Below are 144,179 nucleotides of genomic sequence, written 5' to 3'. Positions count from 1 at the left end.
AAGTTTCTTTTCATTTGCCTAGTTAATTTAAAATTTTGGGTCTTTCTGTGTTGAAACTGAGAGAGCGGTGGTTCAGCGGTAACCAACATCCGTAGCAGGAGTAAAGAGGCACACTGGAGCGACGAAGGAAATTACGCCGGATGCCAGAGAAAACACAATACGTGACGCAAAGGAGCGAGACCATTGTACGAGTGTATTCTCTGTATATTTCGTTACAGTCGGGGAACAGCGTTACCTTTGCAGTGCGATTAAACGTCGTTTTACGCTGGAAATAGAAAAGGGTTTATAAGTTTGCGCTCCCAAAAGGAAAGTTTTCATTTGGTGCGGCACGAATTCACGGAGCGTTTAGCGGAGACAGGGACGCGGTCTACGGCGACGAGAGCGGTATAACTGCGTTACCCGGCGCCGGCGTGCCCTGGGGCATCGGACGCGAGCCCGTCGCGAGATGAGCCGAGACGAGATGAAAAGAGACGGCACGGGGGGTTATTACGTCCGCGCAGAAAGCTGGGGCGGACAGGGTGCAGCGCGCGCCGGCATTGCCGCTACTCGCAACACCGGCGTGTCGTGCAGAGTAGTCTGTCAGCGGTGACGAAGGGGCACTTACGGCTGCGAGCCGGTGGTCGAAACACTGCTGGACTTTGAAAACATCCATTTCTACATCCACATGGCTACTCTGCGAATCACACTTAGGTCCCTGGGAGAGCGTTCATCGAACTACCTTCACAATAATTCTCTGTTGTTCCAGTCTCAAACAGCATGCGGAGAAAACGAACATCTATCTACATCTACATTTATACTCCGCAAGCCACCCAACGGTGTGTGGCGGAGGGCACTTTACGTGCCACTGTCATTACCTCCCTTTCCTGTTCCAGTCGCGTATGGTTCGCGGGAAGAACGACTGCCGGAAAGCCTCCGCGTGCGCTCGAATGGCTCTAATTTTACATTCGTGATCTCCTCGGGAGGTATAAGTAGGGGGAAGCAATATATTCGATACCTCATCCAGAAAAGCACCCTCTCGAAACCTCTACAGCAACCTACACCGCGATGCAGAGCGCCTCTTTTCCAGAGTCTGACACTTGAGTTTGCAAAACATCTCCGTAACACTATCACGCTTACCAAATAACCCTGTGACGAAACGCGCCGCTCTTCTTTGGATCTTCTCTATCGCCTCTGTCAACCCGACCTGGTACGGATCCCAAACTGATGAGCAATAATCAAGTATAGGTCGAACGAGTGTTTTTTAAGCTACCTCCTTTGTTGATGGACTACATTTTCTAAGGACTCTCCCAATGAATCTCAACCTGGCACCCGCCTTACCAACCATTAATTTTATATGATCTTTCCACTTCAAATCGTTCCGCACGCATACTCCCAGATATTTTACAGAAGTAACTGCTACCAGTGTTTCTTCCGCTATCATATAATCATACAATAAAGGATCCTTCTTTCTATGTATTCGCAATACATCACATTTGTGTATGTTAAGGGTCAGTTGCCACTCCCTGCACCAAGTGCCTATCCGCTGCAGATCTTCTTGTATTTCGCTGCAATTTTCTAATGTTGCAACTTCTCTGTATACTACAGCATCATCCGCGAAAAGCCGCATGGAACTTCCGACACTATCTACTAGGTCATTTATATATGAATATTGCGAAAAGCAATGGTCCCATAACACTCACCTGTGGCACGACAGAGATTACTTTAACGTCTGTAGACGTCTCTCCATTGAGAACAACATGCTGTGTTCTGTTTGCTAAAAACTCTTTAATCCAGCCACACAGCCGGTCTGATATTCCGTAGGCTCTTACTTTGTTTATCAGGCGACAGTGCGGAACTGTATCGACGCCTTCCGGAAGACAACGAAAATGGCATCTATCTGGGAGTCTGTATCTAATATTTTCTGGGTGTCATGAACAAATAATATTTTTTCGTTCTAACTCTTTCCTTATTTCATTATGAAGATCGTTTCTCCTTATGTAGGTCGGCGTCAATAAAATATTTTCGCATTCCGAGCTGAAAGTTGGTGATTGAAATTTCGTGAGAAGATCCCGCCGCAACGAGAAACGCCTTTGTTTTAATTATGTCCAGCACAAATCCTGTACCATATCAGTGACGCTCTCTTTCTCGATAATACAGAACGTGCTGCTCTTATTTGTACTTTCTTGATGTACACTGTTAATCGTATCTGGTAAGGATCCCACACCGTGCAGCACTACTCCAAAACAGGACGGACAATCGCAGTGTTGGCACTCTCTTTAGTAGATCTGTTGCGTCTCCTAAGTGTTCTGGCAGTAAAACGCAGTGTTTGGGTCGTCTTTCCCAAAACATTTTTTGTATGTTCCTTCAAGTTTAAGTTGTTCGTAACTGTAATTTCTAGGTATTTAGCTCATCTTCTAACCATAATTTAACGGATTCTTTTGAGCACTCTTGTGGATGACCTCACACTTTTCATTACGTAGGCTCAATTGCCAATTTTCGCACCATACAGATATCTTATCTAAATCATTTTGTAAAGCTTGTAACCTTCTGAAGACTTTGCTATACGGTAAAAGACAACATATTCTGCAAACAGTCCAAGATAGCCTATCAGATTGTCTCTTAAATCGTGTATATAGATACGGAAGAATAGAGGGCCTATGACACTACATTGGTGAACGCCAGAAATCACTTTTTCTTTACTCGATGACTTTTCGTCAATTACTACGAACTGTGACCTCTCTGATAGGAAATCACGAATCTAGTCGCATAACTGAGACAATATATCGATAAGCAGGCAATTTGATTACAAGCCGCTTGTGAGATACAGCGTCAAAAGCCTTCTGGCAGTCTAGAAATACGGAATAAATTTGAAATCCTCTGTCGGTAGTATTTAACACTTCATGTGAGTAAAGAGGTAATTGAGTTTCACAAGAACGATGGTTTCTAAATACGTGTTGACTATGTATCAATGGATCGTTCTCTTAGACGTAGTTCATAATGTTCTAACACAATATGTGTGCCAAAATCCTGCTGCATATCGACGTTAACGATATGGGCTTGTAATTCATTGGATTACTCCTATTGCCTTTCTTGAATACTGGTGTGACCTGTGCAACTTTTCCGTCTTTAGGTACGGACCTCTTGTCGAGCGAGCAGTTGTATGTTCTTGTTAAGCACGGAGTTATTGCATTAGCGTACTCTGACAGCAAATAACCACATAAACAGTGTAGTAGAGAGGACATGTGATCAAATTTTATCGATAATGGAAACGTCGGCAGTGTTATTGAAATCGATGTTAAAATACAGTGTCAATTACCTTTCACAAATCACGACTGAAACTCACACTCGACTAAGTCACTATGTTATGCTTCACATTTTTATAGAATTAAAGGTCAGCCATCTCCGTACCGCGAAGTTCAACCACTCATTACAGATGATGCAGTAAGAAATAACGTCCGGTTATACAGGGTGGTCCATCGATAGTGACCGGGCCAAATATCTCGCGAAAGCAGGGCGTCCTACATCGTGGCGCCAGAGGCCGCTCGTGGTACAGAGCCGCAGGAGGAGCGGCTCAGCGGCCGCGCAGTTTTGGGTCCGCCAGATGCCACACTGCCGCAATCGGTGGTTGGCGGATACTTGCGTTCCTGTTTCCAACTTTGAGACGCCTGTGCGGTGGTATCCATACATGATGCTGTTGTTTTCTATCTACATAAATTATCTTTTGGATAGGGTGTATAGCAATGTGCGGATGTTTGCTGATGATGCTGTGGTGTACGGGAAGGTGTCGTCGTTGAGTGACTGTAGGAGGATACAAGATGACTTGGACAGGATTTGTGATTGGTGTAAAGAATGGCAGCTAACTCTAGATAAATTGAAATTAATGCGGATGAATAGGAAAAAGAATCCCGTAATGTTTGAATACTCCATTAGTAGTGTAGCGCTTGACACAGTCACGTCGATTAAATATTTGGACGTAACATTGTAGAGCGATATGAAGTGGGACAAGCATGTAATGGCAGTTGTGGGGAAGGCGGACAGTCGTCTTCGGTTCATTGGTAGAATTTTGGGAAGGTGTGGTTCATCTGTAATGGAGACCGCTTATAAAACACTAATACGACCTATTCTTGAGTACTGCTCGAGCGTTTGGGATCCCTATCAGGTCGGATTGAGAGAGGACATAGAAGCAATTCAGATTCGGGCTGCTAGATTTGTTACTGGTAGGTTTGATCATCACGCGAGTGTTACGGAAATGCTTCAGGAACTCGGGTGGGAGTCTGTAGAGGAAAGGAGGCGTTCTTTTCGTGAATCGCTACTGAGGAAATTTAGAGAACCAGCATTTGAGGCTGACTGCAGTACAATTTTACAGCCGCCAAGTTATATTTCGTAGAAAGACCTCAAAGATAAGAGAGATTAGGGCTCGTACAGAGGCATATAGGCAGTCATTTTTCCCTCGTTCTGTTTGGGAGTGAAACAGGGAGAGTAGATGCTAGTTGTGGTACGAGGTACCCTCCGCCATGCACCGTATGGTGGATTGCGGAGTATGTATGTAGATGTAGATGTAGATGCAACACGTTATGGGATAAATTACTGAAATAGGGTATTGTCATTGTCTTAACATTGTGTATGACTCCCCCGTCTACCTACGTGTGCTGTTTCCTACTTGTTAATTTCTTCGCTATGTTATCTGGCTAGCCATCTTACAGTATTCCGCTCAGTTATTCTATACTGTTTACTCATCGGGGCTTTAAATTCTCTATATACGATTCCTGTTTTTTAACTAAGTACCGCTTTGACATTAAAAAAAGACGTGGTAACATATCTCAATGATTCTATTTTTACAGGAAAGCCTGTACCTTAATCTACGCACTGACGCCATTACACTCTGATTCTTTCTTGTTTACGTTCTGTACTGAGTGTTTAAGATGCCTCCGATAATCGTGAGTCCCGCCGACTGTGAAGTACGGGCTGTTACAAGATTTTTTTAGTGCTAAAGGCCTAAAAGCGATCGATATTCATCGTGAGATCTGTGCAGTTTACGGAGAAAACATTATGAGTGATGGAATGGTTAGAAAGTGGGTGAGATGGCCTCACAAATGTGCATGATGAACAACGGAGTGGGCGTCCTTCGGTCGTTAATGAAAGTTTGGTGCAGGAAGTGGACAATAAGGTGAGAGAAAATAGACGCTTTACGATTTCCTCCTAGCGGGATGACTTTCCTAATGTTTCTCTTATTGTTTTGTATGGCATTGTGACCGAGCACTTGAATTACCGAAAATCGTGCGCACGCTGGGTACCGAAAATGTTGACGGACGTGCACAAAACCAAACGTTTAGACAGTGCATTGACTTTCCTTGAGCGGTAGCACAACGACGGTGATGATTTCTTAACCCAAATTGTTACGGGCGATGAAACATGGGTGGCCTACGTCACACCAGAATCAAAGCAACAGTCCATGCAAATTCAGCAAGGGCATTGTTTTGCTTCAAGACAATGCCCGTCCGCATGTGGCGAATCAGACTAAAGATCTCATCACATCTTTTCGATGGGAAACTTTAGATCATCCTCCGTACAGCCCGGATCCTGCACCCAGTGAATACCATCTGTTCCTGCACTTGAAGAAACACCTGGGCGGTCAGCGTCTTCAAGACGATAACGAAGTCAAAACAGTGGTGATGCAGCGGTTAACAATTCAGGTGGCAGACTTCTATGAGGAGGGTATTCAGAAACCGCTACAACGTTATGACAAGTACCTCAATATTGACGGAAATTATGTAAAAAAGTAGATCAAGGTACAGACTTTCATGTAAAAATAAAATTATTGAGATATCTTAGCATGTCTTTTTTTTAAATTTCAAAACGGTGCTTACTTAAAAAATCACGTCTCGTACGAAGCAGCAGAGAGAGTAAAATTTGTAGTCATTTCGGCTACAATGGTCTGTCTACTGAAGTATCATGCATGACGAGGCGATAGCGTTCGCTGGGAAGCAGACGCGATCCCCTCGCGAGGTGAGCTGAGACTAGATGGAAACAGATGAGACGATGAGTTGTTAATTCAAAGCAGCAACCTAGGGCGGCCAGTGGACAACGAGCGCCGGCTTCGCCGCTACACGCAAGCCAGATGTGTAATGCAGGGCAGTCTGCACACCGTGAGCAGGGGCGCTGAAATCTGCAAGTTGACGGGGAGCATTCAGATTAAGATCTCAAGAAAGGCACAAAATAATCGACTTTTACTTATTGTGCGTGTCCGCTACCGAAGGGACAATTCATAAAGTGTCCCCAACAGAGCATGTGTGGGACCATCTCAAATGTCAACTCCATCCGAATACCGGCATCCGCGATATTGGTGACCAGTTAGAACAGTTATGGGATAGCTCACGTCAGGACAGGATACACGGGCCGTTTGACACCCTTCCCAACACACTCAGTGCATGCATCCACACCAGTAGGATTGCAAAGTCATTCTGGTAAGTGGGCTCGTACCGTCAAGTTTTCTGTGAACTGATCATATATCAATGAAATCTGGTTTCGCAGAACAGAGCGGATCAGGTTGTGGAAAGGGGCCAAAATCAGTCACTGTTAGTTACACAAGAACACAGAATTTTGTTCCTCGAAAACACAATGCACAGTTTTCTCTTTATAACCACAAGAATCAATTCACGGCTGAGAGCCCAAGTAACTTCTCAGTGGTAACTTTTAAATAATTCCTTTTAAAACACAAGGATTTAGAGAAACGGCTAAAGGCCTTACTTAAGTAAAATTAAAATATCCTTAAATAATTGCTTTTAAGGCACAAGAATTTAGACAAACAACTGTAGGCCTTACTTTAACTAAAATTAAAATATCTTCTCGGGTAAAGGCCCAAATAATATTTTAGATCAGCAAACGAAATTCTTTAAAAGGCAAGCATTTACCAATTTCGGCTAAAAGCCATATTAAGGAAAATTTAAATTAATTCCGAAAGCACCAAATTTTAAAACAAAAGCTGCTGAAGGCCTAAATACAGAGCAAACAAGAATTTTAAATAAAACACGGCTGAAGGCCTAATCTTAAAATACTTCACATAAGGTTCTGCTGAAGGCCATATACTAACCATAGAACAGACAAAATTAATACACGGCTGAAGGCCTGTCGCAATACTTGCGACAAAAGAAAATCACAGTCAGAAACAACAGAACAGCAGTGCTCAGAAGTGTTCCAAGGGTCGGCCTGGGGAGGAAACTGTAACAACAGTTAAGGTGAGACAGGCGGCCAAGCGTAACACTAAATTATCGGGTGGTAGCACGACCTAGGGACGGCTGATGAACCAACCAACCAACCTTCCCACGTCGCCACCGACCGACTGCCTACTGCAGTACGCAGACAGCATTCATCTGCTCAGCGGAAATCACAGAAGCTACGTAAACGCTTGCACCAAGAACTCCGACAATCCTAAAACCGATCACCGTGGAACAACAACGAGAAATGACAAGTCACACACACAGAGTTCCATAAGCGGTCGGCGACTAAATACACATCGTCCGATGAGACGACCGAGCAAACGATCAACCAACGTCGTCCCCACTCGAGTTACGTTCGTCGGGAACTGTCGGGCTAGTCTTGGCTGTCCGGAGCTCACTGCAGCTCCAATCCGACACAACTCGATGTCCGTCCGGAACTCGGAGACACGGCGACCCGGGCACACTGGCTCGGACCCACCCATGCAGAGGTGACTCTTGCCCATCGGCCTCCCGACATCTCTGCACAAGGAAGGAACCGACCCACATCCGGCAAGATGACCAACTGACGAGGCCCAAAACGGTCAAAAGACCAAATACACGTCGCCCGATGAGACGACCGACCGAACGACCAACCAACGGTCGTTCCCGCCCCAGTATCCTCCCGTCGGACAGTACATGTGAGTTAACTGTAAGACGGCAGAGTTGTGAGGGGAGTGCGGGGAGAGGAGGAAGCAAGCATTGGCTAGGGAGGGGTGATAAGCCGTTGTGGGGGGAGACAAGGCACGCCTACCAGTTGCAGTGCTGGCGCTACAAATTGCGCGTCATGCTTACACGAAAGCAGACAAAAGGCTTGGAAGGAAAACTCGCTTTAAACGTTGTTCGTAAACGAAACTGAAATCGTCATGTACATTAATATATATATATATATATATATATATATATATATATATATATATATATATATATATATATATATATGTTTGTCTACTATGCGCTCACAAACCTTTCATCCGATTGCAATGAAACTTTGGTGAGTTGTTCTCCGAACGCCCGAAAAGAGTAATAGACAATGTTTCAACAGTTAGGTTACTGTTGCATGCGTAGCGCAATTGATTAGGTAAAGGCTTGTCATGCAGCGGACCCGGGTTTGATTCCCAAATCTCGCAATTTTTTATTTCATTCCCCGCAATGTTAAACTATTAATTATAGTATAACGTAATTGTCAATCTCTATATATACAAATGAATGTATGTATGTCTGCCCTCTGTGCGTTTTGAATTTGGAAATGTACTGTAACATGAATGTGTTTCGAAATAATACAGTAACCAGTGGTGTTTCCATACAAAGCAATACGGTAGCAAGGAAAAATGAAATATGAGGTAATTCGGACGAAATAGGGGGCTTCTTCAAAGTGATCGCGAACAAAATATCTGAAATGAAAACTCACCTTTCCTTGCTAGGCGTTTGTGGTGATACGCCAGGATGATTCTTGGAAAACTGTTTGAATCTTCCAATGCTACGCATGCTTTGTCCTGTGTATGTAGCAGCTCTCAGTGAAGATTTGTAAATGGGGTGATGCAATTTTTTCTGCTCCCTTTCCCTTTCGCAGCATTCAGTCACACGCAATACAATTTTGCGAGCATCGCTACGTGATACTGGTTTCCTTCTAACCGTAGGCCTACCGGTAGGTGTTGTTGGCGAGTCCCGAGATGGGCCAGCAACTGCCTCTTCACTCATTTTGATAACGTTTAGCACAACTGCACAATAAAAACACGCGGGACAGTGCAGCGGAAAACAATAACGAAGCAGACGACAATGGCTACCTTGTACACCACAGTCAGCTACGTAATGTTGGCAGCAGTCGAAACTGCGTGCCTACCGAAGCCTCCCGACGTTTACCGACTTCTACCGATTCAGGACTAGGGAGAGGTCTGCCGTCTAAAAGTTTACACACTGTACATGTGTGTCGCCAGCGGTCGGCGAGTACTGGCTGTCCGCACCTCACTGGCGCTCCAACTCACCTCCAGACACACGAAGACCCGGAAATACTAGCGTCGCTCCAGGGATTGAGCCCTTATCGATAAGCGCTGTTGTTGCCACTCACGGACAAGAAAACCAGCAAAATAGTGACGCCAGTAAATGGAATTAAAAGAAAAGGTAACAGAACCACAAAAACAAGATGACGAGCAATAAACCGTATGACCGCGAGCCGCGCACTGCTCAATATACAGGGTTATTACAAATGATTGAAGCGATTTCACAGCTCTACAATAACTTTATTATTTGAGATATTTTCACAATGCTTTGCACACACATACAAAAACTCAAAACGTTTTTTTATGCATTCACAAATGTTCGATATGTGCCCCTTTAGTGATTCGGCAGACATCAAGCCGATAATCAAGTTCCTCCCAAACTCGGCGCAGCGTGTCCCCATCAATGAGTTCGAAAGCATCGTTGATGCGAGCTCGCAGTTCTGGCACGTTTCTTGGTAGAGGAGGTTTAAACACTGAATCTTTCACATAATCCCACAGAAAGAAATCGCATGGGGTTAAGTCGGGAGAGCGTGGAGGCCATGACATGAATTGCTGATCATGATCTCCACCACGACCGATCCATCGGTTTTCCAATCTCCTGTTTAAGAAATGCCGAACATCGTGATGGAAATGCGGTGGAGCACCATCCTGTTGAAAGATGAAGTCGGCGCTGTCGGTCTCCAGTTGTGGCACGAGCCAATTTTCCAGCATGTCCAGATACACGTGTCCTGTAACGTTTTTTTCGCAGAAGAAAAAGGGGCCGTAAACTTTAAACCGTGAGATTGCACAAAACACGTTAACTTTTGGTGAATTGCGAATTTGCTGCACGAATGCGTGAGGATTCTCTACCGCCCAGATTCGCACATTGTGTCTGTTCACTTCACCATTAAGAAAAAATGTTGCTTCATCACTCAAAACAAGTTTCGCACTGAACGCATCCTCTTCCATGAGCTGTTGCAACCGCGCCGAAAATTCAAAGCGTTTCACTTTGCCGTCGGGTGTCAGGGCTTGTACCAATTGTAATCGGTAAGGCTTCTGCTTTAGCCTTTTCCGTAAGATTTTCCAAACCGTCGGCTGTGGTACGTTTAGCTCCCTGCTTGCTTTATTCGTCGACTTCCGCGAGCTACGCATGAAACTTGCCCGCACGCGTTCAACCGTTTCTTCGCTCACTGCAGGCCGACCCGTTGATTTCCCCTTACAGAGGCATCCAGAAGCTTTAAACTGCGCATACCATCGCCGAATGGAGTTAGCAGTTGGTGGATCTTTGTTGAACTTCGTCCTGAAGTGTCGTTGCACTGTTATGACTGACTGATGTGAGTGCATTTCAAGTACGACATACGCTTTCTCGGCTGTTGTCGCCATTTTGTCTCACTGCGCTCTCGAGCGCACTGGCGGCACAAACCTGAAGTGCGGCTTCAGCCGAACAAAACTATGAGTTTTTCTACGTATCTGTAGTGTGTCGTGACCATATGCCAACGAATGGAGCTACAGTGAATTTATGAAATCGCTTCAATCATTTGTAATAGCCCTGTATATTTGTCAGCGTGCTTAATGAAATGAAGTGAAGAAAGACGCTGTCGTCGTGACGGAGTTGTCCGAACGTGGCGTGTCTGCAGCAGGCGATTCACGGCACGGCGATCGCTTCGAGACTTCATCGACATCTACATAGATACTCCGCAATCCTACTAGTGATTTCTTTTCCTGTTCAACTAGCAAACAGAACCAGGGAAAAATGACTATCTATACGCCTCCGTAGGAGCCCTAATTTCTCGTATATTGTCTTCGTGGGCCTTACGCGCAATTTATTTTGGCGGAGTAGAATCGTTTGGCAGTCAACTTAAAATGGCTGTTATCTAAATTTTCTCAGCAGTGTTCCTCGAAAAGAATGTCGTCTTCCCTCCAACAAATGTCATTTGAGTTCCTGAAGTATCTACCGGTAACAAATCTAGCAGCCCGCCTCTGAATTCCTTCGATGTCTTTCTTAAATCCTTCATGTTTTTTTTTTTCGTCATCATTCTACTGACTGGTTTGATGCGGCCCGCCACGAATTCCTTTCCTGTGCTAACCTCTTCATCTCAGAGTAGCACTTGCAACCTACGTCCTCAATTATTTGCTTGACGTATTCCAATCTCTGTCTTCCGCTACAGTTTTTTCCCTCTACAGCTCCCTCTAGTACCATGGAAGTCATTCCCTCGTGTCTTAGCAGATGTCCTATCATCCTGTCCCTACTCCTTATCAGTGTTTTCCACATATTCCTTTCCTCTCCGATTCTGCGTAGAACCTCCTCATTCCTTACCTTATCAGTCCACCTAATTTTCAACATTCGTCTATAGCACCACATCTCAAATGCTTCGATTCTCTTCTGTTCCGGTTTTCCCACAGTCCATGTTTCACTACCATACAATGCTGTACAATGACGTACATCCTCAGAAATTTCTTCCTCAAATTAAGGCCGGTATTTGATATTAGTAGACTTCTCTTGGCCAGAAATGCCTTTTTTGCCATAGCGAGTCTGCTTTTGATGTCCTCCTTGCTCCGTCCGCCACTGGTTATTTTACTGCCTAGGTAGCAGAATTCCTTAACTTCATTGACTTCGTGACCATCAATCCTGATGTTAAGTTTCTCGCTGTTCTCATTTCTACTACTTCTCATTACCTTCGTCTTTCTCCGATTTACTCTCAAACCAAACTGTGTACTCATTAGACTGTTCATTCCGTTCAGCAGATCATTTAATTCTTCTTCACTTTCACTCAAGATAGCAATGTCATCAGCGAATCGTATCATTGATATCCTTTCACCTTGTATTTTAATTCCACTCCTGAACCTTTCTTTTATTTCCATCATTGCTTCCTCGATGTACAGATTGAAGAGTAGGGGCGAAAGGCTACAGCCTTGTCTTACACCCTTCTTAATACGAGCACTTCGTTCTTGATCGTCCACTCTTATTATTCCCTATAGCTTACCCCTACTTTTTTCAGGATCTCGTACAGCTTGCACTATTTTATATTGTCGAACGCTTTTTCCAGGTCGACAAATCCTATGAAAGTGTCTTGATTTTTCTTTAGCCTTGCTTCCATTATTAGCCGTAACGTCAGAATTGCCTCTCTATCGTCCCTTTACTTTTCGTAAAGCCAAACTAATAGTCACCTAGCGCATTCTCAATTTTCTTTTCCATTCTTCTGTATATTATTCTTGTAAGCAGCTTCGATGCATGAGCTGTTAAGCTGATTGTGCGATAATTGTCGCACTTGTCAGCTCTTGCCGTCTTCGCAATTGTGTGGATGATGCTTTTCCGAAAGTCAGATGGTACATCGCCAGACTCATATATTCTACACACCAACGTGAATAGTCGTTTTGTTGCCACTTCCCCCAATGATTTTAGAAATTCTGATGGAATGTTATCTACCCCTTCTGCCTTATTTGACCGTCCGTAAGTCCTCCAAAGCTCTTTTAAATTCCGATTCTAATACTGGATCCCCTATCTCTTCTAAATCGACTCCTGTTTCTTCTTCTATCACATCAGACAAATCTTCACCCTCATAGAGGCTTTCAATGTATTCTTTCCACCTATCTGCTCTCTCCTCTGCATTTAACAGTGGGATTCCCGTTGCACTCTTAATGTTACCACCGTTGCTTTTAATGTCACCAAAGGTTGTTTTGACTTTCCTGTATACTGAGTCTGTCCTTCCGACAATCATATATTTTTCGATGTCTTCACATTTTTCCTGCAGCCATTTCGTCTTAGCTTCCCTGCACTTCCTATTTATTTCATTCCTCAGCGACTTGTATTTCTGTATTCCTGATTTTCCCGGAACGTGTTTGTACTTCCTCCTTTCATCAATCAACTGAAGTATTTCTTCTGTTACCCATGGTTTCTTCGCAGCTACCTTCTTTGTACCTATGTTTTCCTTCCCAACTTCTGTGATGGCCCTTCATGTTACGGAACTCAAGAACAAGTGGCGCCGTCGTCCTATATATGTTCTGCTTTACAAGTGAACCACTCTTTCCTAAAATTCTCCTAATAAACCGAAGTCGACCATACGCCTCGCCTATCACAGTTCTCACACGCTCGTTCCGTTTCAAATCACTTTGCAACGTTACGTCCGGATATTTGAACGCCTTGCCTGTGTCAAGCAGGACACTAGTACATTATGGCTTTGTTCTTCCTACTCATCCGCATTAACTTACATTTTTCCACATTTAGTGCTATGTGTCATTCATAACACCAACTAGAAATTTTGTCTAAACCATCTTTTGACCTCCCTAACTCACTTCGATACCTTACCGTATACCGCAGCATGATCAGCAAACAGCCACAGATTTCTGCCCACGCTGTCCACCAAATCATTTATGTATACAGAGAACAACAGCGGTCCTATCACACTTCCGTGCCGCGCGGGATTAGCCGAGCGGTCTGGGGCGCTGCAGTCATGGATTGTGCGGCTGGTCCCGGCGGAGGTTCCAGTCCTCCCTCGCGCATGGCTGTGTGTGGTTGTCCTTAGGACAATATAGGTTAAGTAGTGTGTCAGCTTAGGGACTGATGACCTAAGTAGTTAAGTACCATAAGACTTCACACACATTTGAACATTTTTTGAACACTTTAGTGGGACTCCGCTGACGATACCCTTGTCTCTGATGAACACTCGCTGTCGAGGACAACATACTGCGTTCTATTACTGAAGAAGTCTTCGAATCGTATGCCATACGCTAGTACCTTTGTTAACAGTCTGCAGTGGTGCACCTTGTCAAATGCTTTCCAAATATGGAATCTGCCTGTTGCACTTCACCCACTGTTCGCGGTATATCGTGTGAGAAAAGCGATGCTTTGTAAAACCATGCTGATTCGTAGACGTAAGCTTCTCAGTCTCCGGAAAATTTATTATGTTCGAACTGTTATGGTCAAGGATTCTGCAGCAAACTGAAGTTAGCGATATTGGTCTGTAATTTTTCGGGTCCCTCCTTTTATCTTACTTACATCCAGGAGTAACCTGCACTTTTTTCCAGTTGCTTAGGACTTTGTGCTGGGTGGGAGATTCGCGATAAGTACAAGCTAGGTAAGGAGTCAGTGCTGTAGAGTACTCTTCGTAAAACAGAACTGGGATTCCATCCGGACCTGATGATTTATTTGATTTGAAATCAAATTAAAATTTAAAACAGTCTTGATCGCAATTTTTTTTTATTTATTGGAGTGAGTGACCGGTTTCGACTCTTTCATAGAGTCATCTCGATACATGGGCGTAGAGTGTCAACGAAAGTCGTCTGGCAGTGTCCAACCTCTGCTCTGGAGTCTGAAGATAACGTAAATAAGTTATACACAACTGCAGCCAGTCACTTTTTTCAATAATAATGCTTTATTACATTAACCGGTTTTCGAACCCTTTCAGGTTCATCTTCAGATGATTTCGGGAGGATCCGGGAAGTTACATCATTAGTGGTAGTAGCATAATGGTGGGTACTGGTTCTATGGCAGAAAGATGGGTCACACTTTAATGTATCGTCATGACTATAGCTTATCTGTCGATATGTCTGTATTATTGATTCCTTGGGATTCATGTTAATGCCAAACATGATAATTGCTATATATATATATATATATATATATATATATATATATATATATAAAATAAACTGCCTGTAACATACAAGTAGAAATAACATATCAGATCACCTGAAATTTGTCCTTGTAGTAATTTATTATTATTTCATCTAGTGCTCTCATGTTATCGCCATTCTGATAAAAAACTTGCCCTTATATCGACTTTAACACCTGTAAAGAACAACAAATCACATCTCTGTACAAAGTAGGCTTATGCCATATCTCTCTGTCAAGATCTTTGTTATAAGCAACAGTTGTAAAGCGCATGCTGGATGCTGGTAAAGTGTTACTGTTAAAGTGTGAACTAATACAGTTCGTGTGAAAGTGTTCAGGACACCAAAATGGAGGCAGACAGAAACGAAAAAAGCCGCCTATACTGTCACAGTAAGTAAAAACTAAATTTACATCCATATCGACAGATAAGCTATAGTCATGACGATACATTAAAGTGTGACCCATGTTTCTGCCATAGAACCAGCACCCAGCATTATGCTACTACCAGTAATGATGTAACTTCCCGGATCCTCCCTATTGAAAAAAGTGACTGATTGCAGTTGCGTATAACTTATTTACATTAATATACAGTCACGGTTCTAAAATATCCGTAATGGATAAGCATAATCTGAAGATAACTCTTAGAAAGAGTCGAAACCGGTCACTCACTCCAACAAATAATTAAAAATTGCGATCAAGACGGTTTTAAATATTAATTTTAACAAATTTTAAGATCGCTGAGTAAGTTTTCAAAAATTTTATGTTCTGAAATCTTTCAGGTGTTTTTGTACGCCACGTATGGTTATACTATGTCTTCCATACGGGTGAATCCCCGATGTTCAAATGACAATATGTTGTTCGATTGTCCTGCGTGAATGATTTCCTGAGAGCGAAGTTTTTGTTTGGAGATAGGGAGGCGCGCCTGCTGCTCGGCACTCAGTTTGCGTGGCAGCTGTGGTCCGGCCCGCCGTCAGCAGTGGTCTGCATGGCCGAGTTGCCAGCAGCGGGAACCGCGGCCCCTGACGGACGCTCCATTACGGTAATTCCGTCGTGTGCCGCCCGTTTCCGTGACCGGGTTTCGACAACTCCCAGATCGCATTTAGCCTAATGGAGAGACGGCCAGGGACGGCCTCAAGTCTGCAGACACGATCGGCCCCACGGATGAGCTCCGCAGTTCGTCAACCGGCGTGGCCAGCCGCTGGAATCGCTGGAACCGCTCTCCGCTGGAGGCCTTCACGTGGGTCAACCGAGGTTCTCTCTCCACTACAGTAGGAATACGCTTCGCGCCGTACCTAATGTCTGGGATTGGAGAATTCAGTACAGTATCCAGCCACTATGCAATGCACTGTGTAGAGTACTTCCGGGAGAGCTGGACCACTTTTTTTGTTCAGCGTAACATTTGTGTAAATTATTGTTGACACTGTTTTGATTATAATGTTTGACGTTTTTATAATAATTGACATTGGCAGAAGTAATTCAATTCCTACGTCAAAGATTAAAAAATTACGGCGATTATGAAAAAATCGAAGAGAAAAGGATATTCGTGCCAATCTTTTTGGAACGAATCCACATCTGATTTTGTCAGTCATTAACTAATTTTTTTGTTAGACTTCTGGCAGCATGCTTCTTCAGAGGTTAATCCCAAAAGTAAAAAAAAATTGCTCTGAGCACTATGGGACTTAACATCTGAGGTCATCAGTCCCCTAGAACTTAGAACTACTTAAACTTAACTAACCTAAGGACATCACACCCATACATGCCCGAGGCAGGATTCGAACCTGCGACCGTAGCGGTCGCGCGATTCCGGACTGAAGCGCCTAGAACCGCTCGGCCCCAAAAGTAAGATCTCCTATAGACCTGTTTATTTCTACATCAGTTTTCAGCTCGAATATTTAGCTACTTAGCTTTTCGGCTCATCATTGTAGTTGCCACACGGGTCAGGGGGAGGCCCGCAGCTCGTGGTCGTGCGGTAGCGTTCTCGCTTCCCGCGCCCGGGTTCCCGGGTTCGATTCCCGGCGGGGTCAGGCATTTTCTCTGCCTCCTGATGACTGGATGTTGTGTGCTGTCCTTAGGTTAGTTCGGTTTAAGTAGTTGTAAGTTCTAGGGGACTGATTACCATAGATATTAAGTCCCATAGTGCTCAGAGCCATTTGAACCATTTTTTTCAGCGGAGAGGAACTCTAAGATGTGCTTTAAGCTGACGAACGAAGTGAAGAATGGGCTGCACTCCTTCCTGCAGTGTTCGGTAGGACGGTCCAGGGACAGCTTGAATATTTAGCTATTTTTCGACGTAATCACCATTTCTGTCGATGCATTTTTGTACACACTGTGGCAGTTTTCGTATGCCCATGTCATACCAGCTCGCCGCCATGCTGTTCAGAAAGTTATGATCCCCTTCTTTCACCTCGTCGTCGGAGCTGAATCGTATTTCCGGCTAAATGTTCTTTTAACCTAGGGAACAGGTGATGCTCACTGGGCGCCAAGTCAGGACTATAGGGTGGGTGGGTGATTATGTTGCACTGAAACTGTTGCAGGAGAGCAACGGTTTGCCGAGTGATGTGTGGGCGTGCGTTGTCATGGAGAATGTGTACGGCCTTGCTCAACATTCCTCTTCTCCGGTTCTGAATTGCCCGTTTGAGTTTTTTTCAGAGTCTCACAGTACCTGTCAGCGTTAATTGTGGCCCCAGCGATTCAGCTCCGACGACGAGGTGAATGAAGAGGATCATAACTTTCTGAACAGCATGGCGGCGAGTTGGTATGACATGGGCATACGAAAACTGGCACAGCGTCTACAAAAATGCGTCGACAGAAATGGTGAATACGTCGAAAAATAGCTAAATGTTCAAGCTGTAAACTGATGTAAACCATTGTCGAAATAAACAGACCTATGTACTTACAAAAAATATGAGACCCTACTTTTTGGATTACCCTCGTACAATAAATTATTGAGGCACTGCCACTTGAAATGAAAATATATATGAGTATTGGGAGAGATGGAGCGTATAAGATGGCTGTACATGAAGAGAAGAGTCAATTAAAATCACAAAATTTTTATTTGGGATAGTTGTAATGAATTCGGAATTATACTGCCAAATGTTCTAGTCCAAAACAGTTTTATCATTTTCTTATAAATCTTGACTGAAACACGAAATTTCTAATAGAAATGGAAATGCCCTGTGGCTAGGGCCTCACCGGGTACACCGTTCGCCTGCTGCAAGTCTTTCTAGTTGACACCACTGCGGCCACTTGCGTGTCGATGGCGATGAAATGATGATGATAAGGACAACACGACAGCCAGTCCCTGAGAGGAGAAAGTCTCCGACCCAGCCGGGGATCGAACATTTTTTTTGTAATCATATATGTTTATTTAAATATATTAACAAAGATACATTAAAAAATTTAATTCTATTAATCTATTATATTACTGTCATTTTATAGGTTTTCGTTTGTATATTCTTTTCTTTCTCGCTTTTCTCTTACTGTTGTTCCTTGAACCCCTTTACGTGGCCATTTGTCATCTTTTTCGGTAAAACATTGCAAGACAGGCATAATAATTCATATGTAGCATCGACACATTGATTTGGAGTTCATGTTTCTGTATGTCATGCACTTTTGATGCCATAGGCACATTGTGCATTCTGGTTTGATCTCTAGTTTGCACTGTTAGGTGGGACAGTATGAGGGAAACATCAGCATGATAGATGGAGCAGAAGTGGAAGGAACTTTTTTACATATACTACAGATTATACATAAATTAAATAGAAAATTATGTCATATTACATAACAGAAGCAGAGAGGAAAGTGTGAGTAAACAATATAAATTTTATAGGGCACACAGTAAAGGAAATCATTAAAAAAGATTATGAGTAGTTGGCACTTTACACTAAGTAATGCTTGTATCCTAGACAATATAGTACAAATAATGAAAAAAGAAAACTGGTAGTACTAATGGGCATACTTTTGACACTGATTTGGCTGTGAGCATGACAGATGTTTGGTGAGAAGCACTTTGTGTCACTCATTTCACTAAGAAGAAACGCTTTATACTACTATGCTTCAATATTTTAGGCGAGAGCAGAAAGCACTTTATCTTTTCTGTTGCACTTGTTCACTGTCACTGCACACGTTCTTCTTGTGGTGAGTGTGGTGAGGCGGCCGTTAGGTATGACATTCCGTCGCGCTGACCACTCAGCTACCAGAGGCGGACGACGTTTGTAATGAGGTGTTGGCTTCTTCAGGCATTAGCCTGTCTTTCTTTGACCACGGCAAATGTTGAACAAGGTTCACACCGAGCCAGGGGGCGCAGTGGTAGGCATACTGGACTCACAGCAGGGAGGACGGCGGTTCAAACCAGCGTCCGGCCATCCTCATTTAGGTTACCCGTGATTTTTTTAAGTCGCTTTAAGCAAATGCTGGGATGGTTTCTTTTGAAGGGCACTGCCGATTTCCTTCCCCATACCTCCCTAATCCGAGTTGGTGTCCGTTTCTAGTGACCTCATTGTCGACGGGACGTTGGGAGACAGTAATATCCTCCTCCTCGTCCTCCTCGTCCTTGAACAACATTCGAGTGACCATCGTGAACAGGAGACACACTGAAATTAATAGCCATTTTTATTAATTCTGTTTATGAGTTTTTCTACGTATCTGTAGTGTGTCGTGACCATATGTCAATGAATGGAGCTACAGTGAATTTATGAAATCGCTTCAATCATTTGTAATAGCCCTGTATAAGTTATCAATGATTACTTTTGTCAATTAGTAGCATTAATGCGGCGAAAGTTACAGGTTCGTCACACTGTCCACCCATTATACACATATGTTGTATTTTGTTCCATATATCGCTGATAATTAAAGTCACACATACACGAAACAAATGCTAAATACATCAAGAAAATGTCGTCTTCAGGTTGTAGACAGTACCTGCAGTAGTCCAGAAATTTCTTCTTTACTCGCTTCGACAGACGTAAATGAACTAACTGATAGCACAACACCGCAGTAACTGCATAAGGGCTACTATAGTGCTACACGCAGTGTCATTATTATTAGAGTGATCAGACACAAAGCATTAATAGTCTAAAGTCGTCCAATTTCTGTCGTTTCAGCAATACTGCAATCAAGTGATTTACAAAGAGTAAGTGTATTGCAGACATGTCATGTTGGTTGATTTTAAATGGGGCTGCACAGTGCAGGTCAAGCAAGTAATTCAGGGCAAGCTTGTTTTGTAACACATGTGTATCCTCATTGTGGATAGTTAGTTTTCGTGTCTGAGATTCCTTCGTCATTCATTCTAACACCTCCACGCCCGCCCGCTCATACACACATACACACATACACACAAACACACACACACACACACACACACACACACACACACACACACACACACAAACTAAACATCTTTTATCTTTCATCATTTTAAAAATAAAAGTGTTCCAAGAAAAGTCTTTCATTCTACAGTTTAGTTAGGTGCTTAAATTAGTTATAATGTGGGGCACGACGGGACAACAGATGCGGGGGAGGGGCAGGGAGGGGGGAGTGTACTGGCTAACGTGTGATTGCACTCAGGGGCAGTGGTCTAACAAGGGAACCTCCCCATCGCACGCCCTTCACATTTAGTTATAAGTTGCCACAGTGGATAGGCCTCGAAAACCTGAACACAGATCAATCGAGAAAACAGGAAGAAGTTGTGTGGAACTATGAAAAAATAAGTAAAATATACAAACTGAGTAGTCCATGCGCAAGATAAGCAACATCAAGGATAGACAGAACTCTGGAGTGCCGTGGTCCTGTGGTTAGCGTGAGCAGCTGCGGAACGAGAGGTCCTTGGTTCAAGTCTTCCTTCGAGCGAAAAGTTTAATTTTTTTTTTATTTTCAGACAATTATCAAAGTTCAGGAACTCACACATAGTCAACTTCGCTCTCCAAAATTCCAGGACATGTTCAGATGTGCTTGGACGTATGCAGTATTTGACGGTCTACACACGGAAAAATTTGAAAACGTTAAAAACATATGTTTTGACAGAGCACACGGAAAAGTGTGCGAATGCGAGACTTTTGGATTAATTTGTTGAAGTTTATGTGACAAACTCTTATGTTTTCATCACTTTTCTGGGAGTAATTATCACATCCACAAGAAAATCTAAATCGGGCAACGTAGAAGAATCTTTTTACCCATTCGCCAAGTGTACAAGTTAGGTGGGTCGGCAACATATTCCTGTCATGTGGCGCACATGCCGTCACCAGTGTCGTATAGAATATATCAGACGTGTTTTCCTGTGGAGGAATCGGTTGACCTATGACCTTTCGATCAAATGCTTTCGGTTCCCATTTTAGAGGCACGTCCTTTCGTCTACTAATCGCACGGTTTTGCGGTGCGGTCGCAAAACACAGACACTAAACTTATTACAGTGAACAGAGACGTCAATGAACGAATGGGCAGATCATAACTTTGCGAAAATAAAGAAAAATTTTTCGCTGGAGCGGAGAGTTGAACCAAGGACCCCGAGTTCCGCAGCTGCTCACGCTAACCACGGGACCACGGCGCTCCTGATTTCAGATTAACCTTGATGTTGCCTATCTTCGCGTGGACTACTCAGTTTGTATATTTTGCTTATTTTTTTATAGTTTCACACAACTTCTTCCTGTTTTCTCGATTGATCTGTGTTCAGTTTTTCAAGGCCTATCCACTGTGCCAACTTATAACTAAATCTGAGAGGGGTGCGATGGGGAGGTTCCCTTGTAAGAAAGGTTGGGGACCAGTGTTCTAGGACGTCTCGGAGATCCACACAAATATTACAAACCAATGAAAGCTCTCATCTCTGTGACATCTGTTTCTACGGCATTCCTTCCCTAGAAAAGTTACTGTGACCTTCATCGACGTAAATATTTGTACATTTTGTAATAAAGGATATTATATTTCCATTCGAAAATAAGTCCATACTACCTATTTCTGTCTCTGTCATACGGGCTTCAATTTAGGGTGCAAGTAAATGCGTGACACTCTTACAAGATCTGGTTCTAATCTTTGTAGTACATTTAATATCTCTCGGTGTTTTCCTAAAAGAAATAGATCCTCTTAAATTACTTCTTCCTGAGATTCTTGTCATAGTTTTTTTACCTTTCACATTTATTCCACACGCACTGGCATTCGGGAGGACGACGGTTCAATCCCGCGTCCGGCCATCCTGATTTAGGTTTTCCATGATTTCCCTAAACCGCTCCAGGCGAATGCCGGGATGGTTCCTTCCCCAATCCGATGAGACCGATGACGTCGTAGTTTGGTCTCTTCCCTCAAAACACCCCAACCATTTATTCCACAAAGTAAAAGTATAGACAATATTTACCTTTGTAGGTAAGTATTCTAGGTAAAAAGCAGATGAAATGTAATTAGTTTCGGTTCACCTAAAACTAACCACATTTAAGTTGGTCTGAATCTAGGAAAGCAGTTAAGTACGAGGTGCATTCAACTTCTAAGGCCTCCGATTTTTTTTCTAATTAACTTCTCACCCGAAATCGAAGAAACTGGCGTTACTTCTCGACGTAATCGCCCTGCAGACGAACACATTTTTCACAACGCTGACGCCATGATTCCATGGCAGCGGCGAAGGCTTCTTTAAGAGTCTGTTTTGATCACTGAAAAATCGCTGAGGCAATAGCAGCACGGCTAGTGAATGTGCGGCCACGGAGAGTGTCTTTCATTGTTGGAAAAAGCCAAAAGTCACTAGGACCCAGGTCAGGTGAGTAGGGAGCATGAGGAATCACTTCAAAGTTGTTATCACGAAGAAACTGTTGTCTAACGTTAGCTCGATGTGCGGGTGCGTTGTCTTGGTGAAACAGCACACGCGCAGCCCTTCCCAGACGTTTTTGTTGCAGTGCAGGAAAGAAATTTGTTCTTCAAAACATTTTCGTAGGATGCACCTGTTACCGTAGTGCCCTTTGGAACGCAGTGGGTAAGGATTACGCCCTCGCTGTCCCAGAACATGGACACCATCATTTTCTCAGCACTGGCGGTTACCCAAAGTTTTTTTGGTGGCGGTGAATCTGTGTGCTTCCATTGAGCTGACTGGCGCTTTGTTTCTGGATTGAAAAATGGCATCCACGTCTCATCCATTGTCACAACCAACGAAAAGAAAGTCCCATTCAAGGTTTCGTTGCGCGTCAACATTGCTTGGCAACATGCCACACGGGTAGCCATGTGGTCGTCTGTCAGCATTCGTGGCACCCATCTGGATGACACTTTTCGCATTTTCAGGTCGCCATGCAGGATTGTGTGCACAGAACCCACAGAAATGCCAACTCTGGAGGCGATCTGTTCAACAGTCATTCGGCGATCCCCCAAAACAATTCCCTCCACTTTCTCGATCGTGTCGTCAGACCGGCTTGTGCGAGCCCGAGGTTGTTTCGGTTTGTTGTCACACGATGTTCTGCCTTCATTAACCTGTCGCACCCACGAACGCACTTTCGACACATCCATAACTCCATCACCACATGTCTTCTTCAACTGTCGATGAATTTCAGTTGGTTTCACACCACGCAAATTCCGAAAACGAATGATTGCACGCTGTTCAAGTAAGGAAAACGTCGCCATTTTAAGTATTTAAAACAGTTCTCATTCTCGCAGCTGGCGGTAAAATTCCATCTGCCGTATGGTGCTGCCATCTCTGGGACGTATTGACAATGAACGCGGCCTCATTTTAAAACAATGCGCATGTTTCTATCTCTTTCCAGTCCGGAGGAAAAAAATCGGAGGCCTTAGAACTTGAATGCACCTCGTATGGCAAACTTACTTTGTTTCAGACTGTAGCAGAAATCGTCCTAGCTATAATATTGTGTCATGAACAGTGTAGTCCTGTGTAACTGAATGCCAATGATGGCTGAAACTAACAGTTGGAGGGCTAACGGAAAGTTACTGAAAATGACACGAATTCAATCCAGCTCTGTCAGGCAAAGTAGAGCGAGAAAGTCATGTAGATGATGAATGTCATCCGCGCGAGCCACCAAGGATTAGCTTGACGTCTTCCCCGACGTCGGTGGCATCTTCCAGCAAGATAAAATCCGGTCGCAGGGCCAGAATCGTGCCACAGTGGTTTGTAGATCATGACTGTTAATATTATGTCTTGCCTAACATGTTCGCCTAATGTGACTTCAATTCCGCGCCCAGAAACCACCATCCCATAATTCACGGGTAGCGCGTGTCTTTTGCCTGCAAGTCTGCTGCCGCACACCTCCGCACACAGTGCGTCCACAAACATTCTCCGCACCGGTGAGTTCAGCGTGTCTCGCCTTGTGGGGGCGCGAAAGGTTGGCAGCACATCCGTGTCGCTGTATAAGCTGGGGGCCGGGGTTCACTGCTAGTGGCTGCAGCTATGTTGGGACATGGGAATCGACGTTTTCCAATTAATTAACTATGTTAATTACAATTAAATACACTATACTCAACTACACTCATACTTATAAATTAAGGATACTTGCAGAATGTGGTGCCACACAACGTGGCACTACACAAAGCTGGCGCTAATAAATGGTTCAAATGGCTCTGAGCACTATGGGACTTAACATCTATGGTCATCAGTCCCCTAGAACTTAGAACTACTTAAACCTAACTAACCTAAGGACATCACACAACACCCAGTCATCACGAGGCAGAGAAAATCCCTGACCCCGCCGGAAATCGAACCCGGGAACCCGGGCGCGGGAAGCGAGAACGCTACCGCACAACCACGAGCTGCGGACTGGCGCTAATAGCATAGGCACATAGGAAACACATACGACACAGATCTGTAAGTCCACGATATTGGTGATAAGTTCAGAAAACTGTCCCGAAACACATGTACTACAAAACGCCACTGCACATGTACCCCGACATCAATATGGGATGTGATCACCATGCATACGTACACAGGCCGCACAACGGGTTGGCATACTCTGGATCAGGTGGTCGAACAGCTGCTGGGGTATAGCCACCCACTCTTGCACCAGTGCCTGTCGGAGCTCCTGAAGTGTCGTAGGGGTTTGAAGACGTGTAGCGATACGTCGACCGAGAGCATCCCAGACGTTCTCGATGGGGTTTAGGTCTGGAGAACAGGCAGGCCACTCCATTCGCCTGATATCTTCTGTATCAAGGTACTCCTCCACGATGCCAGCTAAGTGGGGCCGTGCGTTATCATCTATCAGGAGGAAGGTGCGACCCACTGCTCCCCTGAAAAGGCGGACATACTGCTGCAAAATGATGTCCCGATACACCTGACTTGTTACAGTTCAAAAAATGGTTCAAAGGGCTCTGAGCACTATGGGACTCAACATCTTAGGTCATAAGTCCCCTAGAACTTAGAACTACTTAAACCGAACTAACCTAAGGACATCACACACACCCATGCCCGAGGCAGGATTCGAACCTGCGACCGTAGCAGTCCTGCGGCTCCGGACTGCAGCGCCAGAACCGCTAGACCACCGCGGCCGGCTGTTACAGTTCCTCTGTTAAGACACGCAGGAGTGTACGTGCACCAATCATACTCCCACCCCACACCATCAAACCACGAACTCCATACAAGTCCCTTTCAAGGAAATTAAGGGGTCGGTATCTGGTTCCTGGTTCACGCCAAATGAAAAACGGGCCAGAATCACTGTTCAGACTATAAGTAGACTCGTCCGTGAACATAACCTGCGACAACTGTTCCAATAACCATGTACTGTGTTCTTGACACCAGACCTTATGGGCTCTCCTGTGACTAGGGGTCAGTGGAATGTACCTTGCAGGTCTCCGGGCGAATAAACCATGTCTGTTCAGTCGTCTGTAGACTGTGTGTTGGGAGACAACTGTTCCAATGGCTGCGGTGAGGTCCCGAGCAAGGCTACCTGCAGTACTCCGTGGCCGCCTGCGGTCACTGACGGTGACATATCGGTCTTCTTGTGGTGTTGTACACTGTGGACGCCCGTACTGTAGCTCCTGGACACGTTTCCTGTCTGCTGGAATCGTTACCACACTCTCGAGATCACACTTTGTGACACACGGAGGGCCCGTGCTACGACCTGCTGTGTTTGACCAGCCTCCAGTCTCCCTAGTATTCTACGCCTCATAATGTGTTCTTAGAGCCATTTTCAACTCACAGTCACCATTAGCACGACTGTACACTTACTCGCTGCACCGTACTCTGACCTGCACCAACACACCTCTGCGTATGTGGACTGCTGCCAGCACCACCGTGCGACCGTGCGACGACCGCAAGTCAAATGCACCGCATGGTGCTACCCCGAGGTGATTTAAACGCGCAAATAGCCCACCAGAGCGTTGTTTCACCATGTATCAGCATTATCCTTCATTTATGAGCGTGAGTGTAGAAACACGCCTACCAACTTTCGTTTATATCGCACAACTACGTCTTGGTGCTGCGAGATTTTTTTCCCCATCAGTTTATATCCTGTAGATACGCAGCTTTAAGCCAGTGATACAGGTATCATTTTGGAAGGCAGGGTGAGTTAGTGTGTTGCGGGGCATAGTCGCAGAGTGTGCTGCAAACGGCGCACTTGCGTCATTAGAGCCGCTCTTGGACCCTCAGCAGAAGCGGCGCGTGCAATCGGCGGGGTGGCACTAGTGGCCACTGCATGCGCCGCCCCGGGGAGCCATCCGCCGGAACTGCCTCTGACCACGCGGCCACGGCGCGCATCACAGCGACACAGCAGGGTAATTAAGACCGCCCCCCCCCACCACCACCACACACATACACACACGTCATACGGATCCCAGCGCTCAGTCTGCCCCGCCTTCTGCATGTTACGTGATACGGCGTGGCCCGCCAAGCTACTAACTACAGCGACTGTGTGCTACGCGCTATACTCATTCGCGAACTTTAATGACGACTCAGAAAAAGTACCACAACATACACTATGTGATCAAAAGTATCCGGACACCTGACTGAAAATGACTCACAAGATCGTGGCGCCCTCCATCGGTAATGATGCAATTCAATACAGTGTTGGCCCACCCCTCAGCCTGGATGACAGCTTCCACTCTAGCAGGCATACGTTCAGTCAGGTGCTGGAAGGTTTCTTGGGGAATGGCAGCCCATCCTTCACGGTGTGCTGCTCTGAGGAGAGGTATCGATCGAGGTACCGTTGTCGGCTGGGCTTGGCACGAAGTCGACGTTGGAACACGTATTGTGTTCGCGTATAATGACTTTTCTGGAGACTAGAAATCTACTCTGTAGGAATCAGCATGGGTTTCGAAAAAGACGGTCATGTGAAACCCAGCTCGCGCTATTCGTCCACGAGACTCAGAGGGCCATAGACACGGGTTCCCAGGTAGATGCCGTGTTTCTTGACTTCCGCAAGGCGTTCGATACAGTTCCCCACAGTCGTTTAATGAACAAAGTAAGAGCATATGGACTATCAGACCAATTGTGTGATTGGATTGAGGAGTTCCTAGATAACAGGACGCAGCATGTCATTCTCAATGGAGAGAAGTCTTCCGAAGTAAGAGTGATTTCAGGTGTGCCGCAGGGGAGTGTCATAGGACCGTTGCTATTCACAATATACATAAATGACCTTGTGGATGACATCGGAAATACACTGAGGCTTTTTGCAGATGATTCTGTGGTGTATCGAGAGGTTGTAACAATGGAAAATTGTACTGAAATGCAGGAGGATCTGCAGCGAATTGACGCATGGTGCAGGGAATGGCAATTGAATCTCAATGTAGACAAGTGTAATGTGCTGCGAATACACAGAAAGATAGATCCTTTATCATTTAGCTACAAAATAGCAGGTCAGCAACTGGAAGCAGTTAATACCATAAATTATCTGGGAGTACGCATTAGGAGTGATTTAAAATGGAATGATCATATAAAGTTGATCGTCGGTAAAGCAGATGCCAGACTGAGATTCATTCGAAGAATCCTAAGGAAATGCAATCCGAAAACAAAGAAAGTAGGTTACAGTACGCTTGTTCGCCCACTGCTTGAATACTGCTCAGCAGTGTGGGATCCGTACCAGATAGGATTGATAGCAGATATAGAGAAGATCCAACGCAGAGCAGCGCGCTTCGTTACAGGATCATTTAGTAATCGCGAAAGCGTTACGGAGATGCTAGATAAACTCCAGTGGAAGACTCTACAGGAGAGACGCTCAGTAGCTCGGTACGGGCTTTTGTCAAAGTTTCGAGAACATACCTTCACCGAAGAGTCAAGCAGTATATTGCTCCCTCCTACATATATCTCGCGAAGAGACCATGAGGATAAAATCAGAGAGATTAGAGCCCACACAGAGGCATACCGACAATCCTTCTCTCCACGAACAATACGAGACTGGAATAGAAGGGAGAACCGATAGAGGTACTCAAGGTACCCTCCGCCACACACCGTCAGGTGGCTTGCGGAGTATGGATGTAGATGTAGATGTACATGTTCCAAAATATCCCAAAGGTGTTCTCTAGGATTCAGGTCAGGACTCTGTGCAGGACAGTCCATTACTGGGATGTTATTGTCGCGTAACCACTTCGCCACAGGCCGTGCATTATGAACAGGTGCTCGATCATGTTCAAAGATACAATCGCCCCAAAATGGCTCTTCAACAGTGGGAAGCAAGAAGGTGCTTAAAACATCCATGTATGCCTGTACTGTGATAGTGCCACGCAAAACAACAAGGGGTGCAAGCTCCCTCCATCAAAAACACGACCACACCATAACACCACCGCCTCGTAATTTTACTGTCGGCACTACACACGCTGGCAGATGACGTTCAAAGGGCATTCGCCATGCCCACACCCTGCCATCGGATCACCGCATTGTGTACCGTGATTGGTCACTCCACACAACGTTTTCCACCGTTCAATCGTCCAGTGTTTACACTCCTTACTCCAAGCGAGGCTTCGTTTGGCATTACCGGCGTGTTGTGTGTTATATGAGCACCTGCTCGACCATGGACCATGAAATCCAAGTTTCCTCACCTCCCAACTCTCATAGTACTTGCAGTGGATCCTGATGCAGTTTTCAACTGCTGTGTGACGGTCTGGATAGATGTCTGCCTGTTACACATTAAGACCCTCTTCAACTGTCGGCGGTCTCTGTCAGTCAACAGACGAGGTCGGCCTGTACGATTTTGCGCTGTACGTGTCCCTTCACGTCTCGTCTCCACTATCACATCGGAAACACTAGAGATGTTTGGGAGTGTGGAAATCTCGCGTACAGACGTATGACACGTGTGACACCCAATCATGTAACCGCGTTCGAAGTCCGTAAGTTCCGCGGAGCGCCCCATCCTGCTCTCCCACGATGTCTGATGACTACTGAGGTCGCTGATATAGAGTACCTGGCAGTATGTGGCAGCACAATGCACCTAATGTGAAAAACGTACGTTTTTTGGGGTGTCCGGATACGTTTGATCACATATTGTACTAACACCTCTGTGAAGTCCGCCCCAGTAGCTGAGTGGTCAGCGTGACGGATTGCCGTCCTCCGGGCCCGGGTTCGATTCCCGGCTGGGTCGGAGATTTTCTCCGCTCAGGGACTGGGTGTTGTGTTGTGTTCATCATCATTTCATCCCCATCCGGCGTGCAGGTCGCCCAATGTGGCGCCGAATGTAATAAGACCTGCGCCAAGGCGGCCGGACCTGCCCCGCGAGGGGCCTCCCGGCCAATGACGCCAAACGCTCATTTCATTTCCATTTCCACCTCTGTGAAAATCAATGAAAGTACGGGAGTATGTTGCCAGACGTTTCCAAGCCGTGCACAGAAAGCTGGTCCTCACATGGAGTAAGGTCCATTTTGTTGCGTACGATTTCGTACACAGCGGTAAAGAGAGGCAGGATGTAGAGTGGTGCAGCAACTGCTGTCTTAGGGAACCTGAACAGGAGGAGAAATGATTAGCGAACAACTTAACACAGCAAACTGATGATTTTGTTAACTTGTATTTTTGCAAGCGTATGAAGACTCATTACAAATGATACAACGGGAGCTATACAATGTCAACAAGGATGAGGTTTAAACTTCCTGGCAGATTAAAACTGTGTGCCCGACCGAGACTCGAACTCGGGACCTTTGCCTTTCGCGGGCAAGTGCTCCACCATCTGAGCTACCGAAGCACGACTCACGCCCGGTACTCACAGCTTTACTTCTGCCAGTACCTCGTCTCCTACCTTCCAAACTTTACAGAAGCTCTCCTGCGAACCTTGCAGAACTAGCACTCCTGAAAGAAAGGATATTGCGGAGACATGGCTTAGCCACAGCCTGGGTGATGTTTCCAGAATGAGATTTTCACTCTGCAGCGGAGTGTGCGCTGATATCAAACTTCCTGGCAGATTAAAACTGTGTGCCCGACCGAGACTCGAACTCGGGACCTTTGCCTTTCGCGGGCAAGTGCTCCACCAACTGAGCTACCGAAGCACGACTCACGGCCGGTACTCACAGCTTTACTTCTGCCAATACCTCGTCTCCTACCTTCCAAACTTTACAGAAGCTCTCCTGCGAACCTTGCAGAACTAGCACTCCCGAAAGAAAGGATATTGCGGAGACATGGCTTAGCCACAGCCTGGGGGATGTTTCCAGAATGGAAGGATGAGGTTCCCTAAAGCAAGCACAATCGATGGTGTCGTGGTGAAGAAGCTCGGGGCACCAGTGCCTCAGGCGACTGCCACCGGCTGTGTTGCGACGGCAAGGGCCGCTCGTAGTACGGAGCTGCCGGAGGTGTCGCTCAGCCGGCGCGCACCATTGGGTCCGCCGGATCCCGCGCGACCACTATTGCCATCTGATGAAAACTTGCCATTCCGTTACATATCTTGACATGCCATGGGGTGGTACTAATACATGATACCACAAACTTGACTGCGGGACCAAATGGTGCTGGACTACTGGTGGGCGGTTGACGGTTTTAAATCACCTCAGGGTGTGACCATGCGGTGCATTTGACTTGCGGTCGTCGCACGGTGGCGCTGGCAGCAGTCCACATACTCAGAGGTGTGTTGGTGCAGGTCAGAGTACGGTGCAGCGAGTAAGTGTACAGACGTGCTAATGGTGACTGTGTGTTGAAAATGGCTCTAAGAACACATATTGATGACGTTATGAGGGGAAGAATACTAGGGCGACTGGAGGCTGGTCAAACACAGCAGTTCGTAGCACGGGCCCTCCGTGTGCCACAAAGTGTGACCTCAAGATTATGGCAACGATTCCAGCAGACAGGAAACGTGCCCAAGCGCTACAGTACGGGCGTCCACAGTGTACAACACCACAAGAAGACCGATATCTCACCATCAGTGCCCGCAGACGGCCACGGAGTACTGCAGGTTGCCTTGCTCGGGACCTTACCGCAGCCACTGGAACAGTTGTCTCCAGACACACAGTCTACAGACGACTGAACAGACATGGTTTATTCGCCCGGAGACCTGCAAGGTGCGTTCCACTGACCTCTGGTCACAGGGGAGCCCGTAAGGTCTGGTGTCAAGAACACAGTACATGGTCATTTGAACAGTAGTCGCAGGTTATGTTCACGGACGAGTCTACTTATGTTCTGAACAGTGACTCTCGCCGGTTTTTCATCTGGTGTGAACCAGGAACCAGATACCGACCCCTTAATGTCCTTGAAAGGGACCTGTATGGAGGTTGTGGTTTGATGGTGTGGGATGGGAGTATGATTGGTGCACATACATCCCTGCGTGTCTTAACAGACGTATCACTGCACGTCTTCAAACCCCTACGGCAGTTCAGGAGCTCCGACAGGCACTGAAGTGCAAGAATGGGAGGCTTTACCCCAGCAGCTGTTCGACGACCTGATCCAGAGTATGCCAACCCGTTGTGCGGCCTGTGTACGTGTGTATGGTGATCACATCCCACATTGATGACGGGGCTCATGTGGAAGAAACAGTGGCATTTTATAGCACATGTGTTTCGGGACGGTTTTCTCAACTTATCACCAATACCGTGGACTTACAGATCTGTCGTGTGTGCCTATGCTATTAGCGCCAGTTTTGTGTAGTGCCACGTTGTGTGGCACCACGTTCTGCAATTATCCTTAATTTATGAGCGTGGGTGTACATCTGAGAGACGACGTCTGTTAAAATTTCGCGACAGTCGCATCAGAGTGGAGTTTGTAGCGCCATTATGAGGATGCGAATCAGTTTTGGTTTAAACACGCGCTGCAACGGTCGTCAGCATTAGTTACCTTTCACAGTAGACGTGATGAGCTGGTATTAGTCAACGACGTCTTTAAGATGACAAAGGCGCCATTATCAGCACGCCACAAAATTTGAACGAGGTCGTGTAATAGGTATACGAGAAGCTGGATGTTCCTTCTGCTATTACAGAAAGACATGGCAGGAATGTTTTTATATGTCCATCCTTTGGACAGGGACCAAGGCCATTTAGTACTGTAAAAAATGAAACGTCTACAGCCGTCCTTATGATTTTATTTACTTTGTAGCTACCAGTTTCGGCACTTCAGTGCGCCATCTTCAGGCCATAGTTGATGCTGCAGGGGATCACACGATACCTATATACACCGCATCAGTGCCGAACATAACTGGTTACGCAGACCACCTGTAAACGTGGTTTTCAGCACTCCAACCATCAACTGATACCAAAGCATGCAGGTAGTGTGAGTAACCAGTTACGGAAATTGGAAATTTGTGGTTAGTTCTATGGGACCAAACTGCTGAGCTCATTGGTCCCTAGGCTTACACACTAATTAAACAACCTTAAACTAACGCTAAGGACAGCACTCACACCCATGCCCGATGGAGGACTAGCCTCCGACGGGGGGAGCCACGCGAACCGTTGCAAGGCGCCCGAGACCGCACGGCTACCCCGCGCGGCTAACCAGTTACGTTGGCCAATTGTACGGTATGTATAGGGATCGTGTCAACCCGTTCAGTATCAACTATGGCCTGAAGATGACGCATTGAAGCGTTAAAATAGTCATAAGGACGAGTGTAGGCGTTTCATTTTCTAACAATGGCAGGAATGTAACCACCGTATTTGATTATTGGGAGCGGTGGCCACAAGCGTCGACAACTGCAAGATGACTGGTCTCTGGATGGCCAGTGGCACTAACGAGAGGGAAGGCTATCGTGTTCGGCACAGTGGTGCATCGTACTGCGCCTGCAGCAGCAATTTGAGCAGCACTATTTGGCACCACAGTGACACAACTAACTGTTACTAGTCGGTTACTTCAAAGAAAGGCCATGTAGCGTTCATTCCACTGACCCAAAACACCATTTGCGACTTCAGTGGTCTCAGCGACACCTTATTGGGAAGCAGGGTGGAGGACTATGGGGTTTCTCATGCCAGTGATAACCATGTGTTGGTTATAAGGGTGCCAGTTGAGGGATTGCAACAACCTGTCTGCGTGCTACACACACTGGACCTACAGCTGGAGGCTTCAGTCTGGAACCGCGGTGCTGCTATGGTCGCAGGTTCGAATCCTACCTCGGGCATGGATGTGTCTGATGTCCTTGGTTTGTTCTAAGTCTAGGGGACTGATGACCTCAGATGATAAGTCCCATAGTGCTTAGAGCCATTTTTTTGCAAATTTGTACGTCAGTCTGGTGATTCGGCCTGTTGTGCAGCCATACATGAACAGCATTCCAGGTGGTGTTTTCCAACAGGATAACGCTCGCCTACATACCGCTGTTGTAACCCGATATGCTGTACAGTTTGTCGACGTGTTACCTTAGCCTGCATGATCACCAGATCTGTGTCCAATCGAGTACATATACGACTTCATAGGACTAGCGTCGTCCACAAACAGCATCAACTGTCCCTGTATTGACCAACAGGCATGGTACTCCATTCCACAAAATGACATCTGTCAATTTATGGACGTTTCCGTGCTTGCATTCAACATTCTAGTGATTACACCTGTTATTAATGTACCAACCAGCATTACAAGTTTGCAATGGCTTATATCGCGCTTACATTAACCTGTTATCTGGCAATGTTAATCACTTCAATATTTATCTAGACAAATGTATTGCCGAAGTTTTATTGGTGTTCAAAATGGTTCAAATGCCTCTGAGGACTATGGGACTTAATATCTATGGTCATGTCCCCTAGAACTTAGAACTACTTAATCCTAACTAACCTAAGGACAGCACACAACACGCAGCCATCACGAGGCAGAGAAAATCCCTGACCCCGCCAGGAATCGAACCCGGGAACCCGGGCGTGGGAAGCGAGAACGCTACCGCACGACCACGAGATGCGGGCTGTTCAAAATGGCTCTGAGCACTATGGGACTTAACATCTGAGGTCATCATTCCCTTAGAACTTAGAACTACTTAAACCTAACCAACTTAAGGACATCACACACATCCGTGCCCGAAGCAGGATTCGAACCTGCGACCGTAGCGGTCGCGCGGTTCCAGACTGAAGCGCCTAGAACCGCTCGGCCACACCGGCCACCTTTATTGGTGTTGCGATTTTTTTCCATCAGTGCAGTGACTGCATATTGCCGACAATGTAGCCAGCCACGCGATTTGCAGGCTAATGTTCGGCAGCATTACCGGCCACATGTTTGCGACAGTAGAGATCTGGGACACGAGGGCTTATAGGGTTACAGTTACTACTCGTACGTTCACATTCGACCTACCCTCTGGAACACGAAAACAGAATTTCGGGAACCGTCTTTCGCTGTCGTGTTTGGATCTTAAGGTCTGCAGCGGATTTGTTAGCCAAGTCAAACATGGCGTCTGAAGTGGTTGTTCCAGGTTCTGATTTAGTGGGGAAGTCACTCCGTCCATGTTAGCGGGTAAATTTTGAAGACAAGACGTCACTTGAGAACCCGAGCACGTTTCGAAAATAGCTGTACGTTTAGATGACACCGAAAGTCGATTGTGGAAGTGGAAAACCGGAAGCTAGAAGCGGATTTCAAGAATAGGTTTTGGAATGCATACATGACGAACGAGAAGCGCTATTGGAATACTGGTTTGCGAAACGCGGTTATGGGAGCCCCGTGTAAACATGACGAGTATGGTCGCAAAGTGGATGAAAGCAAAGCAGTTGCGGTCCTCTAGCTTTTCATTCAGCAAGGAAACAGGTAGCGAGAAAACGAGGAATCAGGTTTTGTGGGTGTGACCTCTTTCAATTAAGGGGGCTGCTTTTGGAAGCTATTAACACAGAAACTTACGGAGACGCTTAGCGCGCGTAGCGAAATCTCTATAGCTGTCCATCTCAGAAAGGGAGTAAAATAAAAGTAAAACCTCGTCTCCGACGTCGGATTCGGGCTCCTTATGCAGTTACGAGTTTCGTGGTAGGAATAGCGGCGCTGTACACCCTGTAATTAAAAAGACGCTGAACGTATTCCGGCGCCTAGTATGAGCCACTTTATGCCAAAATGCCACAAAACATTTCTTGTTTTCAAATAAGGTATAAAGGCATAAAACCTGTGGCTGAACATACGTTTCACTGTAAATGCTGTAAAAAATTTCTCCATTTATAAACACACATAGTAATAAAAGATTTTCCTAGACTTACAATTGGGGCTGTTAATACAACGAAATAAATATTTTGAAAATTTTGAAATAAAAAAACGACAGGTGAAATAACTCTACAACGGGAGTGCACCCATGTTAAACAGGCAAAACCTAACCGTCTTGCCGTGTAGTATACTGAAGCGTGAAATAAATTGGTATAGGCGTGCATATTCAACTACAGAGATATGTAAAGAGGCAGAATACGGCGCTTCGGTCAGCAACGCCTATAAACGACAACCAATGCCTGGCGCTGTTATTATATCGGTTACTGCTGCTACAATGGCAGGTTATCAAGATTTAAGTGAGTTTGAACGTGGTGTTCTAGTCGGGGCTCGAACGATGGGGAACAGCATCCCCGAGGTAGTGATGAAGTGGGGATTTTCCCGTACGACCATTTCACGAGTGTACCGTGAATATCAGGAACCTGGTAAAGCATCAAATCTCCGACATCGTTCCGGCCGGAAAAAAATATTCTGCAAGAACGGGACCAACGACGACTGAAGAGAATCGTTCAATGTGACTTCCGCAAATTGCTTCAGATTTCAATGCTGTGCCATCAACAAGTGTCGGCGTGTGAACTGTCCAACGAAAAAATCATCGACATCGGCTTTCGAAGATGAAAGCCCACTCGTGTATCCTCGATGACTGCACGACACAAAGCTTTACACCTCGCCTGGGCTCGTCAACACCGACAGTGGACTGTTGATGACTGGAAACATGTTGCCTGGTCGGACGAGTCTCGTTTCAAATTGTATCGAGGTGTCGCGTTTCAAATTGCATCGAGCGGATTGACGTGCACGGGTATGTAGACAACCTCACGAATTCATTGATCCTGAATGTCGACAGGAAACTGTTCAAGCAGGTGGAGGTTTTGTAATGGTGTGGGGCGTGTACAGCTGGAGTGATATAGGACCCTGATACGTCTGGGTACGACTCTGACAGGTGACACGTACGTAAGCATACTGTCTGATCACATGCGTCCATTCATGCCCATTGTGCATTCCGACGGACTTGGGCAATTCCAGCAGGACAATTCCACACCCCACACGTACAGAATTTCTATAGAGTAACTACAAGAAAACTCTTCTGAGTTTAAACACTTCTGCTGGTCACCAAACCCCCCAGACATGAACACTATTGAGCGTATCTGGGATGCCTTGTAACGTGTTGTTCACAAGATATCTCCACGCCGTCGGACCGTTGCGGATTTATGGACAGCCGTGCAGGATTCGTGGTATCAGTTCCCTCCAGCACTACTTCAGTCATTTTAGTAGAGTCCATGCCACGTCGTGTTGCGGCACTACTGTGTGCTCGCGGGGGCCCTACACGGTATTAGGCAGGTGCACAAGTTTCTTTGGCTCTTCAGTGTATAACCCTAGGTGTCGCTGTATATGGGATGTTGCCCCTATCCGAGGTGGGGAACCCTCGGTGTGGTGGTGCCTGGTACAGAATTTGCAGACGTTCAGTGGGGATAGGGGGAGGGTCTTCCCTCCTTGACTGCAGCACATGGCAGGATGTCATGATTCCTAGAATGACCTTGGAGATAAGGAAGTGCTGCGAAACTGCATGAGATTTCCCAGAATGGGTTGGGGTTATCTCGTTCTCTACTTGACCTAATGCTATTGGTTTTTTACTACGAACTCTGCAAAAAAAAAAAAAGGTTCAAATGGCCCTAAGCACTATGGGACTTAACATCTGAGGACCGAGCGAGGTGGCGCAGTGGTAAGACACTGGACTCGCATTCGGGAAAACAACGGTTCAATCCCGCGTCCGGCCATCCTGATTTAGGTTTTCCATGATTTCCCTAAATCGCTCCAGGTATATGGCGGGATGGTTCCTTTGAAAGGGCACGGCCGACTTCCTTCCCCGTCCTTTCCTAATCTGATGAGACCGATGACCTCGCTGTCTGGTCTCCTTCCCCAAAGAACCCCAACTTAACATCTGACGTCATCAGTCCCCTAGACTTAGAACTACTTAAACCTAAACAACCTAAGGACATCACAGACATCCATGCCCGAGACAGGATTCGAATCTGCGACCGTAGCAGCTACGCGGTTCCGGACTGAAGCGGCTAGAACCGCTCGGCCACAAAGGCCGACAACTCTGCAAAAGACTTTACGTACAGTACCTGTATATTATACCACTGAATGTACTTGTAAAATAATATCACAGTTCGGCACGAAGTTCATCAGAGATGACGCCGCAAACATTGAGATGCTTGAAAAACACTGTTCCTTAAAATGGAGTGCAAATTCCTCAGTTTTCATTCACGTAATCTTTCATACTGAGACCACTACGCGACTTCCAAGAAACTGTAAGCATTATTTCAAACCTATGCTAAAATTTTTGTCTCATATATGCTTAGTGTCGAGTACTTAACACATTGACTTATTTGTAGCCGGCCGATGTCGCCGAGCGGTTCTAGGCGCTTCAGTCTGTATCCGCGCATCCGCGCGACCGGTTCGGTGGCAGGTTCGAATCCTGCCTTGGGCATGGATGTGTGTGATGTCCTTAGGTTAGTTAGGTTTAAGTAGTTCTAAGTTCTAGGGGACTGATGGCCTCAGCTGTTAAGTGCCATAGTGCTCAGAGCCATTTGAACCATTTGGACTTATTTGTAATCAGACGTTTAAAACTGCTTTATAAATGGGAGTTCGATCCTTAGAGGAATCGAGGGTTTACATAAGATTCCTAGACAGCCGAAGATCATTCGTGAGGTCATCCATTAGTGCAAAACAAGTGTAGCTTTACAGGAGAACTGTCCCAAGTTCAATGTCCATTGCTGCAGTTTTTCCAAAGTGATAATTAAAACAAACCCCCGTAAGCATACTGGAATACGCGAAGACGGAGAGCGTGTATAGCAAGTGGACGTCGAAACCAGCGTCGCAATTACAGTAAGAGCTTTTAGAAAAGTTTTGTGATATCAGTCTGATAGGGAACGATAAGCAAAAAGGGCACACACAGCTTCATCGTGAAGAAAATAACGGTGATTTTCTGTTGTTTGGCGTGTGAGATAGTATCTACAAAGAGGTGAGATTTTGATGTTGACAGTGGGAGAGGCTATTGATTGTCCCATTAGGCGCCCGGAACGACGCGGTAATCGTTTGAGTGGTTAGGAGCAGCTTTGGCAAACTTCACGCTCAGTTTGCAGCCGGACGAGTGAACACTGGCGGGTGCGGTTTGCTTTTGCGCGCTGTCGGCTGGACTGGACTCCACAATTCGTCACCTCGGGCGGTCCCCGCTCGCGCTGGGTTATTGATCGGCCCTGTCCCGTCCTCTCCTGTGCTGTTACGTTATGTTATGGTGCGTGTGGGCGCCCCTTAACGACACATTAGCGGCTAGGCAATCCCCGTAATGCCCCCGCGTGACCCTGCGCCAATCAGAGCTGCCGGCAGTTTGCGCACACACAGCCATTGGGGTCCGGGAGGTGGTTCTAGTACGGTGTAGCTTACTCTGTAGCATAGACTAGATCGTGGCCCGGGACGCACCTGACTAACAAGGAAAACATACATCCACTGGCTGTTGATATACTTTCCGGGATGTGAGGTCGTGGTCCAAGAACTTTTCTGCTCTTTACGTTTCGTCCAGGACTGCGCTGGACTTCCTCAGAGGCGCTGCTCCGCTGAGTCTTGCCGACTGACTGGTCGGGTGTCTGAGAGCGACTTATATATTGTGAGAAAGGGGGGCGTGGTTCAGGTGACACGTGATGAGCAGTGATAATCCGTAGCAAAGATAAGGTTGACTATCGATTACCACCTTGTCAAAGATAAAAATTGTTAGCAATTTTGTAGAGCCACTGTCCATATATCGCTAAGTTTCATAGCCTCGTCTTTCCTATTAAAATTATCGTGATGCTTATAAATTTCAATAGCTTCTCTATATAGCCGTGGATAGTAATTTAACGTTGCAGATAAAATTTCGGTATCCGAAAACTTCACTTGGTGGTTGCCTGGTTGAAGAGCATGTTCCGCTACAGCTGATTTTTCTATTTTTCCAAGTCGACAAAGATCTTTATGCTCTTTCAGTCGCGTGTATCAACAGCCATGTCACCCGGTCGTGAAAGCCTTCATTCTACAATACATCCACTGCTCACGGACGTTGATCATCTTTGGCGCTGAGATACTGTGAAGAGCCAAAGAAACTGGTACAGCTGCAAAATCGTGAAGGGCACCTGCGATCACGCAGAAGTGCTGGAACACGACGTGGCATGGACTCGACTAACGTATGAAGTAGTGTTGTTGGCAATTGACACCATGAATCCTGCAGGACTGTCCATAAATTCGTAAGAATACGACGGGGTGGAGCTCTCTTCTGAACAGCACCTTGCGAGGTATCCCAGATACACTCAATAATATTCATTCATTCTGGACTTTTGGGGCGCCGCATTGTACTGTTGGAATTGCCCAAATCCATCGGATGCACAATGGACATGAATGGATGCAGGTGATCAAACAGGATGCTTACGTAGGTGTCACCTGTAAGAGTCGTATATAGACGTATTAGGAGTCTCATAGCATTCCAACCGCAGACGTCCCACTCCATTACAGAGCCTCCGAACAGTCCCAAGTTGTCATGCAGGCTCAATAGATTGGTGAGGTTGTCTCCATACCAGTACACGTCGATCCGCCCGATACAATCTGGAACGAGACTCGTCCGACCAGGCAACATGTTACCACTCATCAAGAGACTATGTCTGCGTTGATGGGCCCAGCCGAGGCGTAAAGCTTTGTGTCGTGCAGTCATCAAGGGTACACGAGTGGGCCTTCGACTACGAACGTCCATATCGATGATGTTTCGTTGAATGGTTCGTTCGCTGACACTTGTTGATGGCCCAGCACTGAAATCTGCAGCAGTCTGCACAAGGATTGCACTTCTTCACGCTGAACGATTCTCTTCAGTCGTCGTTGGTCCGGTTCCTGGAGGATCTTTTTCCGGCCGCAGCGGTGCAGGAGATATGATATTTTGCCGGGTGCCTGATATTCCCAGTACACTCGTGAAATGGTCGTAAGGGAAAATCCCCAATTCATTGCCACCTCGGAGATGCTGTGTGCCATCGCTCGAGCTCCGACTATAATATCACGTTGAAACTCTTGATAACATGCGATTGTAGCAGCAGTAGCCGATCTAACAACTGCGCCAGATACTTGTCTTATCTAGGCGTTGCCGACTGTAGCGCCGTATTCTACCTGTTTACGTATCTTTGTATTTGAATACGCATACGTATACCAGTTTCTATGGCGCTTCAGTATAAGGTATGAGTACAGCTAATTTTCAACGTTCTTCTGTAGCACCACGTCTGGAACGCTTAGATTCTTTTCCTTTCCGGCTTTCCCAGAACCCGTCACCCACTTTCATACGACACTGTGGTCCACGTGGGCACCCTCAACAATGTATCCTCGCGTTATGGCCGATGTTTGACACTTGTAAGTCTATTTGTCCTGGAATGCCCTCTCCGCATTTGATAGTCACAAATCGTCGCTTATGCATTATTTTGCTTCGAAGGAGGTAGAACTCCTTCACTTTGTCCGTCTGCTTAGCTGGGCGGTAACGTACTCGCGTCCCATGCAAGCGGCCCAGGTTCGATTCCCGACCGGGTTGGAGATTTTCTCCGCTCGTGGACTGGGTGTTGTGTTGTCCTCATCATCATTTCATCCTCATCACCGGCGCGCAGGTCGTCAATGTGACGTCTAACGAAATAAGCCTTGCACTTGACGGCCGAACTTCTCCGGATGGGGCCTCCCGGCCAACGATTCCATACGCTCATTTCCTTTTTCCCTTTGTTTACTTCGTGCTCTCCCAAGTTTTGTTGTTAAGTTTGTCCCTAATCTCCTCTCAGCTATCCGTCATTACTTTCATCTTCTTTGCCGGCCGGTGTGACCGAGCGGTTCTAGGCGCGTCAGACCGGAACCGCGCGACCGCTACTGTCGCAGGTTCGAATCCTGCCTCGGGCATGGGTGTGTGTGATATCCTTAGGTTAGTTAGGTTTAAGTAGATCTAAGTTCTAGGGGACTGATGACCTCAGATGTTGAGTCCCATAGTGCACAGAGCCATTTCATCTTCTTTCCCGTTTGTTCTCAGTCCATATTACGGGCTTACTAGACTGTTCACTCCACTCAGGAAGTTTTTTAACTCTTCCTCGTTTTCACTGAGGAATCTTATCACATCCTTTCATCCTGAATTTGAATCCCAGTCCTGAACCGTTCTTTTATTTGCGTCATTGTTTCTTACATGTACAGGGTAAGGGGAAAAGAGGGCAGCTTTTCTAATCTGAGCTGCTGTCCCTTGGTCTCCCATTACTGTTTTATGTTCTTCTACCTTCTGTTTATTTTCCAAAACCTCGTTCCCCACGTACCTGAGAAATCCAGACATATCGGACCACTGCACGTTCTCTGACACTTTTTGTAGGTCAAATAATCAAATAAAAGTGTATAGGTTTCCTTTAAGCTTTACTTTCATTTTCAAACATCAAAAGCAGAAGTGCCTGCTGTTAAGATTATTATGCCTCAAACTGATGATCACTTGTCAGAAGCTCAGTTTCCTTTCCCGCCACCTACCAGTAGGGGTGGTGTCGATGCACTGTGACGGAAAAGCAATCAAAACACCAAAAATAATTAATGTAGAGTAATGCAATTTCGAGATTACATTTGTCTGGGTAACATATGCAAGTGAGTGACACTGCAAGATCGCAGGTTAATGCAAGTGCGAGATAATTCATTGCAAATGTGATATGTTGGTACATTACGACCAGTGTAACCGCCAGAATGTTGAATACAAGTATGCAAATCTGCATTATTGTGTAGTACAGGTGCCGGATGTCAGTGTGTGCGGTGGTGTCCCACGCCTGTTGCACCTGGTCTGTCAATATTGGAACGGTTAATGCTGTTTGTGGATGGTGCTGGAGTTGTCATTGGATTCTGTCCCATTTGTGCTCGACTGGAGACAGATCTGTGGTCGAGAACGCCAAGGTAACATCTCGACTCTCTGTAGAGGATGTTGGGTTACAACAGCGGTATGTGGTTGAGCGTTATCCTGTCGGAAAACACCCCGTGGAATGCTGTTCATGTATGGCAGCACAGAAGGTCGAATCACCAGACTGACACACAAATTGCAGTCAGAGTGCACGGGATAACCACGAGAGCATAGCTCCAAGTGTAGGTCGAGTGTGTCTACCACGCAGGCATGTTGGTTGCAAACCGTGAATTGAGCTCCTTCTAAACAACATACGGCCATCACTGGCGCCGAGGCAGAACCGCTTTCATCAGACAACAGAACAGACCTGCACCCTGTCCTCCAATGCGCCCTCAGTTGACACCAATGATGCCGCAAGTGGCGTTGGTTTGGGATCAGTGGAACACACGATACAGGGCGTCTGGGTCGTAGCTGTTTTGCAACTGTTCCTTGTGCCATTGTGGTGCCAACTGCTGCTCAAATTGCTGCGACAGATAGCAGTACGATGCACCACAGGCATACGCCAACCACGGTGGTCTTCACCCTGGTCGTCTACAGCCCTGTTTCTTGCGACCGTACGTTCTCGTGATTGCCGTTGCCAACAATCATGTACAGTAGCTACATTCAGGTCAAGCCTTACCGCCGTATCGCAGAAAGAACATCCAAGTTCCTGTAGCCCTTTAACACTCAGTGAGGTGATAATGGCGACTTTGCTGCCTTAAAAGCATTCTTGACTAAGACCAGCTCACCATGTCTTGTCTCACGTCCACTGTGAAAGGCAACTAACGCTGACAGCGAGTATTTAAAGCAAACCTTATAACGCGAGCCGGAGTTTCCTTGTAACTGATCCTTAAGTTCTGATATGTAAAGACCACGTATAACACTATATAGCAAGCTAGTGTTACCCTCTGGGAGGAGTTTAGAAATGTTTTGCAGTGTGTTTACCTAACGGGTAAAGAGTATCAAAACGGTTCAAATGGTTCTGAGCACTATGGGACTTAACATCTGAGGTCATCAGTACCCTACAACTTAGAACTACTTAAACCTAACTAACCTAAGGACATCACACAAATCCATGCCCGAGGCAGGATTCGAATCTGCGACCGTAGAGGTCGCGCGGTTCCGGACCGATGTGCCTAGAACCGCTCGGCCACAGCGGCCAGCTAGAGGGTATCGAACAGTAATTTCGTATCTACGGCAATTAATAGAAAACTGAAAGGGTTTATTTTGGAAGTAATGAAAGTAGTGAAGTTCACGTGAAAACAAACTGTCGGCAGCCTAATTAAGCATAATAATTTGAATCATTAATTTAAAGAAAAATGAAACTGAGTAGCTATAGTGACTTTCATTAATACTCGTTTTAAATAGCGCAATGAATACACACGACTACCGGACGAACTGAGTAGTGGGTAGCAGTAGTTACTATTTACATAAATCAGCAATCAAAGGAATTTTAAAAGTTATTTCATTCATAGCAATAATAGTTACTATCTCAACCATCAACCAATTCAGCACTAAGACGTTACTGAAGACATCACGAGACTAAAATTGGGCATGACAAGAGCCCTGGTTTAACTAACATACAAACACCACAAATGAAGTTAAATAGCAATATATAAACACTTTTTATACTCTCACTATTATGGAAATGCGTCAGATTTCTTTAGCAACTGCAATATTCCGTTTATCTTTCTTATAATAGAAAAGAATATAATGGGGACCCATAAACTGAAACTCTCTTTACAGGCAAGTTCTGTGACTATTTCAGAAACAAATTGCAATTTGCCAATATTGATTTCGAACCCTACTTGAAACTATTAATATGTTCATACTTTAAAGCAAGTAATTCAAATATTCAATTAACTTCAGAAAATAGTTGATAGTAATAATCAAAGCAAAATTACTTTTCGTATAAGTTCAGTTTGTATGCCTTTCTCACTACCTCTGAAGCAGGTAATTTAACTAGCAACATTTATACACTTTGGTACTGAACTTCGGCACATTTAATGCAGACACAAATCAGTAGTTACTCAGAAACTGGATACTCGGTCTTCCGCACGTTTAGGATGGGACCCTACATTGGTTTCATGATCAGCATAATTTTAAGGTTCACACACACTGCAATTGTTATTGAAAACCACTCACACAAACATACTGGTCCCTACAACGATACATATCTGAGTTTCTGAAGCAGGCGGAGCAGTCGCACAGTAGTGGTGGTAGGCACGTAGCGGCTATCTGGTCTCATATTCTTGCTGTTGAATGCTCTTTATAAATTCTTCCTGGCGTCGTTTTATCCTCGTTTTAGAGCCAATCCACAACAAGAGCTCTGTACGACAGCCAAGACCACATCCGACGCAATTTCAATATGAATTAGCTTTCAAACAGCTCACTTGGGCCATCGATGTGTACCGAAAAACGGCTAGCCACTGACTGCGTAGCGTGCTCCTCCAGCAGCCGCCCAGACCGACCGCCAAAACCACCTTTTACCGCGCGCCAGGCCACTTCCGTAGCGGAGAGATTCCCTACACCTTCTATAGTATAGAATATATAGAATACAAGTTCCCTAAGCATGAACCCGTTTTCTGCATACACATTTCTCATACTGAACATACATATTTTATAAAGTTTCATTATTTTTAAACATTGTTTTAGTTTACATAGTACATATATTGCAAACTTTAACTTTCACGACTCAATCAGCTTAATTAGTAAAGAACAAACACTTCATAGTCACATACACATAATTACACAGTATAAATTACTTACAAACGATATTGGTGTTATAATCTGACTTGCATCTTTATAGGGGCGCTACTAGCGCCACTACATCTACATACGTACTCCGCAATCCACCACACGGTGCGTGGCGGAGGGTACAACTAGCATCTTCTGTCCCTGTTCCACTCCCAAACAGAACGAGGGAAAAATGACTGCCCATATGCCTCTGTACGAGCCCTAATCTCCTTATCTTATCTTTGCCTATATGCCTCTGTACGAGCCGTAATCTCTCTTATCTTATCTTTGTGGTCTTTCCGCGAAATGTAAGTTGGTGGCAGTAAAATTGTACTGCAGTCAGCCTCAAATGCTGGTTCTCTAAATTTCCTCAGTAGCGATTCACGAAGAGAACGCCTCATTTCCTCCAGAGACTCCCACCCGAGTTCATGAAGCATTTCCGTTACACTCGCGCGATGATCAAACCTACCAGTAACAAATCTAGCAGCTCACCTCTGAATTGCTTCTGTGTCCTCCCTCAATCCGATCTGATAGGGATCCCAAACGCTCGAGCAGTACTCAAGAATAGGTCGTATTAGTGTTTTATAAGCGGTTTCCTTTACATTTGAACCACATCTTCCCAAAATTCTACCAATGAACCGAAGACGACTATCCGCCTTCCCCACAACTGCCATTACATGCTTGTCCCACTTCATATCGCTCTGCAATGTTACGCCCAAATATTTAATGGACGTGACTGTGTCAAGCGCTACACTACTAATGGAGTATTAAAACATTACGGGACTCTTTCAAATAACTTCCTGGAATTCAGACAGGTAACACTTTCAGCGACCACCGCTATTTCGGCGGGAGAACACCCCGCCATTTTCAAGGCAAACTCCAACGGACAGGCGGAGTACATGCAAATTTAAAACCTCGGTTCTCGGACTGAAGCAGGAAAGATAACACACACACTGAACACTAGTGCCACCAAAGATGACCAAAGTCAGAGCTATCGATAGTGAGACTGTGAATTCGCAGGTGAGGTAGCATTAACTCTGTCTTTATGATTTTTTGACAAGGGAGAGAGACGGATTCCAAACAGAGTTTAAACAGAAACCTCTATCCCTGTTAACAAGGTTGCTAGCTAATTTAATCTCAACTGCCTCCCTAATAACACTGTCCCAATAGCTGGACGTGCACGCCAATATCTCGGTGTTATTATATAACATGGGGTGACCAGTATGCAAGCAATGTTCGGCAATGGCAGATCTATTGGCTGCTGTAATCGTGTGTGCCGTTTATGCTCAGTACATCGGTCCTCCACGGTCCTGATAGTTTGACCAATATATGCCATGCCGCAGCTACACGGAATACGATATACACCCGCCGTACGCAGTCCACGATCATCCTTAACGGAAGTCAAAAGTGCTCTAATTGTAGATGGAGGTCGGAAAACACATTTCACGTCGTATTTCCGTAAAATACGACCGATCTTGTTGGACGTGTTTCCTACGTAAGGCAAAAAGGCAGTAGACTTAGGTGTTGACTCAGAATTATCATCAATCACCCGATGTACAGTTGGTCGATAGCGCAACGCACGTTCAATCTGTCTATCACTATAACCATTTTGACGAAATGTAACCTCAAGATGGGACAGCTCAGCTGGCAAAATGTCAGCGTCAGAAACGACATGTGCCCTGTGAACCAAGGTACGAAGTACCCCTTCACGCTGAGCCGGATGGTGACAACTATTAGCCTGTAAGTACAAGTCGGTGTGAGTACGTTTCCTGTAGACGGCATGTCCCAATGATCCATCATCCTTCCTCCTAACCAACACGTCAAGAAAGGGAATCCAACCATCCTCTTCCACCTCCATCGTAAAACGAATGTTCGGGTGGATCGAGTTCAGATGTTGTAGAAAGACATTCCAATTCTCCTTACCATGAGGCCAAACAACGAAGGTATCGTCAACGTATCAAAAGAAACAGGCGGGTTTCAAAGGCGCCGACTCCAATGCGCGTTCCTCGAAGTCTTCCATAAACAAATTTGCGATCGCAGGTGACAACGGACTACCCATCGCAACTCCATCTGTCTTCTCGTAATACTGTCCAAGTCATCTTGTATCCTCCTACAGTCACTCAACGACGACACCTTCCCGTACACCACAGCATCATCAGCAAACAGCCGCACATTGCTATCCACCCTATCCAAAAGATCATTTATGTAGATAGAAAACAACAGCGGACCTACCACACTTCCCTGGGACACTCCAGATGATACCCTCGCCTCCGATGAACACTCACCATCGAGGACAAGGTACTGGGTTCTATTACTTATGCGAATGGCGAGAAATTTGAAGAGACATCATCTTTCAGGTATAGAAACAGGCCTACCAACTTCCGCTTATGTCGCACAGGTCGTATGTGGTGTTGCGATTTCTTTCTCGCGTCAGTGTACGTGAGCGGCGCCGCAGTGCAGACAGCTGGGAGGCGAGACTGGAACCCGAACCCTCCGCTGGCTGCTGTGCCGGGCTGGCCCGCACCTCCCCCCCCCCCCCCCTCTGCCCACCCCCTACACTCCCTGCGGACCACTTGCGCTAACTCGCCACATCCGTCTCTTCGTTCCCTCCCCCCTCCCCTTGCCGAACCCTTAAGCTGGCTCTTCCTCTTCCCCACCGCCTTCTTTACTCGCGGCACCTGCGTTCCGCTGGAATGCCTGCCATTCTTTCACCTGCCTAGCCGCGCCAAATGGACGTCCCGTTCCGTCCGTTCTGCGCACCGAGACAGCAGAGCAATGCGCCTCCCGACGCCTCTCATTGCTAGCAGCTGCAGCACACGCGTCTGGGGCTAAGGCCGGCATTACGCTATCAAATTTATTTGTCAAAGATTTGATCGAAGATGTGATCAAATATTCGTCAAATATACATATTTAACAGAGATCTTAGACGTGGTGCTAAAAAGGGACATTACACTGTCATCATATTTTTCATCAAAGTTCAAGATGGCTGACAACAACAACTTTTTATTAACCACAGTAGCTGCATGTACCACAATTGCACTGTGTGCACATGCGGAAGAGAAGTGGGGGAAAAAGGAGACACACTTGGGTGAAGCCGTGGGTTTTACGACGACACGATAAAAGCATTCAACAAAACTTGTTACGTGAGCTTCTAGTACGGGAAGTCAAGTCGTACATCAATTACTTAAGAATGGATGAGCATACATTTCTGTATGTGCTCAGTGAAGTGCATCCTCGTATCACAAAGCACAACACTCACTTAAGAACTGCTATATCTGGAGAAGACAGGCCTACTGTAACACTCCGATTCCTTGCTACAGGTGAGAGTGAGGTTAGGTTAGGTTAGGTTAGGTCAGTTCTCCAATCTTCTTAATCTATTTTTGTATACAGCGTGCCTCACGTTGTAAAGCACCTCATCAGCTTCATACATCTCTATTAATTTTGCAGTTGTCGGTACACACCAATTGTATTTACCGGCAATGTTTATAAAAACACTACAGATGACAGAACGCTGCAGCGATGCTAGCGCTCCACTTGATGACATCTCACAATGCAGTGAACAGAAGACAAGCGACTTCTTTGATCAAATCTACAGCGAGGTCCTAGATTTGATCAAATATTTGACGACATTTGACAAAGTTCCCTATTCCAAAATGGTTCAAATGGCTCTGAGCACTATGGGACTTAACTTCGAACCTGCGACCGTAGCGGTCACGCGGTTCCAGACCGTAGCGCCTAGAACCGCACGGACACCCCGGCCGGCTTCCCTATTGCACCATCAAATTTCTTTGATAAAGTTCTTTGACAAAGATATTGGACAAAAAAAATTCATAGTGTAACACCGGCCTAACAGAAATGGGGGCGATCGACTAGCGAGCAATCCGATAGATGTCTCTACAGGTCATGCTACCACGGTTCTTTGCGAGTCCAGGGTGGTCATATCTGCTGTTCAGCTTGGGAAGGCGAGAAGGCAATTAAAATAATGGCAAACTGAAGATTTGTCACAAACACATAACTCTTTTTTACGATTTTTTATAATTAAATGACAGTTAATGATTTATCGCTGGTAAAAAGCCTTTAGTTCGTCACTCTATGCTTATCACCTCGCTTGCTGTAGTGGCTTTAACCTACAAAATGACGTCAGAGTATATATGGAGCGTAACTATCACCACAGTGATCAAAAATTTTGTGTTTGTGGGGATTCACAGCCTCGAGATGTTTACTAAACGGGTAAACATAGTCTATAGTAGGCTGTAATGTGATTTTTATTTAATCGTGTGACTAGCTAAGTTCGACTACATGTCATAGCCATGTTAGTTTTACAGGTGCTTGACATGTAGTCGAAATACGCTAATCGCACGATTAAATGAAAATCACGTTACAGCGTCCTAGGGACAAACCACAGTGATCGTTTCAAAGTATTAAAAATACAAAATTCTTCATTACACAAAGGGAGCCGATTACAGGAATCGCACTAGGCGATTATAATATGTTAAAAGAAACAGCTGTAGCGATGACCTGTGTTCGACGGGGCTGCACACTGGGTGATGTAAAGAAGGAATTAAATGTACTATGAGCAGTCTATAGTGATGTGGAACGGTAAGTATTGGTCAATAAACTGTAGGCTACTCAAGTGAAAAACGTCATGTAATCTAACCTTCATAAATGGCCCCTTAACTGATTTATATTTTGTTTCACATGTCTTTGGAAGAATATTTCAAATAGTACACTGTAGGATTCCATTTGTGTATTGCAACCCCGAACAGCTTTCGCCTGTTGCTAAAAATCGTAACCTAACCAGGAGAAGATGTTCGGCAGAAATGGCGTTAATGGTTTGAAAACAATGGGACAACTTACCTATTTTCTCAAGCTTAGCACGATGCATTTCGAGCATTTATTCGCATAATCGAGTAAAAATACTTGCATAGCTATTTTCTGTGATAAATCTGTCCCGTTTTCTGGTTGCAGTGAAGAATAAAAAAGACTACTGCAGGGCATGAGAGGCAGAACAACACACATACAACCATCACATAAAATACCCATGTAAATAGTTGTTCTGAGAATAATTTCTCGAAAGACGACATGTTAAGCACGAAAAAACACGTAACTAGGGCAGTGTTTCATTACTCCAGCCATAAATGACAGTTGCAAACCTTCCAAAAATTTCGATTATGATGAGTGAAATGAAGAATTTGAAACTACAATGGCAGACAACAATGCAAACTAGCCACAGACTGCACACAGCACAGCCAGTGATTTTCATACAGAGCGCTACGTAACGTTGCCAATAAGAAAACATAAACAGCCTACTTACAAATTGACATTTCTTAAATGGGTATCTTGTTTGCGAATATGGGAGCTACTTTAAAATAATGGCGAATTGAAATGTTTATTTGCCCTTTCTCAAATGGTTTCGTAGTTGTTTATGCCGTCGCACTGTAGTTCGTGAAACTAATCCTGGTGAACAATTTTGAGCTCTTCTCGTTATCTACGGTTTCACGCGCAATTGTTTCTGTTAGCATTTCTCCTTTCTTTTTAAGCAATGTGCTCGCCACCAACATTAAATTAACAGCCATTGTATAGAGGATTAACTATTCGGCAACCATTCTCGAGCGACTATGACGAAAAATTTTGATAAAGAAGTTTCAGAAAATCTTTGACAGAGATCTTGTTACAAAGAGTGACATGTTAGTGACTAATCTTCAGTGCGCCGTTGTTGTGAATTTGCTTCCCCCGCCTTCGCCAGCTAGACAGCAGAAATGGGTACCCTGGACACGGAAAGGATCAAGCTACAGCTGTCCTTAACTGGAAGGCGATGTATGTATACAAAGAGCTCACCTTCTCTCAGAATTTTTTTTTTTTTTTGAGAAATGTCCGTTAAATGTCGCTATTCACATCTCACATCTGACGTCTCAAATTCTTCAATTCTCTTCTTTTCCATTTCCATGTTTCACTATCATATAATGCTGTGCCCCAAATTTACATTCTCCGAAATTTCTTCGTCAGATTATGGCCTGTGGCTTACCAGCAGAATTCTCTTGCCCAGGAATGCCCTTTTTGCCAGTGGTAGTTCGCTTTTTATGTCCTCCTTGTTCCGTCCGTCAAGGGTTATTTTTCTGCTTAGGTAGTAGAATTTCTTAACTTCATCTGCTTCGTCATCACCAGTCCTGATGTTAAGTTTCTCGTTGTTCTCATTTCCGATATTTCTCATTACTTTCGTCTTTCTTCGATTTACTCTCAGCCCGTATTCTGTACTCAGACTGTTTACACCATTCAGCAGATCCTGTAATTCTTCGTCACTTTCGCTGAGGATAGCGATGTCATGAGTGAATTTTATCACCTATATCCTTCCACCTTGAATTTTCATCCCACTCTTGAACCTTTCTTTTATTTCTGCCATTGCTTCTTCGATGTACAGATTGAACAGTAGGGCCGAAAGACTACATCTCTGTCTTACACCCTTTTCAGTCCGAGCCCTTCGTTCTTGATCTCCCACTCTCATTGTTCCCTCTGTGTTCTTGTACATATTGTACATTACCCGTCTCTGCCTATGGCTTACCCCTATTTTTCTCAGGATTTCAAACATCTTGAACACTTGCTGTTGGTTGCGCTATTCTGTTTCGCCATGCACAATGCTCTCAATACCTTGAATGTGCCAGGTTTGGTCAGAACAGTGTTCTGTGTAGTTGCGACTGCATTATGTCGGAGTCAAGTGAATTCGAACGTGGGCAAATGTTGGCGCTCGTGTGATGCGTACGTCCGTAACGAGGAGATCTGAAGTGTTTGGGTTCCCAGAAGCACCATTCGGAAGGTTTGTACTGCCTAGAGAGAAAGGTAAGTCACAACGTGGACGAAAGAGTTTCTCGAGTGATTGTGACGGACAGTAATTTTGGTGGATTGTGACAAAAAATAAGTGAACGACAGCTACAAAAGTCACTGTAGAACTGAATGTCTGTCACCGTCAAAACAGCATAATCAGGGAGATGTTGGGCGAGCTGGAATTTCAAAACCATTCATCACTGATGCAAATGCCAGTAACAGGGAAACGTGGTGCTGAAGACGTAAAACCAAGATTATGCAGTAATGGAAGAAATCACTTGGTCGGATGAGTTTTGTTTCACACCGTGCAAATTAAAGTTTCACGCCGAATTAAATGTTCGAAGAAATTTCGATATTGCAACCGGTCGTCGTAAACGTCATCCACGACATTTCAACTGCACACCTGCCAGCCATCTTCAGGTGAACCATCGAAGACTGACGAAGACGTTCTCCGCTCCGCCTTATACAGCCCGCTGATCCTATTGCCGCGCATGCGCCAAAGTCACGGCGACAAAAGGACTGCACCTTCGCTAGTGGAACTGCAAGGATCACCTTTCTTCGTCGTCGCCATGGGCAGCCCCTTCTCACCCACGGCGGTTAACTTTTTTATGGAGGATTTTGAGGAAAGAACCCTTGAATCAGCGGTTCTTAAACCAACTATTTTTGGGGAGTGTGTGGATGATACTTTCATGGTGTGGTCCCATGGAGAAAAGTTAATGGAGTTTTTACAGCATCTTAACTCCATTTATGAGAACATGTGATTCACTATGGAATTAGAGGACGATGGTTGTCTCCCATTTCTGGATGTTTTGGTTCGACGGAAGATTGACGCCTCTGTGGGACATTCTGTAAGCCCACTCACACTGATTTGTACTCGGACTCTTCAAGTTGCCATCACCCATTCCAGATCGTGAGTGTGCTTAAAACCCTTGTACACAGGGCCCATACAGTGTCGGATGCAGATAGTGTACCGCTTGCACATTTAAGAAGCGTGTTCAGAGATAATGGATGCTCTACCCGGCTGAGAAGCCCTGCTAAACCCGCAGGACAGGACAGGTAGTTTAGGTTGTGGAAAGGGGCCAGAATAAGCGGCTGTCAGTTACACTCGAACATACAACCTTTTATGTGATCAAACCATACAAGAGCCAAGAAAATTTTATTTAAAAAGCAAAACACAGCTTAATTTTGCAACTTAATTAGCAGCTGAATGCTCATGCTTTAAGGGCTAGACCACTTTAAAAACGGCTGAAAGCCAATAACTTAAAGCTCAACCAAAATCAGAAATGTAAAAGGCAAAGCCTTATCTTAAAACAGTTCCTTAATTAGGCTGGAGTCCCAAAGAACCTGACACTTTAAGAGCAAACAACTTAAATTCAAAATCGGCTGAAGGCCCAACACTTAAGACTCAATAACATTAATTTTAAAAATGCCAAAGGCTTTACGTAAATTCTTAAATTAAGCTGAAGGCCCAAACCACCTGACACATTAAGAGCAAAACAACTTAAATTCAAAATCGACTGAAGGCCCAACACTTAGGACTCAATAACTTTAATTTTAAAAATACCAAAGGCTTTACGTAAAACAGTTCTTAAACCATGCTAAAGGCCCAAACCGTCTGACGCCTTAAGGGCAAGACAACGTTAATCTAAAAATCGGCTAGAAGCCATACAAGTACAAACAACGAGAACAAACAAGAAAAGGTGGTATACCGAAGGGCGGTCAGAAGTTCCGAGGGTCGGCCTGGAATCCAAACACCAGCGTTCCCTTGGGTGAGACGGGCAGTCGGCCCAACCATTGTCGATCCGGCGACATCCCAACCGACAGACAGTCAACGGACCCACCGACAAGATAACCTCCACTTCATCCGACAACCACACAACAGGGAGTTCAATGGAACAACGTAGAAGGTATTGGCGCCCACAACTAATTATACATTGAGCTGTCAAACTACACACCGGGCAGGACAGCGACAACACGATGAGGAAAATACACTGCCTGAATTTACGTCAACGGCCAGGGCAGGTAACCGGAACATTAAAGGCCACAAGGCATAAGATTCCGCTGGCGTATTTCAATTCAAATAAGCAAGTACAGTTAAACTCTACCGTAGGGTGGCTACAATTTGACAACTTGGAAACACACGTTGTTGCTCGCGGGAATATCCCAACAGCCGACAACGAACTCCAGACGACACAATGTGAACAGTCGTGACTTGCTGGTAGTTTAAGTCACAACTCAACTTTCATGTCCAGGATCGGTGAGCCACGAACCTCGTAGCAATGAGAGCAGCACCACACACTCCGACACCGCATAGACGCCGCCAGCGAGCCCAGGTAAACCATGCGCCACAGAGACTTCCTCAGTGCTCGACGCCAACCGACCAACTGCCCACACACAGCCCAGCTGAAAACTATAAGCGCCAGTCCAATATAGTTCAAGGTGCCAATATCGATACACACTGCTGCTGCCACCCGCGGAAAGAGAGGATAACAGCGTAATTGCGATAACCGCGTAAGACTAATCACAGAATAGCAACCTAGGTTTAATCCAACGCAAAGCATGAGCCAGCCAAGGCTCACCGGCAAATTAACAGGACATTCTGAGCCGAAACCGCCGGCCGGTGTGGCCGTGCGGTTCTAGGCGCTACAGTCTGGAACCGCGTGACGGCTACGGTCGCAGGTTCGAATCCTGCCGGGCATGGATGCTTGTGATCTCCTTAGGTTACTTAGGTTTAATTAGTTCTAAGTTCTAGGCGACTGATAACCTCAGAAGTTAAGTCGCATAGTGCTCAGAGCCATTTGAACCAATCAGCTAAAACCAAGAAGCGGGAAGTGGATAAAGACGAGAACGCGCCAGCAAAAAACCGTAGCTTGTCTTCGTTGGAAATATTTCCTTTAGAACAGCAAGAATCCTTATCAATTTTCAGGTGAAAGTGATTTTCCGCCCACCAAAATGATTCAAATGGTTCTGAGCGCTATGGGACTTAACTTCTAAGGTCATCAGTCCCCTAGAACTTAGAACTACTTAAACCTAACAAACCTAAGGACATCACAAACATCCCTGCCCGAGGCAGGATTCGAACCTGCGACCGTAGCCGTCACGCGGTTCCAGACTGTAACGCCTAGAACCGCACGGCCACTCTGGCCGGCTTTTCCGCCCACCACCTAACATTTTGGACTTGCTGGTATCACTGAAAGATAATTTGCTATTGTGGAAGGTGGGAATTTACAAAATGCCTTGCCAGTGTGGTGTGGCCTATATAGGACAAACAACACGCGCAGTGGAAGAACGTTGCACAGAACATAAACGTTGCACTCGCCTTCTGCAACCCGGCAAGTCTGCAACTGCAAAATTCAATGTAGTATGGCAAAACATTAATTTTGTCCATAGGAACATCTTTTTGGGACCCCATTATGAAAGATATCCTTGAAACACCCATTGGGGAAAATCCAATGAACGGCGACAGCTGGATAATGCGTGGAATCACGTCATCGCCTAGATTTGCCTCAGACGAAGACGCCAGAATAATCCGATGACTGCGGCAACCGGCAACGCCGAAGATAGCTGATCCTTGCAGTTCCACCAGGGTGAGCGCTGCCGCCGGGCGGTGTGGTCCTTCTGTCACCCTGACTCTGACGCATGCGCGGCAGTGCTATCAGCGCACTATATAAGGCGGAGCTGGGAACGTTGTGTCACACAGTTTCCAACCTCTGGCCGTGTTTACTTCCCTAGAGTTCGTGATGGATTGTGCAACCATATCGTGGTAATCCAAGGGGCACACAGTTAGTCTGCGCCGGCCGAGGTGGCCGTACGGTTCTAGGCACGTCAGTCCGGAACCGCGTGACTGCTACGGTCGCAGGTTCGAATCCTGCCTCGGACAGGTTAGTTAGATTTAAGTAGTTCTAAATTCTAGGGGACTGATGATCTCAGATGTTAAGTCCCATAGTGGTCAGAGCCATTTGAAGTTACCTTGCAAGGACGCATTTCTGCCAAGGCTTGTTTGATAATTTTGACTGATCCGTCTCGCTGTACAGTGTTTCTTGCCCAATGGTGAGTTCCAACACGGCAGGATGTCTGTTCATACACCTGGCATCGTCCAGGACTGGTTTTGTGATCACGAGGATGAATCGTGTTTGGGTAACAAGTAAAAAACTGTTTTGCAAGAAAGGCGGGACCTATGCGCAATAATTTTAACTGCAAACACGGAAGAAATCCAAGAGCTGCAAATCCAAAAGATGAATAAGTACTAAGTGTTGGTATTAAATAAGTTAGTATTATTGAGACTTTGCCGTCTACTTTGGAAAGAAAGGCGCGTGATCAGTACCCACTCCCATCTTCTTTACCTGAACTTGCCACTACTTTGCAGGAAGAGTGGTTTACAAACAGCTTGAAAACCATGCAAGTCCTGTATTTATCCATTCCAACATGACTGGAAGCTGTTTCGAATACCAAACGGATCAGGCATGGTAATGTATTGTGTTTGTGGTGACTCAGTTTTTTTGTCTAAGCTCCCTATGTATACCCTTTGCAGCATGCAGTTGACGGTGCCCAAAGTGTTGCAGAAACTACACTACTAGCCATTACAATTGCTACACCAAGAAGAAATGCAGATGAGAAACGGGTATTCATTGGACAAATATACACTCCTGGAAATGGAAAAAAGAACACATTGACACCGGTGTGTCAGACCCACCATACTTGCTCCGGACACTGCGAGAGGGCTGTACAAGCAATGATCACACGCACGGCACAGCCGACACACCAGGAACCGCGGTGTTGGCCGTCGAATGGCGCTAGCTGCGCAGCATTTGTGCACCGCCGCCGTCAGTGTCAGCCAGTTTGCCGTGGCATACGGAGCTCCATCGCAGTCTTTAACACTGGTAGCATGCCGCGACAGCGTGGACGTGAACCGTATGTGCAGTTGACGGACTTTGAGCGAGGGCGTATAGTGGGCATGCGGGAGGCCGGGTGGACGTACCGCCGAATTGCTCAACACGTGGGGCGTGAGGTCTCCACAGTACATCGATATTGTCGCCAGTGGTCGGCGGAAGGTGCACGTGCCCTTCGACCTGGGACCGGACCGCAGCGACGCACGGATGCACGCCAAGACCGTAGGATCCTACGCAGTGCCGTAGGGGACCGCACCGCCACTTCCCAGCAAATTAGGGACACTGTTGCTCCTGGGGTATCGGCGAGGACCATTCGCAACCGTCTCCATGAAGCTGGGCTATGGTCCCGCACACCGTTAGGCCGTCTTCCGCTCACGCCCCAACATCGTGCAGCCCGCCTCCAGTGGTGTCGCGACAGGCGTGAATGGAGGGACGAATGGAGACGTGCCGTCTTCAGCGATGAGAGTCGCTTCTGCCTTGGTGCCATTGATGGTCGTATGCGTGTTTGGCGCCGTGCAGCTGAGCGCCACAATCAGGACTGCATACGACCGAGGCACACAGGGCCAACACCCGGCGTCATGGTGTGGGGAGCGATCTCCTACACTGGCCGTACACCACTGGTGATCGTCGAGGGGACACTGAATAGTGCACGGTACATCCAAACCGTCACCGAACCCATCGTTCTACCATTCCTAGACCGGCAAGGGAACTTGCTGTTCCAACAGGACAATGCACGTCCGCATGTATCCCGTGCCATCCAACGTGCTCTAGAAGGTGTAATTCAACTACCCTGGCCAGCAAGATCTCCGGATCTGTCCCCCATTGAGCATGTTTGGGACTGGATGAAGCGTCGTCTCACGCGGTCTGCACGTCCAGCACGAACGCTGGTCCAACTGAGGCGCCAGGTGGAAAAGGCATGGCAAGCCGTTCCACAGGACTACATCCAGCATCTCTACGATCGTCTCCGTGGGAGAATAGCAGCCTGCATTGCTGCGAAAGGTGGATATACACTGTACTAGTGCCGACATTGTGCTTGCTCTGTTGCCTGTGTCTATGTGCCTGTGGTTCTGTCAGTGTGATCATGTGATGTATCTGACCCCAGGAATGTGTCAATAAAGTTTCCCCTTCCTGGGACAATGCATTCACGGTGTTCTTATTTCAATTTCCAGGAGTGTATTATACTAGCACTGACATGTTATTACATTATCACGCAATTTGGATGCATAGATTCTGAGAAATCAGTACCCAGAACAAACACCTCTGACCGTAGTAACGGCCTTGATACGCCTGGGGATTGAGTCAAACAGAGATTGGATGGCGTGTACAGGTACACCTGCCCATGCAGAGTAGTGACTGGCGTATTGTGACGAACCAGTTGCTCGGCCACCATTGGCCAGACGTTTTCAGTTGGTGACAGATCTGGAGAATCTGCTGGCCAGGGCAGCAGTCGCTGTATCCAGCAAGGCCCGTACAGGACCTGCAACATGCGGTCTATCATGCTCAAACGTAGGGTTTTGCAGGGATCGAATGAAGGATAGAGCAACGGGTCGTAACACATCTGAAATGTAACGTCCACTGTTCAAAGTGCCGTCAATGCGAACAAGAGGTGACCGAGACGTCTAACCAATGGCACCCCATACCATCACGCCGGGTGATACACCAGTATGGCTATGACGAATACACGCTTCCAATGTGCGTTCACCGCGATGTCGCCAAACACGGATGTGACCATCGTCATGCTGTAAACATAACCTGGATTCATTCAAAAAATGACGTTTTGCCATTCGTGCACCCAGGTTCGTCGTCAAGTACACCATCGCAGGCGCTCCTGTCTGTCATGCAGCGTCAAGGGTAACCGCAGACGTGGTCACCGAGCTGATAGACCATGCTGCTGCAAACGTCGTCGAACTGTTCGTGCAACAACTTTTGTTGTCTTGCAAACGTCCCCACTGTGGACTCAGTGATCGAGACGTGGCTGCACGATCCGTTACAGCCGCGCGGATAAGATGCCTGTCATCTCGACTGCTAGTGATACGAGGCCGTTGGGATCCAGCGCGACGTTCCGTATTACCCTCCTGAATCCACCGATTGCAAATTCTGCTAACAGTTATTGGATCTCGACCAACGTGAGCGGCAATGTCGCGATATGATAAACCGCAATCGCGATAGGCTACAATCCGACCTTTATCAAAGTCGGAAACGTGATGGTACGCATTTCTCCTCCTTACACGAGGCATCACAACAACTTTTCACCAGGCAACGCCGGTCAACTGCTGTTTGTGTATGAGAAATCGGTTGGAAACTTTCCTCATGTCAGCACGTTATAGGTGTCGCCACCGGCGCCAACCTTGTGTGAATGCTCTGGAAAGCTGATCATTTGCATATCACAGCATCTTCTTCCTGTCGGTTAAATTTCGTGTCTGTAGCATGTCATTTTCGTGGTGTAGCAATTTTAATGGCCAATAGTGTACTTAAACTTAATCATAGTAGCCTACACAACATTTCTATAGTTCCCTGTCTCCACTTCATCTTCTGAGGTGTACATTGTAATAGATTACATAATGTACTATCTTATGGTTGTAGCTGATGGCTAACGATGTTTCCGTTTTTTTACAGGTAAGTCCAGGGACTTCCCAGTCAGTCTGCATGATACGTAAGTAATATCAGAAGCATTTTATATGTTTACATGGTCACATAGTTAAGGATAACATAGCTTAATTATTAGAGAACTATTGTGTAAGCTTAATTATTAGAGAACTATTGTGTAAGCTTAATTATTAGAGAACTATTGTGTAATAACACATCATTCCACTGTATCGAATACCTGCTTTATAACAGGGAAACGTGCAACAGCTTATTTAAGTAAACTGCCTGACATTTACAGATGATTTTGTTCCAGCCTGTTTTCTGAAAATCTGGCTGTTGTAGAAATACGAGTTAATCTCTTGAGACAGTTATTTCGTTCAGCGGATTTACGAATCCTTAAAGACAAAACCAAATTTACTGGGTCGTAAAAATACACAATATATTTTTACACAGGGACATGGCAGATACGAAAGGACAAGAAACTGATGTATATAAAGAGATAATTCGAAAAGATGGATTTGATTTATGTACCTGAAATGAGAGGATATTCAATATGACAAGAGCTCATGCAATAACAAAAAGTAGCTGAAGTAAAAAGTGCGCCTGAAGAAATGCAGTACAGTATGGTGTTGGATCCGGACTGCCGCTGCACAAGTGAGTGCGTAGCATTCAGTTATACTGGTAAATTAATCAGACTAGATATATTATAGTGAACAATCGGGAGGAAATATTTCTAATGTTCGTTCTCTTCGTTGCCTGCGTGGTACCGTGGAAATACTCGTGGACGCTGAAAAACTCCTGTATTTATAAATATCTAGTTTTGAAGAAGGACTAAGATACAATGTATTCATCAATGTTACAACCTAATATTTACCACATACACATGTATGTATTGTATGTTAACCGGGGACCTAGAAACGACGGAGAGGCTCCGTCCCCGCCACAACAGCCGTGGTCCGCAACCCCACAAGGACTACCGCAGTCCACTTCACCCCTCCGTCGCCCCACACCGAACCACTCTGTCAGGGTTATTGTGCGGTTCGGCCCCCGGTGGACTCTCCCAGGGAACATCTCACACCAGACGAGTGTAACACCTATGTTCGCGTGCTAGAGCAATGGTGGTGTACGCGTACGTGGAGAACTAGTTCGCGCAGCAATCGCCGACATAGTGTAGCTGAGGCAGAATAATGGTAACCAGCCTGCATTCGCTGAGGCAGATGGAAAACCGCCTAAAAACCATCCACTGACTGGCCGGCTCACCGGACCTCTACACAAGTCCGCCGGACGGATTCGTGCCGGGGACCAGGCGCCCCTTCCCGCTCCGGAAAGCCGTGCGTTACCGCTCGGCCAAACGGGCGGGCTGACTTACTAAGTAACTCTCCGTCAAGTGAGGCGCGAGGAAAACCAATCGACGGTCTATACCGCACATGCAGTCGGGAACAGAGTCCAGGTGATGGTCTGAAACTGCTGCATACGTTAAATCCGTGTAAATAAAGGTTGTCATTAAACGAAACAGGATAACAGCCTGAAGCAGGATTTATTGTCTTCCATAAGCCTTCGCCAAGTTCACCTCGTTGCTGTCAGACAGTACCTCCAGCTAGATGACATCTCCACATTGTGATGGGCCTCCTATCTGCGGGTAGCAAGTGCTCGCTGATTAAGTCGCTCCATTTCTCACAGTATCCACATACTACTTGTACTGATCACTGAGGGATCGCTGACTCGAGAGGTGATACACGTCACGCTTTTACTAAAACTTCATCTCTGCCCCCCAGTGCCCACGACTCCTGTCCTACCTTCGCGATGGTTTTCACCTGATTCCAGATTTCGCGAACTCCAAATGGCGTCCATGGAGTTATTATTTTAACCTCCAGAACTTTCTGAAACTCAGCCTCCAGAGTACAAGGTATCAGTACAACCCTATGAGTGTCGTGAAGTTGACTACAGAATTGCAAATTTTCTTCAGATGCCGATAAACGTGGTGGGGGAGTGGGCGGGCCCAATGGTGTGTGTCCGCTGAGCCACGCCTCCAGTGGCTCTGTACCACGAGCGCCCTCTGCCGCCACGATGTAGAACAGCCGGCGGCACCACTCATAATTTTTTTTTACTTTAGGGAGCCTCTTTCTAGTTGAAATTGAGAGCTGGATCTGTTTCTTACTGCATTATTTGTAATGAGTCTTCATACGCTTCGAGAAATAAAAGTTAAGTAAGTCTTCTTTGTGTTGTTTTAAATGCAAGTCTATCATTTCTGCTAATGTCCAGCTTTTCTATGATGACAGTCACCACACCACTTTGTAGTCTCCTTACCATTGTTATCAAGAAGAATACAACGTTAGGCACTTTGGTTGGTCATTGCCTAACATCACTGACAATGCTCGCCGTCAGTAGCTGCTTCGTGACGTCTCCCTCAGAAGCTTCATTGCCAGATGCTGTGGGCTACACCGGCCACGCTGTCGAAGTCACTCGCCACTGAAAAGAGCAAAGTCGGCCCAGACTGCCACCCAGTCAGCCGCATTAACGGGAGAGCGGGCCATCGTCTCCCAGTTGGAGAACAGTCCTCGTCCACGGAAGGTGAAAAACTGGCGTACTGAAATGTCTGAAAAAAAACAGTGTTTTGTAAGAAAGGCGGTAGCTATGTGCAATAATTTTAACTGCAAACACGGAAGAAATCCAACAGCTGCAAAATCGAAAAGACGAATAAGTACTAAATGTTGGTATTAAAGAAACATTAAAATTTTTGAAGGAATTGAATCCCTTGAACATTCGTAGTTTTTCTTATGCAGTACACGGTCATATTGCTGCGGACGTATTCGAAATCTGTTTATAATTGTTTTTTTGCGGACAACGATTGTTGTTCGCTGGAGAGGAAATTTGGGGCTTCCTGCCCGACAAGGATGCTGAACTACATGGCTCGACATGTGCTCCAGTATCACTTTCACTTGTTAAGCACGTGTCGTCATCTGTCCGCACAGTCGAGTGAACATACTAACGTTCTCGTGTGAGAAGTACTCCCATTCTCCTCATAATGGTGAGGTGTTGTGATGCACACGTAACTGTAACAAGTATTTTTCACAAGTAACGTAGTAAAACACTTTTCGCTTCACCAGGACACAGTGTGATTGCGGTAACGTAAGTAACAACGAATATAGGCGCGAAAACATCGTGGAAAACTGAATTAAATTCTAGGAGATAGGTTAACTCCCAGCAAAATAAAAAAAAATTTCTCATCAACATCTTTTGGTTGCAGATGTCAAGCTACGTGTAATAATTAACACACAAGTGATCCAGAAAATTCATGCATACCAAATTATTTACAAAAAGAAACGATCTGTTGGCTTCAAATGGCTCTGAGCACTATGGGACTTAACATTTGAGGTCATCAGTCTCCTAGAACTTAGAACTACTTAAACCTAACTAAGCTATGGACATGACACACATCCATGCCCTAGGCAGCATTCGAAACTGCGACCGTAGCGGTCGCGCGGTTCTAGACTGAAGCGCCTAGAACCGCTCGGCCACATCGGCCGGCAAAACGATCTGTTGTTGGAACTAAAAATGCATATAATTTTATAATCATTTAACAAAAATGTTCACATTGCAGAATAAATAAAAACGAAAACCGACTGATGATGGCACAATGGTGCCGAAACGTGTTTGGGTACTGAGAAAAACGGTGGTCTACATAACTGGCGGACCTCACATCCAACAATATAATGCAATGTTTGCTTTGTTTGTCGTTTCCATTCCTCTGCTTTGTATTAATGCCACCAGCACTGTAGCGCTGTTGTGAGTTACTGATCACCTGAGCAGTTCAGCTATGCTCCGTAGCCTAAGGCTGTGCTCACCATTGGACACCTCCAGTCCCGCCCTCCGCTACCATTAGCAACCAATACTGTAGTTCATTGTAGACAATATGTGTGGCGTCGAATGCCGTAAACATCATTGAGCTTTTGCGACCTCGCTCTCAAGGGGTTCCTTGTGAGTCGAAGCTGCGACTGTGTAGAGAAGTACCTGGAAGCTGTCGCTCAGTGTGCCAAATAAAACATTTCTTATTTTCACTCTGGTTTTTCGCTATCGATAGGACCTAAAAAATAGCCCTTGTATTTGTTGTTGTTTGTTATGGTCTTCAGTCCTGAGACTGATTTGATGCAGCTGTCCATGCTACTCCATCCTGAGAAAGCTTCTTCATCTCCCAGTACCTACTGCAGCCTACATCCTTCTGAATCTGCTCAGTGTAGTCATCTCTTGGCCTCCCTCGACGATTTATACCGTCCATGCTGCCCTCCAGTACTAAATTGCTAAACCCTTGATGCCTCAGAATATGTTCTACCAACCGATCCCTGAGGTATTGAATAGAATTGGAGAGAACAGTTCTATTCAATACCTCTTCATTAGTTATGTGATCTACCCATGTAATCTTCAGCATTCTTCTGTAGCACCACATTTCAAAAGCTTCTATTCTCTTCTTGTCGAAACTTTTTATCGTGCATGCTTCACTTCCATACATGGCTACACTCAATACAAATATAATTGCGTAGGCTGGAGCAGCAGTAGTTTTTACACTATGACGCGGTACCAAACCCAGAAAACTTTAATGTCGTCCATACAAATACTTTCAGAAACGACTTCCTGACACTTTAATCTATACTCGATATTAACAAATTTCTTTTCTTCAGAAACGCTTTTCTTGCCATTGCCAGTCTATATTTTATATCCTCTGTACTTCGACTATCATCAGTTATTTTGCTCGCCAAATAGGAAAACTCCTTTACTACGTTAAGTGTCTCATTTGCCAATCTAATTCCCTCAGCATCACCCGAGTTAACTCGACTACATTCCAGTATCCTCGTTTTGCTTTTGTTGATGTTCATCTTATATCCTCCTTTCAAGACAATGTCCATTCTGTTCAGCTGCTCTTCCAAGTCCTTTGCTGTCTCTGACAGAATTACAATGTCATCGGTGAACCTCAAAGTTTTTATTTCTTCTCCATGGATTTTAATACCTACTCCGGACTTTTCTTTTGTTTCCTTTACTGTTTGCTCAATATACAGATTGAATAGCATCGGGGAGAGGCTACAACCCTGTCTTACTCCCTTCCCAACCACTGCTTCCCTTTCATGGCCCTCGACTCTTATAACTGCCATCTGGTTGCTGTACAAATTGTAAATAGCCTTTAGCTCCCTGTATTTTACCCCTGCCACCTTCAGAATTTGAAAGAGAGTATTCCAGTCAACATTGTCTCTAAGTCTACAAATGCTAGAAACGTAGGTTTGCCTTTCCTTAATCTGTTTTCTAAGATAAGTCGTAGGGTAAGTATTGCCTCACGTTGTAAGCTTATCTGTATGTCGCTGACATAGAAGACTGAAAACCTTCTTTCCTTCCCGTCTGGGCAAGCTGTGCAGTGACTAGAGTACATGTAAAGCTTACTGGGACAACGTAAATGCTAGCTGCAATGAAGTCGATAATTCGATTGTAATATTGGCATTTTAATTTGATATTCCACACAACTGACAAAATTTACAAAAAAAAAGTGAATTTCTTTGTCCACCCACACACTCCTGGGAATGGCACATTAACAATTTGCTATTACGCGCCCCTATTGCCGGCAGCTGCGTTGATAAATACTCGGCACCTCGCAAGTTGTTGGAAGTGGTTAGGCGTTGGTGAAAATCTCGCTTCTGAGCACACAAAGATAACCGCAGAACTCTGCACGGAACACGCGTTGGTGCAATGCTGCGACACAGACCGTATATCTCCCTTCGAAGACGATGGCCAAGACGCCGTCTCCAAGTCCGTACCGCTCGATGGCTGAAGGCGAAGTCCCTCCACAATTCTCTTGTCTCCCACGCGTACGAAAACACGCGGCGGAAGAAAACTCAGTTTCGGCCAATGTCGAACGCTCTATCATCACCGAAATCCCTCCACTGAGATCTACCCAATGATCGAGTAGGTCATGACGCCCCTAGGCAAACGAAATTCCCGCCTTCGCCACGTGTTGCCCAGCACAGTTGGCTCTGGATGCCGGCTACCTCCTAAAGCTCAGTATTGTCCCGCGTTTCCGGTGAGCGCTACCTGCCGCCCACGGCGGCCCGGCGAGCTACGGCCTTCTGCAGACTTTACATTCCACAAACCTCAACTTCCGACACTTTAAGTTAGTGGCTCAATCCTGCAGACATGCAGGGAGTACTGATCGAGAGTGCCTCATATTTATCATAATTCAATACAGTCATGATCTGATGCCCTTGCCAGTCCCTTTATTATTAATACTAATGTTGGTAAGCTATGTCCTGACACTTTACAACGTGCTCCAACATTTCTACGGAATCCAAACTGATCTTCCCCGAGGTCGGCTTCTACCAGTTTTTCCATTCGTCTGTAAAGAATTCGCGTTAGTATTTTGCAGCCGTGACTTATTAAACTGATAGTTCGGTGATTTTCACATTTGTCAACACCAGCTTTCTTTGGGATTGTATTTATATTGTATTTATACAGGGTATTAGAAAAAGGTACGACCAAACTTTCAGGAAACATTCCTCACACACAAAGAAAGAAAATATGTTATGTGGACATGTGTACGGAAACGCTTACTTTCCATGTTAGAGCTCATTTTATTACTTCTCTTCAAATCACATTAATCATGGAATGGAAACACACAGCAACAGAACGTACCAGCGTGACTTGAAACACTTTGTCACAGGAAATGTTCAAAAAGTCCTCCGTTAGCGAGGATACATGCGTCCACCCTCCGTCTCATGGAATCCCTGATGCGCTGATGCAGCCCTGGAGAATGGCGTATTGTATCACAGCCGTCCACAATACGAGCACAAAGAGTCTGTATATTTGGTAGCGGGGTTGCGTAGACAAGAGCTTTCAAATGCCCCCATAAATGAAAGTCAAGAGGGTTGAGGTCAGGAGAGCGTGGAGGCCATGGAATCGGTCCGCCACTACCAATCCATCAGTCACCGAATCTGTTGCTGAGAAGCGTACGAACACTTCGACTGAAATGTGCAGGAGCTCCATCGTGCATGAACCACATGTTGTGTCGTACTTGTAAAGGCACATGTTCTAGCAGCACAGGTAGAGTATCCCGTATGAAATCATGATAACGTGCTCCATTGAGCGTAGGTGGAAGAACATGAGGCCCTATCAAGACATCACCAACAATGCCTGCCCAAACGTTCACAGAAAATCTGTGTTGATGACGTGATTGCACAACTGCGTGCGGATTATCGTCAGCCCACACATGTCGATTGTGAAAATTTACAATTTGATCACGTTGGAATGAAGCCTCATCCGTAAAGAGAACATTTGCACTGAAATGAGGATTGACACATTGTTGGATGAACCATTCGCAGAAGTGTACCCGTGGAGGCCAATCAGCTGCTGATAGTGCCTGCACACGCTGTACATGGTACGGAAACAACTGGTTCTCCCGTAGCACTCTCCATACAGTGACGTGGTGAACGTTACCTTGTACAGCAGCAACTTCTCTGACGCTGACATTAGGGTTATCGCCAACTGCACGAAGAATTGCCTCGTCCATTGCAGGTGTCCTCGTCGTTCTAGGTCTTCCCCAGTCGCGAGTCATAGGCTGGAATGTTCCGTGCTCCCTAAGACGCCGATCAATTGCTTCGTGCCGGCCGCGGTGGTCTAGCGGTTCTCGCGCTGCAGTCCGGAACCGCGGGACTGCTACGGTCGCAGGTTCGAATCCTGCCTCGGGCATGGGTGTGTGTGATGTCCTTAGGTTAGTTAGGTTTAAGTAGTTCTAAGTTCTAGGGGACTTATGACCTAAGATGTTGAGTCCCATAGTGCTCAGAGCCATTCGAACCATTTGAATTGCTTCGAACGTCTTCCTGTCGGGACACCTTCGTTCTGGAAATCTGTCTCGTTACAAACGTACCGCGCCACGGCTATCGCCCCGCCCCGTGCTAATCGATACATCAAATGGGCATCTGCCAACTCCGCATTTGTAAACATTGCACTGACTGCAAAACCACGTTCGTGATGAACACTAGCTTGTTGAAGCTACGTACTGATGTGCTTGATGCTAGTACTGTAGAGCAATGATTCGCATGTCAACACAAGCACCGAAGTCAACATTACCTTCCTTCAATTGGGTCAACTGACGGTGAATCGTGGAAGTACAGTACATACTGATGAAACTAAAATCAGCTCTAACATGCAAATTAAGCGTTTCCGGACACATGTCCACATAACATATTTTCTTTATTTGTGTGTGAGGAATGTTTCCTGAAAGTTTGGCCGTATCTTTTTGTAACACCCTGTATAAAATTATTTTCTGCGTCATCCAACTGTGGCCGGCTGCGGCTGCGGCAGTGGCAGTTGCAGTGGCAGTGGCAGTGGCAGCAGGGGGCGGTTGTCCCCACACTGACAGCCAAAGTGTTCGCCACTTAGTGTGCCCGCGAGGCACTTCGACAGAGCGCGCATGCGCGACGCCCGCAGACCACAACCGATGGCCGCTGGCCGCCTGTTTGCGCTGACGTCATCACTACGTTTTTGCAGCGCGCCACATTACTCTCGCCATTATTGTAGCCGCCGCCGCTGTTATTTCCCACTGCGGGCCGCTCAGAAGCGTGTAATTATTATTCATTGTGTCCAGTAATTAACAATTATTGTTTCCAATTGAGACGGCACAATGCGGCGTTAATTTCTTTTGTCATTGGCTGATTTACGGCGCTGTGGCGGAGAGTTTAACGCGCTCCTGGTAGAGTTGCAAATAACAGCGATTACAGAACCCACTCACCGCCCGCGTACATACATACATATACGGACATATATGATGTACATACGTACAGCGTAGCGAGTGGTGCTGCGTTCTGCCGCTGTTGTCGGTTCAACACCCGCTCTGCCGCTGCGACGTATTCTGTACTCATATTGTGGTAGTTATGTGATACACGTTACGCAGTGAAATTCTCCAATGAGCGACCATTCTACATCTCGGAAAATCCTGGGACAGTGTGGTGTGCTCCTCAGACTCATGTGGGCCTCTATCTGAAATGTGTAATGCATCCCTATATCAAGGCATTTTTTTCCAGAGAGACTGAAATATGCCGTTGTTAAACCCGTCTTTAAGGTAGGTGATAAGAGAAACGTCAACTGCTGACATCATTTTCCAAAACTCTTGAGAAGGTGATGTACTCTAGAATAGTGTCTCCCTTAGCACCCATAATATCCTCAGCAAATCACAGTTTGGGTTTCAGAAGGGTTCCTCTACTGAGAATGCCACTCACCACATTTTAAAAGCATTAAATAAGAACACAGAGCCGGTTGTTATTTTGTGCGACCTGTCTAAGTCATTTCACTGTGAGAATCACAGTATTCTACTAGTTAAATTGAAATTTTCTGGAACTGACGGTGTAGACAACGAATGGGTTATGTCATATCTAACGAAAAGAATCCAGAACGTTATACTTAGTAATTCAACCGATATAGCCTGGAAATAATTCTGACTGGCGAGAAATCGGTCTTGGACACAAAATTGTTCCTGATATCTGTATACAATCTTCCGTCTAATACACAAAAAGCCGAATTAATTCTTTTTGCAGCTGACGCTAGTATTGTAATCAATCAAAGCATACATATTGAAATAGAAGAAAAAGTAAGCAAGGTTTTTAAAAGTATCATTGACCAGTTTTCTGCCAATGGTGCATAATTACAGTATCAGAAGGAAAAATGACGCTCATTACTCCAGGTTGAAGTTGTCTATAGCATATAAAGGGCTGCAGAATACTGCGATAATAATTTTTGATCACTTATCCAGTGATATAAAATGTCTGACAGACAGCAAAGTAAAATTTGAAAGCAAGCTAAGAAAGTTTCTGCTTGACAACTACTTCTGGTCCGTGGAAGAATTTCCATTAGTGTAATGTGTAAAAGGTGGTGGGTAATATTCACTAACTCACAAAACCTTTTTTCTTCTTTGTGAAAGAAAAAAAACTTAGAAATGTTGAGAATGTACCCATATCCACAAATTAATTTGCGATGTGAGTGTAAAATGCCTCGTTTCACATCATTACGATGTATCCTGAAGAATGATTCAGGAACATGAAACTAATTCACTAACTAACTAGCCGACGCTTTGTTGATGGGGACACGGAAATTTCGCGTAGGGATTAACGGGTAGAATAACGTGAAACCGGGACTTCTACGAAACGTCTCGATATTTGTCGTTTACCCCTGTCTTCACTTCATGAAATTGTTATAAATGCACCATCATGCTACTAGTTTTCACTCAAATCTGAAGGCTGTCATAGCAGATCGAAATTAATAACCTGGTTGCTAACAAACATTAAGATCCAGGACTTGAATTATAATAAAGAAAATAATTTACAAGTTAAATTATATTTATAGACATCATGCATCGCCTTTATTTACAGAAATGAAAAATGAGAACCATTTACGTTAAAACTATTACATCTAAACTGTGAAAGAAAAAAAGAACTTTGCAACCATACGCCGTTGGCAGTTTTTCAAAACAAAAGCTTGTCACAATTTCAGAATTGCCCGCGATCCACCAGTGGAAGAGTTGTTTCGAATCCATATTTAGACGACAGAAAAACTACCGAGCGGTAACCATTTTGATTTACGTGTCTATAAATCTAAATTTGTGCTTTGGTGACTTGAGTATTTATACTTGCGTAGAGTAATATGAGTTTAAATGATGCATCCCATTAAACATTCCTCCATATATCGTCATTTTTGGTGCGATTTCTTGTGCAATAGTTCCAGCAAACGTGGCACCGACCGATAAAAATGTTACAGGAACAGAGTTCGTTGGAAGTGTGGTTTGTAGTCTGACGTCACATCAAGAGCCCTCACTTCTTGATAACGGAAATAAACGGTCGTTTTACGGCTATACGTCTTGAGAAAAATGTCAAGGCACAATTTCTACATGCCACTGCTATAAAGTGCCAAAGTTAGTACATTTCGACATGCACAGACTCAACAACTCGTTGGAAGTCCCCTGCAGAAATATTGAGCCATGTTGCCTCTATAGCCGTCCATAATTGCGAAAGTGCTGCCGCTGCAGGATTTTGTGCACCTCTAGATTATGTCCTGTAAATGCTCGACGTGGTTCATGTCAGGTGATCTAGGTGGCCAGATCATGCGCTCGAATTGTCCGAAAGGTTCTTCAAACCATTCACGAAGAAGTGTAGCCCAGTGATGTGGCTCATTGCCATCGATATAAATTCCATCGTTGTTTGTGAACATGAAGTCCACTGCCGGCCGGTGTGGCCGAGCGGTTCTAGGCGGTTCAGTCAGGAACCGAGCGACGGCTACGGTCGCAGGTTCGAATCTTGCCTGGGGCATGGATGTGTGTGATGTCCTTAGGTTAGTTAGGTTTAAGTAGTTCTAAGTTCTAGGGGACTGATGACCTCAGATGTTAAGTCCCATAGTGCTCAGATACATTTGAACCATTTTTCTTTTTTTTGGCCATTCCGCGTTTCAAAGTCTGTTAGTTCCCTCGTGCGGCCATAATGACTTTGAAAACCTTTTCACACGAATAATCAAAATGACAGCTCTGCCAGTACACTGTCCTTTTACACCCTGTATACGCGACACTACCGCCGCCTGTACGTGGGCTTATCGCTACCCCATGACTTTTGTTACCTCGCAGTACTTCCTCAAGTGACACGCCCACATTCACTGGTCAAGCTACCTACTCCAAAGGCCACAAGTAAAACTTAAGTACTTCCCATGTAGCAGAGATAAATATCGAACTGTGTCAACGTGGGATCGGAGAATAAGGGGAAGGAGCTCTTCTCCCGTAATCGATGCGTCATCCAAATAAAGAGTGGTTGAAGCAACAGACACACCTTCCATCTCTACACCTTCCATCTCCTTTCCCAAGGTGGCTTCCGTCAACTCCCCCTCCCAGATGATGCCCTCTCTCTCTCCATTTATCCCTCCTATCAACTCTGATCCTCACCTCCCGCTCCCGTCCTCAGTCCGTTTCCCGGGCTCCCTCTCCCCCCTCCCCCCCCCTCCCATCCTGTTTTATTCCGTGCATACCCTCTCTCTGCCTCCCTTCTCTCCCCCGAATCCTTTTGCGTTTCCCACCTCTGCCTTTCCCGATTCCCTCTCGCGTTTGCCCTGTCCGCTCTCCCCCCCCCCCCTATCAGTCCTCTCCCTCTGCTGGTCCCCCCACCCCTTTAGTTTTTCCTCTCCTTCCCCCTTTTTTCCCCCCTCATCTGTCCAGGTGCCCCCTCCCCCCGAAATCTGCCCTAGGCTGTGGTGTGTCGTCTTGGAGCCGACTATTTAGTGCAGTGTTTCCAGTGATTGTTAAGTGTTGTGCGTCAAGTGTTGCTAGCAGACATCATATTGTCGCTGGGTGTGATTTTTATATGTCTTGCGAACAGAAACTAGACTGAAACTTCCTGGCAGATTAAAACTGTGTGCCCGTCCGAGACTCGAACTCGGGACCTTTGCCTTTCGCGGGTAAGTGCTCTACCATCTGAGCTATCGAAGCACGACTCACGCCCGGTACTCACAGCTTTACTTCTGCCAGTACCTCGTCCAAACTTTACAGAAGCTCTCCTGCGAACCTGCAGAACTAGCACTCCTGAAAGAAAGGATACTGCGGAGACATGGCTTAGCCACATCCTGGGGGTTGTTTCCAGAAGGAGATTTTCACTCTGCAGCGGAGTGTGCGCTGATATGAAACTTCCTGGCAGATTAAAACTGTGTGCCCGCAGGACAGGTTCGCAGGAGAGCTTCTGTAAAGTTTGGAAGGTAGGAGACGAGGTACTGGCAGAAGTAAAGCTGTGAGTACTGGGCCTGAGTCGTGCTTGGGTAGTTCAGTTGGTAGAGCACTTTCCCGCGAAAGGCAAAGGTCCCGAGTTCGAGTCTCGGTCGGGCACACAGTTTTAATCTGCCAGGAAGTTTCATATCATCGCAGACTCCGCTGCAGAGTGAAAATCTCATTCTGGAAAGAAACCAGACTGTCGCCGTGTGTTTTAATTGTCTATCAACTAGTTTACCTGTCTGCTTCCCGTGTATTTTATTAGCATCGCCCGCCCTTTGTTTTATGTTTTAACTTTCCACAATATTCCGCCGTTTTACAATTTACGTCACCGTTTTATCGCCTGCTTTTGTTGTTTCTTATCTTCTTATGTTTTAAAATTCTGTAGGCTGAAGAGCAGCGTACTAAGCTGCTGCCAGCCCGCCCCCTTCGGGGGGAATCGAAATTCAATAAAGGAAAAAAAAATCAACAGACACGTTAGACCTGTGAAATTATCGGTAGCGATACTCTTGCCATAAGTGTCGATCCAAAACCGGCGATAGTCTGTGACGTGAGTGGTACGGGGTCGGGGCAGCGGCAGGTGTGGTGTCGTGGTCCGTGCTCCGCCTCCGCGGCGGGCTGTTTGGCGGCCGCCGTCACGACGCTGTGCTACGGAATAATTGATGCGTCGCCTTCCCGGAGAAGAGGCGGCGCCCGAGCCCAGATTTTCAGGCGGCAAGTGCCAGGGCGTCCGTACTAGCGTTGTTGATAAAGTATCGATGTAATGATATCTCAATCAAACTACATCTACATATATCAACGATACATTTCACCTCGTTATATCGATATATATAATCCGCTGCTCGTGGCCTTGCGGTAGCGTTATCGCTTTCCGAGCACCGGGACCCGGTTTCGATTCCCGGCGGGGTCAGGTATTTTCGCCTGCCCCGAGATGACTGGGTGTTGTCTCATCATCATCATTCGTCCGCATTATGATCGGAGGAAGACAACGGCAAACCACCTCCATTAGCCAGTAGGACCTTGCCTAGTACGGCGGTGCGGGTCTCCCGCATCGTTCCCCTACGCTCAGTCAAGAAGCATGGGACATATCGATATATCACTATCGAAATGGAAATATCGACTGCCGACTTTTTTTTTACAATCGTATTGACCAACTAGGATTACGTTAACAACTTCAGTTCCTCTTCTTCCTTTGTTGTTATTTCCTATTTTTTCAGTTTTTCCCTCATTTTCTCCCCATGAAGTCTCTTCCTTTCTTCTGTCCATGTTATTCCCGATTTTTATTTCTTCTGCTTTGAAAGCCTTCCAAATTTAGTATTTTATTTTTAAAAAGGTTTCTTTCTGCTATTTCTGAGTCTTTAATGTTGTTTCTTTCTAAATGTTTCCTTACTTCTGCAATCCCTGCTCTCGTCGATTTCTTCTTCCAGAAATAAAGAAGTATTTGTTTTGTAAGTCTGTTTCCATCAATTCGATAGAGGTGTCAGAAAAAAGATTAATCTTTGTTTGGTCACTACTTCAGATATTTTCTCTATATTTTTGTAGATCTCATCATTACTTCTTATTTTCCAATCATCTGTAGTTTTCATTGCACAAACTGATTTTCTAATAATCCTTCTTTCAAGTACCTCTAGTTTGTCCATCTCATAATTCATCGTTAGGCATTCAGATCCATATAAACATTTTGGTCGCACCACTGTGGTGTAGTATTTTAGTTTTGTTTTTCTGGATATACATTTCTTGTTGTAAATATTTTTGGTCAGATCATATGAACTTTCCAATTTGTTAATTCTTACATCTACTGCAGATTTTTCTAGTCCATTCTGTTGTATAGTGTCTACAAGATATTTAAATTTATTTACTCGCTCTATTTTACCTATTCGCCTGTCTATGAATTTCGGCACATTTTTTATATTTGTCATGAATTTTGTTTTTTCAGCTGAAATTTTGAGACCAACTCAGTTTGCTGTTTTTTCCAGAAGGTTTATTTGAATAACTGCTTCTGTTAAGTTTTCTGAAAGTATTGCAAAATCATCCGCAAAAGCCAAGCAGTTTACCTTAATTCCATTTGTCTTCCTTCCCAGAGCTATTTGTTCAATTTTGTGATTTCTTAGCTCCGAATTTAGCTCCGTTATTTTTATTTTATATTGTTTTTTTTCGTAGTTTTCGGTAAATATTTGAAATTGTTCTCTGGACGTTGTAGCAGAACAAAATTCTATGGTCACTGTGTGTAGGAGTGTAACTACTTTTTGAGCTTTCATCATGTCCATCCTTTCGTTTGACTGTGAAGCAAGTATAGGTGGCGCAAAGAAGAAGTCCGAGCCGGCCGCGGTGGTCTAGCGGTTCTAGGCGCTCAGTCCGAAGCCGCGCTACTGCTACGGTCGCAGGTTCGAATCCTGCCTCGGGCATGGATGTGTGTGATGTCCTTAGGTTAGTTAGGTTTAAGTAGTTCTAAGTTCTAGGGGACTGATGACCATAGATGTTAAGTCCCATAGTGCTCAGAGCCAAGAAGTCCGACTGCACTGGGGAGAGGAATGGAATGACAAGATTTCCATTGTCAAGACACAGCACGTCAGTTGCGTTAAGAAACAATTTGTAACGCGTCTGGTGTGCTTTTTCTTCACGTCAGCATTCTTCAAAAACAGTCGCCGAAAATGGTGAACAAAAATCTAAATCACAAAACTGATCTTTACTGCCGGCGGAGACGTTTGAGGGGAATTGCTGACATAATTTCTACCAACAGAAACTGCAACTGCATTTTGACGCTAAAACTGCTAGAAAAATGAAAAAAACAACGTAATCGACATCAAGAGTTCCGGACAAAGCCGGTATGTGACGAACCCAAACGGCGGACGAATCGGACACCTCTTATTGTGCCACTTACATACGGAAACCATTGTTAGCGAAGAAGTTATCGCCGAGTGTGAACGTGTATCGGTTTCCCCCTCTAAGGGGCATAGGCAGACTGCTAGATTGGTCATGCACAATTTCGATTCCCGCCAAAGGGGGCGGGCTGGCAGCAGCTTAGTACGCCGCTCTTCAGCCTACAGACTTTGTTTTTTTAAAAAAGGAGAAGATAATATATAATAAAAAACAGCCGACAAAATCGGAGACGAAGGGTAACATGGCGAAAAAAAAATTGTGGAACTTAAAACATAGAACAAAGGAATGATGATGCTAATAAAATACATATGAAGCAGACAGGTAAAATAATAGACAGGCAATTAAAAAACACGGCGACAGTCTGACTTCTGTTCGCAAAAGACATAAAATTCACTCCCAGTGACAGCAAGGTTTCTGTTCGCAACACGGGAAAAGACGAAACAACACTGAACAGTCACTGGAACATTGCACTAAAATATGACGTACCACAGCCTAGAGCAGGTGGGGGGAAACTGAACAGATGATGGGAAAATAAAAAAGTGGGGGAAGGTGAGGAAAAGCGAAGGTGGGGGAGGGGGGAAAGGAGCCAATGGAGGATGAGGACCCATAAGAGGGGTGGGGGGTGTTGGGCAGACGTGACAGGCAGTGGGGAAGGCAGAGGATGGGAAGAAAAAAGGACGCGGGGGGGAGAAGGGAGGTAGGGAGAAGTTAGGCGAGGAGAAACACAGATGGAAGGGGAGAAGAGGGAGCCCAGGGAAAGGACGGAGGAAAGGAGGGGTGGGGTGAGGATCAGTGTTAATAGGAGGGATAAATAGAGGGAGAGAGGGCATCATCCAGGAGGGGGAGTTGATGGAAGCCACCTTGGGAAAGAAGATGAAGGGTGTAGCGATGGAGGGTAGGGGGGACTTGCACAGAATATCTAATAGTAAATCAGTACTTCAATATAGAGGTTTAAAACTAAGAGTACATTTACTATGTGCAAGTGATATGTTTATAGACCGTTACGTCGGTATTTTTTCCGTCGATATACCAATCCTTTTTTCGATAATCTAAAGGCGATAGTGATATTTTTTTTCAATAGCGATATATGGGACACGTGGTATTTTAAAAAGTGTCAACCGTCTCATACGAGGGGCGTTCGAAAAGTCCGTGCAAAGTCCGAGAGATGGCACCACCGGCGCGTATCGAGGTCATGTTTGGTTAGTAGCATCTCGTCACAATACGCCAGTCACTGCTCTTGACAAACTGTGGTATCGTGTTGAAGCTGCATGGGCAGCTGTACCTGTACACGCCATCCACGCTCTGTCTGACTCAATGCCCAGGCGTGTGAAGGCCGTTATTACGGCCAGAGGTGGTTGTTCTGGATACTGGTTTGTCAGGACCTATGCACCCAAATTGCGTGAAAATGTAATCACATGCCAGTTCTGGTAAATATATTTGTTAATTTTTAATATTTTTATGCAGCGACAGCAACTGATATTGTTTATATAAGAATATACAGCCTACAGTTGCAGGTTAACTTTATCGTTTACCTGGGTTTCAACGTTATTACTAACGTCTTCTTCAGAACATAAATTATTATTTAAATGTTTGCCTAAAACAGGCCATGTCCTAAGTCAACTTCATAAAACATGATGCATAACCATAAGGTTTTGTCACTTCTATTAAACCAACTGTAGAAATTCACTTTAAGCCCGTTGTATGGGCCTCGTCGTGTGACTAGAGACTGTCACACGACGAGGGCCATACAACGGACTTAAAGTGAATTTCTACAGTTCTACGTCTTCTACAGTTCTGCAGAAGACGTTATTAATAACGTTGAAACCTAGGTAAACGATAAAGTTAACCTGCAACTGTAGGCTGTATATTCTTATGTAAATATATTTGTCCCAATGAATACCCGTTTATCATCTGCATTTCTTGGTGTAGCAATTTTAATGGCCAGTAGTGTACATAAATGATTTGGTGGACAGCGTGGCCAGAAATTTTGTGGCTGTTGGCTGATTATGCTGCGGTATACGGTAAGGTATCGAAGCGAGTTCAGGAGGTCTGAAGATGATTTAGACAAAATTTCTAGTTGGTGTGATGAATGACACATAGCACTAAATGTGGGAAAATGTAAGTTAATGCGGATGAGTAGGAAGAACAAACCCATAATATACTAGTGTCCTGCTTGACACAGGCAAGGCGTTCAAATATCCGGACGTAACGTTGCAAAGTGATTTGAAATGGAACGAGCGTGTGAGAACTGTGGTAGGGGAGGCGTATGGTCGACTTTGGTTTATTAGCAGAATTTTAGGAAAGAGTGGTTCACTTGTAAAGGAGAACGCATATAGGACGATGGTGCCACATGTTCTTGAGTACTGCTGGAGTGTTTGAGATCCGTAACATGAAGGATTTAAGGAAGACATCGAAGCAATTCAGAGGCGGGCTGCTAGATTTGTTACCGGTAGGTTTGAACAACTCGTAAATGTTACGGAGATACTTCAGAAACTCAAATGACATTTCTTGGAGGGAAGACGACATTCTTTTCGAGGAACACTGCTGAGAAAATTTAGATAACAGGCATTTTAAGTTGACTGCCAAACGATTCTACTCCGCCAAAATAAATTGCGCGTAAGGCCCACGAAGACAATATACGAGAAATTATGGCTCCTACGGAGGCATATAGATAGTCATTTTTCCCTCGCTCTGTTTGCGAGTGCAACAGGAAAGGAAATCACTAGTAGTGGTGCTGAGTACCTACCGCCACACGCCGGACGGTGGATTGCGGAGTATCTATGTAGATGCAAGTGAAGTCTCGAAGCAATCGCCATGTCGTGAGTCATAATAGCAGATCAAACGGGCATAGAAACGAAAATAAAAATTGACCTATTGTGAGGGTATGTGACATTGCAGTGACTGCCAAATACATGTCAGTTCATACAAAACTTGACAGTACGAGCCCACTTACCAGCATGAGGTTGCAGTCCCACTGGTGTGAATGCATGCACTGACTGTCTTGGGAAGGGTGTCAAAGGGCTCGTCTACCCTGTCCTGAGGCGAGCTATCCTAGTCTGTGTATCCTGTCCTGAGGCGAGCTATCCCATAACTGTTGTAACTCGTCATCAATATCGCAGATACCGGTATTCGGACGGAGTTGACAATTGGGATGGTCTCACACATGCTCTATTGGAGACACTTTATGTATTGTCCCTTCGGTAACGGACACGCACAAGAAGTAAAAGTCGATTATTTTGTACCTTTCTTTGAGATCTTAATCTGAATGCTCCTCGTCAACTCGCAGATTTCAGCGCCCCTGCTCACGGTGTGCAGACTACCCTGCAACACACATCGGTCGTGCGTGTAGCGGCGCTGCCGGCGCTCGTTGTCCACTGGCCGCCCTAGGTTGCTGCGTTGAATTAACTCCACACCGTCTCATCTGCTTCCATCTAGTCACAACGAACGCTATCGCCTCGTCATGCGTGATGCTTCAGTAGACAGACCGCTGAAGCCGAAATGGCCACAAATTTTACTCCCTCCGCTGCTTCGTATATAAAGCCCCGATGAGTAAACAGTATTGAATAACTGAATCGATACTGTAACATAGTTAGTCAGATAACATTGTGATGTCGTACACAATGTTAAGACAATTTCAGTAATTTATCTCATAACGTGTTGCATCATGCATGGATAATACAGCACAGGCGTCTCAAGGTTGGAAACAGGAACGCAAGTATCCGCCAACCACCGATTGCGGCAGGGTGGCATCTGGCGGACCCAACAGCGCACGGCTGCTGAGCCGCTACTCCTGCGGCTCCGTGCCAAGATCTACATCTACATCTGCATCCATAATCCGCAAGCCACCTGACGGTGTGTGGCGGAGGGTACCTTGAGTACCTCTATCGGTTCTCCCTTCTAGTCTCGTTTTGTTCGTGGAAAGAAATATTGTCGGTAAGCCTCTGTGTGGACTCTAATCTCTCTGATTTTATCCTCGTGGTCTTTTCGCGAGATATACGTAGGAGGGAGCAATATACTGCTTGACCCCTCGGTGAATGTATGTTCTCGAAACTCCAACAAAAGCCCGTACCGAGCTACTGAGCGTCTCTCCTGCAGAGTCTTCCACTGGAGTTTATCTATCATCTCCGTAACGCTTTCGCGATTACTAAATGATCTTCACTATCTCTTCTATCAACACTATCTACTTGCTGAGCAGTATTCAAGCAGTGGGCGAACAAGTGTTCTGTACCCTACTTCCTTTGCTTTCGGATTGCATTTCCTTAGTATTCTTCCAACGAATCTCAGTCCGGCATCTGCTTTACCGACGATCAACATTATATGATCATTCCATTTTAAATCACTCCTAATGCGTACTTCCAGATAATTTATGGTATTAACTGCTTCCAGTTGCTGACCTGCTATATTGTATCTAAATGATAAAGGATCTTTCTTTCTGTGTATTCGCAGCACATTACACTTGTCTACATTGAGATTCAATTGCCATTCCCTGCACCATGCGTCAATTCGTCGCAGATCCTCCAGCATTTCAGCATTTCAGTACAATTTTCCATTGTTACAACCTCTCGATATACTACTGCATCATCTGCAAAAAGCTTCAGTGAACTTCCGATGTTATCCACAATTTCATTTATATATATTGTGAATAGCAACGGTCCTACCACACTCCCCTGCGGCACACCTGAAATCACTCACTCTTAATTCGAAAGATTTCTCTCCATTGAGAATGACACGCTGCGTTCTGTAATCTAGGAACTCTTCAATCCAATTACACAATTGGTCTGATAGTCCATGTGCTCTTACTTTGGTCATTAAACGACTGTGGGGAACTATATCAAACGCCTTGCGGAAGTCAAGAAACACGGCATCTACCTGGGAACCCGTGTCTATGGCCCTCTGAGTCTCGTGGACGAATAGCGCGAGCTGGGTTTCAGACGATCGTCTTTTTCGAAACCCATGCTGATTCCTACAGAGTAGATTTCTAATCTCCAGAAAAGTCGTTATACTCGAACATACTACGTGTTCCAAAATTCCACAACTGATCGTCGTTAGAGATGTAGGTCTATAGTTCTGCACATCTGTTCGACGTCCCTTCTTGAAAACGGGGATGACATGTGCCCTTTTCCAATCGTTTGGAACGCTACGCTCTTCTAGAGACCTACGGTACAACGCTGCAAGAAGGGGGGGGGGGGGCAAGTTCCTCCGCGTACTCTGTGTAAAAATCGAACTCGTATCCCATCAGGTCCAGCGGCCTATCGTCTATTGAGCGATTTTAATTGTTTCTCTATCCCTCTGTCGTCTACTTCGATATCTACCATTTAGTCATCTGTGCGACAATTTAGAGAAGAAACTGCAGTGCAGTCTTCCTCTGTGAAACAGCTTTGGAAAAAAGACATTTAATATTTCGGCCTTTAGTCTGTCATCCTCTGTTCCAGTACCATTTTGGTCACAGAGTGTCTCGACATTTTTGTTTTGATCCACCTAACACTTTGACATAAGACCAAAATTTCTTAGGATTTTCTGCCAAGTCAGTACATAGAACTTTGCTTTCGAATTCATTGAACGCTCCTCGCACAGCCGTCCTCAGGCGTTTCGCCGCCTGCCGCCACGGCGTAGGACGCCCTGCGGCAGCCACACTGCCCACTCAGAGGCGGAGCCTCTCTGCCGTGTGATGCCATGCACGTGCCGCATAGTCGCGTTTCTGACATCATCCTTTATGCTTTAGTTCAGAGAACCTCATCTTTGTTCTTATGATACAGGGTGGTCCATTTATCGTGACCGGGGCAAATACCTCGCGAAATAAACGTCAAACAGAAAAACTACAAAGAACGAGACTTGTCTAGCCTGAAGGAGGAAACAGATGGCTCTATGTTCAAATGTGTGTGAAATCTTGTGGGACTTAACTGCTAAGGTCATCAGTCCCTAAGCTTACACACTACGTAACCTAAATTATCCTAAGGACAAACACACACACACCCATGCCCGAGGGAGGACTCGAACCTCCGCCGGGACCAGCCGCACAGTCCATGACTGCAGCGCCTTAGCCGCATGGGATTAGCCGAGCGGTCTCAGGCGCTGCAGTCGTGGACTGTGCTGCTGGTCCAGGCGGAGGTTCGAGTCCTCCCTCGGGCATGGGTGTGTGTGTTTGTCCTTAGGATAATTTGGGTTACGTAGTGTGTAATCTTAGGGACTGATGCCCTTAGCAGTTAAGTCCCATAAGATTTCACACACATTTGAACATTTTTTGCAGCGCCTTAGACCGCTCGGCTAATCCCGCGCGGCTATTGAACATATGTGGGATGCCTTGCAACGTGCTGTTCAGAAGAGATCTGCACCCCCTCGTACTCTTACGGATTAATGGACAGCCCTGCAGGATTCGTGGTGTCAGTTCCCTCCAGCACTACTCCAGACATTAGTCGAGCCCATGCCACGTCGTATTGCGGCACTTCCGCATGCTCGCGGGGGTCCTATACGATATTAGGCAGGTCTACCAGTTTCTTTGGCTCTTCACTGTAGAACATTTTTCATTTTAACTGTGGTTTTCATTTCGCGTCGACCGGACCTTGAAAAAAATGAATAAAAAATAGCCCTTGTAAATGTAGACGACCTTATTGCTTTTTGCGGTTGCACTGGAATGCTTGCCATCTGCGTGTCGGCCTCACGTTCCTTGCAGTCCGCGTCGGTGATGAATCAGTTTCAGATGTCGTGGCAAAGGGCTGATCGCGAAAAGCTCGGGCCGCGTGGGAGCCGCCTTTTTTAAGCCGTCCTCCGTGGCGCGGGGTCAGCGAGGCTGGCGGCTTTGAAGTCAGCGCCGCCGGTCGCTGGATGAGAGGACGGGACGCGCCGCTCCGCTCCGCCCCCGCATTAATCGCGGACAATCCCACATCAAAGTGAGCCGCCGCCTGCTGCGTGTCTCTTTCCGTCTGCCTGTCTTTCTGCCGGCGCAGTCATTCCAGCGGCTGTCCGCTCACAGCGACGTATTGACGCTGCCGCACAACGCTCACTGCAAGCCGTTTCCGGGAGATACACTACTGGCCATTAAAATTGCTACACCAAGAAGAAATGCAGAAGAGAAACGGGTATTCATTGGACATATTATACTAGAACTGACATGTGATTACATTTTCACGCTATTTTGGTGCATAGATCCTGAGAAACGAGTACCCAGAACAACCACCTCCGGCCGTAATAACGGCCTTGATACGCCTGGGCTTTCAAACAGAGCTTGGATGGCGTGTACAGGTACAGCTGCCCATGGAGCTTCAACACGATACCACAGTTCATCAAGAGTAGTGACTGGCGTATTGTGACGAGCCAGTTGCTCGGCCACCATAGACCAGACGTTTTCTATTGGTGAGAGATCTGGAGAATGTGCTGGCCAGGGCAGCAGTCGGACATCTTCTGTATCCAGAAAGACCCGTACAGGACCTTCAACATGCGGTCGTGCGTTATCCTGCTGAAATGCAGGGTTTCGCAGGGATCGAATGAAGGGTGGAGCCACGGGTCGTAGCACATCTGAAATGTCACGTCCACTGTTCAAAGTTCCGTCAGTGCGAACAAGAGTTGACCGAGACGTATAACCAATGGCACCCAATACCATCACGCCTGGTGATACGCCAGTATGGAGATGACCAATGTTGTTGTTGTTGTGGTCTTCAGTCCTGAGACTGGTTTGATGCAGCTCTCCATGCTACTCTATCCTGTGCAAGCTTCTTCATCTCCCAGTACCTTCTGCAACCTACATCCTTCTGAATCTGTTTAGTATATTCATCTCTTGGTCTCCCTCCAATGACCAATACACGGTTCCAATGTGTGCTACGGTCGTAGGTTCGAATCCTACCTCGGGCATGGATGTGTGTGATGTCCTTAGGTTAGTTAGCTTTAAGTAGTTCTAAGTTCTAGGGGACTGATGACCTAAGATGTTAGTCCCTTAGTTCTCAGAGCCATTTGAACCATTTGAAGCTTCCAATGTGTGTTCACCGCGATGTCGCCAAACATGCATCCAAGCGTCATGATGCTGTAAACAGAACCTAGATTCATGCGAAAAAATGACGTTTTGCCATTCGTGCACCCAGGTTCGTCGTTGAGTACACCATCGCAGGCGCTCCTGTCTGTGATGCAGCGTTAAGGGTAACCGCAGCCACCATGGTCTCCGAGCTGATAGTCCATGCTGCTGCAAACGTCGTCGAGCTGTTCGTGGAGATGGTTGTTGTCTTGCAAACGTCCCCATCTGTTGACTCAGGGATCGAGACGTGGCTGCACGATCCGTTACAGCCATGCGGATAAGATGCCTATCGTCTCGACTGCTAGCGGTACGAGGCCGTTGGGATCCAGCACGGCATTCCGTATTACCCCCCTGAACCCACCGATTCCATATTCTGCTAACAGTCATTGTATCTCGACCAACGCGAGCAGCAATGTCGCATTACGATAATCTGCAAACGCGATAGGCGACAATCCGACCTTTATAAAAGCCGGAAACGTGATGGTACGCATTTGTCCTCCTTACACGAGGCATCACAACAACGTTTCACCAGGCAACGCCAGTCAACTGCTGTTTTGTATATGAGAAATCGGTTGGAAACTTTCCTCATGTCAGCACGTTGTAAGTGTCGCCACCGGCGCCAACCTTGTGTGAATGCTCTGAAAAGCTAATCATTTGCATATCACAGCATCTTCTTCCTGTCGATTAAAATTTGCGTCTGTAGCACGTCATCTTCGTGGTGTAGCAATTTTAATGGCCAGTAGTGTAAATGCTCAGTGGGGAACCCCGGTGAACCTTTCGCGACGTGGCTTCGCGTGCCCAGCCGAATTTCTAGATATCCAAGGCCGTCTCTGCCATTAGGCAAGACTAGGCGTCCGCCCAGGGCGGCAGTTTTGGGGGCGGCAAAGTGCGGAGAAAATTATTTTCAAATCGAACAGCTCAAAACTTGAGCAAATGACGAGAAAAAGTGAAACAGAGAGAAAAAAAAACCCGAGTTATTTTCATGAGCATACGGAACCGTTACGTAATATGTCTGTACTTACTTTCACGATAGTGGATGCTGAAAAAAATGAGATTTATTACGTTTGGTTCAAATGGCTCTGAGCACTATGGGACTTAACATCCGAGGTCATCAGTCCCATAGAGCTTAGAACTACTTAAACCTAACTAACGTAAGGACATCACACACATCCATGCCCGAGGCAGGATTCGAAACTGCGATCGTAGCAGCAGTATGGTTCCGGACTGAAGCGCCCAGGACCACCGTACAGACCAGATGGCAGCAAGTCTTGCACACTGCATGTGCCTTATGCCATGACACATGGCAACATGGACATCATTGTCTCAGCAGTGCTGCACCAGTTAGTATGACATGTGTTTGTTGCTCGTTTCTGTAGTACTGATCGGTATACCCATTTTCTATAAATATTTCAAACAAATGGAAATTTTACGAACAAGATTATTGAAACTTCCTGGCAGATTAAAACTGTGTGCCCGACCGAGACTCGAACTCGGGACCTTTGCCTTTCTCATTCTGGAAACAAGATTATTGTTTTTAAAAGAGGATTTAAAAACGAAAACTTTAGCACTGCTGCTATGGCTAACTGATATTTCGGTTTTTTTACTTGGTTATCAGTAAAAAGTAAAAACACCTGCTATAGCTGAGACCAAACAAATACCGAGAAGTATCAGTTATTCAGAACAAAAATACCCGCATCGGTTTTAACAAGTCAGTTTTCCCATGCCTACGTGGAAATCACGGGGCAGCCGCCAATGTGTGTTCAAACAATATTGCTGTGCAAGGTGTTGAGAACAGATCGGCAATCATGTGCACCGTCTAACGACTGAACCGTACGACGGGTCATTGTTGTTGAACGCTTCAGCATGGATTGTTACACCATTGTTGCCCTTACAATGTAGAAAAAGAAACACCGCACAGTACTTCAATAGTGTTGCCAAACCAGCTTTTTTATAGCTTATTCTGGTGTCTTTTTAACGCTAGAGTGGTCAGTGACCCTGGAGTTATTTGTTTGTTATTGTGCCGCCTCATTGCATATACACAGCCCGCCGCCACCAAACTAAATTCAGCATTGAGTGAGATCCAGTAGTGGACGGACATTCAGTGATGCGAGATAGTGTCGTTCAATTTATCTGACATAAATATTTTTTGAAAGTGAAGGGTCACAGTGACCCTCTGGAGTACACATCGTATAACTGTTCTGTCGTTGAGTGTCAAGTTCATTTACGTGATAATGGCATTTTATTAACGGAACATGTTACACGGAATCGTTGTTACAAGAACTGAATCGTGAAAGTGACGTAATTGACTTTCGTGATGGAAGTGGTTCTGAAGCTGATGCTTTCTATTGGCATTTGTGAGATTTTCGGGTGTTCCTGTTGACATCACATTTATTAAGCATTTTATTGTACCTACATCTATATAACAGTACTATAAAATGGACTGACGTCCATAAAACGTCATGGAACGTACATTTTTTATTTATTACGTTGTTAATATAGTTCACGTATTTAACACCTACAGAAATATCGTGTTACTCTTTGACAGTTGTCAAACGACAGATCGTTCCATTGATGCATTACGTTTTCAATATTAGATATGCTATGTTAACCCTTAAGTCGCGAGGTGACTTTTCTGTAACGTATACCACGAGGTGCGGTCTCTGGGATGCCTACGTTTAAAACGAGATTTAAGGAAAAAATCGTATTAAATTTTTAATTTATGCTATATATTTATTTTTACAATTATTTAAGTGTTGTTTAAATGCTCCTGGTTTATTTTATTGCAATAAACTAAGCGTGCAGCATTTTACTTCTTATCACACAAAAGCCCATAATTTTGTGTGCTTCTTTTAAATAGAACATGTAAATGGACTGTTAGAGTACTGAATTTTAAAGTCTGAAACATTATATAATCTCTGTAGCAAATAAATTTCCAATTAAATTTGAATTCCAGGGTTTAAATTTGTGCATAAAAATTCCAACCCATAGATACAAAAAGAAAGTCTGTCAAATTGACATTCGTTGCTGGGAACTACATTTTTCTTATTTACACTCGGAACACATTCGATTTCAACATACACTTTAAGTATTTCTTTGAAGAAACAGACAGATCCCCGTCACAACTTTCCTGAAGTTCTTCCTTGGAATGATAGTCTTGTTCAGTAGCAGAATTGTGATCACTGGCTAACGTAAAATCGTCGTCTTTTTCCTTTATTTCTTCATCCATATCATTGACACCTTCCTCCATAGACCGACTAACAATTTCATCAATCTCAGGAAAGTTAAAACTGACACATTCGTGTGAACACATTTTGAACTATAGGGTACCGTACTGAAGAAGACAGGTACGTAGTTCACGAGGAGCGGTCTAGGATACTCCAAAACCTATCAATAACACGTGTCAGCAATAAACGCAGAAGACAATGACACAACCGACAGCAAACCACCGTAGGCTTTTCAATTTAAGGAGGGTACGGGAGTATAGAAGTATTCCCCCACAACTGGCCCTGGGAAGCGAGTTCGAAAATTTTCGCGCGGTCTGAGGGAGCACAACTCGTGAGTTAAGGGTCAATGTTGTATGCTGTTTTTCGTTTATCGTGTTGTGTTCATACCTTATCTTTTTCTATTATGTTAATAAAGTTTTCCATATAATTATTATGTATAAGGACCATTTGTTGGTTTAGGACTACATTTGGATCTCTATTTGTGTGAGTGTGTTTTTTGTGTGTGTAAATTTCTAGTTCTTCCGAAATGTTCACTTGAACTACAATTTTATACACACACAAATAGATATACAAATACCATCCTAAACAAACACAAAAATGATCTGGCAAACTATTATCGTAATATCAAAAGGGAAAGAATGAACGCAACACCATAAACGAAAAACAACATACAAAATTAACATCACGCATCTATATACAATGCAAAATATGCAAAATATCTCTGACAAAAATATCTCTCACCACCTCAGATATAATTTGTTTGAAAACATAATGCATGAATCGAACGATCTGTCATTAACAACTGCGAAAAAAAAAATTCTATGGAAGGTAAATACATGACCTACATTTACAATATAATAATTAATAGAAATTTAGTTTCCGAGAGGTTTTATGGACATTACCCCATGTATACGTAAGTAAAATATAAGACAAATCTCATAGCACTGCTACACATAAGTATAACAAAATGCTTTATAAAATTAATGTCAACAGGAACAAGCTTATCATAAACCTATGTAAAAACATTGTGAGAAAAAGAAAGTTGTGCGAAGGCAACTCACATGAAGATGATTTAAACTCATTTTATATCAAAGTATCACTTTTCTTTTAAATGGGCTGATATTTTATAAGCATGTTGTACAAATAAATTTATTTCAAAAATAAAATTGCACACTAGCACAACAAACATTTTTTCTGGTTTTTTTATTATTGTCGACACATTTACCTTCGAGGGCTGGTAACACTATAACTCCACTTAATCAGTAGGCTTTGGAGTTGGGTTGTGAAGATGCGAGCTGTTGCACTATAGCGTGGGGAGTTCAGTGTGTAGCAGCGTCGCGGACATTGTAAGCAAACAGGTCATTGATTATGTAATGTTGCTCCGTCGAGGCGATAATGCTAACTACATGAGTGACTGTCGTAATCGTAGTATTAGGACTGTTTACATAATTAGCAACGAACCCCTTGAGTGCGAAGTCGCAAAGAGCCGAGGATGCTTAAGCATTCTACGCCCCACATACAAGGGTTGGAACTTTAATAGTGGCAACTATTTAACATTTAAGTCTGCAGGCTTTCGTGGCCGTTGTCACTGAAGTTAAAATCTTCTGGGTTATTAGGCCGCGTCATGTTTCTTCTAAAATGATCGACGTTTCGACCCCTCTGCTGGGATCTTCCTCAGGATCTTCTGGTGTCCACTACTGCAAGAGCACTGTCAGAGACGAGTGTCGCATCTTCTTATAAAGGGGGAGTTTTCACGCTTTAGTGCTGGAGAAGTGATAGTATTGGTTAAAATTCAAATGGCTACCATTGGTGGGTCATAGTCATGGGCTAATACAGAAGAAGGGGCGTTGGTAGCTCATCTCCTGTGGATACCATTGGCGGCCTATCGTCATTTTGCAGGACAATTCTGAAACACGTACAGTGCAAGCTGTTACTGATTTGTTCGACTGATGAGGCTGCTAAGTGCTATACCACCTACTGCACTCCCCTGACTTAAGCCGTCGTAAGTTCAACTCGATTTCTAAACTGAAGGAAACACTTCACGGCATTCGCTTCAGAACTGCTACAAATTCGTCGGGAAATAGACCGCGCCGCTCGAAGTGTCAACACAACTGGCATTTCTAAGACTTCCACACCGCTGGCAACGGGGTATACACAATTCTGGTGACTAGTTCGAAGGTCAGTAAAACTTTTAAACACGTATCTGTTTGGTACGAGCTGTAAATAAATAGTTGACACTATTAAAGTTCCAACCCTCATATTATCTACCATGCAACGACAGTATTGACTGCTAATGGCAACAGAGGGCAGGAATGGAGATATCTGATGGTGAGCACAGCGTGAACTACGGAGCGTAGTTGAACTGCTTAGTCGACGGGTAACTCACAACAGAAGTACAGAGATAGTGATGTTGATACAAAGTAGAGCAATGGCAACGATAAACAACGCAAACATTGCGTTATATCCACAACAGCAGTTGCCGAAATTGACATTTCGGCGAAAAGGAACCCAAAGAAATTCCGCATCGTGAGAAACAAGCGGTAGATGAGATATTAACGCTTCTGCAAGATGAGTCAGTGGAACGTGTGGTGTCGTATACGCTCGACTGTGCGGATAATGTACGTGAGGAGTACAGTGATCATGATACGTGATTAATAAGTGAAAGTGATTCTGAAACAGATGTTGAGCCATGTAGTTCTTCATCGTTGTGGGGCAGAGAGCCACAAACTCCTGTTAAACATAGCAACGGACAATCGTTCTCCAAGGAGCGGGTACTAAACATAATTAGGTACATTGAAGACCATCTGGAGAACAGTAAAAAAAAAATTATGAACTGATTTTGAATACGTCCGTAGCAATATGACTGTGTGTGCATGACAAAAACTGGGGATATTGAAGGAAGGATAAGGTGCAGTTGCTACAAAAACTGGTGTTATCGCGTTTCAGGGATGCTTCATACCATTTACAGGATGTCCGTGACAGTAACCAACTGTGATATGCACATCAAATTGCGTGCGAAATAGATTACAGTTATTTCAAAAGAAGCAGTGGACGGTTGCATAATTTCTAAAAGTGCCACTGAATTAGAAGACATTATATAACAAAATATGAAATCATTTGGAGGAGCGACAACCAAACGAATATTCAACTTAGTTTTAATCTTTATGGGTCTGAAGGTACAGAATAAGACTTTCGGCAAAGTATCACGACACAGTGTAAAGGTAATAGGGGCGAATAAGTGCGGAAACTACTGCATAATCAGCTAACAGTTAATGCATCCACGCGTCCAACAAAAATAATATGCAGAAGAAAAGAAAGATAACTGAGAATTTTTTAGACGATAAGTTTGACTTTAGAAACGATAAAGGCACCAGAGGGGCAGTCCTGATCGTGCAGTTGTGAGCAAGACTTTAGAAAAATCAAAATACTTTCATAGGAGTTGTCGAACGACCAAAAAGTTCGACGACGTAATGCGGTGTAAAATACTGAAGTTCTCAGGAAAATAGATGCAAGACGTGCTCGAATTAAAAAGGGTGTAAGACAGGGATGTTCAAGTCTATCAATGTATACATCGAAGAAGTAATGAAGTAAAATAAAGGAAGTTCCTTGAGTGGGAGTTGAACTCATGGCGAAATGATATGAACAATATGTTTGGCTGATGACATTACTATCCTCAGGAAAATAAAGAGGAATTGAAGAATCTGTTGAATGGTACGAATATTCTAATGAACATACATTACAGATTACAAGCAAAAGGCAAAATGATGACACTAATGAGGAGCAGCAGGAACGGATTATCAGGAAAATTCACAGCAAACTTGGAGACTACGAAATAGATGAACTGAAAGCTTTCTGCTAACTCAGAAGCAAAATAACATACGATAGACGGTGCACAGGCAAAGTGGGTATTCCTAATCAAAACGACTCTAAACTGATCAAACATCAGCCTTAAACTGAAGAAGAAATTTCAGAGAATGTACCTTTGGACCACAGTATTGTAAGAAAGTGGATCACAGACTGAGAAAACCGGGAAAGAGGAGAATCGCATCATTTGCAATAGGGTGGTATTAATGTTAAAAATTGAGTGGGTTTTTAAGAAATGGGGAGGCAAACAAACTTATCCCATCGTTCAGTGAGGAATTTGTTTTCAACTCTGACCAATCGAAATTTGAAGAGGAAATGTATGTGAAAGGAAGCCTGAAAGTTAGAGGTACCAAGAGAGTTGTATCAAGATCAACTAACATCAATGCCTCGACTCATTCGTATACAGTTATGTCGACTGTTAATCTAGATGGTAAACTGGCTAGAAACGTCTTTATTGTCCTGTGATAAGTTGGAGGTGATCTGCCCCCTAATTTTCAAAATGGTTCAAATAGCTCTGAGCTCTATGGGACTTGACATCTGAGGTCATCAGTTCCCTAGAACTTAGAACTACTTAAACTAACTAACCTAAGGGCATCACACACATCCATGCCCGAGGCAGGATTCGAACCTGCGACCGTAGCAGCAGCGCGGTTCCAGACGGAAGCGCCTAGAACCGCTCGGCCACAGCGGCCGGCCTACAGTTATGTCGACTGTTAATCTAGATGGTAAACTGGCTAGAAACGTCTTTATTGTCCTGTGATAAGTTGGAGGTGATCTGCCCCCTAATTTTCAAAATGGTTCAAATAGCTCTGAGCTCTATGGGACTTGACATCTGAGGTCATCAGTTCCCTAGAACTTAGAACTACTTAAACTAACTAACCTAAGGGCATCACACACATCCATGCCCGAGGCAGGATTCGAACCTGCGACCGTAGCAGCAGCGCGGTTCCAGACGGAAGCGCCTAGAACCGCTCGGCCACAGCGGCCGGCCTACAGTTATGTCGACTGTTAATCTAGATGGTAAACTGGCTAGAAACGTCTTTATTGTCCTGTGATAAGTTGGAGGTGATCTGCCCCCTAATTTTCAAAATGGTTCAAATAGCTCTGAGCTCTATGGGACTTGACATCTGAGGTCATCAGTTCCCTAGAACTTAGAACTACTTAAACTAACTAACCTAAGGGCATCACACACATCCATGCCCGAGGCAGGATTCGAACCTGCGACCGTAGCAGCAGCGCGGTTCCAGACGGAAGCGCCTAGAACCGCTCGGCCACAGCGGCCGGCCCCTACTTTTCTTTCTCTTGCAACGGCGCTAGGGAGTATTTACGTCACAGCAAGCAAGATTGGGAAAATGGTGTTAAGAGAACTGCAACTACGGTATGAGCATTGCGTTTGGTACATAACAGGTCAAAATGACTTACTTGAGCTTGATTCCTGGTCTCTGTATAAAAATCATGTTTCTTTAGAACAAACTACCACTCCTGGAAAGTGTGTGGCATTGCAGTTCATACTACCTGGAACGACTGGACAAATTCAGCCTCTGGATTTTGGTTTTTCCGTGTCCATAAAACATATTATCGCACTATCTGTGTGGTGTCACCGCCAGACACCACACTTGCTAGGTGGTAGCCTTTAAATCGGCCGCGGTCCGTTAGTATACGTCGGACCCGCGTGTCGCCACTATCAGTGATTGCAGACCGAGCGCCGCCACATGGCAGGTCTAGAGAGACTTCCTAGCACTCGGCCCAGTTGTACAGCCGACTTTGCTAGCGATGGTTCACTGACAAATTGCGCTCTCATTTGCCGAGACGATAGTTAGCATAGCCTTCAGCTACGTCATTTGCTACGACCTAGCAAGGCGCCATTACGAGTTACTATTGATGCTGTAAAACATGTATCGTCAAGAGCGATGTTCACCAATTATGGATTAAAGTTAAGTATTCCAGCAGCTACGTACTTTTTTTCCTAGTCTCAATTCCTTTAACTGTTCCAGACCTCACGCCACCCTGCGTGATCTTAAACGCGTCCCTTTCGGCTTCCTCCTAGTGGATTGGCTGTCTTGCCAGTACACAACAATTTGTACCTACGTCTAAAGGATAGCCGGCCGGCCGAAGTGGCCGTGCAGTTAAAGGCGCTGCGGTCTGGAACTGCAAGACCGCTACGGTCGCAGGTTCGAATCCTGCCTCGGGCATGGATGTTTGTGATGTCCTTAGGTTAGTTAGGTTTAACTAGTTCTAAGTTCTAGGGGACTAATGACCTCAGCAGTTGAGTCCCATAGTGCTCAGAGCCATTTGAACCTTTTTTTTTCTAAAGGATAGCCAGTTTGACGATAAGCTCCACGACAGACTATTTCGCATTCGGTTGAATGCCGTCATATTCTATCTGTTCTTGGTGTGGCGACTGCACACTCTAACCTTGTATACCAGTAACATAACCAGTCTGTAGTTGCAACACTTCTTTATTGACTACACATACACATTAATTCATCGGCAGTACTACTCAATTAACAACATTTGCATATCAAGGTCTTATCCACAATTAGCATTTACAATATTAACCGTCACAGTTGTGACAACGCCTCCTTTACGTGCCGGTAACAACAACCAAAATAATAGATGAAATAGATAACCATATGTTCACAATGTTTGCTATCGCCTTTCTCATTCAGTTTTACACTTACTGAAAAGGTAAAATTAATTTGATGCTATCTAACCTGAAGGGTACTATTAATAGTTCTGTTTACAATTAGAATTCTACTACACTCAACGTCGGAAACATTCTAGACTTTATGCAAGCTTCAGGAAAACGTCAATTTGATGAACATGGTATGGACGCGAGCAAACGTTAATCTATTACGATTTCACAAACACAAATCCTGAGATTTCCGTCACACTGCAAGCTCGCGGGGCGAGGTTTGCTCGAGTCGACCACTATAGACGTTTCTGAAAACAGGGAAACATGAGCTGCAGACACACTGTAGTATATACAAGTTACACAAATATATGTATAGAAAAGCAATACCGTAATATAAACATATTACAAGTTAAGCAATGAAGAGAATTAAGGAGCTTAGTTTCCTTTGATCAAAAAAAAAATCTACATACTACGTGAAAAGATGTGTCAGTCCACACCCAATGACGTAAGGTCCACCTTACAAGACAACCTGTCTTTGCTGAATGGCTAACACCACGTAAACGTGCAGTACCTAACGTGACAATCAACCTTCAGATGTTGTTGTTGTGGTCTTCAGTCCTGAGACTGGTTTGATGCAGCTCTCCATGCATACAGTAAAGCTGCATGCCCTCGGGAAAAATTACGGCCGTAGTTTCCCCTTGCTTTCAGCCGTTCGCAGTACCAGCACAGCAAGGCTGTTTTGGTTATTATTACAAGGCCAGATCAGTCAATCATCCAGACTGTTGCCCCTGCAGCTACTGAAAAGGCTGCTGCCCCTCTTCAGGAACCACACGTTTGTCTGGCCTCTCAACAGATACCCCTCCGTTGTGGTTGTACCTACGGTACGGCTATCTGTATCGCTGAGGCACGCAAGCCTCCCCACCAACGGCAAGGTCCATGGTTCATCAAGGTATTTGAAATTGCAATAGAAAACTAATGTCACTTAAATAGGTCGCTAATGCAATAAGCACGGCCCCTATGGCCATAGACCAAAATACACACGGCCCCTACCCGACCATAAAACACGATGTGACCTACATTTATCACGGCCACTTGCCTTCCATACACACAAGAAATTATTAAGAAACAACAACTACCACTAATTCGTAAAACCAGAAAATTCTAAATCTATACCTAAATCAAGAAATGACGTTCAAGTGAACCAGCTACCTTCAGCGTGCCACTAAGAACCAAATTTAAGCTTACAAATGCGAGGCGCTATTTCTAGCCACTTTAGTAACATAATTTCATGGCCATTCCAGAACATAACTCGCCTCGCCACCACTGCAGTGAATGTTTTGTTGGCCACTAGCACGAGCAACTGCAACAGTCAACAGTCCTTAAGTACACAATAATATTCACTATATATAGAAGGAGGAACCTACCACGAAAGTTTGGCGATTAATTATTTCTTCTTCATGTGAAATTCACACGCCATCCATCCACATCACTCTCGAGGTATTAGCAAATCCTGGTCGCCACTGGCCAGCCGTGTCAATACAGCTTTAATACTTTCCGGCAGCGGCCCATGCTTCTTAGTTGGTCCAACTCAACTGGTCCTCACGGCATACGGTGTCGCCAACTCCCCGCAACGACAACATCGAAAGCACGTGACGTCACAGACTGACTCGGCTCATGCGCGCCACCATAAACAGGCTGCCTCAAAGACGCAAAGAGAACAAGGCACAGGGACAACGATCAAAGATGGAAGTAAGAATCGATATCGCGTGGCGCCAGAAACCCACCGGCTCAGTTCTCGTCACACCGATGTGATTGAATATGCATTCTTTAAGAGTGGGTACCTAGCTGAACGCCCTGCTCGGCTTGTAACTCTCAAGGAGTTCGCCTTCGATCTTGACGGTGCGAACCTTTCTGATCACTGTATCACGCCGTTTTTCATTCGGTGGTCATGGTGCATATTAATGGTTTGTTTTGAACATTTCTTTAATGTCGACTGTTTTCCGTCGCGTGCCTGATGCACATGGTGAGTCATTAGCAGCTAATATTTATACTGCCATATTTGCTAACACAGCACTTTGAAATTCTACATCTACATCTCCATGGATACTCCGCAAATCACATTTAAGTGTCTGGCAGGGGGTTCATCGAACCATCTTCATGTTGTTGTTGTTGTTGTTGTGTGGTCTTCAGTCATGAGACTGGTTTGATGCAGCTCTCCATGCTACTCTATCCTGTGCAAGCTTCTTCATCTCCCAGTACCTACTGCAACGTCCTTCTGAATCTGCTTAGTGTATTCATCTCTTGGTCTCCCCCTACGATTTTTACCCTCCACGCTGCCCTCCAATACTAAATTGGTGATCCCTTGATGCCTCATAACATGTCCTACCAACCGATCCCTTCTTCTGGTCAAGTTGTGCCACAAACTTCTCTTCTCCCCAATCCTATTCAATACTTCCTCGTTAGTTATGTGATCTACCCATCTAATCTTCAGCATTCTTCTGTAGCACCACATTTCGAAAGCTTCTATTCTCTTCTTGTCCAAAGTATTTACGGTCCATGTTTCACTTCCATACATGGCTACACTCCATACAAATACTTTCAGAAATGACTTCCTGACACTTAAATCTATACTCGATGTTAACAAATTTCTCTTCTTCAGAAACGCTTTCCTTGCCATTGCCAGTCTACATTTTATATCCTCTCTACTTCGACCATCATCAGTTATTTTGCTCCCCAAATAGCAAAACTCATTTACTACTTTAAGGGTCTCATTTCCTAATCTAATACCCTCAACATCACCCGACTTAATTCGACTACATTCCATTACCCTCGTTTTGCTTTTGTTGATGTTCATCTTATATCCTCCCTTCAAGACACCATCCATTCCGTTCAACTGCTCTTCCAAGTCCTTTGCTGTCTCTGACAGAATTACAATGTCATCGGCGAACCTCAAAGTTTTTATTTCTTCTCCATGGATTTTAATACCCACTCCGAATTTTTCTTTTGTTTCCTTTACTGCTTGCTCAATATACAGATTTACTAACATCGGGGAGAGGCTACAACCCTGTCTCACTCCCTTCCCAACCACTGCTTCCCTTTCATGTCCCTCGACTCTTATAACTGCCATCTGGTTTCTGTACAAATTGTAAATAGCCTTTCGCTCCCTGTATTTTACCCCTGCCACCTTTATAATTTGAAAGAGAGTATTCCAGTCAACATTGTCAAAAGCTTTCTCTAAGTCTACAAATGCTAGAAACGTAGGTTTGCCTTTCCTTAATCTTTCTTCTAAGATAAGTCGTAAGGTCAGTATTGCCTCACGTGTTCCAGTATTTCTACGGAATCCAAACTGATCTTCCCCGAGGTCGGCTTCTACTAGTTTTTCCATTCGTCTGTAAAGAATTCGTGTTAGTATTTTGCAGCTATGGCTTATTAAACTGATTGTTCGGTAATTTTCACATCTGTCGACACCTGCTTTCTTTGGGATTGGAATTATATATTCTTCTTGAAGTCTGAGGGTATTTCGCCTGTTTCATACATCTTGCTCACCAGATGGTAGAGTTTTGTCAGGACTGGCTCTCCCGAGGCCGTCAGTAGTTCCAATGGAATGTTGTCTACTCCGGGGGCCTTGTTTCGGCTCAGGTCTTTCAGTGCTCTGTCAAACTCTTCACGCAGTATCGTATCTCCCATTTCATCTTCATCTACATCCTCTTCCATTTCCATAATATTGTCCTCAAGTACATCGCCCTTGTATAGACCCTCTATATATTCCTCCCACCTTTCTGCTTTCCCTTCTTTGCTTAGAACTGGTTTACCATCTGCGCTCTTGATGTTCATACAAGTGGTTCTCTTTTCTCCAAAGGTCTCTTTAATTTTCCTGTAGGCAGTATCTATCTTACCCCTAGTGAGATAAGCCTCTACATCCTTACATTTGTCCTCTAGCCATCCCTGCTTAGCCATTTTGCACTTCCTGTCGATCTCATTTTTGAGACGTTTGTATTCCTTTTTGCCCGCTTCATTTACTGCATTTTTATATTTTCTCCTTTCATCAATTAAATTCAATATTTCTTCTGTTACCCAAGGATTTCTACTAGCCCTCGTCTTTTTACCTACTTGATCCTCTGCTGCCCTCACTACTTCATCCCTCAAAGCTACCCATTCTTCTTCTACTGTATTTCTTTCCCCCATTCCTGTCAATTGTTCCCTTATGCTCTCCCTGAAACTCTGTACAACCTCTGGTTCTTTTAGTTTATCCAGGTCCCATCTCCCTAAATTCCCACCTTTTTGCAGTTTCTTCAGTTTTAATGTACAGGTAATAACCAATAGATTGTGGTCAGAGTCCACATCTGCCCCTGGAAATGTCTTACAATTTAAAACCTGGTTCCTAAATCTCTGTCTTATTATTATATAATCTATCTGATACCTTTTAGTATCTCCAGGGTTCTTCCATGTATACAACCTTCTATCATGATTCTTAAACCAAGTGTTAGCTATGATTAAGTTGTGCTCTGTGCAAAATTCTACCAGGCGGCTTCCTCTTTCATTTCTTAGCCCCAATCCATATTCACCTACTACGTTTCCTTCTCTCCCTTTTCCTACACTCGAATTCCAGTCACCCATGACTATTAAATTTTCGTCTCCCTTCACTATCTGAATAATTTCTTTTATATCATCATACATTTCTTCAATTTCTTCGTCATCTGCAGAGCTAGTTGGCATATAAACTTGTACTACTGTAGTAGGCGTGGGCTTCGTATCTATCTTGGCCACAATAATGCGTTCCCTATGCTGTTTGTAGTAGCTTACCCGCATTCCTATTTTCCTATTCATTATTAAACCTACTCCTGCATTACCCCTATTTGACTTTGTGTTTATAACCCTGTAGTCACCTGACCAGAAGTCTTGTTCCTCCTGCCACCGAACTTCACTAATTCCCACTATATCTAACTTTAACCTATCCATTTCCCTTTTTAAATTTTCTAACCTACCTGCCCGATTAAGGGATCTGACATTCCACGCTCCGATCCGTAGAACGCCAGTTTTCTTTCTCCTGATAACGATGATGATGATGATGATGATGTTTGGTTTGTGGGGCGCTCAACTGCGTGGTTATCAGCGCCCGTACAATTAGCCAATCTTTGCTCAGTCCAATTTCGCCACTTTCCTGGATGATGATGAAATGATGAGGACAACACAAACACCCAGTCATCTCGAGGCAGGTGAAAATCCCTGACCCCGCCGGCCTGATAACGACATACTCTTGAGTAGTCCCCGCCCGGAGATCCGAATGGGGGACTATTTTACCTCCGGAATAATTCTCTGTTATTCCAATCTCGTATAGCGCACGGAAAGAATGAACACCTATATCTTTCCGTACGAGCTCTGATTTCCCTTATTTTATCGTCGTGGTCGTGGTCGTTCCGCCCTATGTAGGTCGGTGTCAACAAAATATTTTCGCATTCGGAGGAGATTGGTGATTGGAATTTCGTGAGAAGATTCCGTCGCAACGAGAAACGCCTTTCTTTTAATGATTTCCAGCCCAAATCCTGTATCATTTCTGTTACACTCTCTCCCATATTTCGTGATAATACAAAACGTGCTGCCTTACTTTGAACTTTTTCGATGTACTCCCTCAGTCCTACCTTTTAAGGATGCCACACCGCGCAGCAGTATTCTAAAAGAGGACGGACAAGCGTAGTTTAGGCAGTCTCCTTAGTAAGTCTGTTACATTTTCTAAGTGTCCTGCCAATAAAACGCGGTCTTTGATTAGCCTTCGCCACAACATATTCTATGTGTTCTTTTCAATTCAAGTTATTAGTAATTGTAATACCTAGGTATTTTGTTTAATTTACAGCTTTTACATTAGACTGATTTGTCGTGTAACCGAAGTTTAACGAGATCCTTTTAGCACTCATGTGGATGACCTCATACTTTTCGTTATTTAGGGTCAATCGTTTTGCAGTTTGTTTTGATCTTCTGATGACTTTATTAGTCGATAAACGACAACGTCATCTGCAAACAACCGAAGACGGATGCTCAGATTGACTTCCAAGTCTTTTATATAGATAAGGAACAGCGAAGGGCCTATAACACTACCTTGGGGAACGCCTGAAATTTAAGGTACGGATCTATAGTCGAGCGAACGGTTCTACATGATTTTAAAGTATGGAGCTAATGCATCAGCATATTCCGAAAGGAACCTAATTGGTATACAGTCTGGAGTAGAAGACTTGCTTTTATTCAGTGATGCTTCACTGCTCCGAGGATATTTACTTTTACGTTACTCGTGCTGGCAGCTGTTCTCGATTCGAATTCTGGAATATTTACTTCGTCTTCTTTTGTGAAGGCATTTCGGAAAGCTGTGTTTAGTAAGTCTGCTTTCGCAGCACTGTCTTCGGTAGTATCTCCAATTAGCCTTACTTAAGACTGAACATGCGATCTCTCGCTCAAAGGGTTCTTCGTAAGTGATGACCTTCAGCTCGTCTCGTGGTGGGAAATTCAAAGTGATATTGGTCCGAGCCGAGCAGCTGCGGCTGCCCGATGTTTATTCTACCTCTCTGTTTATAGACGAATGGCGCGGACGGCTGCGAGCCATGGAGCGTACTCGCAGCGCCGCCGTTTTGCGGCTGTTTTCTGTCAAAACGCGGACGCCGATCCGCTCCGCTGGGCTCCACACAGGGACGCGTGGAGTGGCGGTGGGGGCTGTGTACTGACCGTATACCGTAGCGCTGCCACGGCCGCCGCCAATGCCGGTAGCGAGCGCTAGTGTTGTTCCAGCAGTTAGCTCTGCCGATGAACGCCCTGCCTGTTCATTCCAGACTCCCACACACCCAGTATCTGTCTCTCTGTCTCTCTGTCTCTCTCTCACACACACACACATCACACACACACACACACACACACACACACACACGCACACACACACACCTACCACATCCCGCTAATACCGTCTAACACCACCCGCGGCGTTGATAATGCGCTCACACAGCAGGCATCAGTTTTTCGCATCTACGCCGTATCATTGGCGATTTTATCACGTCGAACTACAAATTACCAAGGTACTGATTGAGGCCTCCCACCCACGGTTCCAAGTAGCGCCACATTTTTTGTGTGGGATTATGGCTGGGCGGCTTAGAGCGTCATTCGAGGCGGGAAATGTTTCAGGAGTATTTGTCAAACGATGATTGAGCCGTGGCTGGCTCGAGTCATGCTTGTCTTGGGTTAAACCTCGGTTGCATTCCTGTGGTTTTATTTCTCACGCGCTTATCGCGATAATGTTGTTGTCCTCTTCGTGAGTGGCAGCAGCACCGTGTATCGATACTGGTACTGCTGTACTATCTTTGGTGTGTCAGATATACACTACTGGCCATTAAAATTGCTACACCAAGCAGAAATGCAGATGATAAACGGGTATTCATTGGACAAATATATTATACTACAACTGACACGTGATTGCATTTTCACGCAGTTTGGGTGCATAGATCCTGAGAAACGAGTACCCAGAACATCCACCTCTGGCCGCAATAACGGCCTTGATATGCCTGGGCATTGAGTCGAACAGAGCTTGGATGGCGTGTACAGGTACAGCTGCCCATGCATCTTCAACACGATACCAGAGTTCATCAAGAGTAATGACTGGCGTATTGTGACGAGCCAGTTGCTCGGCCACCATTGACCAGACGTTTTCAATTAGTGAGAGATCTGGAGAATGTGCTGGCCAGCGCAGCAGTCGAACATTTTCTGTATGCAGAAAGGCCCGTACAGGACCTGCAACATGCGGTCGCCCATTATTCAGCTGAAATGTAGGGATTCGCAGGGATCGAATGAAGGGTAGAGCCACGGGTCGTAACACATCTGAAATGTAACGTCCACTGTTCAGTGTGCCGTCAGTGCGAACACGAGGTGACCTAGACGTGTAACCAATGTCACGCCATACCATCACGCCGGGTGATACGCCAGTATGGCGATCACGAATACACGCTTCCAATGTGCGTTCACCGCGATGTCGCCAAATACGGATGCGACCATCATGATGCTGTAAACAGAACCTGGATTCATCCGAAAAATGACGTTTTCCCATTCGTGCACCCAGGTTCGTCGTCGAGTCTACCATCGCAGGCGCTCCTGTCTGTGATGCAGCGTCAAGGGTAACCGCAGCCACGGTCTCCGAGCTGATAGTCCATGCTGCTGCAAACGTCGTCGAACTGTTCGTGCAGGTGTTTGTTGTCTAGCAGACGTCCCCAACTGTTAACTCAGGGATCGAAACGTGCCTGCACGATCCGTTACAGCCATGCGGATAAGATGCCTGTCATCTCGACTGCTAGTAATACAAGGCCATTGGGATCCAGCACGGCGTTCCGTATTACCCTCCTGAACCCACCCATTCCATATTCTGCTAACAGTCATTGGATCTCGACCAACGCGACTACCAATGTTGCGATACGATAAACCGCAATCGCAATAGGGTACAATCCGACCTTTATCAATGTCGGAAACGTGATGGTACGCATTTCTCCTCCTTACAGGAGGCATCTCAACAACGTTTCACCAGGCAACGCTGGTCAACTGCTGTTTGTGTATGAGAAATCGGTTGGAAACTTTTCTTATGTCAGCACGTTGTAGGTGTCGCCACCGGCGCCAACCTTGTGTGAATGCTCTGAAAAGCTAATGATTTGCATATCACAGAATCTTCTTCCATTTGGTTAAATTTCGCGTCTGTACCACGTCATCTTTGTGGTGTAGCAATTTTAATGGCCAGTAGTGTAGTTTCCGGCTGGGCGGTGTGTGACCAGTCGGTCGGTTGGCGTGGAGCCACTGGCGGCGTGCACGCGCGGTTGGAGTTGCGAGGTTCTGCTTGCGAGTGCACACCGATCTTGGACGTGAAAGTTGAGTCCTCACTTAGCCTATTATCGAGCGTCAGCAGTTTACATTTCTTCGTTTGATCCTGGTTGTTACTTTTGGGACATTCCCGTGAGCAACAACGTGTGTGTATTCAAGTCAGTTAAGATTCCAGCCGTCTTCCTGTGGAGTTTAACTTAATTTATTCCCTGTTATTGAAGTTGACCAGCGGTATTTTCTGTCTTGTGGCCGTTGACGTTCCGGTTTCCTGCCCTGGTCGTTGACGTAATTTTCGGCAGTGTATTTTCCTCGTCGTGTTGTTGCTGTCCAGCGCGGCGTGAAGTTTGACAGCTGAGGTGTTGTTGGTCGTTGTCGGCGCCAATATTCTGTGTGTCGTTGTATTGAAATCTTGTGGTCGTTTTGCTGGTTGCGTGGAGTGGAACTGATTTCGTTGATCGGTCGGTCGGCTGTCTGTCGGTCGGGTTGCCTTCAGATTAAGAAGTCGTTGGACAGGCTGCCTGTCTCACCTAAATGGGCGTTAGTGTTACAATCCCAGGCCAACCGTTGCAAACTTCTGAGCACCGTTCCTTCTGTGTTACATAGTAATTTCCCTGTTTAGGTTTTAGTTATTTGGTTGATGTGTGGCCTTCAGCCGAGTATCAATATGTCTTAAATTAATGTTCTTGTCTTGCCCTTTATATGGGGCCTTCAGCGGAATTTTACATGAGATGTTTTAAGATAATGCCTTCTGTCTTATAAGCCGCGCGGGATTAGCCGAGCGGTCTGTGGCGCTGCAGTCATGGACTGTGCGGCTGGTCCCGGCGGAGGTTCGAGTCCTCCCTCGGGCATGGGTGTGTGTGTTTTTTCTTAGGATAGTTTAGGTTAAGTAGTATGTAAGCTTAGGGACTGATGACCTTAGCTGTTAAATCCCATAAGATTTCACACACGTTTGAACTTCTGCCTTTTAAATTGGAACTCCATAGACGAGAAAGTGCACGCCGCGATTGAAGCCAAAGATGTGGGCTCAAATGCGGAAAATTCAGGACCTAAAAAAGGTGGTACACACTGACATTCCGCTGTGGCAGCGGAATGTCAACCGTCGTCTTGCCGAGCTAGAAATCAGCTTGCGTACGCCTTAAGCCGTTAAACATATTTTGTTGATACCTGCCCCTCAGATGAGTATAAATATCTCTTTAATTAATGTTCTTATCTTGCCCGTAAGCCATGAGATTGTTATTCTTTGCCGGCAGGTGTGGCCGTGCGGTTCTAGGCGCTTGTTTGGAACCGCGTGACCGCTACGGTCGCAGTTTCGAAATGGTTCAAATGGCTCTGAGCACTATGGGACTCAACTGCTGTGGTCATAAGTCCCCTAGAACTTAGAACTACTTAAACCTAACTAACCTAAGGACATCACACACATCCATGCACGAGGCAGGATTCGAACCTGCGACGTAGTGGTCGTGCGGTTCCAGACTGCAACGCCTTTAACCGCTCGGCCACTACGGCCGGCTCGCAGGTTCGAATCCTGCCTCGGGCATGGATGTGTGAGATCTCCTTAGGTTGGTTAGGTTTAAGTAGTTCTAAGTTCTAGGGGACTGATGACCTTAGATGTTGAGTCCCATAGTGCTCACAGCCGTTTGAACCATTTTTTTGTTATTCTTTATAGGGGCCTTCAGCCAAATTTTATATGAAATGTTTTAAGATAAGGCCTTCTGCTTTTTAAGATTGAAACTTTTCTTTCTAGGGCTTAAGCCGTTAAATTATTTGCTGATGTGCGGCCTTCAGCCGAGTTTTAATATCTCTTAAATTAATGTTCATGTCTTGCTCTTAAGGAATAACATTGTTAAGCCTTTGTATGGGGTCTTCAGCCGAATTTTGCATGAAAGGTTTAAGATAACGTCTTCTGCCTTTTGATTGAAACTCTTCTTATTGCTTAATATGCGGACTCAAGCCAAGTTCCATTAAAATTAAATTGATAAGGCCTTCGGCCTCTTTAGATTGAGGATTTAGAAAATATTTTTGGGTGAAACTTCCAGAAGAAACTTGTATTTCAATGTCTTGCTTACGCCTTGCGTTTTGGATTTTGAGTGTGGCCTTCAGCTGATCTGAAGTTAATCAAAGAAGGTCGATTAAAGTTTTGAGCGTTTTGCACCCTTGTTGTAATATTGTGTGTTGATAAATAAAGTTTGTATGTCGAGTGCAACTGACAGTTATTTTGACCCATTTCCACAACCTAATCCGCTCTGTCCTGCTAGCACCTGCATTTCAATGATCCTATCTTCTCACGGCCGGTGTCATTTGGAATGACGGGACAGTCCACAGTGTACTTCTCATGGAAATAACCTGAGGTGACAAAAGTCGTGGGATAGCGATCTGTACACGCACAGGTGCCGGTAGTATCGCGTACACAAGCGACAGTGAATTCGTGGAACTGTCGTCTGTACTCAGGTGGTTCATGGGAAAGGATCTCCGATGTGATTACGGCCGCACGATGGGAATTAACAGACTTGGAACGCAGTAGTTGGAGCTAGACACATGGAGCGTTCCATTTCGGAAATCGTTAGAGAGTTCAATATTCCATGATCCACAGTGTCAAGAATGAGCCGAGAATACCAAATTTGAGGCATTATGTGTCACCACGGCCAACGCAGGCAGCCAACGTCCTTCATTTAACGACCTAGAGCAGCGGCATTTCCGTAGAGTTGTAAGTGCTAACAGACAAGCAACAATGTGGGAAATAACCACAGAATGGTGGAACGCACTAGGAACGTATCCATTAGAACAGTGCGCTGAAATCTGGCGTTAATGGCCTCCGACAGCAGACGACCGATGCGAGTGCCTTTGCCAACAGCGTCATATCGCATGTAGCGCCTCTCTTCGGCTCGTGATCATATCGGTTAGACCCTTTTTTTTTTTTTGGATCATCAGGACTGGTTTTATGCGGCCTGCCACGGATTCCTCTCCTACGCCAACCTCTTAATCTCAGGATAGGACTTGAACCTACGTCCTTAATTATTTGCTGGATGTATTCCGTCTTCCTCTACAGTTTTTTTTTTCCTCTACAGCTCCCTCTAGTACCACGGAAGTCATTCCTTGATGTCTTAGCAGATCTCCTATCATCCTGTCCCTTCTCCTTGTCAGTGTTTTGCAGATATTCGTTTCCTCTCCGATTCTGTGCAGAACCTCCTCATTCCTTACCTTAACGGTCCACCTAATGGTCAACATTCTTCTGTAGCACCCTCCACATGTCAAAAGCTTCGATTCTGCTCTGTCCCGGTTTTCCCACAGTCCATATTTCACTACCATAGAACGCTATACTTCAGACTCACATTCCAAAAAATTTCTTCCTGAAGTTAAGGCCTGTGATACTAGTAGACCTCTCTCGGCCAAAAATGCTCTTTTTGTCAGTGCTGGTGTGCTTTTGATGTCCTTCTTGCTCAGTCCGTTACAAGTTATTTTTGCTGGTGGCGGACGGACCCCAGACGACTGGAAAACGGTGGCCTGGCCAGATTAATCCAGATTACAGTTGCCAAGAGCTGCCGGTAGGGTGCGAGTGTGGCACAGATCCACTTCACCCCTCCGCCGCCCCACACCGAACCCACGGTTATTGTGCGGTTCGGTCCCCCGGTGGATCCCCCCCCCCCCCCGCCCCCCCGGGGAACGTCTCACACCAGACGATTGTAACCCTTATGTTGAGTGGTGGTGTACGCGTATGCGGAGAACATAGAACTTGCTTGCACAGCAATGTGAAATCTTATGGGACTTAACTGCTAAGGCCATCACTCCCTACACTTACACACTACTTAACCTAAATTATCCTAAGGACAAACACACACACCCATGCCCAAGAAAGGACTCGAACCCCGCCGGGACCAGCCGCACAGTCCATGACTGCGCAGCAATTGCCGACATAGTATAGCTGAGGCAGAATAAGGGGAACCAGCTCGCATTCGCCGAGGCAGATGGAAAACCGCCTAAAAACCATGCACAGACTGGCCGGCTCACTGGACCTCGACACAAATCCGCTGGCCGAATTTGTACCGGGGATCAGGCGCTACCTCCCGCTCCGGAAAGCCGTGCGTTAGACTGCTCGGCTAACCGGGCGGGGAAGCTGATGATGGATCCATAACGGTGTGGGCTGTGTTTAAATGGATTGGACTGCGTCCTCTGGTCCAGTTGAACCGATCACTGACTGGAAATGCATATGTTTGGCTACATAGAGACTATTTGAAAAAAAAAAAAAAGAAAGGTTCAAATGGCTCTGAGCACTATGCGACTTAATATCTGAGGTCATCAATCCCCTAGAACATAGAACACAACACCCAGTCATCACGAAGCAGAGAAAATCCCTGACCCCGCCGGGAATCGAACCCGCGAACCCGGGCGCGGGAAGCGAGAACGCTACCGCACGACCACGAGCTGCGGACCAATTGTTTGTCATTGGTTTGAAGAACATTCGGGAAAGTTTGGCAGGTCGCCCGATACTGAACTAAGGAACACTTACGGGACATAACTGCGAGGTCAGTTCATGCATAGAATAATGCACTTTCGCAATTGTGGACGGCTGTAGAGACAGCATGGCTCAGTATTTCTGCAGGGGACTTACAGCGACTTACTGAGTCGATGCCATGTCTACATCTACATCTACATCCATACTCCGCAAGCCACCCGACGGTGTGTGGCGGAGGGTACCTTCAGTACCTCTATTGGTTCTCCCTTCTATTCCAGTGTCGTATTGTTCGTGGAAAGAAGGATTGTCGGTATGCCTCTGTGTGGGCTCTAATCTCTCTGATTTTATCCTCATGGTCTCTTCGCGAGATATACGTAGGAGGGAGCAATATACTGCTTGAGTCTTCGGTGAAGGTATGTTCTCGAAACTTTGACAAAAGCCCGTACCGAGCTACTGAGCGTCTCTCCTGCAGAGTCTTCCACTGGAGTTTATCTATCATCTCCGTAACGCTTTCGCGATTACTAAATGATCCTGTAACGAAGCGCGCTGCTCTCCGTTGGATCTTCTCTATCTCCTGTATCAACACCATCTGGTACGGATCCCACACTGGTGAGCAGTATTCAAGCAGTGGGCGAACAAGCGTACTGTAACCTACTTCCTTTGTTTTCGGATTGCATTTCCTTAGGATTCTTCCAACGAATCTCAGTCTGGCATCTGCTTTACCGACGATCAACATTATATGATCATTCCATTTTAAATCACTCCTAATGCGTACTCCCAGATAATTTATGGAATTGTTTCCAGTTGCTGACCTGCTATTTTGTAGCTAAATGATAAAGGATCTATCTTTCTGTGTATTCGCAGCACATTACACTTGCCTACATTGAGATTCAATTGCCATTCCCTGCACCATGCGTCATTTCGCTGCAGATCCTCCTGCATTTCAGTACTATTTTCCATTGTTACAACCTCTCGATCCACCACAGCATCATCTGCAAAAAGCCTCAGTGAACTTCCGATGTCATCCACCAGGTCATTTATGTATATTGTGAATAGCAACGGTCCTATGACACTCCCCTGCGGCACACCTGAAATCACTCTTACTTCGGAAGACTTCTCTCCATTGAGAATAACATGCTGCGTCCTGTTATCTAGGAACTCCTCAATCCAATCACACAATTGGTCTGATAGTCCATATGCTTTTACTTTATTCATTAAACGACTGTGGGGAACTGTATCGAACGCCTTGCGGGAGTCAAGAAACGCGGCATCTACCTGTGAACCCGTGTCTATGTCCCTCTGAGTCTCGCGGACGAATAGCGCGAGCTGGGTTTCACATGACCGTGTTTTTCGAAACCCATACTGATTCCTACAGAGTAGATTCCTAGTCTCCAGAAGAGTCATTATACTCGAACACAATACGTGTTCCAAAATTCTACAACTAATGTCGAATTGCTGCACTACGCTCGTCCAGCGCGACATGAGCAGGTACCCCATGACTTTCGTTAGGTCGTTGTACCTTTCTTACGAGCACTTTAGTGGGCTCTGGTTGTCTACTCTACGACCACTCGTATTGAGAAAGAGGGTGTACAAAGCAAACGCTACATGAACAAACGAGTTGTAATTTCTAGTGTGATGTAACTCCGCCGTATTGTCACGTATTCCCACTTCTGGTAGGGTGCTGCATAATTAAAAAAACACTCTAGGTTACTCTTTGTGCCTACCTCTTCAGTTGCGAGAGTTTATTTCGCAGAGGCGGAACCCCTCGCGACAAGACAAACACGAGGAAAGCGTTTCACCAAGGTTGGGGGGGGGGGGGGTGGAAGGGAGGTGCAGATTGGGGGGGGGGGGGGGCTACGGACTGCCACAAGCGAGGAGGTGGCGCGCGCCGAGTCTCTGAGCACTTTGCACGCCCCTGCGGGACTGTGGCGATCGCCGGAGGAGAAAACTCGCTCCAGATGGGTTTCTTCTCTCCTCTCCTCACCTCACCTCCTCCTCTCGTCCCTTTTATTCTGCCACAAGCAGGGGGCGCGCACTCTCATTAATGCGGCAAGGACAGAAGAGGGCGCCCACCAGCTGAACAAACACTGCCGGGCCGTGTTTTTACTGGAAGCAGCTGCGGCAGCCGTTTGTCTGGCGATGCCTCCCGCCCTCTGCACGGGCCGACTAAGCGAAGTAGAGTCCGCGAAGGGTACGGTGGCGGATGTGCAGTGACCAGTTCTCGTCCCAAGCGCTGGGCGACTTCATTCGTTTGTTCGGAAGGAGAGATCGACAGTGTTTGCCCCCTTTCGGCCGGCCGGTGATGGCGGAATCTAGGCGTACTGCTTTGCAAACTTTCTCAAACGATTTTACAGGATGTAAGTCCGCAGGCTTGTAATGGTACTTGAATTACGTCACCATTACGGCACCTCACCTCAACCTCTCGATACCAGCAATATTCTACTGTGTTTCTGTAAAGTAGTTAACATATTTCTGAGACAACATTCAGATTTGATTTCATTAATGTAGAGGTACTTTGATACAACGATATCTTTATTTTGCAATGATATTGTTCTTATGTGAATTCTTTCTTTTGTCACTATGGTCTTTGACGTACTTGTAACTCTGATTTTTGGGCGCGAAAGTGGTTATTAGAGAGAGTCAAGTCTTGGTCGTCATGTTGAAAAGACCCAAATTGTAGTCAGTTTATAAAATGTGAAGTTCAGCAGTGAGGAAGATATTTTCGAGTATGTTTTATATTGTGAAGTGATGTTTTGTGAGTTACGTGATATTGCAACAAAAGTAATAAAAAATAAGTGTAACATAAATTCGGAGTGCTGATTACTTTTTTACATCACCATTGTGCTAACTTGCAAAAGTTTAATCTTCAAGAATGGTTTATGAAACACATCTATAGAACTTTTGAATATCGCAGAATAACACCTAGGCCTCTTCGCATCCGAGCTTGGAATCATCACTACCTAGATTTTCGACGATTGAGCCATGAGTTCACAACGATACCAGCGTTGGAAACACGAAAAGATGAGTGCCTAGTTTATCCATTATTTCATGAAATGACTTTATTAACTGTGCTCTAATAACACCTGCCACATAATATAACTTTGTTGTTGCCCGAAAATGCAATATTTAGCAGCGTGAGCAACACTACAATCATAATTAAATTTTACCTTTGTTTTGGTAGGATTGTTAGAGGCCTTCGTGGCCGTTGTCACTTCTTAAAATCTTCTGTGTTATCAGTCCGCGTCATGTTTCTTCTAAAATGTTAGATGTTTCGACCCCTCTGCTGCGATCTTCCTCAAGATCTTTTGGTGTCCACTACTGCTAGAACACTGTCAGAGACGAGTGTCCCGTCCACTTATAAAGGGGAGTTTTCTGGCGTTCGTGCTGGAGAAGTGATAGTTCTTGTTTTGGTCTTCAGTCCTGAGACTGGTTTGATGCTGCTCTCCATGCTACTCTATGCTGCGCAAGCTTCTCCATCTCCCAGTACCTACTGCAGCCTACATCCTTCTGAATCTGCTTAGTGTATTCATCTCTTGGTCTCCCTCTACGATTTTTACCCTCCACGCTGCCCTCCAACACTAAATTGTTGATCCCTTGATGCCTCCGAACATGTCTTCTAATCAAGTTGTGCCACAAAAACCTCTTCTCCCCAATTCTATTCAATACCTCCTCATTAGTTATGTGATCTACCCATCTAACCTTCCGCATTCTTCTGTAGCACCACATTTCCAAAGCTTGTATTCTCTTCTTGTCTTAACTATTTATCGTCCATGTTTCACTTCCATACATGGCTACACTCCATACATATACTTTCAGAAACGACTTCCTGACACTTAAATCTATACTCGATGTTAACAAATTTCTCTTCTTCAGAAACGCTTTCCTTGCCATTGCCAGCCTACATTTTATTTCCTATCTACTTCAACCATCATCAGTTATTTTGCTCCCCAAATAGCAAAACTCCTTTACTACTTTAAGTGTCTCATTTCCTAATCTAATTCTCTCAGCATCACACGATTTAATTCGACTACATTCCATTATCCTCGTTTTGTTTTGGCTGATGTTCATCTTTTACTCTCCTTTCAAGACACTGTCCATTCCGTTCAACTGCTCTTCCAAGTCCTTTGCTGTCTCTGACAGAATTACAATGTCATTGGCGAACCTCAAAGTTTTTATTTCTTCTCCATGGATTTTAATACTTACTCCGAACTTTTCTTTTGTTTCCTTTAGTGCTTGCTCAATATACAGATTGAATAGCATCGGGGAGAGGCTACAACCCTGTCTCACTCCCTTCCCAACCACGGCTTCCCTTTCATGTCCCTCGACTCTTATAACTGCCAACTGGTTTCCGTACAAATTGTAAATAGCCTTTCGCTCCCTGTATTTTACCCCTGCCACCTTCAGAATTTGAAAGAGAGTATTCCAGTCAACATTGTGAAAAGCTTTCTCTAAGTCTACAAATGTTAGAAACGTAGGTTTGTCTTTCCTTAATCTTTCTTCTAAGGTAATTCTTTCGGTCAGTTTTGGTTAAAATTCATATGGCTACCATTGGTGGGCCATAGTCGTAGACTAAGAACGCATTAAGGAACACGAACGGCACATGCGGCTAAAACAAAGTGCAAAATCGGCAGTAGCGGAACATCACGAGAATTGTGGCTCTGACATCGATTTTAATAACGTACGTATACTGGCTAAAGAAACAAACATTTATAGAAGAACGGTCCGAGAAGCGGTTGAAATATCTAAGAATTCATCTAATTTCAATAGAGAGGACGGCTATAGGCTTCCGGCATCGTGGGTCCCCGCCATCAAGGAAGTAAATACGCGGCCGCGGTGTGTGAGCGGCATAAACAACGCGCTGCAAGTCACCTCGGCGGACAATAATATTTTGGGTAAACATTCCCCTCCTCTTGCTCTGTCCGTTTCGAATCTAGCCACCAATGATGACCAACCTAATGCGGTAGCAGGCGTTTCAACCAATAACGCTTCTCCAGCATAAGTGTGGAATAGTGCCTTTCTATCCAATGACGACGACAGCCAATGGAATCTACAGGAGATGAGCTACCAACACCCCTTCTTCTGCATTAGCCTAAGACTATAGCCCACCAATGGTAGCCATATGAATATTAACCAATACTATCACTTCTCCAGCACGAAAACCAGAAAACTCCCCATAAGTAGTGGTCACCAAAAGATCCTGAGGAAGATCCCAGCAGAGGGGTCGAAACGTCGAACGTTTTAGAAGAAACATGACGCGGCCTAATGACCCAGAAGATTTTAACTTCAGCGATTTTACAGGAACTGTACCGTAAAAAAATTCTTTTTAGCGGTACTTACAGCTTTCTATGTCAGCTTCATGATGACGTGTCCATCATTCTATTAATGGTCACAGTTACTGTGGTATTAACCTGTCCGGCTAGCCACGCGGTCTAACGCGCTGCTCCCCGAGCGGGAGGGCGTGCCGGTCCCTGGCACGAATCCGCCTGGCGAATTAGTGTCGAGGTCTGGTGTGCCGGCCAGCCTGTGGATGGTTTTTAAGGCGGTTTTCCATCTACATCGGCGAATGCGGGCTGATTCCCCTGATTTCGCCTCAGTAACACTAAAATCATTGGGAGAAGTGGCAACAAAACGACTATTCACGTTGGTGTGTAGAATATATGAGTCTGGTGATATACCATCTGACTTTCGGAAAAGCATCATCCACACAATTCCGAAGACGGCAAGAGCTGACAAGTGCGAGAATTATCGCACAATCAGCTTAACAGCTCATGCATCGAAGCTGCTTACAAGAATAATATACAGAAGAATGGAAAAGAAAATTGAGAATACGCTAGGTGACGATCAGTTTGGCTTTAGGAAAAGTAAAGGGACGAGAGAGGCAATTCTGACGTTACGGCTAATAATGGAAGCAAGGCTAAAGAAAAATCAAGACACTTTCATAGGATTTGTCGACCTGGAAAAAGCGTTCGACAATATAAAATGGTGCAAGCTGTTCGAGATTCTGAAAAAAGTAGGGGTAAGCTATAGGGAGAGACGGGTCATATACAATATGTACAACAACCAAGAGGGAATAATAAGAGTGGACGATCAAGAACGAAGTGCTCGTATTAAGAAGGGTGTAAGACAAGGCTGTAGCCTTTCGCCCCTACTCTTCAATCTGTACATCGAGGAAGCAATGATGGAAATAAAAGAAAGGTTCAGGAGTGGAATTAAAATACAAGGTGAAAGGATATCAATGATACGATTCGCTGATGACATTGCTATCCTGAGTGAAAGTGAAGAAGAATTAAATGATCTGCTGAACGGAATGAACAGTCTAATGAGTACACAGTATGGTTTGAGAGTAAATCGGAGAAAGACGAAGGTAATGAGAAGTAGTAGAAATGAGAACAGCGAGAAACTTAACATCAGGATTGATGGTCACGAAGTCAATGAAGTTAAGGAATTCTGCTACCTAGGCAGCAAAATAACCAATGACGGACGGAGCAAGGAGGACATCAAAAAAGACTCGCTATGGCAAAAAAGGCATTTCTGGCCAAAAGAAGTCTACTAATATCAAATACCGGCCTTAATTTGAGGAAGAAATTTCTGAGGATGTACGTCTGGATTACAGCATTGTATGGTAGTGAAACATGGACTGTGGGAAAACCGGAACAGAAGAGAATCGAAGCATTTGAGATGTGGTGCTATAGATGGATGTTGAAAATTAGGTGGACTGATAAGGTAAGGAATGAGGAGGTTCTACGCAGAATTGGGGAGGAAAGGAATATGTGGAAAACACTGATAAGGAGAAGGGACAGGATGATAGGACATCTGCTAAGACATGAGGGAATGACTTCCATGCTACTAGAGGGAGCTGTAGAGGGCAAAAACTGTAGAGGAAGACAGAGATTGGAATACGTCAAGCAAATAATTGAGGACGTACGTTGCAAGTGCTACTCTGAGATGAAGAGGTTAGCACAGGAAAGGAATTCGTGGCGGGCCGCATCAAACCAGTCAGTAGACTGATGACCAAAAAAATAAAAAAAAACACAGTGTCGGCGATTGCTGCCAAACACCGTTCCCATGTACGCATACACCATAAATATTCCACCGTGCAAACATTTGGGGTTACTCTCGTCCGATATGAGACGTTCCCAGGGGGTTCACTGGGACCCGAACTTCCAATAACCTTGGGTTCGGTGTGGGGCGGCGATGGAGTGGGTGGACTGCTGTGGCCTGTTGTGGGGTTGTGAACCACTGAGGGCTACGGCGGGACGAAGCCTCTCCATCGTTTCTAGGTACGCGGTTTAATACATACACTAGTGGCCATTAAAATTGCTACACCAAGAAGAAATGCAGATTACAAACGGGTATTCATTGGACAAATATATTATACTAGAACTGACATATGATTACATTTTCACGCAGTTTGGGTGCATAGATCCTGAAAAATCAGTACGCAGAACAACCACCTGTGGCCGTAATAATGGCCTTTATACGCCTGGGCATTGAGTCAAACATGGATGGCGTGTACAGGTACAGCTGCCCATGCAGCTTCAACGCGATACCACAGTTCATCAAGCGTAGTGGCTGGCGTATTGTGACGAGCCAGTTGCTCGGCCACCATTGACAAGACGTTTTCAGTTGGTGAGAGATCTGGAGAATGTGCTGGCCAGGACAGCAGTCGAGCATTTTCTGTATCCAGACAGGCCCGTACAGGACCTGCAACATGCGGTTGTGCATCATCTTGCTGAAATGTTTCGCAGGGATCGAATGAAGGGTGGAGCCACGGGTCGTAACACATCTGAAATGTAACGTCCACTGTTCAAAGTGCCGTCAATGCCAACAAGAGGTGACCGAGACGTGTAACCAATGGCACCCAATACCATCACGTCAGGTGATACGCCAGTATGGCGATGACGAATACACGCTTCCAATGTGCGTTCACCGCGATGTCGCTAAACACGGATGCGACCATCATGATGCTGTAAACAGAACATGGATTCATCCGAAAAAATGTCGTTTTGCCATTCGTGCACCCAGGTTCGTCGTCGAGTACACAATTGCAGGCGCTCCTGTCTGTGATACAGTGACAAGGGTAACCGCAGCCATGGTCTCCGAGCTGATAGTCCATGCTGCTGCAAACGTCGTCGAATTGTTCGTGCAGATGATTGTTGTCTTGCAAACGTCCCCATCTGTTGACTCAGGGATCGAGACGTGGCTGCACGATCCTTTACAGCCATGCGGATTAGATGCCTGTCATCTCGACTGCTAGTGATAAGAGGCCATTGGGATGCAGCACGGCGTTCCATATTACTCTCCTGAACCCACCGATTCCATATTTTGCTAACAGTCATTTGATCTCCACCATCGCGAGCAGCAATGTCGCGATACGATAAACCGCAATCGCGATGGGCTACAATCCGACCTTTATCAAAGTCGGAAACGTGATGGTACGCATTTCTCCTCCTTACAGGAGGCATCACAGCAACGTTTTACCAGGCAACGCCGGTCAACTGCTGTTTGTATATGAGAAATCGGTTGGAAACTTTCCTTATGTCAGCACGTTGTAGGTGTCGCCACCGGCGCCAACTTTGTGTGAATGCTCTGAAAAACTAATGATTTTCATTTCACATCTTCTTCCTGTCGGTTAAATTTCGCGTCTGTAGCACATCTTCGTGGTGTAGCAATTTTAATGGCCAGTGGTGTACATACATACTGTGATATTTTCATTTATGTGAGACTTTGCGAAACATTTGCAATGAAAAATAGGTGTGCTACGATTTTGCGTTTGGTTTATACACTGAAACACCAAAGAAACTGGTATAGGTATGCTTATTCAAATACAGACATATGTAAAAAGGAAGAATACGGCGCTGCGGTCGCAAACGCCTATATAAGACAACAAGTTTCTGGCGCAGTTGTTTAATCGGTTACCGCTGTTACAATGGCAGATTATGAAGATTTAATTGAGTTTGAATGTGGTGTTATAGTCGGCGCATCTGCAAGTAAGCGATGAAATGGCGATTTAGCCGTACGGCCATTTCACGAGTGAATATCAGGAAGCCGGTAAAACATCGAATCTTCGACATGGCTGGAGTCGAAAAAAGATCCTGCGACAATAGGACCACCGACGACTGAACAGAATCGTTCAGTATGCATCCCTTTCGCAAATTACTGCAGATCTCAATGCTTGTCCACCAAGAGGTGTCAGCGTGTGAACCATTCAACGAAACATTGTCGGTATGGGCTTTCAGAGCAGAAGTAGCACTTATGTACCCTTGATGACTGCACGACGCAAAGCTTTGCCTCGCTTGGTCTCGACATTTGACTGTTGATGACGGGAAACATGTTGCCTTGTTGGACGAGTCTCCTTTCAAAGTGTATCGAGCGAATGGACGTGTACGGTTATGGAGACAAACTCGAGAATCCATGGACCCTGCATGTCAGCAGGAGACTGTTCGAGCTGGTGGAGGCTCTGTAATGGCGTGGGGCGGCTGCAGTTGGAGCGGTATGGGACCCCTGATACGTCAAGATACGACTCTGGCAGATGACACGTACATAAGCATCCTGTCTGATCACCTGCATCCATTCATATCCATTGTGCATTCTGACGGACTTGGGCAATTCCAGCAGGACAATGCGACAGCCCACACGTCCACCAATACGTCCAGAGTTGCTACAGAGTGACTCTTCTTAAACAGTTTACTGGTCACCTATGTCTCAGACATAAACATTATTGAGTATATCTGGGATGCCTTGCAAAATGCTGTTCAGAAGAGACCTTCACCCGCTCGTACTCTTACGGCTTTATTGACAGCCCCGTAGGTTTCATGGTGTCAGTTGCCTCCAGCACTACTTCAGACATTAGTCGAATCCATACCACGTCGTTTTGCTGCACTTCCGCGTGTTCGCGGGGCGCTACACGATATTAGGCAGGTGTACCAGTTTCTATGGCTCTTCGGTGTAATTTTGTGTTTTTATTTTTGTGTTGGACTTGTGATCCCTACTCCGCTGCATATCTCGGAAATAAAGCAACTTCAGACAAAACTTTATTCTCCAACTAACACTTATTTTGATGCATACATTATACTCACGATGTGTGTACAGTTACTTTTGAATCACCCTGTAAATCTGAAGGTTACATGCAATGGAGACAGCTGAACGCTCATTGATGAACGTATAAACGTCATCCAGGTTCTTGGTCGTCTTCTAGAGGACTTCATCGACGTCTTGCTTAGATAGGAGTTGGCGGTCCAAAGTCACACCGAGGTACTTTACAAGCTGAAGAGCGTGTCATGTTGGGTTATGTTCGGCGACGCCTCCTTGTCAGTAGTGGAGCTTCATATTTTGCAGCATTGAAAGCCATGGGCCAGTCAGTTGCCCATCGTTTGATGCCAGCGTAGGCAGTTTTTTGTCTTCGTTGGGTATCTACTGGCCACCTATTCCCGCATATGAGTGCGGTGTCGTATCTCGTGACTCATGGAGACGTATAGAGGTGCAGAGAACGAAGAATGTTATTGGGCCTTGATGGGTCTCCACAGTGAAATTTGGAATTTGTGGTAAGGTCCTATGGGACCAAACTGCTGAGGTCATAGGTCCCTAGGCTTACACACTACTACGTAATCTAACTTCAACTAACCTACGCTAAGGACAACACACACACCCATGCCCGAGGGAAGACTCGAAACCTCCAACGGGGCCTGGAGTGTAGGTGGGGGGTGTAGCCGCGCGGGGTGACTGAAGTAGCTTCTGTGTTGGTGAAATGCGGAGATGGCGCTTGGTTGTGCTGCAGAGAGCTCCAGAAACATAATTATTGTGCCGCCTCCCAGCGGTGAGGTGATCATTCCAATAAGAAGTTGGTTAACGACATTTGCTTGCAAACCTGGCGTAAGACGGGTTTCAGACTCTAGACGAATATCACAATTGTGTGATTGGATTGAAGAGTTCCTAGATAACAGAACGCAGCATGTCATTCTCAATGGAGACAAGTCTTCCGAAGTAAGAGTGATTTCAGGTGTGCCGCAGGGGAGTGTCGTAGGACCGTTCCTATTCATAATATACGTAAATGACCTTGTGGATGACATCGGAAGTTCACTGAGGCTTTTTGCGGATGATGCTGTGGTATATCGAGAGGCTGTAGCAATGGAAAATTGTACTGAAATGCAGGAGGATCTGCAACGAATTGACACATGGTGCAGGGAATGGCAATTGAATCTCAATGTAGACAAGTGTAATGTTCTGCGAATACACAGAGAGAAAGATCCCCTTATCATTTAGCTACAATATAGCAGGTCAACAACTGGAAGCAGTTAATTCCGTACATTATCTGGGAGTACGCATTAGAAGTGATTTAAAATAATCATATAAAGTTGATCGTCGGTAAAGCAGATGCCAGACTGAGATTCATTGGAAGAATCCCAAGGAAATGCAATCCGAAATCAAAGGAAGTAGGTTACAGTACGCTTGTTCGCCCACTGCTTGAATACTGCTCATCAGTGTGGGATCCGTACCAGATAGGGTTGATAGAAGAGATAGAGAAGATCCAACGGAGAGCAGCGCGCTTCGTTACAGGATCATTTAGTACTAAAGCGTTACAGAGATGATAGATAAACTCCAGTGGAAGACTCTGGAGGAGAGACGCTCAGTAGATCGGTACGGGCTTTTGTTGAAGTTTCGAGAACATACCTTCACCGAAGAGTCAAGCAGTATATTGCTCCCTCCTACGTATATCTCTGGAAGAGACCATGAGGATAAAATCAGAGAGATTAGAGCCCACACAGAGGCATACCGACAATCCTTTTTTCCACGAACAATACGAGACTGGAGTGGAAGGGAGAACCGATAGAGGTACTCATGGTACCCTCCGCCACACACAGTCAGGTGGCTTGCGGAGTATGGATGTAGATGTAGGTGTAGATTCTCATTCTGTGTGAACTTCCGAAATTCCAACAAGTGGGAGTAAAGCACCATCATAGTCTTCAAGAATTAGGCCTTTTGACCTGTTCCTCCTTAGAATTGTTCACGCCACCTATTTAACGACGTCCAACATACCTCTTGTAGGTTGGGAAATATACTGCATTTCGGCTTTAGTAACTCTGAGCCGGTATTTTTCAGTTATATTTGTAATAGGTTCAACATTTAATTTCTGTGGAATGGAAATGAAATCCCTTGCTTCTTGACAGAGCGTAGGGGGACGATGCGGGAGAGCCGCACCGCTGTACTAAGCAAGGTCCTTATGGAGGGGGTTTTCCGTTGCCTACCTCAGACCATAATGTCAATGAATGATGATGATGAAGACAACAACACCCAGTCATCTCGGGGCAGGTGAAAATCCCTGACCCTGCCGGGAATCGAACCCGGGACCCCGTGCTGGGGAAGCGAGAACGCTACCGCGAGACCACGAGCTGCGGACAGTTTCTGTGTAGTAACGATATTTTTTTTAAGAAGAATATCCCGCTACAAAGTGGAGGACCTTCATCTCTAATGATTCGATTCGTCGTAACTGATAAGATGCTAGGTTTCAAAAATGGTTCAAATGGCTCTGAGCACTATGGACTTAACATCTGAGATCATCAGTCCCCAGAACTTAGAACTACTTAAACCTAACTAACCTAAGGACATCACACACATCCATGGCCGAGGCAGGATTTGAACCTGCGACCGTAGCGGTCGCGCGGTTCCAAACTGAAGAGCCTAGAACCGCTGTAAGGTTTCAACATTCGTTCCCATACAGCAGCGGAAGTAACGCTATTACTTTTTAGAGTTAAATTAATGTTTGCTTCTGTACGTTATGTTTGAAGGACGTTGTATAGTTCCACAGAAACGTCTGAATCTGGCCAATTTTAGCTCTACATCATCTGACTTGGGAAATTTAAATTTGCACCCGAAATATTTAAACTCTGTCACTGATTCAGTTATTTGTCCATCTATAACAATTTTGGGTTTTATCGATCCTTGAAATGCCATCACTTTTGTTTGATTTTTTTATATTCTCATTCCGTATTTAGCGGCATTTTTACTCAACTTGTGTACTGAAATTTGAACCCCTTCTTCAGATTCTCGTATTATAATCTGATCATGAGCAAATAGCATCGTAAAAAATGAAAATTATCACTTCTTAATGGATCATTTAATAAAGTCAACCATTTACGAATTACATCGTCACTGTAAATATTAAAATGGATTGGGGCAGTGGGCAGCCTTTTCTGATTTCTTGATTGATATTGGTAGATCTGCCAGATCCTCATTTTGTTATTTTTGTACAATGTCTGGATTCCCGTAGTGAACTGTGCTGGAACTCCTAATTCCATAAGTGAATCCCATAGCGTTTTCCTCGTAACCTTGTGAAGTGACTTTTCATACTCGATGAAAACGTAGTAAACTGGCAGTCTGAATTCCCTTCTTTTCTCATTTACTTGCGCTAACGGGAAAAGACAATGTGAACATCACCTACCTTTTCTAAAATCGTGTTCTACCCCTAACGTATGTACTTCTGCTATTGGTATTAATCTCATATTTATAATTTTAACATGTAGTTTGTAGCACAATGAAGTAGTCTTAATCCTCGGTAATTTGTGCATTGTGGCAGTAGATGCCACTGACATTCCACATTGTAATAACGATGTCTTCAGTGGCTTTATATCTAGCCATGTGCGGTGCATTGGATCACAAGCGGCTGCCATGGTGTTTCTGATCCTTGAGGTGACTGTTGAGACAATGATAGTACGGACGCTGGTCGCTGTTTTTGAGACTTCTTCGAGGAGAATCTTGAGGGAGCCTATCAGCTCCACGGTGTGCAAAAGGGTCCATAATACGAGGCCTGTTCAAAAAATTCCGGAACATTCGTAATTTCGCGCCAGTAGTGTGTTGGAGCGAAAATGTGGCTGGCATCCCTGCACACTCCTGTGTTTAATGTATAATTATCTGAACTTTCATTGTTGTATATCTGGTACTCGTTGTCAGCGTTTTCAGTTTGTGGGGAATTCCAGAAACAGTTGGGAATTTTGTGGGGATTGGCATTATGCGGGGAATATGCGGGGATTTTAATGTTCTACTATTTATTAATATTTCGTAGCTGTTATACGATACTTTGGTGATTGGTCAGTTTGTTGTTGATTCTTATGACTTTCAATGCTTTAAGTTCAGAATGAGTTTCATGGAGAAAATTGCAAGTAATATATAAACAAGCTAGATAAATACTCTCTTACATAGAGATCGTACTTAAGCGAGACAGACCATAATAATGCCTGAGTGCGTGCGGAAAAAGCTGTTGAGTGCATGCATAGAGCAAAGCATCACGTCACAAAATCGTTTCTCTGGCGTTTCGAATTACCTGAATTTCCGTTTTTTTTCTTGTAAATACTTATGTGTATGAAGAATAAAAGCATATTTCGAGTATGAAATAATGTAATCGATAATTTATTCCAGACGAGTGCCACAAAAACCTCAAACATACTACACTCCTGGAAATTGAAATAAGAACACCGTGAATTCATTGCCCCAGGAAGGGGAAACTTTATTGTCACATTCCTGGGGTCAGATACATCACATGATCACACTGACAGATCCACAGGCACATAGACACAGGCAACAGAGCATGCACAATGTCGGCACTAGTACAGTGTATATCCACCTTTCGCAGCAATGCAGGCTGCTATTCTCCCATGGAGACGATCGTAGAGATGCTGGATGTAGTCCTGTGGAACGGCTTGCCATGCCATTTCCACCTGGCGCCTCAGTTGGACCAGCGTTCGTGCTGGACGTGCAGACCGCGTGAGACGACGCTTCATCCAGTCCCAAACATGCTCAATGGGGGACAGATCCGGAGATCTTGCTGGCCAGGGTAGTTGACTTACACCTTCTAGAGCACGTTGGGTGGCAGGGGATACATGCGGACGTGCATTGTCCTGTTGGAACAGCAAGTTCCCTTGCCGGTCTAGGAATGGTAGAACGATGGGTTCGATGACGGTTTGGATGTACCGTGCACTATTCAGTGTCCCCTCGACGATCACCAGTGGTGTACGGCCAGTGTAGGAGATCGCTCCCCACACCATGATGCCGGGTGTTGGCCCTGTGTGCCTCGGTCGTATGCAGTCCTGATTGTGGCGCTCACCTGCACGGCGCCAAACACGCATACGACCATCATTGGCACCAAGGCAGAAGCGACTCTCATCGCTGAAGACGACACGTCTCCATTCGTCCCTCCATTCACGCCTGTCGCGACACCACTGGAGGCGGGCTGCACGATGTTGGGGCGTGAGCGGAAGACGGCCTAACGGTGTGCGGGACCGTAGCCCAGCTTCATGGAGGCGGTTGCGAATGGTCCTCGCCGATACCCCAGGAGCAACAGTGTCCCTAATTTGCTGGGAAGTGGCGGTGCGGTCCCCTACGGCACTGCGTAGGATCCTACGGTCTTGGCGTGCATCCGTGCGTCGCTGCGGTCCGGTCCCAGGTCGACGGGCACGTGCACCTTCCGCCGACCACTGGCGACAACATCGATGTACTGTGGAGACCTCACGCCCCACGTGTTGAGCAATTCGGCGGTACGTCCACCCGGCCTCCCGCATGCCCACTATACGCCCTCGCTCAAAATCCGTCAACTGCACATACGGTTCACGTCCACGCTGTCGCGGCATGCTACCAGTGTTAAAGACTGCGATGGAGCTCCGTATGCCACGGCAAACTGGCTGACACTGACGGCGGCGGTGCACAAATGCTGCGCAGCTAGCGCCATTCGACGGCCAACACCGCGGTTCCTGGTGTGTCCGCTGCGCCGTGCGTGTGATCATTGCTTGTACAGCCCTCTCGCAGTGTCCGGAGCAAGTATGGTGGGTCTGACATACCGGTGTCAATGTGTTCTTTTTTTCATTTCCAGGAGTGTACTATTATGTGGGGTATTTGCGAGGAATTGGGAAATTTTTCACCTCAAATTTGGGGAACTTCTCCTAGATTTTTGGGAAATTTGGAATACTGGTATTGGCAACGCTGCTTAGTGTTGAGTGTTGTATTGCGTAGAACGTTGTGTCGTTCCGTTTGCGAATTTCGGGATGCAGAGTTAGAGGTGCAATGCGTCTGCATTAAATTTTGCGTCAAACTCAAGAAAACCGTTTCAGAGACACACCAAATAATGCAGGAAGCGTTCTGTGATGAGTGGTTAAGCCGTGTTCGATGTTACGAATGGTTCGCACGGTTTAAAAAATGGCCGGACCCTCGTTCAAGATGCCCTTCGACGTCTACCGACAGGAACGTGAACGAAATTGTGCGTGCCAAACGAAGACTGACTATCCGAGAGATTGCCGAAGAATGTAACGTTTCAGATGCATTACGTCATGAAATTCTGACACAGCATTTTGGAATGCATCGTGGTGCCGCCAAGTTCATCCCACTGCTCGGGAGTGTAGACCAAAAAGACCTTCACTTCGCAATCTGTGAAGAGCTTTTGGATCGCGCAAATGAGAATGAGATGTTCCTTAAGAGAATCACAACTGGTGACGAGACTTGAGTCTACCGTTCTGATGTTGAGAGCAATGTTCAGTCTTCCCAATGGAATGGGCAAGGTTCTTCAAGACCAAAAACAAAGCACTTCATGTCACGTCAAATTTCGAAGCTATACTTATAGTTTTCTATCACATGGAAGGATTAGCTCATCAAGAATTGATGCCACAGGGACAAATTGTTAATCGATGGTATTATGGCGACGTGTTGCAACGCCTGCGACGAAATGTGAGAAGGAAACGGCCTGAAATGTGGGGAGACAATTCACGGCTCTCGTATCACGATAACACACCCGCACGTTCATCCCTGTTATTGAGTGACTATTGCACAACAAACTGTGCTGCTTCATCCTCCCTACTCCCAGACCTTATAATCAACTATTCAAAATGACAGTCTCAATCGCATTATTTATTTTGCCGCCAACCGGTTTCAACCCGCGATGGGGTCATCTTCAAGGCAGTGTAAAGTTATAATATTAGCAAGTAATCATGTACGTAACCTACAAGCAATTAGTCAAAGTTACATAAATAAACAGATTTTTATACTCATTTGGTCGTTCGCTGGAGTCGTTGCCCTGCCTGTGCACGGTTGGTAACTCTGCATGGTTTGTTTTTTTTTCTTTATTGACGATGATCAAAACGTAGGATCTGCCAGGCGCAAGGAGATGAGGGAGACCGGAAGAAGGGAGGGAGGGTGGGAGGGAGGGAGGCAGGGAGGGAGGGAGGTGAAGAGAGGGGGAGATGGGTGGGGGGCGCGCTGAAGAGGGCCAGGTAGGGAGGGATGTGGGAAGAAAAGAGGCAAGGATGGGGTGCAGGGGGGGGTGGAAGGAGGAAAATCCGCTCTGAGAGAAGGCGGGGAGAGGAACAAGGGGGCTCTGTGGGGAGGGGGGGGGACAAGGCCAGGTTATAGTTGGAAGGAAGGGCAATTGTCACGGCGAAGTTCGTCATTCGGGAGGGGGAGGCTCTGGAAATTGCCCCGATGAAGGAGATGGAGGGTGTGGAGGTGGAGAGAGGGAGGGATACAGCGATAGAGGTGCGGCAACGGGCGGGGGGTGGATAGGAAGGAGGAAACCAGAGGGTTGGGGGGGGACCAAGCCTGCGGACAGTGTAAAGGATGTGGTGATGTTGGAGAAACGAGGAGGTGGGGGAAGGGGATCAGTTCATACAGGAGCCGTGTGGGGGAAGGAAGGCGGATACGGAAGGCAAGGCAGAGCGCATGGCGTTCAAGAATTTGGAGGACCTTGTAAAAGCGGGTGGTTGCGGAGATCCAGGCAATGCTGGCAGAGCAGAGGATAGGACGGATGAGGGATTTGTAGGTGTGGGGGATGGTAGAAGGATGCAATCCCCATATCCGGCCAGACAGCAGTTTCAGAAGGTGGAGGCGGGAATGGGCTTTCTGCTGGATGGTGTGAAGATGAGGGGTCCAGGTGAGGTGTCGGTCGAGGGTGAGGCCAAGGTATCTCAGGGTGGGGGTGTCTGCATGGTTGGTTCTCTGCAAGAGCTTAAATAACGGCCAACAACACGTGGGCAGACGGTAAAGCCCTCCACGGTGACCAACAGTAGTTACATGCTTAAGCAAGAAATCGTAAATTTTTAAGTTTGTTCCAGTTGTGATATAAAACATAATAATTAACTAATTAAACCTCGAGAAATTTACAATTAGTTAAAATTCACGTAGTTGTTGTCCCATTCATTTTTCACATCACTTGTGGATAGAGTAGAGCCCCCTATCTTTTGTCGTAGGAACGCAGGTGCCATGGGCGATAGTATATATCAAGCGCCCCCTAGTCTGTGTGGTTGGGACGCTGTCGTCATGGTAGCCGCTTCGTATAAGTCGTCTGCTGTAATACTCGTATCATCTTTGCGCGGCGTTCGTTGTTATGGTAACGGCGTACCATAACGATTCTTCCGCCATGCTGTTGTCAATCTATAGGGTCTATATCTATATATATGGTCTATATCTGTATAGAGATTGACAACATGGCGGAAGACTTTTTTTTTATTTCCGGAAACGACGAAGATTTGCAACGATAGACGGCCTTTCACGTGATCCAGCAAGAGGAGTACCAAGTCTGCTTCCGGGAGTGTAAACGACGTTTGGAGGAGAGTATTTCGAAGGAGACCATGCAGAATTAGTAAAAGGTAAACGTAGAAAAATTTTGTGTGCGAAGTTCCGAAATTTTATGGACAGAGTCCGTGGTGCGTTCCACAGCCCGTGCAGTGCCGCCTCGCACCGCCGCCGTCCTTGCCGCCTATCGGCGCAGCGAGGCAATAATCGGAGGACCGCCAATCCAGAGCCATTGTTACGAACCCGTGGGCGGCAGGAGTGGGGGGAAGGGGGAGGGGAGGAGGCGCCATGGGGGGGGGAGGGGGGTGGATCGGGAGGCGGCGGCCGGCCTGCTCGGACGCTCCGCAGCGACTCAATTAAAGCGCCGTTCGCAAATAGGGCCGGAAATGGAGTTCGGGCGCAGGTAAATATTGGGCCAGCAGTATAAGGGTATCCTGTCTGTTCTATCGCCCCCACTCTCCCACCTACTTTACGTGAGGGCGGCAGGGGGGGGGGAGGGGGGAGGTGGTCGTTGGCTGGCGCAATCTAGAAACACAAGGGAAACTAGAAACCACAGCAACTCCACTAGAGCTTCGGCCTGTTATATACTGAGATGACGAAAGTCGTGGGATGGCGATATGCACTTGTACAGATGGCGTTAGTATCGCGTACACAAGGTATAAAAGGACAGAGCTGGGCAGCGTTATCGTTTGTAGCCAGTTAATAAATATCGTCTGACTAGGGTAGGGTAACCAAATTATTTTCGGTGAAAACCAGGACACATTCACCCGTGTGCCAATGGACACCTCATTCCACATGTACCCAGGTTTCTTAATTTTAAATATTAATGTTTTGTTGATACATTTTGTTAACCCGATTATTATAACTAATAAGAGGATACAAAAGATTGATATAATCTAGATTATCTGTATAATTAATGACATTTAATAAACGTATACAGTAATAAAGAAATGTATTACGATTTTACAAAAATTTACAGTCATTCAACTTTTAATCAATTAGTTTTAATATGAACTTTAATATTACTGAGCACTTGTAGATGGAATTGACTGTCCTTGGACAAAAGGGTACTTTTCACTGCCTCCAGCCCTCTTGATCATGTCTTTGTTCTTTGAGACACACTGATAAAACTCGGCACAATCCATTTTGTAGTTGTACAGGATCTGCAGGATTGCTTCAAGAGAGTCCACCTCCATTCTGTTTCTTTCATCAGTCCACTGGATATTCATGAACGAAAATATTCTTTCCACATTGGCATTATGGGCTCAGAGTAATGCTTAAGACAGTCACAGCTTTTAAAAAAACTCACCCACTTCTCATGACATTCCAATGGTGGTTTTTTTGTTTTTTTTTTTTTTCATCATTCCACTTGTGAAGACTTTCTTCAACAAAATATGTCAGTATGCCGAACTGTTCAAAGAGAATGGATCCATCGATTTCAATCTCTTTACTCTTCAAATAAGGAACTGTCTCTTCAACACTTTCCCATTTTGGCACTCTCTTCAGTAACATCCACTCAAACACCGGCGATGAGGGTAAATATGAGGCGCTCCACTTGCTGAGATATTCTCCACAAGTGTCATAAAACTTGTTAACTTCTTCTTTAAAACTCCTTTCCGCTGCTTCTTTTAAGGACAGTTTTAACATTAAACGAAATGAACTGCTGTTCTCTCCTCTTAGTAACAGTTTCCAGAGTATTTTTCAAACCATCATTTACCTCTATTACACTTTTCGTGCTTCCCTCAATTTCCCTTGTCCCATGCTGCAAAGTGCTAAGCTGACTGTGAATGAACCATAAGTAGGCTCATTTAGGAAAAATTCTTTTAACGGTTCAAACAGGCGGATTACTGGTTCAAATGGCTCTGAGCACTATGGGACTCAACGTCTTAGGTCATAGGTCCCCTAGAACTTAGAACTACTTAAACCTAACTAACCTAAGGACATCACACACACCCATGCCCGAGGCAGGATTCGAACCTGCGACCGTAGCAGCCCCGCGGTTCCGGACTGCAGCGCCAGAACCGCACGGCCACCGCGGCCGGCGGGCGGATTACTCTTTCAACTGCTGGAAACAGTGATAACCAGCGAGTTTTCGAGTGACACATTACATTCATATATTCAGTTCCCACATAATTACAGAACTCCTTAAACCTCTCTGTTCTAACAGTATAAATGTAAAAGTGTGAATATACCTTCATGACGATAGTTTCAACATTACAGCTGAAAGTGTCAGCAGATGTCTGCACGCTATTGTGTAAAACATGTGCAGGGCACCCTATGCCTTCAACGTTTTCATTCAATGTTGCCTTTAATTTGGTAAATACGTTGCATTTGCCTTGTCTTTTTAAACCATCAAAGTTTGTGTTGGTGTTGTCTCCACAAAATGCCACACATTTATTTTTCTAAAGATCAAACATTTCGATAGTATTCATACAAAATCTTGAAATTTCGTCAGATGTTTCATTAGGTAGGGAACTCACCTTCAAAAGTTTGGTCTGAATTCCCTGATTAATATCGAAAAACTGAACAACAAACGGAAATATTTTAGTGGCCTTATGATTGCTGGCATCAGTGGATATCGCGTAGAAAGAAGAGTTTTTGATGTATTCAATGCTTTCCTTTACACTCTGGGGACCAATAACTCCTTTCACTAAGGCTGACCCTTTAGTTCCTGCTTAACTAAACTTTTTTTGCAATGGAAGAATCATCAAACATAATGCTGTTAAGCTTCTTAGTACAATCAGTAGATCTATAAGTTTGGTGATGTTTTATCGTGTGGTAGGCTAGTGTAAGCTCGGCTGCTCGAACTTTCGTCTCTTCACTTGACTGATGTTTCACAAAATAATTTTGTAGAGTTTTACTGCAGCTCGGTGCACTGTATCTGTTAATGTGTTTCTTTGACCTGATGTGATCAACTATGTCTGAACTTCCACCATGACTTATACTAATAAAACAGTTACATACGGAACACTCTGCTTCGTAATCAAAACGATCTTTCTTAATGAAATTCCATTCCTTGGAATAACAGTCACTGAACTTGCAGGCACGTTTTGGCATTGCGTTTCGCAGTACTGCAGCAGTAATACCACTAATATGAGAAAAAACTGTTGCAGTTTGTCTGACAAAACATCAACTACTACAATGTTCTGACAATGAGTGTGTGAGTAAGTGGCACGACAATCCGACGGTTTCACAGCTCTGTTACAATAATACAACTTACTACTTGTTGACCAAAGTACTGCTCAAAGTAAATTATTGCCTGAGTGTATCAATACTGATACTGTGATTACTAGTATGGCACAATGGAGGTTTTAGACAAATAAGCTAAAATATATTAATTTCTTGTGTTGTATTTCCTTTAATATAGCGAAATCTCAAACATTTGAGAAAGTTTCACGAAATGTATTTTAAAACTGAATTCCGGGACTTTTGAGCGTCCCGAAACAAATTTTCGGGACACCGGAACACAGGGATGAAAAGCGGGACAATCCCGGTTTTCCGGGGCGTTTCGTCACCCTAGACTAGGCCCTCCCGTCGGGTACACCAGATGCAAGTCTTTCGTGTTGACGCCACTTCGGTGACTTGCGCGTCGATGGAGATGAAATGATGATGATCAGGGCAACACAATACTCAGTCCCTGAGCGGAGAAAATCTCCGACCGAGCCGGGAATCGAACCCGGTGTAGCAAGTTGATTCATGTGGAAAGCTTTCCGACATGGTTATGGCCGGGCGACGGGAATTAACCGACACTGAGCAGAGACTAGCTGGAACTAGACGCATGGGACATTCCGTTTCGGAAATCGTTAGTGTATTCAATATACCGAGATCCACTGTGTTAAGAGTGTCCGCCGAGAATACCAAATATCAGCCATCACCTCTCCGACGGACAACGCAGTGGACGACGGTTTTCACTTTCCGACCGAGAGCAGCGGCGTGTTTCGGTGCTGAGTGTGTCACTGCAGTCCCGCGTGCAACGGTCAGTGCGAGCGTAGTTGTCGCTGCCAACCGACCGCGTGGTGAACAGATGCCGGGGCTGGACTTCAGTTATGAAGTTTTAATTCGACCTGGTAGCACGGTACTATAGGTTTTAATTTCAAATTTGACTGTGCCTTACTCTGTAATGTTATAGTCATTTTACGCTTCTGAAGAAGGCTAGATTAATTTAGCTGAAACCTGGCAAAGACTAGAAAATTTGCGCAACTGAGGCTGATTCTTCAAAATACAATACTGTCCATTAAAACTGCCACACCAAGAAGAAATGCAGATGATAAACGCGTATTCATTGGATAAATATACTAGAACTAACAAAAAAAATGGTTCAAATGGCTCTGAGCACTATGGGACTCAACATCTTAGGTCGTAAGTCCCCTAGAACTTAGAACTACTTAAACCTAACTAACCTAAGGACATCATACACATGCATGCCCGAGGCAGGATTCGAACCTGCGACCGGAGCAGTCCCGCGGTTCCGGACTGCAGCGCCAGAACCGCTAGACCACCGCGGCCGGCCTAGAACTAACACGCAATTTGGGTGCATAGATCCTGAGATTTTAGTACCCAGAACAACCACCTCTGGCCGTAATAACGGCCTTCATACGCCTGGGCATTGAGTCAAACCGAGCTTGGATGGCGTGTACAGGTACAGCTGTCCATGCAACTTCAACACGATACCACAGTTCATCAAGAGTAGTGACTGGCGTATTGTGGCGAGCCAGTTGCTCGGCCACCATTGACCAGACGTTTTCAATTGGTGAGAGATCTGGAGAATGTGCTGGCCAGAGCAGCAGTCGAACATTTTCTGTATCCGGAAAGGCCCTAATGAAGGGTAGAGCCACGGGTCGCAACACATCTGAAATGTTAACGTCCACTGTTCAAAGTGCCGTCAATGCGAACAAGAGGTGACCGAGACGGGTAACCAATGGCACCCCATACCATCACGACATGTGATACGCCAATATGGCGATGACGAATACACGCTTCCAATATGCGTTCACCGCGATGTTGCCCACCACGGATACGACCATCGTGATGGTGTGACCAGAACCTGGATTCATCCGAAAAAATGACGTTTTGCCGTCGTGCAGCCAGGTTCGTCGTTGAGAACACCATCGCAGGCGCTCCTGTCTATGATGCAGCGTCAAGGGTAACCGCAGCCACGGTCTTCGAGCTGATAGTCCATGCTACTGCAAACGGCGTCGGGCTGTTCGTGCAGACGGTTGTTGTCTTGCAAACGTCCCCATCTGTTGACTCAGGGAACGAGACGTGGCTGCACGATGCGTTACAGCTACGCGGATAACATGCCGTCATCTCGATAGTGATACGAGGCCGTCGGTATCCAGCACGGCGTTCCGTATTACCGTCCTGAACCCACCGATTATATATTCTGCTAACAGTCAAAGGATCTCGACCAACGCGAGCAGCAATGTTGCGATACGATAAACCGCAATCTCGATAGACTACAATCCGACCTTTATCAAAGTGATGGTATGCATTTCTTCTCCTTACACGAGGCATCACAACGACGTTTCAGCAGGCAACGCCGGTCAACTGCTGTTTGTGTGTGAGAAATCGGTTGGAACCTTTCCTCATGTCAGCACGTTGCAGGTGTCGCCACCGGCGCCAACCTTGTGTGAATGCTCTGAAAAGCTAATCGTTTGCTTATCATAGCATCTTCTTCCTGTCGGTTAAATTTCGCGTCTGTAGCATGCCATCTTCGTGGTGGTAGCAATTTTAATGGCCAGTAGTGTATATTTGTTCAATGAATACCCGTTTATCATCTGCATTTCTTCTTGGTGTAGCAATTTTAATGGCTAGTAGTGTACTTAAGTGGTTAACACATGTTAATGTAAGCGTGATACAAGCCAATGCAAATTTGAAACGCTGGTACATTAATAACCGGAATGCAGGCATGAAAACCTGCATGCATTGTGTTGTACAGGTGTCGGATGTCAATTTGTGGGATAGAGTTCCATGCCTGTTGCACTTGGTCGGTCAATACAGGCACGGTTAATGCTGTTTGTCGATTAGCTCGAGTTGTCGTCAGAAGATACCCAACATGTGCTCTACTGGAGACACATCTGATGTTTGAGCAGGCCAGGGCAACATCTCGACACTCTGTAGAGCATGTTGGGTTACAACAGCGGTATGTGGGCCAGCGTCATCTTGCTGGAAAACACCCCCTGGAATGCTGTGCCTGAGTAGTGACACAACAGGTTGAATCACCAGCCTCGCATTCCTGCCAAGTCTTTCTCAAATACCGGAAAAGCAGCATCCAGCTTATCGTAGCCCTATTACTCGACCTTCTTCAAAGTCACCGAGGTGTTGAGAATCACGTCTTAGTCGCCTTAATGCATTCTCGACTGACGTCGACTAACCACGTCCAGTCTCAAAAGTACCTAACGGTCACAACCGTTACAGCGTGTGTTTAAAGCAAACCTGATTTGCATCCTCGTGGTGACACGAGTATATCCTGCCTTATGCAACTGGCGCGAAAAATGAATAGGCATTGTCTTTGAGATGAAGAAACTCGTCTACCAGCTTTCAATTATGTTGTACAACTCCTTGGTGTTGCGATTTTATTTCCGTCATTCTAACAGGGGCGTTGAAAAGTCCGTGCAAACTCCGAGAGATGGCACCACCGGCTCGTACCGAGGTCATGTTTAGTTAGTGGCATCTTTGGAAAGAACGCACACCAAGTTTCTGCCATATTGGTCTGTTTTCTTGTGTTTGGCATTCGTGCGAATCAAGGAAGTCGAGTGATTGTCACAAAATGGACGAAAAAGAATTTCGTGTGGTGATTAAACGCCTCAGGAGACTAACGAGAAGCTTGATAAACATTACGGTGACTCTGCACCTTCGATTAGAACAGTTTATAAGTGGTTTCAAAATTTTTGGAGTGGCCATATGGGCACAAGTGATGCTGAACGTTCTGGACGCCCTGTGGAGGTTACGACTCCAGAAATCATTGATAAAATCAATGATATGGTCATGGATGACAGAACAGTTAAGGTGTGTGAGATTGGTAGTAGTGTGGGCATCTCGAATGAACGGGTACATAATATTTTGCATAAACATTTGGTCATGAGAAAGGTATCCGCAAGATGGGTTCCGCGATTGCTCACGCTTGACCAAAAACGAAATCGTGTGAAGTGGTGCAAGGATGGTTTGCAGCTGTTCAGGAAGAATCCGCAGGACTTTAAGCGTCGTTTCGTTACTGCGGATGAAACATGGATACATTATTACACTCCTGAGACCAAACAACAATCTAAACATTCGGTTACCAAGGGAGAATCTGCACCAAAAAAGGCTAAGACCATTTCTTGGGCCGGAAAGGTTATGGCGATAGTCTTTTGGGATTCGCAAGGGATAATCCTCATTGACTATCTGGAAAAGGGTAAAACTATTACAGGCGTATATTATTCATCGTTATTGGACCGCTTCAAAGCCGAGCTGCAAGAAAAACGCCGGCGATTGGACAGCAAAAAAGTCCTTCTCCATCACGACAATGCACCAGCACACTCCTCAACAATTGTGGTCGCAAAATTATTGGAAATAGGATTCCAGCTCTTTTAACATACCCCCTATTCTCCAGTCTTGGCTCCCTGGGACTACTACTTGTTCCCCAATTTGAAGAAATGGCTGGCGGGACAAAGATTTTGTTCAAACAAGGAAGTGATTGCAGCAGCTAATAGCTATTTTGCAGACTTGGACAATTCCTATTATTGGGAAAGGATAAACAGAACAGCGTTGGACGAAGTGTATAAGTCTAAAAGGAGACTATGTCGAAAAATGAAAAAAAGGTTTACCCCAAAAACGTAAGTAGTTTTTATTTTTGCACGGACTTTTCAAACAACCCTCGTACTTTAATTCTTTTCACTGTATTTCTCTTTTTACTGTAATTTTTTTTAGAATTGTCTAAGTGTATAATTTTCGTATTTGCGTCTGTATTTGTTTGTTTTTAGAGTTTTTTTGTTCGAATCCTGGTTGATTTTTGACTATTCTGTCACTTTTATTTATTCTCGTTTCGTGAAATTTTAGTGAGGTTACTAAAAACCTTTCCGTCGTAAACGCAAACCAACATATTACAATCCATTCATGCACATGTACTTACAGTTGCTTACACGAACATCTGATTTTAAAAAAATTTCTCTCTTCTTTTTCAGGTAAGATAAACCAGACTTCTTGGTGGTGAACTCGGATTCGGTGAGTCTAAAAGAATATGTTAGTGTCACAGCGTATTTTATCCCTTCTGCTCTGCGGAAGGCAGAGATTATATGAAGATCCGAGTGTGGTGAACCTAGCGACCTGTGGCTTGTTCAAATGCACATAAGGGTCACTCCATCAGCTGTGCTTCGCTACTCACCGAAGAGGACATAAAAGTTGTGTTGTTCACATGAGGTCGATCTGACGTTTGGAGGAGATTACTTGCCTTGATAACTGAAAAAAAAATTATTTCTTGCTCTGATATTAATGTATCTGAAAGAAATAACATCTTGTGACTTTACTGCGGTCATCACATCTATAAGATGAAAATAAAAACCGAGGTAGTCCAGAAATTGTGAAACATGTACGTATTACATCGACATTTGATACAAGTTTGCTGATTACTTTTTAAACGCAGCGACATAGAGCAGATACTATATGTCTGATAAATAATGGATGAACGTTACAATCCTTAGCGTTGTTAGAAGACTTGTTGACAGGTACTTATTAACAGTAATTAAACATCAGAATCTGTAGTCAAAAGTGAGGTACATACGTTTTCCAGTTACTTCTGTTTAGCAGTTTCATTGTCACGTCAGACTCGTTTGTGTAATCCAGCTGTCAACGGCTTGCTTTGTCGTCAGGAGTGAACTGTCGTACTGACAGGCCGCGTGGGATTTTACGTAGCTGGCCGAAGTAGCGGAACTTTCGTATTCTAGCAGAGGTTATCCCTGTGTATGTGATGGAACAACGTTGGTAGCGGTGCTGGTCCCATCAGATGGTGGACCAGCTGATAACTCTGTTTATTTCTCTGCATCCTTTTCAGAACCGAGCGCCCGTTCCCGTGAACGAGTGGGCGTACAGCTAAAGTGTTGTGGTTAAAGTTGTTGCTCAATTTTCTGATCTGAACGGCTTCTTTGACGACGGGGCAGACGAGGTATTCAGTCCATTACCTGGCCACACAGGAACGTTAGAGAGACCATCAAGTTACCTTCCATTAAGAATGTGGAATTCACTCGACAACTGCAATTGCACGCAGTGAAAAACTGCCTCAGTCTCAGACCTGTAATTCTACCCGTATTAAAAACTCCTTGTAAAGGCGGCAGCAGCCACAATGGTTAGGTCTGGCTTATAATTTCAGAACGCTGAGTAGGGAACAGATGGCACATATCAGCAGTTCTGGTGTTTCTGAACATGCAGTGGTTTCTCGTGCTGGGGGGCAGGAACTGCACGTGGTTGCATGGTTGGAGCAGGTACATGGTGGGAGCAGGAACTGCAGTCAGTGGAGGCAGGAGCTGCACATGTTGGGGGCAGGTACATGGTGGGAGGAGAAACTGCAGTTAGTGGAGGTAGGAACTGCACATGGTGGGCACAGGAACTGCACATTGTGGGGAGTGGGAACTACCCATGGTAGGGGCAGGCACTGCACATGATGGGGGTACGAACTGCACATCATGGTGGGGGCAGGAACTGCATATGGTGGGGGCAGGAACTGCACATTGTGGGGGTAGGAACTGGCCATGGTGGGGGCAGGAACTGCATATGGTTTGAGCAGGAACTGCACATGGTGGAGGCGGCAACTGCACATGGTGGGGGCAGGCACTGCACATGTGGGGGTAGTAAATGCGCATGGTGGGGACAGGAACTGCACATTATGGGGGCAGAACTGTATGTGGTGGGAGTAGGAACTGCACATGGTGGGGGTAGAAAATTCACATGGTGAAGGCAGGAACTGCTTGTGGTGAGAGCAGGAACTGCCCATGGTGGGGACAGGAACTGCATGTGGTGGGAGTAGAACTGCATATATTGGGGATAAAAACTGCACATGGCGAGGACAGGAACTGCTTGTGGTGGGAGCACATTGTGGGAGCAGGAACTTCTCATTGTTGGAGCAGGAACTACACTTGGGGGTGGGGGAGCAAGAACTGCACATCGTGGGGGTAGGCAGTCTACATAGTCGGGGCAAGATCAGCACTTGGTGGGGGCAGAACCTAAATGTGGTGGGAGTAGGAACTGCTTGTGGTGGAGGTAGAAAATTCACATGGTGAAGGCAGGAACTGCTCATGGTGAGAGCAGGAGCTGCACATGGTGGGGGCAGCAACTGCACATGGTGGGGGCAGGCACTGCACATGGTGGGGGTCAGAAACTACATGTGGTGGGAGTAGGAACTGCACATGGTGGGGGTAGAAAATTCACATGATAAAGGCAGGAACTACTTCTGGTGAGAGCAGGAACTGCACATGGTGGGGGCAGGAACTTCATGTGGTGTGGGCAGGAACTGCACATGGTGGGGGCAGCAACTGCACATGGTGAGGGCAGGCACCCATGATGAGGGTAGGAACTGCACGTGGTGGGGGCAGACACTGTGCACGGTGAGAGTAGGAACTGCATACAGTGGGGGTAGGAACTGTACGTGGTGGGAGCAGAAGGAGCGTCTAACACCTGCTTGTCCCGCACAGCGCTCGTCTCCATTTGAAAAACATCGACAAGTATGTGAAGTACGGGGCTGATTTAAACTATTCTATCGGTATGAAAGCTGTTGAAACGTAATATGTTGCAGATGATATGAATGCGCGTACCTTGAAATGAATTGTAAGCCTTAACCCGTGAGATTACTACGAAGTTGGATGATTTGCAAGTACGAAATGTTTCGGTCGTCTGCTGCCATAGCGCATCAACGCCAAATTTCGCCACACTGCCCCAACAGACACGTTCGTAGTACGTCTCACGTTGATTTCGGCGATTACTTCATCCACTATTGCCCGTCTGTTAGCACTGACAACTCTACGCAGACGCCGCTGCTCTCGGTCGTTAAGTGAAGGCCGCCAGCCTCTGCGGTGTACGTGATGACAGGTAATGTCTGAGATCTGGCATCCTCGGCAGACTTTTGACACTGTGGACCTCGGAATACTGAATTCCCCAACGATTCCCCGAAAGGGACTGTACCATGCGTCTAGCGCTAACCACCATTCGACGTTCAAAGTGTTTTAATTCCCGTCGTCCGACCACAATCACCTTTCCATATCAATCACCGAAGGACAACAAATGACAGCTCCGCCAATGCACTGCCTTTTTATTCCTAGTGTACACCATACCATACGGGCATATCGGCACCCCATAACTTCTGTTAATTACCACAGTGTTATATGGATGTACGTGCTATTTTGGCTATAATGAGACGAAGAAGATAGGACAAGGTAGCTACTTGCCACGTGAGGTTGGTTTCCAGAAGGCTCCAGCTCTGGAACGCGTGTCCGTGCCCGCGCCGGCACGTGGCAGCCCCTGCTTTGTTTCGCTGACAATACTCTCCCGGAAAAGTAGCAGACAAAAGGAAGCACAATCAGACGACTCGGGGTTTTCTTTTGTGGCCACACGTTAATAACGGCGCTCCCTGCCGTCTGCAGAACTTGGCCCGCCCCGCCCCGCCGTGTTATTCCGCTGCCTACTTCCGTTACCCGGCGGTTAGGCCGCGTTTGCCCGACCACGAGCCCAGCTAAAGGGATCACGGCTCGCTCGCTCGCTCCCCACTCCTCCATTTTAATAATGCGCGCGCTTTTTCCGCGAGCTTATTCAATCATCCACTTCTCTTCGCGTCTCCGCCGCGTCGTCTTCCTCTCCTTCACATCTCCGCCGCGTCTGTATCCAGGATTTCTCCAATTACTCGCGTTTCCAGAGCGGTTGTTCTGCTGCCGCGAGTCGGGCTATTCTCTTTATTCCGATACGCAGCACACCTCGAGCCGGCGTACGCCGTCTGGCAAACGGAACGCAAAGCGAGGGCCGCCCTTTACGTTTCTACATCGTAATGAAAGCAAAACGTTTCCTTTCCGTGCGGATCGAAAAAAAAATTGAGTACGTGTTAGATGACGATCAGTTTGGCGTAAGGACAGGTAAAGGCAACAGGGAGGCAGTTCCGACGTCGCCGTTGACAATGATAGCAAGACTGAAGAACAATCGTGGCACATTCATAGGATACGTCGACCTAGAAAACGTATGCGACAGTGTGAAACGGTGCAAGATGTCGAATTCTGAGAAAAATCTGGGTAAGCTATAGGGAAAAATGGGTAATATACAATATGTACGAGAGCAAAGAAGAAACAATAAGCGTGGAAGAGCAAGAAGGAAGTGTCCGGATTAAAAAGGGTGTAAGATAGGGACGTAGTCTTTCGCTCCTACTGTTCAGTTTGTACATCGATGAAGCAATGATGGAAATGAAAAAAAGGTGCAAGAACGGAATAAAAATTCAAGGTGAAAGGATATCAACGATAAGATTCACTGATGATATCGCTATCCTCAATGAAAGCGAATTGCAGGATCTGCTGCATGAAATGAACAGTCTAATGAGTACAGAGTATGGACTGAGAGTAAATCGAAGAAAGACGAAACTAATGAGAAGTAGTAGAAATGAGTACAGAGAGAAACTTAACATCGGGATTGATGGTCACGAAGTAGATGAAGGAATTCTACTATATGGGTAGCAAAATAACCAATGATGGACGGAGCAAGGAGGACATCAAAATTAGACTAGCAGTGTCAAAAAGGGCATTCCTGGCCAAGAGAAGTCTACCAGTATCAAATATACGCCTTAATCTCAGGAAGAAATTTCTGTGAACGTACGTTTACAGCACAGCATTGTATGGTAGTGAAACATGGATTGTGGGAAAACCGGGGCAGAAGAGAATCGGAGCATTTTAGATGCGGTGCTACAGGCGAATGCAGAAAAGTAGGTGGACTGATAAGGTAAAGAATGAGGAGGTTCTCCGGAGAATGGGCGAGGAAAGAAATATATGGAAAACATCGCCAAGAAGGTCCAATATGATAGGATATCTGTTTAAATATGAGGGAATAAATTCCATCGTACTAGAGGCAGCTGTAGAGGGTAAAAAATCTAGAGAAAAACAGAGACTGGAATACATCCAGCAAATAACTGAGGACGTAGGTTGCAAACGCTACTCTGAGATGAAGAGGTTGGCACAGGAGAGGAATTCGTGGTGGGCCGCATCAGTCCAGTCAGAAGACTGGTGAATAAATAAAAAAAAAGACGAATCGTATGATACTTTCTCAAAATGCTCTTCTGTAAAATTCATAAACTTTTGCAGACATTCGAATCAGTAGGAAACAATTTTTCCAGGCTGATGTTCGTACGTCGAGAACATTACTTTGGACGAATTTAACAGCTTGTAACGATAATGAAAATCACTGATGACGAGATTTTATCTCTCATAAAGCAACGAAAAGAAGTCATTAGCAGACACATTATGCGAATACCTGCAGTGAGGCACAAATTCAATGTTTCTACCCCTGTATGAGTGAACTGTTCGGCTTACTGTGTGACAGTGGCTACTGGCATGATCAATAATGGTGAAAGGATTTTACCTCATTTTCCCGATTTCAGACTGGTGTACGCCACTGAGCATTATCTGTTCCTCGGTCTGCTAAAGGAAGCGCCGCAACACGTCCAGCGTAACTTAAGAATAGAAATATTTTCGTGGAACAGTATCGCCAACCTACCGGATTTGTTGGTTTCAGATCATTTCGGAAAACCCAAACAGCTGACTGCAGCTTAGTTTTCGGCTCTTACTAATGGAATGGTGTCAAAACATCAAGACGAAAGTACACTCCTGGAAATTGAAATAAGAACACCGTGAATCCATTGTCTCAGGAAGAGGAAACTTTATTGACACATTCCTGGGGTCAGATACATCACATGATCACACTGACAGAACCACAGGCACATAGACACAGGCAACAGAGCATGCACAATGTAGGCACTAGTATAGTGTATATCCACCTTTCGCAGCAATGCAGGCTGCTATTCTCCCATGGAGACGATCGTAGAGATGCTGGATGTAGTCCTGTGGAACGGCTTGCCATGCCATTTCCACCTGGCGCCTCAGTTGGACCAGCGTTCGTGCTGGACGTGCAGACCGCGTGAGTCGACGCTTCATCCAGTCCCAAACATGCTCAATGGGGGACAGATCCGGAGATCTTGCTGGCCAGGGTAGTTGACTTACACCTTCTAGAGCACGTTGGGTGGCACGGGATACATGCGGACGTGCATTGTCCTGTTGGAACAGCAAGTTCCCTTGCCGGTCTAGGAATGGTAGAACGATGGGTTCGATGACGCTTTGGATGTACCGTGCACTATTCAGTGTCCCCTCGATGATCACCAGTGGTGTACGGCCAGTGTAGGAGATCGCTCCCCACACCATGATGCCGGGTGTTGGCCCTGTGTGCCTCGGTCGTATGCAGTCCTGATTGTGGCGCTCACCTGCACGGCGCCAAACACGCATACGACCATCATTGGCACCAAGGCAGAAGCGACTCTCATCGCTGAAGACGACACGTCTCCATTCGTCCCTCCATTCACGCCTGTCGCGACACCACTGGAGGCGGGCTGCACGATGTTGGGGCGTGAGCGGAAGACGGCCTAACGGTGTGCGGGACCGTAGCCCAGCTTCATGGAGACGGTTGCGAATGGTCCTCGCCGATACCCCAGGAGCAACAGTGTCCCTAATTTGCTGGGAAGTGGCGGTGCGGTCCCCTACGGCACTGCGTAGGATCCTACGGTCTTGGCGTGCATCCGTGCGTCGCTGCGGTCCGGTCCCAGGTCGACGGGCACGTGCACCTTCCGCCGACCACTGGCGACAACATCGATGTACTGTGGAGACCTCACGCCCCACGTGTTGAGCAATTCGGCGGTACGTCCACCCGGCCTCCCGCATGCCCACTATACGCCCTCGCTCAAAGTCCGTCAACTGCACATACGGTTCACGTCCACGCTGTCGCGGCATGCTACCAGTGTTAAAGACTGCGATGGAGCTCCGTATGCCACGGCAAACTGGCTGACACTGACGGCGGCGGTGCACAAGTGCTGCGCAGCTAGCGCCATTCGACGGCCAACACCGCGGTTCCTGGTGTGTCCGCTGTGCCGTGCGTGTGATCATTGCTTGTACAGCCCTCTCGCAGTGTCCGGAGCAAGTATGGTGGGTCTGACACACCGGTGTCAATGTGTTCTTTTTTCCATTTCCAGGAGTGTATTTTCTTCGCGATGCGTCACTGCCAAGTGACACAGATCTATGAACTTTAGGCTTGGACCATTCGTAGAAACAACTGCTACAGTGTGGTATAGTATCGTAGAGAATTGATCCATACGGAGAAAGATCTGCTACAATACAGTAAAGTGTAGTATAGTACAATATATACTGAAAGACAAAGAAACTGGTACACCTGCCTAACATCGTGTAGAGCCCCGGAGAGCATACAGAAGTGCCGCAACACGACGTGGTGGGAATCCTGCAGGAGTGCCCATAAATCTGTAAGAGTACTAGGCGGTGGATTTCTAAACATTACGTTGCAAAGCATCCCAGATATGTTCAATAATGTTCGTATCTGGGGAGTCTGGTGGCCAGCGGAAGTGTTTAAACTCAGAAGAGTGTTCCTGGAGCTACTGTGTAACAACTCTGGACTTGTAAGGTGTCGAATTGTCCTGCTGGATTTGCCTGTCGGAATGCACAATGGACACGAGTGAATACAAGTGATCAGACAGGATGCTTACGTACGTGCCACCTGTCAGAGTCATATCTAGACGTATCAGGGGACCTATATCACTCCAACTGCACGCGCCTCACACCATCACAGGGCCTGTACCAGCATGAACAGTCCCTTTCTGATATGCAGAGTCCATGGGTCCATGAGGTTGTCTCCATACTCGTACACGGTCATCCGCTCGATAGAATTTGAAACGTGACTCGTCGGACCAGGCAATATGTTTCTCGTCATCAACAGTCCAATGTCGAAGTATACGACCCCAGATGAGGCGTAAAGCTTTGTGTCGTTGAGTCATAAAGAGTACACGAGTGGGCCTTCGGCTCCGAAAGCCCATACCGAGATGTTTCGTTGAATGGTTCACTCGCTGCAGTAAAATCTGCAGCAATTTGCGGAAGGGTTGCACTTGTGTCACGCTGAACGATTCTCTTCAGTCGGCGTTGGTCCCGTTCTTGCAGGATCTTTTTCCGGCCGCAGTGATGTCGTAGATTTGTTGTTTTACCGGATTCCTGATATTCACGGTACACTTGAGAAAAGGTCATACAGGAAAATGCCCACTTCATCGCTACCTCAAGGATGCTGTGTCCCATCGTTCGTGCGCCGACTATAGCACTACGTTGAGACTGACGTTAATCTTGATAACGTGGCATTGCAGCAGCAAAACAACTGCGCCAGTCACTTGTCTTGTATAGGCAGCGCCGTGTTCTGCCTGTTTACATATCTCTGTATTTGAATACTCTTGCCTATGCCAGTTACTTTGGCGCTTCAGTGTAGTATAGTATAGTACAATACAGTACAGTGCAATACCGTAGAGTATACAGTACAGTACAAAAGGTACCTCAAAGAAGTACGCATTGAGAGGGGCAGAAAGGACACTTTCATTCAACGATAATAATTATACTGAAGTCACCGTGATTCGTTATGATGCCTTACACATTACAGAAGGGGGACGTGGTTCTAATACATTAGTGGGTCTTAGATCTACATTACATTTTATTAAATATTAGCAGCATTTTTTCTTCTATTTCTGGTGTTAGTGAACTTACTTGCTACTGGCAATGATGAGTTAGTTTCTTATTGGGTAAGACCTAATATCTACACTTAGCTAACTAATCTAGGGGCTACTTCCTGCAGCGTTACAGGCGTGCCAGTTGTTTTGTATAAACCTACTGTGTGGCCGTGCCCACTGAGCTAATCCCAGTGAGCATGCCCCTGGCACTGGGCTGGCCTTTCAGAAGATCGCTGCAGGTTGTGTTAGGGGTCTTCTATCTACTATCTACTTAAGGTTAAACTATTACTAAGTCACTATCTGTGCGCAGTTGTCAATTTCGGGTGTTGGCGCTCCCTCCCCCTGTTCCAGAGCGTGGCGGATTCCTACCGTCACGGCGATTGGCCAGTCAACGCCCCGGCGGAATGGGATGGGTCGCCTTCACTCATGTCATGTCCGGTAGTTCATATGTTTTCCCTTAGGTATTCTCGCAGGACCTTTGCTGATACCTCGCTGGCAAGGCGGTTTATTATGTTGAATGTGGTAGGGTCTCTAATTAACTGATACGTGTTGTTGTGAGGCAGCTGGTTTCTTAGATCACCGGCAACGTCATCGAAGATAGGGCACTCATAGATCACGTGATCCGGAGTACCCCATTCAGCTCCGCAGTCACACGAGGGGGTAGCCCTTTTCCCGAATCGGCAAAGATATGCCGGATACGGTCCATGACCTGTGAGGAAGTGCAACAGTGCCTTACTTGCTTGGAAATGCGAGAGTTGGAGGCGTTCTTTAATGTTTGGGAGCAGCTGATAAGTCCTTCGGCCTGTTGTCTCTGCATCCCAAAGTTCTTGCCATAGTTCTTCTCCTCTCCTCTTTGATTGCAAACTTGTCCCCCACCCGCACTCCCAAGATGCTCTAAGTCTTTTCTACATCTCCCCTTTTCACCCAATACCAGGCTGCCTGTTCCCGGATTTTGATGTCCAGGGGACACACCCCCATAAGTGTTAGTAGTGCCCCTCCTGGAGATGTTCTGTACGCTCCAATGGAGCGCAGAAGCATGTTACGTTGCACCCTTGCGGCAGTGCTTGCTCTGTAATCTGCTCCCATGCAGGCCACAGGTTTCCCAAGGAGTTCTTGTGCTAGTGCGTTCCATACCTCCCCGAGCGGTCTCGCGGTCGCGTTCTCGCTTCCCGAGCACGGGGTCCCGGGTTCGACTCCCGGCGGGGTCAGGGATCTTCACCTGCCTCGAGGTGACTGGGTGTTGTATTCATCATCATTCATGAGACTGGACTGAGCAAAGGTTGGGAATTTGTACGGGCGCTGATAACCGCGCAGTTGAGCGCCCCACTAGCCAAACATCAACATCATCATCATCTTCCCCGACCGCGGTTGACAGCTGCTGGATGGTCGGTGGTCCATGTAGACATGCTGCAGTACGTGTTCCAAAGGCATCTCAGTCGCGCTCGATGGGATTTAAGTCGGAAAACGGGGTGTCGAGCCTATACGCCGAACATCATCGCGTTCCAAGAACTCCTCCATCTACGCTATTCGCAGCGGTCGTGCTTTGTCATCCATAAAAGTGAGGTCGGGAGTGAATGCACCTCTGAAAACACGCACACTGCGAAGCAGTACAGTGTGACAGTATCATTGATAGGTGAGCGTTCCGTATTCAAAGATACACTACTGGCCATTAAAATTGCTACACCACGAAGATGAAGTGCTACAGACGCGAAATTTAACCGACAGGAAGAAGATGCTGTGATATGCAAATCATTAGCTTATCAGAGCATTCACACAAGGTTGGCGCCGGTGGCGACACCTACAACGTGCTGTGACATTAGAAAATTTTCCAACCGATTTCTCATACACAAACAGCAGTTGACCGGCGTTGCCTGGTGAAACGTTGTTGTGATGCCTCGCGTAATGAGGAGAAATGCGTACCATCACGTTTCCGACTTTAATAAAGGTCGGATTGTAGCCTATCGCGATTGCGGTTTATCGTATCGTGACATTGCTGCTCGCTTTGGTCGAGAGGAAATGACTGTTAACAGAATATGGAATCAGAGGATTCAGGAGGGTAATACGGAACGCCGTGCTGGATCCCAAGGGCCTCGTATCACTAGCAGTCGAGATGACAGGCATCTTATCCGCATGGCTGTAACGGATCGTGCAGCCACGTCTCGATCCCTGAGTCAACAGATGGGGACATTTGCAAGACAACAACCATCTGCACGAACAGTTCGACGACATTTGCAGCAGCATGGACTATCAGCTCGGAGACCGTGGCTGCAGTTACCCTTGACGCTGCATCACAGACAGGAGCGCCTGCGATGGTGTACTCGACGACGAACCTGGGTGCACGAATGGCAAAACGTCATTTTTTCGGATGAATCCAGGTTCTGTTTACAGCATCATGATGGTCGCATCCGTGTTTGGTGACATCGCGGTGAAGGCACATACCGTGTATTGCCGGCCGCGGTGGTCTAGCGGTTCTAGGGGCTCAGACCGGAACCGCGCGACTGCTACGGTCGCAGGTTCGAATCCTGCATCGGGCTTGGATATGTGTGATGTCCTTAGGTTAGTTCGGTTTAAGTAGTTCTAAGTTCTAGGGGACTGATGACCTCAGATGTTAAGTCCCATAGTACTCAGAGCCATTTGAAGCGTGTATTCGTCATCGCCATACTGGCGTATCACCCGGCGTGGTGGTATGGGGTGACATTGGTTACACGTCTCGGTCACCTCTTGTTCGCATATTATAATATGTTTGTCCAATGAATACCCGTTTATCATCTGCATTTCTTCTTGCTGTAGCGATTTTAATGGCCAGTACTGTAATAGGCAGAAGAGGAAATTCGATGGCCTACAGAAAGGTAGAAGTGAAACATCAGCCGCTGGCAACTCTCGAACTGTGATTAACATGTCTGAGAGGAATTAACAAAAAAGGAACATTCTGTTCTATCGAAAGGAGACTACTTTGCAGTCACGCCACTAAAAGTTC

Source organism: Schistocerca cancellata, chromosome 10, assembly GCF_023864275.1.
Source record: "Schistocerca cancellata isolate TAMUIC-IGC-003103 chromosome 10, iqSchCanc2.1, whole genome shotgun sequence".
NCBI classification, from domain to species: Eukaryota; Metazoa; Arthropoda; class Insecta; order Orthoptera; family Acrididae; genus Schistocerca; species Schistocerca cancellata.
This window is presented reverse-complemented; position numbering follows the sequence as displayed.